Source organism: Cinclus cinclus, chromosome 11 (assembly GCF_963662255.1).
Source record: "Cinclus cinclus chromosome 11, bCinCin1.1, whole genome shotgun sequence".
Lineage (NCBI taxonomy): Eukaryota > Metazoa > Chordata > Aves > Passeriformes > Cinclidae > Cinclus > Cinclus cinclus.
In genome coordinates, this window is record NC_085056.1 from 2990775 (window position 1) to 3112670 (window position 121896).

General features: G+C 44.5%; 3 protein-coding genes across 5 annotated transcripts; 1 reads left to right on the forward strand and 2 right to left on the reverse strand.

Annotated features, from left to right (window-relative positions):
* Positions 1–60448: 60448 nt before the first annotated feature.
* On the reverse strand, positions 60449–68551 carry LOC134048490 (uncharacterized). The gene is made up of 11 exons (XM_062500267.1): positions 68351–68551; positions 67612–67746; positions 66755–66879; positions 66416–66484; positions 66123–66236; positions 65287–65402; positions 64945–65000; positions 63568–63620; positions 62736–62863; positions 62009–62165; positions 60449–60934 (listed from the first exon to the last, which is right to left on the reverse strand). The coding sequence occupies exons 1-11, from the start codon at positions 68549–68551 to the stop codon at positions 60817–60819; spliced, it is 1272 nt and encodes a 423-aa protein (XP_062356251.1). The 3' UTR covers positions 60449–60816.
* Positions 68552–80610: 12059 nt separating this feature from the next.
* ZDHHC7 (zinc finger DHHC-type palmitoyltransferase 7) lies at positions 80611–94077 on the forward strand. 2 transcript variants are annotated; one of them, XM_062500103.1, is made up of 6 exons: positions 80611–82030; positions 84461–84585; positions 89213–89309; positions 89613–89694; positions 90812–90942; positions 91944–94077. In XM_062500103.1, exons 1-6 carry the CDS (start codon positions 81497–81499, stop codon positions 92118–92120), a joined length of 1146 nt encoding a protein of 381 aa, XP_062356087.1. In that variant the 5' UTR covers positions 80611–81496; the 3' UTR covers positions 92121–94077. The 2 variants fall into 2 exon arrangements, with proteins under 2 accessions (XP_062356087.1, XP_062356088.1); XM_062500104.1 differs by having other exon boundaries at positions 80611–81937.
* Positions 94078–98127: 4050 nt separating this feature from the next.
* Positions 98128–120635, reverse strand: LOC134048262 (hepatocyte nuclear factor 4-beta-like). 2 transcript variants are annotated; one of them, XM_062499935.1, is made up of 11 exons: positions 120521–120635; positions 120202–120205; positions 114324–114524; positions 112329–112423; positions 104996–105102; positions 103826–103981; positions 103120–103207; positions 102186–102338; positions 100259–100495; positions 99350–99463; positions 98128–98264 (listed from the first exon to the last, which is right to left on the reverse strand). In XM_062499935.1, exons 1-11 carry the CDS (start codon positions 120633–120635, stop codon positions 98128–98130), a joined length of 1407 nt encoding a protein of 468 aa, XP_062355919.1. The 2 variants fall into 2 exon arrangements, with proteins under 2 accessions (XP_062355919.1, XP_062355920.1); XM_062499936.1 differs by lacking the exon at positions 120202–120205 and having other exon boundaries at positions 114324–114495.
* Positions 120636–121896: the final 1261 nt, after the last annotated feature.

The window sequence follows — 121896 nt, forward strand, 5'->3', positions numbered from 1 at the left end:
CATTCTCAGCTGTGCCCATATGGAGACATTTGAGATTGGGTGAAAAAAAAAATAATTTATGCTGAATGTAAGGTTTTATTCTTAAAAAAAACCCCTAGAATAAATTTAAAGTTATGTTTTCCTGAAAATTATTGTCTCTGTCCCTCTCATTTCTGAGATCACCGCAGACAGAGGAGTCCACCAGGCAGCCTGAGCTCTCCAAATTTTCCTGAAGAATTGAAATTTGGATTGTGCATAGAGAGGGACAGATGAAATTCCCTGGGGTGGCACAGGATGAGAGCAGGAGGAGTCCTAGTGCTACCCGCAGGAGGAGAGTAGCACAAGGAAATCACTCATTGCTTGTTTGTGTCCCTGGCGGTTTTCGAAACCCTTCAGAAATGGAGCAGTTTGAGAAAGCCACTGGAGATGTTGGGATCTTTGCAAAGGAGGGATAAATTCGGTGGAAATTCCCCTTGTCTGTCTTATTCCCAGAACTGGACAGGCACTTTCTGTCTGATTTGCATTCTGAGATTTAACCACACTCCTCTCCCTTTTTCTTGCCACGTTCCTTTATTTTTGGTCCTGTTTCCCTGCCGATTTCCCCCCTCTTCTCTGTGGGGAGAGGACAGAAGGGAGAAAAGGCTTTTCTAGTCATCAAACACGTCCCATCAGTCTATTTAGAGGCAGAAAAGGTGGCAAGGAGGCTGAGCCAGTACTTTTATCCAGCTGCTGGCAAGAGGCAGAGTCAGCCTTCCAGGTCCATCCCACCATGTCCCTCCAGCGCTGGGGGATGTTCCCTGTAAGGTCCATCCTGGCAGCCAGGGAGAGGGAAGAGGAGTGAAAATCAGCCCTTGGGGAGTCTGTTGTAACAGATTTCCCTGGAACTGTGTGGTTATATCCTAAAGTGCTACACCAGCGTGGAAAATTGCTTGGGGTGGGGGCAGATGGAAGCATCCTGCTGGCTGTGCTCAAAGCAGGAGCTGCCAGATGGGAAAGGTTGGCCAGGACACCAAAAATAGGATGAGGATTCCACGGGGGCAGTGATATCTGCAGGGATTATCCATGGAAATGGAGAGGAATGAGCTGCTCTGGTGTGAGACACGGGACAAACTGCACAGACACAGCAAAGGCAGCTCTGGGCTGGCAGAGCATGGGGATGAGATGCTGCACTGGTGTGAGATGAACCTGAACTGGTGCTGACTGGGGGGATTGAAAGAATTCCTGTTTCCCTGTACACTGGTCACAGCACATTAAGGGCTACTTTAATAGTAGTTGATTCATTTAATTAAAAATTTTAATTGCACATCCATAACCAATGGTATTGGCACAAAACTACACAATCCAGACCTTAAAAGCTGCATCAATCTCTTTGTACTGGACACTCTGCCCTTAAAAGAAAAATAAGAATAAATATGAAATTAATAAATAGAAAGGAAATGTGCCTGTTCATTTAGAAATGAGGACTGAGAGCAAATAAATTATTCAGGCATCCTAAATCTGTATGCAGCAGCCATATTTTAGAATAATGCTTCCCCTTCTAAATGACTTGTAAATGGAAAATAAATATTTAGGAGATTTTTATAAGAAAATTGCAAACATGACTAGAACGTGTCAAACATCAGTTAAAACACATCAGTCCAAGAGTTTATAGCTGGTTATAAACCTCAGCTGTGAGCAACTTCTGGTCTCTATAAAAATGATTTGCCACTTATTAAAATGGCTGTTTTGTGCATATAAATAAACGTAGCCTTTATTAAGTGTTTATAAGTGCATCATTAATGGACAGTGCTATTATTCTGGAGCAGGAATGTTGAATTTTGTGCTTGGTCCCTACCAGCAGCCATAACCACTGAAGGATGGCAAAGTGTGTCCCCTTCCCTAAGAACAGCCTGACACATTTCCACAAGCATCCAAATTCTCCTGCCCCACAGGCTGGGAATTAAGATGCAAACATCTGAGAAATGAATAAAATTGAAATAAAGGAATAAAAAGGAATAAGAAGCTGCAATCACAGAATCGTTGAGACTGGAGATGGATTGCTGAGTCCAACCATGTCCCCAAGTGCCACATCCATGTGGCTTCAAGATCCCTCCAGGGATGGGGGCTCTGCTGCTCTCAGGGCTGGACATGGAAAAATTTCCCTGACATCCTCTACACTTCATCCCACAGCAATCTCCTGAGCAACCTGGAAATTTGTGGGTGATTTTTTAAAACTCCAAAATTTTACAGTGCAAGGGAATAGAGATGGGACACACCCATGTTAGATGAGAATAAAGCTAATGCCTGCAGGTCAGGATTTATGGCCAAATACCACCAGCTGCTGTGGTTTTGAGCAGATCTTTGGTGGTTTTTGAACAGGCCTCCACTGGTTTTGAACAGTTCTGTGGTGTTTTTACCAGATCCCCACTGTTTTCTAGATTCCCAGTGTTTTTATCAGATCCCAATTGTTTTTAGCAGACCCCCAGTGTTTTTATCAGATCCCCAGTGTTTTTTATCAGATCCCCAGTGTTTTTATCACACCCCCAGTGTTTTTTATCAGATCCCCAGTGTTTTTATCAGATCCCCAGTGTTTTTTATCAGATCCCCAATGTTTTTAGCAGACCCCCAGTGTTTTTATCAGATCCCGTGTTTTTTAGCAGATCCCCAGTGTTTTTAGCAGACCCCCAATGTTTTTATCAGATCCCCAGTGTTTTTATCAGACCCCCAGTGTTTTTTAGCAGATCCCCTGTGTTTTTATCAGACCCCCAGTGTTTTTTAGCAGATCCCCAGTGTTTTTATCAGATCCCCAATGTTTTTATCAGACCCCCAGTGTTTTTTAGCAGACCCCCAATGTTTTTCCTGACCTGCCTGGCAGTGCTGTGGAGGAAGGGCTGTGGAAGGACCTCACCCATGAATTCAGGGCACATCTTTTGCCTCTCCCAAACCCCCTCGTGATCTGGGAAGAGGCCCCGAGGGCACATACCATTGTCCTGAAGTCAAACTTTATAATATTTTTGTAAAGAACCGGCTACTTGAGACCTCGTTTCTTTGGAACCTGGGAGAGCCCATCTGTGAAGTTAAAAAATCCTATATATCACCCTGCTAATAAGTTTTCCTCAGCAGTTGCTCAAGTCAAGTGTTAGTTTTCAGCTGGAGTCTCATTAAAAAAAATAAATAAAACAAATAAATATATACCACTGGCTAGGAGATGAAAAGTATCCTTCCAGCCACTTTATAAACTTACCTCCCACCCCAAAAAGAATTAATATTTCAAGCCATGGTGCAAAAGGGCTGAGATTTCAGCAGAGAACAGAGGGATTGTAGAGGGAGATTTTGATCTTTTTAGCCTCTGAGTAAGGATTTCTTCGATGGGTAATTCAGTGCAGAAAATCAATTAATGCTATATTAATGTAGTGGTTTTTCCTACAAATCTATCATGTGAAATACCAAGAGAAAACATTTTTATGATGAGCAGCAGCCTCCAGTTGAGGGGGAATAAGAAAGTCGTAGGGACAATATTTTCTTGGGTTGTTGACACATTAATTTTTACAGGTTGGACATTGGCAAGAGAAAAAATTGAAGCCTTTTCTTCTTTTGAGGCCCTTGCCACCATCTGATCTCTGATGTTAAGGCAAACACAGTTTTGATCTCTTTGATATCTTTTGATATCTTTTTTCTCCCCTCCATTTTCTTTGAGGGAAGTCCAAGTTTTTAGTGCTGGGCTGTGAATTAAGTCTCTGCTGTTCTGTGAACTGCAGGGAAACTATGGAAGGGCTCAGTGAAGTCTCCAGGGTCATAAATCCCTCCCCAAGCCCATCTTAAAGAGCTCTTATCTGAACATCTCGTGTCTCATGGGGTCCTGAAGAGCAGTCTGAACATTCAGCTTCCTCTGAGATGCTGTGCCTGAGCTGGCCACCCTTCCCCACTCTCTTTCCTTGATGCTTTGGAACTGAGAAATGAGATTTTTTTCCCCCCTTTTTTTCTCCATATATTTCCACTGTACAGAAAAGAGGTCTGGAAAATGGGATTAATATATGATATGTTAATATTCATAAACATCCTCGTGAGAAGAGGTGGCATCAGGAACTGAAGGTACTCAGAAATGCAGTTTCATTAGGAGTTCCTCCAGAAGCATGGTGTCCTTCAGCAGCTGGATTGCACATGGTTTTGAGCATCATGCACCCTATCATAGATCCCACCTTGGGGCACCCTCCAGGCTGTTTAGGCAGAGATTTTTCCAGGCTGGGATTTATCTGAGTGGGCATTTAGAGCTTCTCAGTCCCCCTCCAAGGGGAGTCTCATGGTGGTGCTGACCCAGCTGAGCAGTGGGGCTGCCCTGCTCTAAATCCCAGACAGCCCCAGCAGCATGGACAATACTCTTTGAGTATTTCTCCACAGCAGAATTGATTTTACGGCACAGATAATCCTTCCCTGTTGTCTGTGAGAAGAAACACAGAACATAATCCTTCCTGCCCTACATCTGCCATGTCCTCCTTGGCTGCTTTGTCCTCTCATGACCCTCCCTGCTGCTCAGGATGAACCATCTGCTTGGAAATTTAGGCTGGAAAATCCTACCCATTTCCAGCAGGACCTGCCTTTCAGCAGGATGTTTGTTCTTGCTTCCCAGGTGTCCTTGACATTAAGGATGGTGCTGCACAAAAGGTGCTGTGTGATACAGTGAGGGCTCCTGAAAGTTTGGACTTGGTGAAATCAAAGAGCAGCAGATCCAAAGTGCTTGCCCATGGCTGAATTAGGGCTGTAATTAAAACACCATCTAAGCAATTAACTACTGCTCAGAGCCATGGTGATGATGTCCAATATAACATGCACAGAGCCCAGCAGTGACAGGAGGCATTTACAGAGGCTCCTTTGGCTTAGAAAATGGAAGATGTTGGGTAAAACCCTCTCCGCCAGGGCACACGGAACCAAGCAATAAATAATGGGATGAAAGCAGTGGAAAGCTTTCTGGTGGGATGTGCTGTGTGCTGGGCACTGGAACAGGATGGGCTTTTCCCTGGTGGGGGGTACTGAGTTTCCTGGGCAGGCTTTTGCATGAAAAGGGATTTGTTTGTGCACGGAATCCGCTGCGTGGATGAACACAGGGATCGCTGTCTGCCCCACCAAGGGTTCCAACCCTCACTCCATCGGACCCAGGAGCTGCTGCAGGGGTTGGATCCGCTCCCAAAACTCCCTTTTGGCTGGGGTGGAGGGTCCAGCTGCAGGGCAGGGAGTGCACAAAGCCCCTCCCAGCCCCAAGAGCATGGGAATCACTCCCAAACCAGTTACAGGTACTGCCTCTGGAACGTGGCAGCATTCACAGGAAATCACTGGTGTTGAGGTGAGGAGCTTCCTTATCCCAGGTGGGCCATAGCTCAGCAGAAATGCATTCTTTTAATTAATTTATAATTTGGAAGAGACTTTGTGTGGAGATTGGCTTGGGCCCCCAGAGTTGTGATGGGGCAGCTTCCTCGACACCAAACCCTCCCAGATTTAGGATGGGGAGAGTGAAGGACTCTGCTTCCTCTGTGTCAGATGGCCCCAGGAGAGGAGAGATTTCTCAGGGGAATATGATTATTTTTCTCATTAAAAATCCAAGTTTTTCGCTTTACTCTTCTGGAGCTGTCTGCTGGGACAGGGCTCGTGGTGCCATTCCCCTTTGGGAGTGCCCCAAATGCTCCTGGGGTTGCACACACATCACTGAACTTCTCTTCACACCTTTAATGCATATTTATTTGAACAGGAACACAGCAATATAGGGACATAAACCCCAGCATCAGCTGTGCTCTGGGCTGCACAGAAGGCCACCTAGCTCTTTTGGCAGGCTCCTCTTGCTGCTGGCTGAACCCTGAGGTCCCTGTTAATAGGATAGCACTGTTTATTATCTCGTGGAGATCATTATAAATAGATGCTGTTAAAGATAATGCCCCACTGTAAACAAAGGCGCCAGATGAAATCACAATATTTAATTAGCTGCTGTCGAGGTATTTCTTGTCAGGAGGAAAGAGTTCAGCAGCCAGCACTTCACTGAGGCAAAACCATCCGAACCGTCCTGAAGACAGATCCTCTATAAAAATGCTTCCATTTACACAAGAAATAATTCTTTGCATGTCCTTTTTTTATCTAGTTCAGTGGATACGAGGATTTGGATCCCCTGACAGATGCAAACCATGTCATTTTTAAACCTTGCAGAACTTTATAACAGAGAGTTTATTCCTCAGACAGGAAAACTGAGACACAGGAGACATAAACAGGTCATGCTGGCACCAGCTTTTTCAGTAGGTTGCATATTCAGATTCAGATTTATTAGTCTGGAGACAAATGTCTCTTTGGGGGAATGGAAACCAAATGTTGCTGGCATTTCATGTATCATAATCACTGCAGAACACACCAACTTAGCAAAAAATGGGAAATGTACCCCCCAAAAAAACTTGCTATTCCATTTCCCTCAAAAGTGCTAGACTTCATCAGAGTCCCAGCACGCAAACTCCTCCTTCTCCTCTGCTTCTTAAATGAGTGGAAACCAAAAATTACTTGCAAATTGCCCGTTCCCTGTGATTTCATGGCATTCCCCTTGGAACAGCCCCTGGCCTGGCTCAGCAGAAGCTCGGTCCCTTCTCCTGCCAAGGACAGGAACAGCATGGTTCAGCATCCCAGGGAGATGTGGTGAGGATTTATTCCCCCTGCAGGGGTCACAGAGAGGTGGCAGTCACTCCAGGAGGAGGAGAGAGGCTGGGACAGGGACAGGAGACAGAGCAGAGGGAAGGTTAACTCTTGCATCACCTGAACAAGCTCGACAATCCTGTCTGCACTCAGAGTGTGGATGTTGAGCAGTGCTGGTGGCACAACCCCTGGTTTGCACTGGGACGTGTCCAGCAGTCCAGTTCCCAGGAAAATTCTGGAGTCTGCACCCTGTGGATTTGTGTGCACCACATGGAGAAGGGGATGGATCCATACCTGTCCCCTACAGCAAGAAAACTTCAACGACAAAAGGGACAGAGCAAAGGCACTGCAGAAAACAGCTCAGCTCGTGAGGAGCTGTGCCTACACAGGACATACCTCACACCTTTATCCCTTCCAAGTGATCCTATATCAGCATCTGCAGAGACCCAAATCCCCAGCTCCCATCCTTTGGGCTGCCCTGAGCATCAGGATGAAGCTCTAATTACGCAGGATGAAGGATTTCAGGGAGCAGGTCCCAGAGGAAGCGTGGCTCAGACAGAGCCAGCAGGAAGAGAAGTCAAGCAGGGCAAAAGGTCTGACTGCAATTTCCCTTCCAGAGAATGGGAAGAGTCATCTGGGCAGGGAGAAACCCTCATTGTCCTGAGTCAGGCTGCAGCTTTCCCTGTTGAACACCTACCCCGAAGAGGGGCAGCAGATGTTTGGTGTAAATCTGCCACAGGACAGAAACATCCAGTAGGTCGAATGGCCAGATGTACAGATAGGGATGGGGAGACAGAGGAAATTGCCTTTTCCCCTGGAGGGTTAGCAGGAAGGGGTTTTCATTAGCACTTTGGATGCAGGAAATGCAAAGCCTGAGAGATATTAATAGAAATGGCCTCTTTCATGGATGCTGGAGGCAAGTGGGGGCTTCAGGAATAAGGAAAAGACAAATCATTTTAGAGCCACAGAGGTTGTTCCATCCATGAGTGAAGCCAGAAGAAATTCCTAGCTATGCCCTTCTTCCACCAGGCTGCTGGCATTCAGTTAATTTTGCAAACTCTTCCACAGGCTGATGTCCAGGGAGGAAGGACAGGGTGGAATTTGGCTGTGGAAATGAGGGGATGTGTCCAGAGCCTCTGAGGCTGTTTGGGGTTAATGCAGACAGGATTTTTGAGGAAGGTGGATGTGTCTGGGGAGTGATTCTGGAGAAGGGATGTGATTTTGTGAAGAGTAAGGATGACTTCCCAGGAGTCTCATCACAGGTGCCAAGGCCTTGCTGACCCATGTGCCTTGTACAGTTCTGGAAAAATGGGTGCTGACCATAAAAGGGGAAAATAACCTACCAAAACCAGTTCTTGAAAACTCAATAAACCCCTCTGCTTTGTCATGGACAACCTTACAATTGTTGGGCTGTGGAACAGGAGGGACACAAGCACTGTGGTCCCTATAACCAATTATTTCAGGGACTCTGCAAACCACAGATCCCTCATTGTCCTCACAGAGATGAAAGAATAAATGCATCCAACTCAGGTAAGTGATCAAATGCCCAGTTTTGCAGAGTGTAGAGGACTCACCATGAAGGGCAGTACCAGCCCTGTAAACTCCTGAAACAGGCTGAATTATCTGTGAGAAGATAAAAAATGAAAAGTCAAGAGAATATTTTACCTTTACAAGTGCCTAAGGCAGCAGAGCATCCCTAGTGCCTGTCTTTTATTCCTACAGGGAGAACCCTTTGCCTCCTAAAGCTGCACTTTAGCAATAATCTATCTCCTTTATGATCCCAGAGATTTACTCTTCTCCTTACTCCCCTAGACTGTGAAGAGGATATAATATTTAGCTACTTCACAGATTACTGTCAGGCTGCTGCAGAGATGTAAAACCCTCTGCTAGTGCTGTGTAATTACATTATTATGCTCCTATAATAACACAGGAAAACCCATTTCATTTAAGTGTTGGCAAGGGTAACATCCCACTGCATGCAAAAGTTCATTCCCTTTCTTTTCCAGTCTGCTAAAATGGCCAAACACTTCTACCTATTCCCTGTGGCAGTAGCATTTACAGTAGTTAAAAATAGCAAAGCAAAATTAGCTCAAAATAATGAAAACAGAGAATTATATTGTCATGTTCCCTGCGCTGCTGTTGCTGAGTAGCTGGCCCCGAGGAAGAGGGAAAAGGGAAAAAAAATATGCAGAATAAACCAGATTTCTCCAGCCTGCAGGAAGACACAAGAGCAGATGCTCTTATTGCATAAAAATAATTCCTCCTGATTTTAGCAGCTCCTTTGCTTTGTATAGTTTGGACTGATCATTAACTACCCTTTGTTGGACATCGGAGCAACTGGTTTTTTGGGGATATCACTCCATAAAACCATCTCTCCCTGATTATTTTGTGGTTGTGATGGTGCAATTTGCCATTATCCAGGTTGGATTCCCTGAAGAAGCCAAATGTTTATCTCCTTATGCCTAAATAACACCTGCAGGTCATTTTATTCTCTCCTTGAAAAAGCCACCTCTCCAGATGACAGGAAGAAAAAATTCTCCTTCTTGCTCTTTCCTGTTTTGTGTTGTTTGATTTCCTTCTTGAATTGCAAAGGAACACATAAATCTTTGAAATTTTGGGAATTTTTTTTCTTTAAAAATTCTCCTTATTCAAGGCTATAAATTTACACTGATTTGAGCCATTAAGTTCTCCAGCTTCCTTAACTGTTTTTCCTACCCACCTGTGCCGTCCTGTCATAGACCAACATCTAAATATTTTCAAGGGTTCTCTTTGATCAATCCTGTAAATGAATGAATAGACTTTATCTGCTGGAGTAGAAGCTCTTGTGTAAAGTCTAACCAAAACCCTGCTGGAACCAAGGATCTTCCAGGCAAAAAATTATTTCAGAAAACCAGGGACTGCAATATCCATGGGGACCATCTGTGGAAATCTTTCCCAGGCCTCTGAGGGTTTGGAAATCCATTCTCTAGAGGTGTTTGTTATTAATATTTGATGTTCCTCCAACCCAAACAAGATCCATTGGGCTTCACCTCATACAAATCAGCCCACTCAGACCACTGTGCTTACACCTGGAGGGGCTGGGACACACCTGCAAATTCTGAGCATTTTGCTGACACATTCGTGCCAAGGGGATGAAAGAAGAGAGAGAAAAAAAAAAAAAGGAAAAGGAGAGTGAAGAAATATGGCAGATTTTAGGAAAAATAGACTGAGTATTTTTCCATCTTGGCCTGGCCCTGCTCAGAATGTGTGATTTTACTGGCCTATGCCAAAGGCTCATTTTTTGGGGGTTATTTTTGTTTGTATAAAGGAACATATTTCACTGACAATATTGTAGCAGAGAAGGAAATCTTTTGGACAAGACACATGTGCTCAGTCACTGGGCATCACATCCTCTTCTTTTCCTTGCTTTCTACTCCTCAGCAAGCTCTGAGGGAAGCCACAACAGCCCTCACGCCAACAACCATCTTTCCTTTTCTCTTTCCTGAGCAACTTTGAACTTTTCTCCATGTCCTCGACAGCTCAGTGCTGTCAGAGGGGAAAAAAAGACCTTGAACAGCTTCCTCTGGGGTGTGATTGAAGGATTCTCCATTGGAAGAGGCATCATCACTTCTCCCCTTGGGTAATTGATTGACAGGGGCATTGTGAGCTCCCAGCTGGATGGACAAGCACCTGGATTCACCTGTGAGGAAGAACATGGATCAGCCAGACAGCCTGAGCCCCATTAGCAGAGGAAGGGTCATTAAAGGAGCAAACTCCTGCCTTGTTCTTGCCATGGCCGTGCTTCGCATGGTCCAACTCAAACAAATGTCCAAAGTGACATTCCAAGCATAATAAAGAGCTTTCCATATCCGTTGCACTCCCGTTGCACAACACCCTTCAATAGAAGTGTTCAGCTAATGGAAAACCGAAATTGCTCAGGGAGAAGAAAAATAAAAACGGAAGAAAGAAAAGAAAAAAATCGTCAGCTTTTTCAACATCCTCTGCTTTCAGATGGGAAGGGAAAGGGGGATGTAGAGAAGAATGCAAAGAGCAAACATCTTAAAATGCCAACGAGAGTCTTTTGGAGGCTGATTAGAACCATTTGTGTGTGGTCAACAAAAAAAAAAAAAAAAAAAAAAAAAAAAGAAAGAAAGAAAGAAAGGAAAGGGGGGGACTTTGCAGAAAATGGAAGGGAGACAACCTCTGCTCTGTTCTGAGCCACAGAATCGGTGCCAGCGTTCCTTCTGACTTTACAGCTTCTCCTTGGCCTACCCGGGTGAAAGCCTGATTAAAAATGGGGGCTGAGAGTGCTTGTTGAAAAACCTCCCAGCCTGAAATCCCAGCACGAGGGCAAAGGGAGGCTCGCAGGAAATCATTCCTGGCTGTCTGGGTCACTTATCAAACACAGTGAGCAAAGACACCCAGCCACAGCCAAAGGAAACCCAGGGACCTGCTCCTCACAAGGGGCTTTTTCCTTCTGTTCAGTGGGAAACAAGGAGGAGAAAACAGTCTTTGCATTACAGCTAAAGGAGGGAAAAAAAAAACCTCAAGATTTTCTGCTAAAAAAAACTATAGACATGGATGGAAAGAGATTTATCTACTCCAAACCCATTTTTCCTTCAGTGGTGTCTTAGGTAAAATGAAATAAACCAAGAGGATTGAATTTCACTGGGAGAATGACTGTGAGGTCTGCTGTGCAAGCCAGATTTTCCAACCATACATTTAAAAGCGGTTACTCAAGTTTGGGTAAGAGAAAAAAAAAAAAATTAAAAAAAATACACTTACCCAATTTCCGAGCAGTCTGTGAATCGTGAGCTTGGGAGATGCAGAGAAACAGAGCCTGTATTTACAACTCACACGGGGATCCTTCCAAAGGATGATGGTGTCAGGACTTTTTTTCTCTGCCCTCTTGACCTCTCGTGGGGGTTGTGTTTTTTTTTTTTTGCCATCGGGGGCTTTAGAGAACATAAAATTCCTTTCCCCGTGAATGCTCCCAAGAAAAATGGGCAGCCAGGACGAGCTGCCAGAGGTCTGTGAGGTGCAAGAGCCATGAGTATTTTGAATTTTGGAGTGCCAGTGATTCACAGGCAGCTCAAACTGGAAATATCACGCTCATGGTAAAATTAGCATCCATTATATCCACTATAAAACCAGCAGCTGCTGAAAACGCTGGAGAGGGAAACCTGAACTCCAGAGATCAAGGAATATCACTGAAGAAGAGACTTAGAAATGCAACAGGGTTAAATCTGGGAAGGGTAAAGCTGAGATCTTTTGGAGCATCGATTCATGAGCTCCACATCAAACTCGGGTGAAGAAAGGGATTTTCTTGTGCTGTTGATTTTTCCAGGATTAAAGGAGATAATTAATTTGCCAAAACTTCAACCAAAAAGATGAAGAATGAGAAGTTTGGCCTCCAGAGCTGGTGATAACAGAGTGGCTGGGAGCTGATACTGATCCAAGACTCAGACCTTACAAATGATCCATGAGATTCACTATGAATTTTCATTAACAGCAATTCAGTGACTTTGACTCAGTACTGAACCTAAATGCAATTATTAAACCCCTGATGGGTGTCTCAATCTATGAAACCTCATTAAACCCCAAGAACTGGGTTTTATTTTGATCTGGAACAATTCCCCTCGTGGCACCTGTGCCTCTGTATGGACCAGGCAAACATTGCACTCATTTTTCTGGCTGGGTGCTTTTTTCCCACCAAACCTGGTTTCTATATTTAACCTGACTTGCAGCGGCAGCATCACGGATTTTGTTTTTGTACTGAATGTTTACAGTTTTTTTGGCATATCTTAATCTCTTGGCACACCTAATGCTTCTAAATGGTGCTGAAATAAATCAGTCCTTTGCCTTCATAATCCAAAATGCTTTGTGACTGGAGCTGAAACAGCGCAGTTGCTCAAAATATTCAGTGGTGCTTTAATGGTAGAAAACAGAGGAAAAAAAACAAAATATGAGAAGACAGCACTTTTCACCTCTTTTCCTTAGGTCTGATGTTAATAGATAGGAATTCAGCAACAGGGAGAAGCAAACATTAAAAATCAGAATTGTCTAATTAAAGAGAGGAAGATGGGGCAAGGTTTAGCTAAAAATTGGATTTCTGAGCCTGTAGGTAGTTCTTCTGTAGCCACATGTTGGGAAAGTCTTTCCTAAATTACATGGGAATCTCAGCTTTTAAGATCCATCATGTAACCAAGATCCTCTAATATCTTGCACTTGTTTCCTTGAGAGCTTTAAAAATAATCATAATGTTTGAAATTTGTCTGCTACCAGCAGAAATCCAGCAAGGAGAAATCCTCAATTTAGCAAAATATATTGTTAATACCTTCCTAATTCTAACAGCAGTGTGGTGAGGCAGTGGATTTGCTCATGGGGAATCCTCACTTAACTAATGAATATTACTTTAAACGTTTATCTGTTTGTTTCCTCTTTTTAATATTACCTTGGTGAAACATTCATTCTCCAGCACAAGAACTTTAATTTTAACCAGAGGTGTCGGCAGAGCCTTCTATTTGTGGAAGAAGTGGGGTGGGGTTGTAAATTATTATTATTATTATTATTATTATTATCATCATCATCATCTGATTAAAAATCCGAACCCTTACACACTGCTGCATGAAGGGAGACAGGAAAAGGGAAAGCAGGGCTTTAGTTTCCTGAGTTTTCTCCATCATTTCCAGTGCTTGGATTTTTAGGAAGGATTTTATAAGATCTTCTGCCATTGTCCAAGAGGGCTCTGGTGAATTTGTGCTGTGCCAGGGTTACCTTAAATAATTCTGGGACTTTTGGACTGAGAATTCCCTAAAATTGGCATCAGGTCCCTTCTTCAGCTGACAAAGAGCTCTCAGGAAGAAGGTACCAGATCTTCTCTCCCTTTCCTCCCTTCTGACAAAGGAAATTGCCCTCTGCTCTCTCCGAGGAAGTAACTTCATTTTTACAATCCTAATGTGGAAAACCAAAAGCTCAGAGACTTTGTTTTTCTGATTTTATTTTTATGGAGATATTTTTCTCTGTCTTTCCAGCTTCATCAAAGCTGCAGCAATGCTCTAACAACCAGTAACCTCTTCAAAAGGGATTTCTTTTTTTTCCCAAGATTTTCTTGTTTTTCCTGATATGGGAGTGAGGAAAGAATTCAGCTGTATCTCTTTATCTCCACTGGAAGGAAAGAAATTAGACAGATATATTACAAGTCTTATCTTATCCCCTGTGTCTCACACATGTGTTATTGGAGGGAAATTTCAGTTCAGGGAACATGTGAAAAGTTAAAGGAGGATAAGGGTGCTCAGGGGACAAGGATGAGGTGGTGGAGAGAGTTTGGCTGCAAAGAGGGACCAGCAGCAGGAAAATGCAAATAACTGCTAGGAAAAGGAAAGATGGAGCTGCCACTTCCACTCTTTCACCTTTTCCAATCAAAAATAAATGCACTTTCCCACCACCCTCTCCCCCCTCCAGCTTGCCAAGGGTGAAAAGGGATGCATCTCAGCAGATAAAATAAAATTAGGCAAAACATTTACTGCCTCAGAAATTCTGCTGCTAGGCTCACCTTTCATCATGAGGTCTCACAGCTGCAACATGCTGCTCTCTTATTTTATCACTCCTTGGCTACAAAATTTAGCTTCTATTAAACGGAGATATTAAATACTAGAAAGCAAGTTTTGTTCATTGTCATGATTCCACACCATAAACCCCTCCACACTTGTATATCTCAAACAAGCCCAATATTGGAAATACTGTCAGAATCAAGATTACGGATTTATTCTGCCAACCAGAAATACCCTAATCCATATCAATTCCCTCCCAGGCTGCAAAGTGCATCCCATACCCCAAGTTTGCTCTCCTAAGGACAGATTTCTTTGTTGCTGTTCTCTTTAAAGAGAAAAAAATATTTTGCTAAGAGATATTGAAGTCAAGCCTCCGATGTTTTTTTGCTCACTTGCTGAGAATTCAAGAAACCTTATTACTGCTGAGCAGGGAGTGTCAGATTTAAACTGCAGAACTGTGGAAGTTTTAGAATAATTACTGACAGGAGCTTCCAAATTCAGCTTCTTTTTAATTTTCTGTTGAGTGTTTCCTACACTTCATATTGAATATTTCAGGTAAATTATTCTGGTGGTGAGAGAATATAGGGTGAGGAAGTGCTAGAATCTACTTTAGAAATTAAGACATCACCTTCATGCCAAAGAACAATAAAGGTTTTATCTATGGGGGGAAAATGCATTTCACATGAGTTCTCCTCCTTTATTGCGCTCTCTGCCATAATGTAGAAAAAAGCAACAGAAAATTTGGGAATTCTGTAATGAAGACAAAGAGGTTTTATGGATGAATTTTGATGGTGAAGGCTGAAGAAACTTGTTTGCTCCCAGCCAGGGCAGCAAGGGCTGAGAAAGGTTCCAGAAGCACCAAGGGCAGGGTCGCCTTCCCCTGACCTTGTCATCTCATTAAAAGGGGGATATTCAGAATTCCATATTCAGCCCCCTGTGGATTCCTCCGGGTCTCAGCTTTCTGTCTCTGGCAGGAACTGGTACTGATGCCAACTTTTGCATTGACACAGATTGGAGCTGACACTGGCAGCGATTCTTTTCCAATAAATTTGACACCAGACACCAGAAATGTTTGCCACGAGGCGAGACTGTTCTCCAACTGCTCTCCATCCCACCAGCGCAGATCTCTTCGAAAGAAAATGAAATCTGTCAGCTTAACTCTCTGCAGCTTCTTTTGCAGGGATAACGCCTTCCTGCAAGGGGACATGCAGTGACTGGGAGGTGACTGGGGAGCACTGTCAGCCTGCAGTGCCTCTCAGGGGAAGGTGAGAGCACCTGGGTGCTTAGAGCCCACCTGATGCCATGGCAATGGGATTCTACCACGACAGTCCACCTCTGAAACCTGACAGCTGCTGGCTGCTCTATGCCTTCTGGCTTCAGGAGTTTTAACAAGACGTTTCTGGTCTGTAATCAATGTAAACTTCCCGTGCAAAATCTGGTGGAATGTCCTGATTCCTGAATAAAACACTCAGCGCTGCGTTTTCTCTCTAAGCATAATGTTCCCAGCTTTAGCCATGGCAATGGAAACGAGAGCAGTTCTAATCTCTTTTTGTCATCTAACATGTTTTAAAACAGGCTGGAGCTGGCAGGTGAGATATCAAATAGAGAGCAGCCAGCACAGCTGGAGTATTTTGGAATCAAAATGCATCCCACAGCCTTATCGCCCTCGGCAGCGTCTCGGACCCACTCCTATTGACACACATCCATAAGCTTTGGATTAGGTTTCTCCAAAGCCAGGAAGCTGTCAGCCTCAGCAGGACTGAGGCACAGGAGAGAAGTTATTCCCGTGCATAAATCCTTCAAAATGAGCCCCTTGGTGTACTCACAAGTGGTATTTTTAGTGTTATTGTCACTGTTAATAATTGGACAAGTAATTAAGCAACATTAAAAATATTTATTGCTTCTGAACTATATTTAGGCATAATTTATTGAGTCATTTGATTGGGAGACACAATAGCTGTTTTATTTAATATTAAATAAATACATTTATCTAATGTTTAATGGCATAGCCCGGCCTGACATCGTAGTGTTCACAGGTGTGCAGAGGTGAGCAAGACCGCCCTGGAAATAAAGATCACAAATTCAGCCGTGATTCAGAAGGGAAATCAAGGATCTGCCAGGAATATTGGGCTGTGTTCGCATTTGACTCTTGCATGCTTTTGAGATGAGGATGGATGGCCAGCAGTGTGTGCCCAAAAGCCCCAGCTGCCCATGGTGTGGTACCTGTGGCTTCCCAGGGGAATCAGGGCTGCTCCCTGTGCCAGTGGAACCCCCAGAAATGATTGAGTTGATGCTGTGCTCCACCTCAGCCTCATCGCGCTTGACAAAGTCACACCCTCTCAGGCAGGTTTCTGGGAGCAAGTTTGTGTTTGTGCCTCCTCCCAGGGCTCAGAGGAGTCTCTGCTCCCCCAGCTCAGAGGGCAGAGACATGGAAACACCTGGACGGCCACCAGGGTCCCCAGCAGTGAAGTGTTCCCCACATGAGCTCCTCTAATAAATAATGGATTTCTTTCTCCTGGGTCTCGAGCTGAACAACTCAACATTGTGACACTGTCCCCTGTCTTGACTTGAACCCAGCCTTCCCAGCTGCAAATTCAATAGCAAATACCTGCCTTCTATTGAAAGCTGCCTAACTGGCTGCTGTTCCTGCTCCTGCAGCCGAATTTGCATTAAAGAAAGACCTGCAATCCTTGGCATTCCCCATCCTGCTCCACATTTAGCCTATGGAGCTGGCAGTTCTCTTAACGCCCACATCTGTCTGTGCTGGCCACAGCTGATTTATGTTTAATATCTCAAAGGCATGTGGTGCCAGTCCCACGTCGAGCTCTGGATTGTGGTGGTCCGTCTGTATTTGTTGAAATTGGGCCCAAAGAAGCTGGCTTGGAGCAGAGACTGCGAGGAATGTGAGCCAGTGGCCGTCCAGACAGCTCTGTCAGCAAGCTCAGGAAACTGGCTGAAAAATACTGGGAAGAGGCCCAGATTTCAAACAACCTGTGGAGCTCTCATGAGAACACACTGTTTTAAAACAGAAAGTTGAGTGATATTCTTAATTACAGATTTTTTTTTTTAAAAAAAAAAGAAATGTTAATGATGGCCTTTGCCCTTGCAGAACACAAGGCGTGTTCCCCAAATTCATGGAACAAGCGCCTGTCATCCTCTTGTGTGGAGACTTCTTCTCTGTGCCCTGCATTGAGCATTTTTAATTCCCAGGCAGAGATGAAGATCAGGACACCCTTGGGGTCTCACAGCTGTGGGACTTGTGGATCTTTACAGCAGCACTGCCCTTAGAAAGAAACGTTTGCCTCAGGGGTTCCATTCATGGCCACCACCATTCCCCACTGGATAGCTCAGAGCTGAGAGCGGGTTTGGCTTTTTCAAGCTGTCATCCCTTAAACCAGAAAGCCAGCAGCCCAAGAGTTCAGGTCCAAAGGGTTTTACTCCTGGGCTGGTGAGCTCCATGGTCTTGTACTAGGGACAGCATGATTTGAGCACAGAGGATTTAACCAAGCTCTGGTTTTAGGGGTTGATATGGGGGAACGGGGTGAAATGCAAGAGGCTGGGCTGTCTGCTGGATTATCTAATGGTCCCTCTTGGTCTTAAATTTTATGAATTTAGGCTCTGAGTGAAATCTGGCTCATTGAGTTGGTCAGAGTTTAGCCTGGGAGAATGAAACACAGCTTTTAGAGGCACCTGGTACCTTGCCTGCAGTTAAATTGCACTGAGATGCTTTCTCTTGAGAAAGTATTTTCCTCTTTCTTTATTGGTCCTGTGACTGGGTCAGCATATCTGGAGCTTGGGAAATTGCACAGATTTAATATTAGAGCACAATTTGTTATATCTATATATGTTGGGACAGTGTTTCATTGCTTTTTGAGGGCAGGAAGTGACTGTCCCATATCCTGACAGAGCTTGCAAAAACAGGTCAGTGAAATCTCAGATTTAATTCATAGCTCACTTGATTTTATAAGATTTTCCCTCCATTGAAAAGTACTCAGAGGATGAGTTTTACAACACTGAAAGGCTCTGCTCATAAAATGTAAACTGGGAAAAATGAAAGCCAAACTTGGTAAGAGTAAAGTGTTTTATTTAATTTGTAAATATCACATATGAATGAAGAGATTTTTTTTTCCCTGTGTTTATAAACTGATCTTATTATTGTTCCACATGTCAGTGCTCTAGAGACTTATTTGAAAGTCAGTGATGGCATTAGAAAGGAGGGTAAACAGAAGAAAATATTAAAAAATAGCTCTTGATAGTGACTCAGGATTTAATAGCATAAAGCTTTCCTTGTGATATTTGGTAGAGGCTAAAATTATGTGGCTCTGTCAAAGTGTAACTATCAGTGAGTTACACAAAAATTGTCTGTTAAATTCCTGCTTCTTTTGGTCAGCAGCTCGGTGGCCATGGTTTATGCCAGCTGGCCAAGAAACTGTGAAAATTAAGTTTACAGCTCAGTCCTGATTCTCTGGTAAAAGTGTATTTGAAGAATAGGGTTGGGAGGGAAAGAGAGGATTTGGGAAGTTTCAACTGGAATGGAAAACCAGTAAAACAAAGTCCTGGACTATTTAATATTTATATTTAGTACCTGTTGATCCCCACAGGCTGCTGTATGGACAGTATTAAATGCTGGCCTTGATGGAGAGTTCTGCACAATTTAACAACCTCTGGACAAAACCTCAAATTGAGGGCCAGAAATAAGGAACTGCAAAGAACTTCTGGGATCTGCTTCCTCTTTTTAATTACTTTGCTCCTTGCTCTGCTGCTTCTGCAGGAAGTTAGTTCCAGAGCCTTTTGCTGCCAATGGAAATGCCTTGGTCTAAAGAGACCACCAAATTCAGCAAACTGGACATTTTCAGATCATTCATTTCTCCTCTCAATCCACAAGAGCCTGTCTGGCCAGCATGTGCTGTGTAAATCAATATTGCCCTTTCTCCAGTGAGTTTTTCTTCCTCCTAAAATGTTACCCTGGATGTATTCCCAGGGGACAGTGGTGTCCCTGCTCCATCTCTGCTTGGCTGAGATGGACAGAGCAAGGTCCCTGCTCCAGGGAGCATCCTCATGTCTTCATAGGTTTGTCTTTTCCTCTCTTTTCCCACAAATAAGAATGGAATGGAATGGAATGGAATGGAATGGAATGGAATGGAATGGAATGGAATAGAATAGAATAGAATAGAATAGAATAGAATAGAATAGAATAGAATAGAATAGAATAGAATAGAATAGAATAGAATAGAATAGAACTAAACTCCGGCTTGCAGAAATCCTCACTCTCATTCCCTCAACTTGGTATCTCCCAGTTTTAAATCTAATATTTTTTTTTCATATTACTCCAGCCTTCAGGGTCCTCCTGTTCTTTGCACTGAGCCTCTTTTTCAAGGTTCAGGTCTCCAGAATAAATTTGGATTCATTGTCTGGTGCTGTCTGAACTTTGCTGCTATGGTTCTTGAGAACACCACTTAAAATTGGACTCAAGATGGATCTTTGGAAATGGATATAAACTCCAAATACTCCAGACAATGGGATAAGCTCTCCTTTAGCATGTTTCACTCTGGGTTTTCTACTGGGTTGCAATTTGTTCCCTTCTTCATTTTAAATGTCTTCCTCTGGAGCACAAGGTGCTGTTTAGAGAATGTAAAAAGATCGGGGAAGATTTTATATTAAAATTGCCTCAGGTAAGCTCACCTCACCTTTTGTTCTTTCCTTTACCTCAGTGTTGATAATCACCCTTATTCTCTCCTTTAATCCCTGAAGTTTTCAGATGACCAGGAGCAACTGCAGCTGCTCAGGTAACCCCAGCTGGAAAAGTTTCTTTCTATCATTTTCCCACTCTTCTGGGTGATGTTATTTCCCTTCTGTGCCTGATTTCAGCACACTGAATCCTCTGCATTTTCTTCCCCCCTCCAGTGTGGGAACTTCCATTCCTACTCACCCATGAGCCCTCCAGCCTTTCCCCCACGTTCTGTACACTCTCCTTGCAGAAAACACATTCAGGGAGTTAATTTGGGGAGTTATACTCAGTTCTCAATCCCAACACCATCTTCCCCGTGCAGCAAACCCACGTCATCTCTTCTGGTTCTCCTTTTATTCTTCTGATTGAGGAACTTCTGTTGTTTATTTTAATATCCTTTGCAAGGTCTAACTCAGCTTGACTTTTGGCAGTTCTCTCTTTACCCCTGTGCTTGCTGACCTCTAAAATGCATCTTCCTTTGCAGATTCATCTCTTTTTCCACTCTTATCCCTAACAGACCCTATGGAGCGAGCCAGTGAGTTCCAAACCCTTCAGGCTTTTCCTCCCTTGTTTGCAACTTGAGTCCCACATCAGTTTTCCACTTGTGGTGCAAAGAATTTTCAAACATCCTGCAAGAACAGGTCAGCAAAAGCTTAGCTGGAGCTGCTTGCTCTAATCAGAGCCTTTCATAATCAGAGATCACTTTTTGAAATAAAATTGATCAAACAAGAAACCCTCACAGCCACAGACTTCAAGATTTTTATTCCCTCTCTATTTGGGTCAGCTCACAGTGGCTGAAGTTTTATTCTGATTCTCAATCTCCTTTTTCAGAAGATCATCTCTAAGTGCCAAAAAAAAAAAAAAAGGGTTTAAAATGTTTTTAATTTTTGTGATTTTAGGGTCGAGGTATTTATTGGTGATCTCATGCCAGGTAAAAATGATTTGCTGTTACTGATAGTGTTCATCCTCCATGTGTCTTACATGTTCAAACAATTCCTCATGGTATTACATTATCTAAAACCATTTCAGGTCTTTTTTCAAAGTCTGAAACTCGAACAATTCTCTGAGAATTAAAGATATGGCACTAATTTGAGCTTGACATTGCTGTCATGATGTCAGATAACAGGGTAACCCTAAAAAACAGATGAAGGCACCACAAGGGGATGGACTGTCAAAAAATGAGAAAGAATTAGAACAATACCGGCACTGAACCTGGGAAGATCCAGCATTTTACAGCTATTTACATCCACAGGAACTTGAATATGATTTAGAGAATAAATAAAATCACTCTCTAAATCTCTCATACACATGGGTATAGCAAGAAAAGACATATAATTATTGACTTCAGAGAGGTGAAGAAAAAGCTGTTTCCACTGAAAGGAACAGCTTCCTTCCTTCCAAGAATCTTCTATGATATTACCTGAAAGAAACTTCTATAATATTGTCTAAGGGCTTGCTGCCTGTAAGGAGGCAAAGAAATTAAAGTTACTCATTTCTTGGGTTGCCTGAAAGCATTTTTCCAAACCATTATTTGACCAAAAATGAAAGGCTTCATTTAATTCACTGAGTTTTTCCAAAAGGTGTCTGCTTTGGTTGCCTTCATTTTTGATTAGGAACTTGCAAGGTCTCTGCAATATTTCCAATGAAAACTGGGCTCTCTTAGTCATTCTGCATTTTTTTTTTTTTTTTGCATAATTTTGCTTTTGTGGTGGAACTTTGTAAACGCATGAGTAATTTTCAGGAAAAACAAACATTTATTTTTTCTTTTATTTTTTTTTTATTTTAATTTTTTATTTTACAAACATATCCCCGGGATAATAATGTGCCCTTGTTGAAATTTTGTACTGAAACGAACTCCATTTTTCCTTCCCAGTGCCACCAGTTTCTCACACAGGGTGGAACAAGAATGAGAGGAACATGCAGCTCCTCTCCCACAGAAATGCCAAACTGCAAATGGAACGGAACAGCTGAAACTCCCAGGGAGAGGCACGAGGGCTGAGGTTGCACAATCAGGATTTCATCCTCTGGCACTATTTGTTTTAGGCTTGCAAAATCTGCACAAATATCCAGAGATCATATTTATTCCGCACCTCCACTGCAGAATGTCGTGGGGCCCTAAAGAATGTGTTCAGGAAGGGATTAGATCTATTAATGGTGAATAAATTCACCAAAAATTGCAGTCTGGATGTAATATCTGGTTTATTTAGTTCCTGGGCTGCTGGGAGCTGGAAAGACAAAGCAGGGAAAGGATCATTCTGTTGTTGCCTTTGTTTTTAACTTCTTTTCCTTAACCAGTAAGTGTTGACTAATAGAGCACCGCGATGATGATGATTGTTGTGATTACTACAAATGATCCTTGTTTAATTTGAATTTTAAAAGAAACTGCAATCTGCTGTAACTTCAAATCTATTTTCTCACATCTCTTGTAACTCTGAAGCTTTCCAACCCAGACTGGCTTTTCCAGTCAAACATAATTTCATCAGGAAAAATAAATTATTTCAATAGCAGACCAGATTGCATCACAATCCCATTTGCCTTCAAAATATCTGAGACTCTTCAAGAGAAATAAATCACCTAATCATTACTCAACCATGGAAGAATTTGATGGTGACCCTTCCCGATTTTGATGGGATCTAATCATTCCTGGAAATTATCAATAAAGGATTTGATCCCACAGCTCTTAATTAACTCATTCCTTCTCTCTCATGACTCCTTTACTAATTTTACTTCCACCAAGAGGTGTTCTGGGGGGATTTTCTCATTGTCCAGCTGGGACAGTCATGTTACCATCACACTCGATTTTCAGCCTTAATTGGTTTGAGCTTGGACTTGATGATCTCAAAGGTCTTTTCCAACCTAGGTAATTCTGTCATTCTGTAAACATTATTATTGGTGGAATTCGTTAGGATTGTGACAAATCTCCTATTTTTTAAAAAGTTCTGAAGCTGGCTTTGAGATACAGTTAAAGTTGGTGGCACACATGGCACTGGTGTCTTGTTCTTCTCTGCAAATCAGAAGTGGATATTCAACAAGAATTAAACTCGCAGGACACAGCTAGAACATTTCCACCAATGTTTTCTCAGTATACCTCAATTCTTACAGTCCCTCACAAAGCAAAGTATTTAAGGATTTGTTTAGATGCTGAAATGTGTTGATGAGCAGGACATGGATTTAAGAACATGCTTAAAGCTAAGTGCATAAGTAAACATTTTGCTGAATAAGCCCAAATGACTGCAAAGTGTGACTTCCCCTTCTTAAATTCCAATGAATGCTCACAGAGGTATTTTGCCTTTTTTTCCCATACGGTGTTTGGGCAAGAAGGCAGGGCAGCAGCACAATCTGCTGCAGTCACAAATCAATTCTGCAAAGAAGGTTTCATGCACTAGACCCATCTTTCACAGGGGCAGAATATTTGTGGAACAGGGATTCCAGCAGGTTTTGGCATCAGGAAGTAGCAGCAGTGCCATGGGAGCTGCCTGGTTTAAGTAAGGAACCAATTAAGGAACATCAGCTTGATTTAAGATTTATGCAAAGATTTCTATCTATATTAAAGCAAAAATATTTAAGAAGACCCATTTAAAATAATGGTCTTTCATGAGTAAATATTCATATTTTTTCGATAACTTACTTCTCTTGGTGCTTATTGTTTAGTTAATTAGGATATTTTTAATGCAGCTATGATAAATTTCCTGGACCATTGCACAGGAGAAAATAAACTTTGGCCTTGCTGAAAAAAGCTTCTACAAACTTGATGGCAGTGGCCTCACAAAGGTCATCCTTACTCAGGTTAGCTTCCTGCTGACCCCAAAGGGAATTTTGCCTTTGGAAAATAAGAATTAAGAATTTCAGGATGAGGCCTAAGGCTGGTCCCAAACAACACAAAGAGTCTTTTTGGATCACTGTACTGTACTTTCCATCAGTATTTTGTATCCCCTTTATGAAAAGAGAGCAGGAGGAAGGATTTCTTTCCAGAAAATTAGGGATTTAATTTTTTGGGGACTGGTGTGCCCAAAGCATGGCAGATAAGTGGCTTTTGTGCTCTACAAGCAGGCAATGGGCATTTGCTGCTTTCCTTCATTAAATCAGAGACCTTGGTGGGCTGCTGGAAAATATATAAAAAAAAAAAAAAAGAAAAATTAGGAAAGGGGTACTGGAGAGGGGAGGGTGAGCACGTGAGAGAACCACATGTTCACAGTGCCTGTGTATGAACAGCAAGCCTTCTGGCCTGACATTTATTGAAAAAATAGATCTTACACTGTATCCACCCATCACCTGTTGAGAAACACTGACCCCATTACAGAGGTTGGATTTACACTGGCTCTGTGTAACACCCTATAAAGGAGGCCACTGGTGCAAAAGATTAAAGAATGCTGTTAAGTAAGTTGTTTTATTTCTTTTGAGACCGAAAGAAAGCTGCAAAGTGAGAGAAAGCTTTCCTGGGTTATTTACTCTTCATTACCAGGGATCTTGAAGGGCCTTGTATAAACTGCTCCAGTCGGGTCATGACAACACTTTATAAGGTGCAAATGTTGAGGTGGAGCCAGTGCTGCACTGCCGGGGAAGCGAATGGAAAGGTCCCTCCCGACTCCATGGAAAGTTAGTGCTAATAAAAGCTCAGGGCTTTGGCACAGCCTCCCGGGCACCAGGGGCCCGTGAACACCAGTTTGCACCAGTGCCCCAGCACACGCTGCCCTCGGTGCAGTTTCTCCAGGTGAACTTCGTGAAGTCCTGGTTGGAGCTAAAAATTTCATGTTTAAGGGTTGGGGTGAAAAAAGAAAAAAAAAAGAAGAAAAAAAACCCCAAAAACAACAAACCCAACTTGTTTTTTACAAGCTGCTGTATAATGAATAGCCCATTTCAAGGAAAGTGTGAGCTCCTATTAGGGCTCGTTGAATGCTGCAAAATGTTTTCAGGCAACGTGTGTCCCAGTTTTCAGACAAATGGCTTTCTGTGTGTTTGCTGCCTTCTGCTCTCTGCCTTCCCAAATCTTCTGTGGGACCTCATTCTACCTGGCAAAAGGCTGGTGGAGACAGCTCACCTGCCTGCTTCAGGTTGTTTTGTTCAGTGAACTGGGAACCTTCAGCTTTCTGGGGCCAAGCAAGGCTTCCAAAGGCTCATGAACATTGAGTAGTTGCATTCAAGCTGGGAGATGGAGGATTGACCAAGTGATCCAGCCACAGACTTTGGGGTTGAATGTATTGCCTCGAGACATCCTCAAACATCTGAGGCATCTCCAAGGGACTGACTGATTCCCTACAGGATCAGTGGGAGACCCTTATCTTTGGGGGCAGCTATTAGGGCCAGGGAGACTCCTGAGGAGATCCCAAATTACATGAAACAGCCACGTGTGGCTTGAGCCCTTTAATCACCCTCTGATCAAAGACTGTCTGGAAATGTAGGGACGCAGAAAAGAGATGTGTCCACTGCTCCAAAGAGGAAAATGCAAAGGAGACACGGAGGCAGGAGGTGTTTCCTTTCACCAGCAATGGTGGGGAATCCCCAGAGCAGTGGGGACCCTGGTAAGAAGCTGTTTTGCTCACCCCTTATTCAGCAGTAAGCTGCAGCTCTTCTGCAGTGCTTCAGAATGAGCCCTTTGCTTTGGAGCACATGCATTGTAAAACTCAAACTCCTTCTTCTGTATTCACATATGCCTGGAAAAAAAGAAAAATTGGAACCACAGCTACAAAAAGGCTCTGGAGAAGTGGGCAAAGCAGCTCAAGAGCCTCTGGAGGTTCTCTGATGAGTTTGGGATGTCTCATGTCTGAGCTATGGCATGTGGCATCAGAAGGGTCACTTTAGGCAAGGAGCTCCTGTCCCCAAACACTCCCTGGCCATGGGCAGGGATGGATGGACTCTGGGCAGCAGATGCCAGGGTGTGAGAAAGTCTCCATTTATTCAGCCAGCCTTTGAGGAAGTTTCTTTCTCATCCCACCCTTTCCACAACTCTGTTTGGACACAAACATGATTTTTGTGTAGGAATAATTTCTTCATAGCCAGGAAACGGACTGTGAATGAAACCTTCTTTTGAATTTTTTTTTTCTTTTTCTTTTTTTTTTTTTTTTTTAGATCCTGCAGGCTGGGAATAGTCCCTTATTTCCCACGCAGGGACGTGAGGCTGGCATGTGCTCTGCATCTGCAAGAGGCAGAGCAGCTGCACAGAGCTTGAGGAGCTGGGCTGCTTCTGTGTGAGCAGGACTAAGCCCTGCAGGTTCAATTAACAGACCTTGGAAATGCACCAAGGCCTGACGATCCCCAGGCTTGTTTTAAAGGAAGGAAGGTGGCTGTTGGAGGAGGACTGGACCTGCCAGGGTCTGAACACAGCTGGGACACACAGTGAGGGCCTGGAAAGCCTGGAACCCGTGCTCTGATGGCTTCTGAGCCAAGGAGTCCCATGGCTGGGACAATAAACAAACAGGAATGGGCTGTGCAGATGAATGCCTTGTCTTTGGGCTGTAAAATCCATATGCTTCCCAAATCACAACCCAGCATTTAGCTCGGAGGTCTTTAATAAAAGGGATGCACAGAAAGCAGCTTAACAAAAAAAAGAAAAAAGAAAAAGTGGGATTTATATTTAAAAATATACATCCAACAGCACTTTTCAAATTCTTACAGGCTCATTAAGTCGAAAAATCTTTCCATTACTAATTTCAGCTAATTGCCATCTTAAACTAATAAAGACCTTGGCTTCTGGGATCAAAGGCTGGTGCTTCAAACTAGGATAAATTCCCTCGAAGTCACAGCTCCCAAACACACAGTGGAGCAGAAGGCCAGGAAAGTTGAGCACCAGGAGAGCTGATGGGGGAGACAGACCCATCCCCACCCCCTTCACCTTCACCTGGAACGTGGGCACGCTCCTCTCTCGTTTCCACCATGCAAATCCACAAGAAATCCCGGGCTCTTTGCCGGCTGCTGTGGGCTGGGCGTTACTGCTCCCATCCTCCTCGTTAAGCCTCTGCGTTTTGGCTCCCGAGGTCAGAGTAAAACATCCTTGGTTGCTGATGACTGATGACTAATTTGAGGTGAAAAGTCCTGAATAAGGAGTTTTCCACCCAAGAACCCAAATTCCCCATTCTGGCACTCCTTATTTTAGAAGAAGTCCGTTCAAAACTGAATTTTGGGATGAATCAACCGACCAAGAAGAAACACTGGCCTGCCAGCTGAATATTTAATTGCAGTATCTGTGAAAAGGACTAGGAGGGGGCAGGCAACGAGGGAGGAACAGAAATATTCTGGGATGGCTGGGAAACGCACCATTTTTTATTTATCGACTCTGTTTACTTTAAAACACATCCAACTGGAACGTTAGGTGCAGACATAAAAATTAAAATAGAAAACATCCTGGGCCAGCCTCTTGGAGGATGCAACTTGGCATGGGAGTTGCCATGGCTTCCAGCACAGCCTGCTGCACTCACAGCAGCTGCACTCTCGGTGAAGGCAAATAAAGTCAACTCCACCATTGGTTTTGTGAGGAGAGGGAAAGAGGGAGAGAGAGAGATGAGGTCTCTAAGTGCTAAATTATGAGGGGCATGGTGGCTCTGAAGGAGAGCAGAAAGGAAGGGCAAGCCAAGGCAGGTCAAGGAGCACAGGTGGGCTCCAGATCCGAGTCGTGCCACGGCTTGCTGCCGTTCCTGGGTGGTCCAAAGGTGTAGCCCCAGCGAGGGCTCGTTGCTGTAAACCAAGCCCTCGCCTCCTGGACGTGCCATGGACTCAGGGGAAGTGAGTTCAAGTGGGGTCAGAAGAAAGAATACGGTCGTTGAGTGGTAACAATGTGCACAAATTACCAACAGATCGTGGAAGGCTTCAGTGGGAAAAGGCTGGAAATGGGGAGGGGAAAGTACAGTTAAACTTCATCTGCACCAAAGGGGATGTTGAGGACCCGTTTAAAGTCTGTGTGATGCTCGTTTGTGTGCTGTTTATATGATGCTGATAGGAATAGTTCCATGTTTCCTCGCATGGATTAATCCCTTCTGGAAGAGTCACAATGGCTGGCTCAGGCTGTGATGGAGCTCTGAGGGGCACCAAAAACACCTTCAAACCCATGGCAGATGGGAATGACTGCAAATGATCAGATCTGCAGCTGAAATTATGTTTTCCCTCTCCTCAACAGGCAGGAATCACCAGGGAGACTGGATGTGCAGAAAGATATTTTTTCTACAGGAGCCTGGAGTGTAAATCATGGTTTAGTCCCATCTGGGCATTTCCCTCAATTAATAAATAATTTCTTTCTCCTAATGAGTACTTCATGGTTGCTATGGGGTGTTGGAGAGCTTTTTCCCAGTGAATATATGGACATTTCTGAGTTATACACAATTCCATAGGTGTAAGGCTGTGAAGAACAGACACCCAAACATTCCTTTCCCAACCGGAGCCCCTCTAGTTTTTAAGTTGGAAAAGCAGCGTGTAACCATTTAAAACCGAACAAAAGACATAAGAAATAGAATATTTACTTTAAAGAAATCTCAAATGAAATTAGGGTCAGCTCACATTTCATCAATTTTTCCTTTTTAACACACCTTTATTAGCTGAAGAGAAGAGCCAGGCAACTGCCTTTGCAATAATACTGTCACAGAAACATGCCCCAGTGAACTCTCTCTGAGATAACATCTTCAATAATCTTTCCACTGTTAAACAAACAGACAGAAAGGAAAACAAGAGTGAATCCAAATATTCATTTCTCCCTAGCAGTTGTGTTTTTGGGAGTGGAATGGTTCTGGATGGAAGATCCTACATATGGCTTAGTTAATGGGTCGTGATAGGAGTGAAAACCTTCCTAAAGAGGAATTTAAAGATGAGGGCTCAAAAGAAGAGCCTTTCTTGTAATTTATGATCTGAGTGCTGGCTTAAAGATTTCAAATAATCCCCAACAGACATGGCTGACATCCACTGACACCCACGGGAGATTTCTTTGGGCTGCCCAGAGAGATGAGAGAAATGTGGCAGCATCTGGTGGTGCCTTTAAGGAAACCATGAGCTGAGGAAGCGACTCACATTTCTCTGATTTTATTAGTATTGGCTAAATCTGTGAGTTCTCACCGAGACTTTAATTGGCCAAAATGTCTCTTGAAGGCAGCTGGAGTTTGCCTGGGTTAGGGGTTCTGTACCAGCTGAAAAAGATCTTTAGGACTAAACCCCACTGCCCTCTCTTACACCAGATGTTCTGATCAGGGGTCAAGAAGCCCCCACAAGGCCGTTCATAGCCAAGGGCAGGGGCTCAAAGCTGAACAAGCACTGTGGCTGACAGGGAACAATATTTTCCCTTTAACCTGCCCATGATTAGAGAGAAAAAAGAAGACAGACCCATTCTTAAAAATGTGAACCACAAGCAAAAATTTAGATGGAGACACCGCTGGGCCTGCCAACACCATTAAGAGCTCATATTTTGATGTTTTATCTCAATTTCCACCATTTTTTAATGGGATTAGGGAATGGTTTGGGTTGGAAGGGACCTCAAAGCTCATCCCATTCCAACCCAACAAGGTTCAACTTTCACAATCCTAGGGTGCTCCAAACCCCATCCAACGTGGCCTTGGACATTGCAGGGATCCAGGGGCAGCCACAGCTTCTCTGGGTATGCTGTGCCAGGACCTCACCACCCTCACAGGGGAGAATTTCTTCCTAATTTTCTGTAAAACATTTTGACTTATTCTGGTCCTGGAAGTAACTGTATTTAGTGTGTCCACCTGGAAGCCGCTCTCATATGAGATTTGGGGCCTATGGGAAATGGTCAGTAATTAATCCAAATTGATAAAATTTGAAAAGAAAAGACTTCGGATGCTTTTTGGACGTGCAGTGGATGTTTGTAAAATAATGATGGGTACAGTCTCAGCTGAACTGAGCTTATTTCATTTCTAAGCTTGACCTAAACAACTCTTTGATGGCTTAGACTTCAAAATCATTTATCTACTCCTTACTTTTTTCATTTTCCAATAGGTTTTTGTTACAAAAACACCAATGTACGTGTTTTGATTTAAATAGCTAAAATGCTGGTTAACACTGAGTTTTTTAAATGGTTGAGGCTTGTTTGACTACATGGAACTTCCCCTTTGTGTGGAAAATTGTAGGAAATTAATAAAGTGTTCTTAGTTTAGGCTGTCTAAGCTTAAATATATTGAGATTTGGGTTGTGGTTGTGTATGAGTGTGTGGGCACACATGGATGGATGGACGGATGGATGGATGGATGGATGGATGGATGGATGATGGATGGATGGATGGATGGATGGATGGATGGATGGATGGATGGATGGAAGGATGGATGGATGATGGATGGATGGATGGATGGATGGATGGATGGATGGAAGGATGGATGGATGGATGGATGGATGGATGGATGGAAGGATGGATGGATGATGGATGGATGGATGGATGGATGGATGGATGTGTATGTGGGAATGGAGAAGAACATTGGACACGCTGGAAATTTCCTAGCAGCACAAGTGCTGGCCATTTTTCTTAAGAGTTTTATTGGGATTTTTTTTTTTTTTTTTTTTTTTTTGGTAAGGTGTGAAAATTGGCAGCTCACTGCATTTTCTGACGGACTGCTGAAGATTGGCTAATTAGAAATCATGTGTAATTCCAAGTCAAACATTAGCTGAGGCCACTAAATCTTCATGGGATGTTTGTCTGAAATGTTTCAGTGAGCGCTAACGTTTACAGAAAGAACAATATTGTCGATCCATGTTCACAAGTCCAATCCACCACTTGCTATAAAGCAAAAATAGTATAAAAAATTCACTTCCTGTGAGTGATCAGTCCTCACACTCCTTCCAGGCAGGAAATAGAGCCCAAACCATACAATTTGTTTGTTATTTATGTAAGTGATAACACCGATTTAAGTGCAGGGCTGACGTTTTAGCGAAGGTTTGATGGTTTATTCAGTTTCCCAGCTGGGGTGATTAATGTTAAAGGATTTCCCAAAGGCCCCAAAATTCAGTGATGCACCAGCCCCTGCAGAAGCCCCCCAACCTCCTCCCCTTGTCATTCAACAGGCTCCTCTGCATTCTAACAAGCACCACACCAGCGAGGCTGAGGACAGAATTTTGGCCTCATTTCCTCAAGCTTATTAATTTCAAAGTGCTCTTTTACTAAACACACACCGTGGGCTTCATGAATCCACATTCTGGCCCCAGAGACCTGGTAGACAGTGAAATAATTTTCCCCAAAGATGTGATGGAAGCTCCATAACTCAAATCAGGCAGAATTGGGTGTGACAAAACCCGGGCGAGCACGTTGGTGTAAACAGAGTTCCTTTGGCAGAGCAAGTCAGAGCAGAGGACTCAGTGTGCTCTCGTGCACCATTACTCACCCTGTGGTCTGTGAACCACTGGTGGTCCATGAGGCATCAGAACACGGCCCCAGAGATGATGGAAATGTCTTTGTTGTGTTTTTGCTTTTAAGAAAAAGGCGTATTCTGAAACAAAAATAAATGAAAAGGGAGCAAATGTAAGCCCACAGCACTTAAAACTTACCCTCCTTTTTATTTGGTTATAAAGGAAAGGCCTCAGCAGCACCACACAGGAAGGCCCTTGGATTTTACATCCTGCAGTAGTGAGGTTGTGTGTGGATTTAAGGATCATAGAATCATGGAATGCCTTGGGTTGGAAGGGACCTTAAAGATCATCTCATTTCAGATTCCACTGCACCAAGCTGCTGAAAAACACTGAGACAGCAGGTGAAGATGAAGACTGGAATGACAGAAACCTTCTCCTGGGAGTGATGGCAAGCTTTCCAAAATGAATAGGTCATATCATTCCCCTTTCCTGTGTCATATCAGATGTTAATTAAAACCCCATCTCCACCTTGGGATTCAAGAGCTCTGCTTTCTTCCCACCACAGCTGCCCTTCCTTGTTTGTCACTCTTCATGACTTCTTTTGCCTCTGCTTGTAGCAAAATCAGGACTGTTTTATTGAGAGCCACATCCTTCGACTTTTCTGGGGACTGACTAAATATCCAAACCATCTGCAAATGCCTGAGATGCTGCTGGAAGGTCTCTTCCAGTCCTGCTGCCTGAATCTCCCATCCAACACAGCCTTCCAATGAATTCTGCTGGTTGAAAGGTTTGTGGTGAAATTCTGGATTTGTTGGGCAAAGATGGGCACCAGGAAAGGTGAGAATATTGTGAAAACCAACTTTGACAGTTTGCATTTTCCTACAAGGAGACAAAATAATAATGTCATTCATTGTAACACTGCCTGGATTCATGGCATCATAGTGGGGCTTATCCTAAAACATTTTAAGGATAAAAAAAGGCCTTGGGTGGAAGCAAAGAGGGCAATTCTTTGTCTCTGAAATCAGCTATTTTAATTTCATGTGGAGACTGAACCCACAGAGAAAGAAACATCCTTATTTTTCCCCTGTGAACAGTTTGCCAGAATATTGGGACTATCACACATTGTCTCACATCAGAACCGTTGGATTCCTTAGGCTTTGAACATCAGCATGATTTGAAAATGAGAGTAAAACGTCTGGGATTTCATGGCCACCACAGGGCCATGCTGAGGTGGCCTCAGAGGCGATCCACATTCCCGAGATGTGTGGTCTGTACCGTGCAGGCTTGGGAATGCTCTTCCTGGTCCAAAACTTAGCCTTGGGCCTGTTTTATTTACCCTGACCATTTAAACCACTATCTCTTTTTGAGCGTGGCCATTTTCTATAGATTGTGGACATCATTATTTGCACAGTTAACTGCCCTCCCTTTTGTCTTTAGCTGTTTTTCTTATGTACATATGAAGTTATTTGGATCCAGCAGAGTTCATAGACTACAAAGACTTGTGCTGCAAAAAAATATTTGCATTTTGCTAGTGTTCAAGAGAAAGGTCAATAAAATAAAGCAGGATGAGAAATCATGGGGTGAAATGTTGGCCCCACCATAGTCAATGGGAGTCTTGCTATTGCCTTCAGTGGTGGCCAGAATTTCACCCGCGTTGCCTCAGACATGGTGAATGACTCCTTTCTGTCCACATTTTTCAAGCCTTAGGAGGCAAATGGAACAGAAATAAATCAATATCCCACCAGAAATGCAGATTTCACCTTGTCCTCTCTGTTTCTGAACCCATAAATTCTGGGCAAACTTTGATCTGTGTGTTTGACTTTGATTTTTGTTATTCCTTCGTTTTTCAAGAAGACTGACTTTGCAGAGGTTGCCTGGATGGGCTCTATAGGTTGAACAACCTGAAATGCACGGCATTCTTAGAAGATGAAAGCACCCTCATATAGATCCAGGACTGGACAGGCTGTCTACTCCACACAGTAACAAAGCCTGAAACCAGATTGGCCTGGTGCCTGACACAACACTCAGATCTTCCCTGTGGCTTTTTGCTCCCAGGGAGAGAGAGCAAAGGAATCAGCAGGGAGACCAGTGGAAGTCATGGTTTGACAACATCAAAGAGCAGCTTGGACCTCATCCTTATAGAGAGAAAAAGGTTGCCAGGATCCCATGAGTTGGCTGACTAATAAGTGAAGTGCTGCCAACGCTCCAGTTCAGGATAACTTGGGGTGACCCACTGAGTGATGGCCACTGCCAGTGGAAGAAATTAACAGGGAAAAAGCAGGGAGACAAAGAAAAATAACCAAGCAAATACAGGGATTTGGAATGTATAGGAGCACGGGGGGAGTAATCCCTTGGATCAGAGCTGTCTGTGTGAGTAGTGAGGTCAACAGTGACTCCCTGAGAAGGAATTTACAGCTTTTGTCCCGGCTTCTGTCCCCTGACAGAGGCACTGGGGTGTGGTGCCATTTGTCTTCTCCACACTGGTCAGGCCAATGGACAACAGTGGGGGAAGGAGGAAAACACATCATTTATAAACCAGGATGGCCACAGGTTCATTTGCACTGCGGGCTCACTGGGGGTCAGCCCCTTCCCCATTATTATTAATGACCTGGGGGTCCTTAATGGACACCAAGTCCCCAGGGAGGGCTGAGTGACTTGACTTGCAGAGCTGTGAGAGACAGCAGTGACAGCTTGGGACAACCCAGGGCAGCCTGCTATGGACAAGGACAAGGGACAGGCTGTTGCTTTTGGGCAAGAAAAGGTTTAGTGACTGCTTTTTGGATCAATAATTGCTCACAGTGGATAGAAAACGTTATCTAGTTCTCCAAAGTTTGAATAATCCACAAAATGGTTGAAGTGTTGTAATCTTGAAGTTCATTTTCCAAAATGAGCTGTCCAGAGGGATGTGATGAGCAGGGTGGCTCCCGGTCTGCTGCAAACCATTTTTCCTTCTTCTAGAGGTCCTTGTAGAGCCATGGAATCATTAAGGCTGGAAAAGACCTCCAAGATCCAGCCTTAGAGCAATCACCACCCTTCCAGCTCAGCCACAACTCCCTGTGCTATGTTTGCTCATTTTCTGAACACTTCCAGGGTTGGTGACTCCACCACTTCCCTGGGAACCCTTGTCCATATGCTCTGTGGCTCCTGAATTTTGACTCACTCTCAACAGCATTGCCTGACCTTGTTTTCTCTAAGCACAGCATTAAAGTCAACACCTAAAAAAGAGGAATTATTTTGGCCACAGCCACACCTGTGGCAGCTGGGTCTTGTCTATAGCTGGACCACTGGGTGACCAAAGCAATTGGGAAGGGGAGCTGCTTCCAGCTTTCCTGGATTTTTGGCAAATCCCCTCCTTGTATTTCCATACCTCAAATTTTTGCCTTGGCTGTTTACACTGTCAGCTCTTCAGAGGGTTTTGTCCAGCACCTTCTGCAACAGGACCCTGATCTCTGCTAAAGCCTCTGAACGCCACAGGAACACAAATAGTACGAGAGCATTTATCAAAACTTACAAAGGCAACTCTCTGTGCTTTGATTTAAAGCGTGTAAAATGAGCCTTGGAAAACATTCCTGCAAATGAGCCAAGGATTCATTAACAGCATGGGTGATGCTGGGAGCCCTCAGCACCCACTGACTTTCCAGCAGGATTGGCTTTCACCAAGAGGGGTGCAGACAGGCACTGGATCTCACAGGACATCACAGATCTCCTTGATTTCACTGGGTTTTCTTTTCTGCACAAAAATTTAAAAAAAAAAATCAGAAATAAAGGGGCACAAAATGCTGACATATTTAAAGAGATGAGTATGGAATAATTTAGCATCCTTGAGGCTTGAAGTGCTTATGGTTAAACTTCAATCTCCTCCTGCATATTTGATTAAAAACCACCTTGAAATTTGAAATCAATGAATGTTCTGGTGGATCGAGAGGCTGCCCACAGGGGTTCAGCTCTGTCCCATGATTTATCCACCACAGGTCCGCAGGGAGCCACACTGATCTACCAGGTGTTCTACCAGCTGCTGAGAGCCAAATTCCCAAACCCCATTTAGTCTGAGATCCTCTGTCAAAGCTACAGAATCATGGAATCACAGAATGGTTTGAGTTGCAAAGGACCTTAAAACTCACCTGCCGTGGGCAGGGACAACTTTCATCATCCCAGTTTCCTCCAAGCCCTGTCCAGCCTGGCCTTGGGCACTTCCAAGGATGAGGTGTCACAGCTTTACCTGTGCCAGGTCCTCACCACGCTCCCGGGGAAGAATTTCTCCTCAATATTCCATCAAATCTACCCTCTTTCATCTTAAAGCCAAGCTGGAGTTCACTGTCTCAGCTGGTTCAAATTGCAGAACACAAGAAGGAGGAATGGTTTTCCAACTTTTAAGCCAGGATAATTTGCTTGCTTTATTTTTATTTTATTTTATTGTAAAAATAGTTTAAATCAATCAAGTCACTCTTCGGAGTTACAGAGCTGCAATAAATCCTGGTCTGTTTGGACTCAATTTCCGATTAATTTTTTTGCCAAGCACCCTAGTAAAAATGGATTAATTTAAAGCTATGTGGAGAAAATATATATAGAATTTTACAGCAGCTATTTCTTTAGCTGGACTATGCTTTTCTTGTATGCATGTTCGAATCATTAGAATGGCAATAAAAAGGACTGGTAATGGCACTGCCTGTAAAAAGTCATTAGACAGGAATGGAAATTTATAAAACCCTAGAATTAGTGGTAGATGAGTCCATACACACACACATACACAGATGTGCTTAAAGAATCATTAATATAGAGGATAATATGGGATGTGGGCAAGGAAGGGGACTGATCTGAGGTTTCAATGAGTTATCTTCTAGCAGTCTTGAGCCACCTCATAAAGTCCTTAAAAACCGAATTCTCACTGTGCCGTCATCAGACACATTCCTGCAGGAGATTCCCGGGCACGGAGGAACGTGGGTTGTTTAGGGGTGGAACAAAAGGGTGCCCCACTCACATGTGGAACGTCCCACCCTGCAAAACTTGCTGGATGGGAACTCCCACATCCACAGCAGATCCTAAAAGATGGATAGAGGAGTCACAATTAGGAGGGGCTGTGCCATTTCTGTAGCCAGACATAAAAACAACCTGCCCTAATTTCTCAAATGAACTTTGTAACGATGATGAATGCCAGGGCTTGGCATTTGTTGTCCACAGTCCTGATCACTGGCTCGAAGCCGGGACAGCAAAAAAAATTGTTTGGGACAATCCCTTGTCTGCAGAGACCTGGGATCATTTCTCCCTGGGAGTATTCATGAACCCCAGTGTGACAGCTGCTGCCCAGACAGGCAAAAATCATCCTCTGGAGAATCTGGGAGCAAACACCCCCTGATCCAGGCTTTGGTACCCTCAGGAGAACGATTTTTGTCTGGTGATGCTGCAGCAGGATCTTGCTGAGCCTCTGCACAGGGAATTGCTGGAAACCTGCAAGGGCGTGTGATGGGAAACCTGGAGCAGCCACCCCTGGCCTGGGAGAGGAAGGTGAGAGTTGAGCTGCAGGTTTTGGGAAAGAAGAATCGGTGTCATCCCAGTTTAAACACTCAGCTTCCACCTGTCCAGAGAAACACGCTCAGGAAAGATAGGATATACATTTCAGGGAAGTAGAGATGGGATCCTGTCACCTCTGGGTTGCACCACACAGAGGTGGGCTGGGCTGGGCTTCATGAATACATGGGAAATAAAAAGAAAAGGCCAGGGGAGAAAGTCATCCCTCTTTCACTCAACCATCACAGTACAAAAGGATTATTCTTAAACTCATGATTTAAAAGCGTTGTCAATCCTTGAGGTCAGTTATTAAATTTTAAAAGGAGCAGCAGCAGATGCTCGAAAGCTGAATAGGGGTATCATTTACATGCTCAATTCAAAGAAAATTTAACAAAAAAAAAAAATAAAAATCAAACTTCAAGAAAAATAATCTCAATCGAGAGAGAATTTGCCAACTTGATTCAACGGATATTTCCCCCCCTCCTATCAGCTGCTCTTGTATCCAAGCACAACATTCTCTTCCCCTTTTCAGAAAAGCTTCGGATTGACATTTGTTTATAATATCTTATTAGAAATCACTAAAATATTTTCAGCATAAGACCCACAACATCAACTCATCTTTCTTCACTGAAGCAATAAGCAGCCACTAAGGCTCGACGTGTTGGGCTTCCTGTTTACATCCCCAGATGGCAAATTAATGTGTGCTCATTCCTCCCGTGGATTAATCTCTCCTTTTCCCACATAATCTGCAAATGAAGCCCAGATGGAAAGAATTAGCTCGAAATCTCCCCCTCCTCCTGCCCACCCTCCCTGAAAAAAATGTTGGGAGAGGGGTTTTAGTAGCACTGATTACGCTGTAAAATTGTTCAGTGATTCCTTAAGTCCATTGGAATCTCCCAATAGAAATACAGGATTATCCTTCTGGTGTAATATAGCACATGATATGTTATGGTTCCTGTGTTATTCTCTGCTTACAAGACCAGGGTTATTAAAAAGAAGCCATTGGAAATGTATAAAACAAGTAGCTCAAGACTAAGAGACACTAATCCCAGCTCAGTGAGTCCAGGGAAGAGACTTCCCAACAGCAGACATGGGATTAAACCTCTCCAAGCCTTACCAAGCTCATCTTGGTGCAGACTGCAAACTCTGATACTGTTTAGATGTTTTTGAGAGTGGTCTGGCTAGATATAAGATCATGGGTCATGGTTTATATTCCTTATTTTTTGAGGGAAGAACTTGCCATGAGAAGCCTGTGATGCCTTTTGTAGGCAGTGGCTCTGAAAGCTTTGGGTGGATGTTCCTTGTGGCACCTTGGCCAGGTGACCAACATCACATCAGTGTCACCAGCTGTGTCTAATTCCCACTGGAATTTTGGGAATTTATAGCTCTAAAAGCACTGATGGATGCCTTCCTTGCACAGCTGGGAAGGGAGAAATTGCAACATGAGCTGTGCCCAAGCAGAATGGAGCAGGAAGGGTCATATCCAGCCCAAACTTAAGTTCTTGTGCCTCTTAGGATACAAAATCCTGCCTTATTAACCATATTTTAATCAATTAAAAATTAAATTAAAAATTAATATTTTAATTACTATTTTATTAACAACATTACTGCCTTTTTAACAATATTTACACCTGCCTTATTAGCAATATTCAGCACTATCCAGGCTTCAAACACATGCCTGAATCTCTGAAGATAATGGAAAGTGGCCTCACGTAGTGCCAGTGGAGTCTCAGGTTGGATAATAAGAACAATTCCATCACTGAGAGAGCGATTAAGCCACGGAACAGGCTCCCCAGGGAAGCGCTGGAAACACCATCCCTGAAAATGTCCAAAAAATGGGGAGAAGTGGCACTTGGTGACATAGTTTAGTGGGAATGGTGGTGTTTGTTTGAAGTTTGGACTGGATGATCCTGGAGGTCTTTTCCAACCTTAATGATTCCACAATTTTATGATTTTTTGGTGTCCTTTTCCACCATCCCCAGCTCCAGATACGTAGTGTTGCTCAAACCTTTAAGGCTGGGGATATCCCACAGTACAAATTTTCTGCAATCCAAATTTTTCACGACCAATTCCTGATCATCCCTTTGGAAAAAGCTGACCCTCGAGCGAGGCTGTGCTTCCAGAAAGGCTTTCCCACCTGAAAATGGATTTTTCCCTGACTTGTGCAAACCATGGGAAAAACCCATCAAAGGGAATTAAATTGGTCCAGCCTCACCTTCATCCCATTCTACAGAAAGCCAAACCACAGATACATTTTTTTTTAAATCCTCAATTATGAAATTGCTCAAAGGAGTTGCCGGCACTGGGGAACTCTGAAACATTTGAGACACGATGCCAGCAATTTATTTGAAGTCCCTTGCATGCTGCCACATGCCCTGAACTGCTCATGAACCTTCCAAATCCCAGGTCATGCAGCAGCAGAGCAGAGTTTGGATCCCAAGTGGAAGAAATCCATGTGCCAGGGATTGAGGTGAGAGGAATTAAGCCAAGAAGCCACCCAAAAAAGGTGTGTTTGGGTTTTATCTCACCATGTTCTTCCTGCAGAAGTTGGTAAATTCCATGGGGAAATGACTCTTTAATGACCAGGAAAATCAGCATTAATTGTCATGAAAATGACACAATTTATAAAACCTTTTTTGTATGGGTGATTTTGGAGTTATTTGGATTTTTTATTTTATTTTATGAGGGCTTTAACAATTAAAACTATTATTTCTCCGTTTGAGTGCAAGTGGTTTATGTCAAAACAATTTTTTACCTTCAGAAACATCCCACTCTGAGGAAACAGAGAAATCCCCATGGGCAATGAGGAAAACAGATCTGAGCTGAAAACCAAATGAAAGGTGAGAAATGAAAAAAATGAAAATTACCCCAAACATAGACATGAAACCAATTTAATAATGATCAGTGACCTTTAATGTTAAACAAAAAAGGAGAAAACAGCTAGAAAATAAAAAATGTTTGCAAGAAAATTTGCAATAAAAATATTCATCTCTCTCCCACTAAACATCAAGACGGGACCCAGTGGAGAGGTCATTATTTCCCACCCACAAATGCTTTTTTTAAAAAAAGGATAATCATAAAAAAAAATAATTACACAACTTAGTCTGAGCTAATTGTTCAAGGAAACAGAGTTTCCTCCAAGACTGATAAATCCCACAGGCTATTTCAAACAACTGGGCAGTAAATCACAGAGAAGTGCTGGTACATTATACAATGAAATCAAAGTGATTTGCAGAACCCTAAATGTTTCTTCATTACCCTTAATCCTACACCATTAAAGTAATGAGGAGCTCTGATAAGGTTTTCAGACAGTGACAAGGCAACAGGAAAATTATGGGCATTTTTATTTCAGGCATTTTCTCTTAGTGCTTTTGGTTTAAAATATAATGAAATATTGTAAATACTTTTATGAGGTTGTAATAAAAAACCCTAATGAACCTAAAACTGTGAGCTTTGTTAGAAGTTGAGAGCAGGACTGAGTCATGCTGCTACGCTGGATTAAAAAAAACACACAACAGAATATTTTATATCTTAGTGTGATTTTTGCATTTAGAACATTTCAAAAATAATAAGCCATTATTGTTCAGTGGCATAGGGAACATATTTAGAATACAGAGAACTAAAAACTAAGGGTTTGTAATTAGCACAAAGAAGGGGAAAATGAGTTATTTCCTTAAATTCCAGATACCATTAGGACTTTTTGGCACAACATATAATACAAATATAGGTTACACCAAACTTCTATCACATATAGACATGTACAGAATGATTTAAATTGTAGGGGATGTGCTGGCAGAGAGATCATCCCTGGTTTTATATGACCTGTGTGTATGGAGTAGAAGGAATAAACATTTGCTGTGTTCACTTTGTACTGCAGGATTAATGACATCCGAGCCAACATTTGCATCTGTGTGGAAGAACGGAATCCCAGAACGGGTTGGGTTGGAAAGGACCTTAAAGATCATCCCAGTCCTTGGGCAGGGACACCTCCCACTGTCCCAGGTTGCTCCCAGCCCCAGTGTCCAGCCTGGCCTTGGACACCCCCAGGAAATCCAGGGGCAGCCACAGCTGCTCTGGGCACCCTGTGCCAGCGCCTGCCCACCCTCACAGGGAACAATTCCCTCCCCAAATCCCATCTAACTCTTCCCTCTGGCAGTTTGAAGTCGTTCCCCTTTTTCCTGGACCCTCTCCAGCTTGTTTTGTCTCCTGACACATAGAGAGGCACAGAGAGAAATCCAGAGCATCAGGCACGACTCTACTTTCCTTTCCTCATGAAGCTGCATGGATCACTTGCTGGTTTATTTTGGGATTTAATGGCTCCTAGGAGGTTTTCACAAGCCTGGATGATTTTCTGCATCGAATCTGTGTTGGCAGCAGCTGCCCAGGGAGGTTTGGGGTCCCTGCCCAGGGGGGTTTGGGGTCCCCACCCCTGGAAGTGTCCAAGGAAGGTCTGGATGTGGCACACAGTGCTCTGGGCTGGGTGAAAAGGTGGGGATCAGTCACGGGGTGGACTCGACTCTCTGGGATGTCTTCTCCAACCTCAGTGACCCTGGGATTCTGCATGGTGAGGTCTGAGCATCTCTTCCACATCAAGGCACCTCTGACTGACCCCTGTCAGCAAAAGCTGCCTGAGCAGACCTCACCTGTGCAGTTTCTGCAGAACCCCACTCCCCAGTGTTGGGAACACTGCTGGAATTCTTCAGGACTGGATTAAAAGGCCCCTGTGCTGGTGGAGGGGTGGCTGTGAGTGCAGCTGCTGGACACAGCCATAACTCACTGCTACCACTGAGCTTGCTGCTATTTATTTACTGAGTTCAGCCAACAGACTCCAAAGTGATTTAGATGTTCCTCCAGATAAAAACAGCAGAGTAGTCAGAGGTTTTTTTTACAAATCCAGCATTGCATCAGCAACGGAAAGGGAGCAGGAGGGCAGAGAGGGGGAAATGGCTTGGGTGTCAATGGGCACAGTTTGGTCTCTCTGCTGAGTGGGGTGAGCAAAGGCCAGGAGGTTTTACTGCTCCTCAGGCATGTCTTTGGTTTGGTCTTAGCACAGAAAACCAGACAATATAGGCATGCAGGGACAGAGGAGCACACTGGTAGAACGGTGACAGCTCTGTGAGGTTCCAAGTGAAAAGAAAAGTAATAAATGAGAACAATCAAAACAAGGGAGGCTCTGGGGAGAGGCAAAAAAAAATATCAATTACTAAAGGGAGTAAAAAGATCACTGTCAGAGGATGACAGGAATTCCTGATACGAAGATTTAGCAGTACAGGACAGATTCCTTTTTATTCTTCTTTTACTTAAAGGCAAAGTATACGTTCAATCTGAGAAGTATTTTTGAACTTTGAACTCTCTGACCTTTGAAGCATCTGAAATACATCCTCGCCAACTTGGAAGAAATGGCAACAAACAGCAGAGTTGGTCCCTTGGGTGCCTTTGGTCACACACCCCTGGTATTGTTTGGCTGAACTCAGCACCATGGTGGTGGCAGCAGCTCCTGGGGACAGACAGACAGACAGACAGACAGTGGCCAAACTCTGCTCCTGTGCCCCCCGAGTCTGGAGGTGCAAAAATCCTCGTGGATTTTTGGAGGATTGTCCTGGCATTCTGGTAGGGGTGATGGAATTAGGCTGGGGAGGCAGAGTGTGCTTTACAACAGAAACCAGAAAAGGCACATTTTGCCCCAGTTTGCAATTTTGGTTTGTCCTCCAGTTTGCCCAAGTGAGGTTACAACACCGAATTAATAACAGAGTGATTTATGCCAAGACGTAAAACACCCAGAGCCATTTTACATTAGAGAAACCTTCAAATCCTGCCCAGCTGAAAGGAAAGCTGCTCTCAGTCACTCCATCAGCAACTGGGCTCAGAGGAATGGAAGTGTCACCCCAACTGAGCGATTTTCTGGGAGCAAATGAGGCCACAGGCAGTGGTTTGGAGTGACAGGATTATTTTCTGAGCAGGGTTGGCTCCAGATGTTTAATAAACACATGGAGGCATCTCTGCCTTAGCATTACCAGAACCATAAATGACAGAGATCGTCCTTAAACCTTAACCTTTGCCAAAGGCTTAGCACAAGGAAAGGGAAGAGAGGAAATCACAGAGAGCAAAGCCCTCACCTCTTCTGCTCTGATCCTGGTGGAGCATTTTTGCATGGAGGAAGGAAATTGTGCTCGCAACATCTTCTGAGCTTTACTGCTCCTCCCTACCTGTCCTGGGGCCTCATACAGTATAAAATAGTGCCATCTACTGATATATTTCAGCAGCTCCTGGGTACTCAGAAAAGCTGATTTTGCTGCTTAAAACGTACTGATTTTACCTTGAGAGCTGATTTTTCTGTTCCTACATCATTGTATTAACTCTCTAACTAGGATGTGCTATTCCAAAGGTAGCAAACTCATCCTTGAAGAAATTATCCCAACGTTAGCAGGGCATTAAACCTACTGGTGTCAATGGAAAGACCCTGATGCAAAGGCAAGGTTATTGTGCAGGTGTGGATTTTCCTCTGTGGAACACAGGAAGGTGTCCTGGGGAATGCAAAGAGGGTGAACTGCCTTCATCAATGCTCAAAAGTCAGGTTGTTGTGTGAGATGTAGTGAAATCCCTTGTTCTGGGATTTAAGACGAGAGGAAACACCTGAAAGGAAGGACCAGAGACAGAAAGATGCAGCTTGAGGCAGTCAGGTGAGTGCCTTATATAGAGGGGGAAAAAATCCTCCTTGGGAGCTGCATGCCTGTGGAGGGGAAGATGTGACATCTGTCAATTCAGGCATTTTAGAGAAAGTCACTTCACAGAGGAGATATTTCCCTACTAGCTTAAAAACAGGGGGAAAGGCAGAGTGATTTCCCTGGTTTGGAGATCTGTGTTTGGGATCTGTCAGTGTTGATATCATTATTTTGGGATCACACCAAACTCACAGGGGAAAAAACGAGACTGGCCCCAAAGGTAGAAATACTCAGAATATTTTCACATTGCTCATAACTGCTCCACACACAAAAGCCAAATACGGGAGCAAAACAATGAGCAGTGTCAGGCTGGGGGAGCTGGGAGTGTTTTTCTGGAGAAGGCTCCAGGGAGAGCTCAGAGCCCCTGGCAGGGCCTGAAGGGGCTCCAGGAGAGCTGGAGGGGGACTGGGGACAAGGAATGGAGGGACAGGACACAGGGAATGGCTTCCCACTGCCAGAGAGTGGATTTAGATGGGATATTGGGAAGGAATTGTTCCCTGGCAGGGTGGGCAGGCCCTGGCACAGGGTGCCCAGAGCAGCTGTGGCTGCCCCTGGATCCCTGGAAGTGTCCAAGGCCAGGTTGGACACTGGGGCTGGGAGCACCCTGGGACAGTGGGAGGTGTCCCTGCCCATGGACTGGGATGGAATGGGATGATCTTTAAGGTCCATTCCAACCCAAACCACGCTGTGACCCTGTGATTCTTCACGTCTCAGGCTCCAGGTCCTGCTCCTCCACCCTCCCACCCCTCAAACCCCAGCAGGCTCTGGCTCCTGTTCAGAAATGCCTGAGTGACCAATGAATCTGTGTAACTTCCCATTTGCCAGCCTCCTCCAGGAGGATGTGCCAGCGCTTGATTACGGCCCCTTATCAGATCCCAGCACTGGGATTTTCCCCTCTCCTGTTGTTTTTACGACCAGGAGAAGTTGTTACAACCTTTATTTTACAAGCCATGCTCTGGCCCTGCCCGGCTGAGCGGGGTTGCTGATTGCCCTGACTTCCCTGCAGGTATAAAGGCTGCTGATTTATGGCAGGGGAAATTCATATTAACCATAAATATCTTAATAAGTGGCCATCTGGGATAGAGGGCAGGCTTGGGGTCCAGCAAGGACTAATTGCTGTTTAACGGGCAGCATCTCCAGCACTGTGTAAAACAAAGCTTTTGGCAGGGGGTGTTGCTGAGGTCCCAGAAAGGGTTTTTCATCTGCCAGGGGAAATGTGGCTGCTGCTCTCAGCTCAGTCCTCCTGGCCCGTGTCCCACAGGAGATGATTATCTTGTATTAAACACAAAGATCCACCTCAGCCACATTCAGACATCACCTGGTTTTCCATCAGCACTGCTGAGCTCCTCACGTGTCCGGAAGGGACCTCACATCTCCCAGCTTCTCTATGGGAATGTAAACTCCCATAAAGGGTCGCTAATTCTGTAACATTTTGTGTCTCCTTCCTGCAGGAAGGCTCCCAGGTAGTGTGAGGCCAAGCTGGCAGAGGAGGTGGAAGGTGGGCACTGGAATGCTGTGGGTTTTTACCCAGCTTTCCTGCACAAAATGGGAGTTCTGGAGATTTTTTGGATCTGTGTGACCCTCCTGGGTGTCCCCTGTCCAAAAAAGAGCTGCTTCTCACCAGCTCACCCATTGCTTTTTCATTCCCAGCCCAGGAGAAGCCACTCTTTAGTCAATGTCTTATCCAAGATTATCAACCTCCCCCTCCTCTCTTAAATCAGACTTCAAAGTCACCAAATCTCAGCAGCACTTGCACTGCAGGGGGAGATAAATGACTCCACGGATAATTCTCATTTTTTCACACAAACCCCGTGGTTTTTTGGTTCACAGGGGCTCTTTCAATGCTCCATCTGCGCCACAGCCTCTGCAGAGACTGAGCCAAGGGAGCCCCTCGGGGTTTACACCCAGCTAAGGCACCAATGAAAATAAAACCTGAGGTTCTGCCCAGATGTGGGAGCATTCTCAGGGGTTTTGGGATCAGCTGAGATCAGGTGTGAGCTGTGTCCCCTGCCTTTCTGCTCTGGATTGTGATTAGCAGAGAGTAGTGTGAGTGATGAGGAGACACAAGAACAGTTCAAAGGTCTGGCCATTTCCCTGTTTAGTCAGGATATTTGATGGAGTGTAGCTGAAAACATTATTAAAGAACTCAACTGGTTCAGCACGACTCTTCAAAGTTCTCTGAACCAAGGTGAAAACAGCTTTCCACTGATCCTCCCTTTCCTCACTTCTGATTAATTTAAAAGCAAGAGCTATGAAATACATGTTACAATTTTTTTTTTAAACCTCAAATTTAGTCTAAAGTTCTGGAGATAGACTACAAAAGTATGGTTTGGGTAATTCATGGTACATAAGCAGTAGACACTCACACAATTAAATCTCAGGAAAATTGCCTATTAAAGGGAAAAAAAAAATGAGAAAAAGAACCTGGAGAGCAGAACATGCCCATTGACAGACATCAGGTTTCTTTAAACTTCTGGCCAAAACACGATGGCACCAAGGAATAGGGCAGTCACCCTGTGGAAGGTGACAAACATTTATTGCGCTGTATTTATCTTCCAGCCCTGCTCCTGTTTCCCATGTGCCCCTCTCAGCTGTCCTGAGGCCAGGAAGGCTCCTGGAGAGTCCATCCCCAAACACACCAGGGCAATAAACGTGGGCTGTAGATGCTGCTGGATGGGCCACGTGCCCAAAAAATTCCCTCAAGGTGTGTGGGGTTGCTCCTCCTGCTCCATGTCTCCTTATTTTATTGCTTGTCACTCAATCCTCACTCAGCACTTTTGCTTTGTGCCCCAGTACTGACAGATCAGTGTGCTGGCTGCAGATAACTCCGACTGTTTGGGCGGTTAAATACTCTCAGCTCACCCAGAAGAGTTTAACTTGTCAGAAGCTGATGGGGAAATTGCTGTATTCATCACCACGAAGTGCAGAACCAGCCTCTTCCACAGCCACCTGGAAAAATAAATCCCAGAGCTGCTGTGCCTGGCACAAATCAGCATTTCCTGCAGGGACAGCAGTGCCTCCACAGCAGGGCAGAGGCTCCCACACCTCAGTGCTGGTTGTCATGGACTAAAAAGCAGCTTTTTCAACTCCTCCAGATTCAGGATGCAACACAGAACATCAGCAAGCTTTGACTTCTCTGAGTGTGGTGACTTGTTTATGTTGAAGAACATTTACCTGTGTGAACAACCATGCCTTGGATATCATAATTTGGAATTGGAAGTGAACACCTCACCTCTCTACCCCTGTTTAGATGACCAGGCTGGAATGTCTCCAGTGCACTTGAATTTGCCTTTTGCAAGCAAAGCCCCTGCGAGAGCACCAAGAAGAGAAACAAATCACCCAGCGTGGGCAGGTTCCTGCTCCATGGTGCCCACACTTGTGAAAAACCAATTTTTGCATTGTCTTCAGCTGCACATTCCCAGTTGTTTCCGTGGGGGTGTGGGGGCAGAGGATCCCCCAGGGGAGACACACACAGGGATGGTGTGAAATGGAGGAGGAGGAGCTGGGCTTTGTGCAGGAGAGAAATGGATTTCACAAAGCCAGGTGAGGAGAGGTGAAGTTCCAGGTGTGCTGCCTGTGAGCTCCATCCTGGAGATGGACCAGGCTGAGTTTGCTCCCCAGGAACTCTGAATTTTCTCATCTCTGTTATGGCTTTGCAGTGGGACAGAAAGTGGAAAACCACCTTCCCTAGGCAAGAGAGAGACTGAGAGATGGAGGTTTACCAAGCTGTTCTTAGCTACATTCCCAAATCTCACATTTTCTGGATTTACAGCTCTCTCCACCAGCTTTTCCTCAATCCTGCAAACCCAGAAATGCCCGAGGCACCACCGTGCCCACCCAGCCGTGCCTTCACCTCCCCTCCAAACCTCACCACCATGTGCAGCCCACACCTCATTCTCCTCTTGGAAACAAATGTGACCTGAGGAATTGCAATGATAAATGAACAGGCAGGTTCACAGCATGGAGGGTAATCCCTAGGAGGAGTGGGAAGGATTCAGCTAGGCAGTAAAACACCGGGCAGTTGGCACAAAAATTTCTCCCGAGGGTGGAGGTGAGTGGCAGGCAGTGTCAGAGGCATTAACACCTCCCATCAGGTGTAATCATTCCAGGCTGTTCCCAGTCTGGGGGTCGAGAGGTGTTTCAAAAACTCTGAGAGAAATCAAAGCCTGGGAGGTCTGTGGGAGCTATTTCAGGAGGCTGTAAATTTTATTTTAAAAGGAGGAATTTGGAATTGCATAAACAGCCAACCTTTTCCTAACAAAGAGTGGAGAGGTTTACATCAGCTTTTCCCAGTAATCAAATCACTTCTTGCATTAAAATAATTGTGAAATTCAAAATTATATGCGCATTCCAGAGAAAAATACCCTTGGTAAGATTAAAACACTAACAGGGAAAGCCCCAAATGTTTCTTCCTATCTAAAAGCTTATCCCTTGAAACGCACTGAGTGGATTTTGATAAAGCCCATTTGTAGATGCTTTATTCAGACAAATCACTCCTATTCCAAAGAAATGTTATCCACACTACAGGCATTTCACTACTCACGGCCACCAGGGAATTCAGAGGCTACCAGCTCATGGAAAAATCTTCTTCCAAATAACAGCAAGAAAAACAATTCAGCAGCAGGAAAAGCTCAGTCGATGGCTGAGAGGGGATTGTCCACACTGGATATTCAGAGTTCAGGGGAGAGCTGCTCTGCTGCCAGGGTTCTGCACTCCTGCTTCCCACCTGCACGGAGCTGCCCCAGGGCAGAGCTCAGGGCAGGCTCTCAAACCCCTCTGAGGTGGGGCAAAGGCGTTTTGGGGTTTAGCTGAGGACCAGCTCAAAGCTGGCACAATCCCAGCCACGTGCTCCATCACAAGGACTTCTGTGATGTGATCTCGGAGGATTTGAGCATCCAGCTCCTGCAAAACTGAGAAATGCCCTGGGGAAATCCCATTTCCAATGGAACCTTCTTCCTTCTCCTTTCGTTGTTTTTTATGGCATTTAGAATTAGTAAAGACTGGGGATATTTCCTGCCAGATTATAGGTGACTTTATGAGAACATTCTGCCATTGCAGAGGTGTGCAGGGAAGAAGGACTGGATGTTCATGAGAGCAACAGAAAACTGTTTTATCCAGAAAAAAATGGAAAATGGAGACAACCCTCTGCTCTGAAGGATTTGAAGGATGATTTCTGAAGTATTTTTTTACTTAGAAGTGACACAAAACCTGCTAGGGATAGGAGTGGAGCACAGGAGCTCCAGGCAGCAACTTAAGCAGTGTTTGATAACTACACACCAAACAATGGCTGGTGCTCAGAGATAATTTTTTAGATAGAGGATTTAAAAAAAAAAATAAATCCGGTTTTATTTTTCCGTTATGAATTTGCAATAAAAACAAGGAAACAACAAAAAAACATCCTGACACCTTTGGTTCAAGAACATTGCTCCTCTCTGCTGTAACAACATCTGTACACACAAGGGAAAATCCATCAACTCTCCAGAAGTCTTCCTGAGCTTTCTTCTCTTGGAGTGAGGAGCCACAAGAGAGATCTTTTGTTCTTCTGCAGCACTCCCAATAATCTCCGTTTCTTCACTTCTGCCACATCTTTGCCTTTTGGGATCTGCAGCCCCAGAGGTGCCAGCTCAGGGCTGCAGCACCACCAGACACAAAAATCTACATTTTTCAGTCTCCACAGCCGAATTTCCTGATGCCACACAAAATCCTACCTGGTTCAGAGACCACTTCTCCAAACACCAGTCTCACCAGCTCCTTCTTTCTTCTCCCCAGCCTAGGACAGCAATCTGGCTCCACTTAAAACACTTTTCTTCCCATCTTTTATCCCTTGGAAGGGACTGGTGAGGTTTATTACACTCTGTTATCTTATCACAGCCCTAGGCAGGGAATGGGGTGTCCCATGGAGGCTGGAATTGCACCGTGGCATCAGTGCAAGGGGTCCCTTCCCATCAGGAGCACCTTTATATATATTTATTTTCTATGTTTTAGATAGATATGTATTTATCCTGTCTTTCCAAGCCTTGTTGGCAGTTTATTTCTGCACCAAATGGCCACTGGGAGATTTTCATGGGCTGTTTATGAGGGTTTAAATCTATTTTGCCAAATTAAGGGTGATGTTAAACCACACACTGAAAGCTCTTCCAGCTACAGGCTGTTGAGCACTTTTAGTGCTCATGGCAGCTACAGCAAAAAGAAAATAATCCCTTTTTTTAGTTATCTCTGTCATTAATTGTCCGTGGGTTGGGTTGCCCTGTGTATCAGTCACCCATAAAATAGGTTTAATGGCTGAAGAGCAATGCTGAGAAAGAAAAAAAAAAAAAGAAATGTGAAAATTATCTTCTCTCAATGTGTTCAGCACTCCCAGGATCTGTTTATATGGGGGAGGACATAATTTCATGTTTTCCAGAGCACAAATTCACCAAGATTAAACACCATGAGCTAAACCCTTGTCTGAAGGAGGCCAGCTCGATGCTGATTTACACCTGCCCAGGAGTTAATCCTCTGAATCCACCATTAAAGCTCCTGGAGAAAAATCTACCAAACAACAGCGACTTGTTCTATTAAATAATAATAATTTTTAAAATAATAAATAAATTATATGATACATGAGGGGAGAAACTCTTCCAAAATCAAAGCTCAGGGCAACAGCCAAAAAGAACTGGTCTCATTTAGGGGCAGATGAAAGAAGATGGAAGTTCAGCATGATGTCATGGCTGTTTATGCACTTAAATGGCCCTTTATCATCCACCAGACACAAAATGACTTTCTAAGGCTCCCACTGGACGGATGGTCCGTCTCTGGAATAAATGTTGACAAGTTTTATATCAAACCGTTGATCATTTCCAATTCCCAGCGCGGCCATTCGAGCTCGTGATTAATAACCTCGCAAATCTTATCTGTTTGAAAATAAGAGGAGCTGGGTTTGTTTCCTTCAGATTAGGGTTCAGGGCTTAACAACAGGAAAATGGCCTGCTGAGCTCACTGTGCTTTGCAGAGGGGCACATGAAAGTCCAAACCCAGAAAACAGAATTTCAGAATGCGCCCAGCGTTCCTATCACAAAGCAAATAAGATACTCCAGGAGTGGTGATAACGTTGATTCCTGGAGCCTGGGAGCAAGGAATTGTTTGATATCAGGCAGAATAACTGTGAACAGAGAGATAGGCACTTGTACATTTAAATTCAAACACCAATTGGCCGATAAGATGTACCACGAAAAATAATATCCAGCCTCAAACTTCCTGGTGGTTTGTCAAGCTGGAATGAGAAAGCTTTAGGGAGTGAGAGAGAGCAAAACGGGGCAAGAATTTGGGATTCCAGGTCTGTGTTTGGCCTGGATACAGCTGATAGCCAGCATTGAATGAAAGGGGGGAAGAAAGGTAAAAAACCAAATTAAAATCCGCCACTAGCACATTTCTCCAGGCTTTCCCTGGTGCCTGAAAAAGAGCTTTATTGTGAGAAGGTGCTGGTTTGCAGACAGCACTAGGACAAGGGTCAGATAAAAAGTGGTGTCAGAATTATGCAGGTCTTGAAGTTGAGCAGAGCAACCAGCTGAAGACAAAAAATTGCCTTAAAATCCACGTCAAAATCCACTTCAAAATCCAGTTAAAGTCCACACAGTATGTAAAGTATTATATAAGATATAAAGCACTCCTAGCACAGTTTGGGAAAAGAGCTCACCCTGAACCCGAACATCTCCATCCTTCTCTCCCCAGTTCCAACATTCCATCTTTGCACCTACAAGCAAAGCTACAAAGAATAATTTAAAAATATTGCCAGACTTTTCCCCTGCTGAAAAAGGGCAGAGAAGAATTCAAAAGGAATTTTTTTCACCCTACAAAAATCAAAGAGTATTCGGCTGAAATACATTTTGTTTTCAACACTCCGGCACGTTGAAATTTTCCTGCGAAATCAAGCTCTGCCTGCCAAGATTTTAATTTATTTTTGAAATGTAGCTTTTTGTCCCAAATGGTCAGTGGATTTTCTCTTAAAATAGCTTAGAGTTATTGGAATATTAAAAAGAAAAATTACCTTTGCCTTGCACACAGTGGGCTGCTCACAGGGGCTGGAGATAAACACAGGGCTGGGCTGAGCAACTCATTAATTACCTCTCCTTAATATTAAATTCTTTGTCTGCCTTTAATTTTACGGCACTTTCATGCAAAGCCAGGGCGGTGAAGTAAACAGAATTTTTTCCTTGTGCTTTTTGTTAAGTGAGAACATCAAGGGCCACCAAAAAACTCCCCCAAGTGAGGAAAGGATGGAGCTGAAAAATGAGGCGGATCGTGGAAAAAATCGAATAATCTCTGTGGAAAAAGCAATTTATCCTTGCAGTGGAAGATGGATACAGATAGGGGATTTGGGGATAAATCTCATCTCATGGCAGTCACCTCCCAGGGCCTGGGCCCAACCAGGTTAACACATTTCTCAGGGGGGAAAAAAAAAAAAAAAAAAAAAAAAAAGAGCTTTTTTTAATCAATAAATAAAAATTCAGTCACTGATTTTTTTCTTGTTCAAGAGTGGTGGGTTTCAACCACCGAACTCCCCCTACCAGCCCCAGAAATGTTCAGCAAATTCCAGATTTCTCTCTGGTTGATGGAAATTTTCTGCTTTGTGACAAAAAGTGGGCATTAAAATTGAGGGGGGAAAGAGACAATAAATTGATGAATCTTGGTAAGTTTTTCAGATGACAAAAAAGACCACCACATTCCAAATAATTTACAGTCAACAATAAATGCATAGGTATGAAATGTAGTGCTGCTGGTTTAATTTTTCCTTTTCTAGCATCTTCATTGTCTGAAAAATCAAAATAGTAAAAAACTCAAACCCAATGTGAACTGAAATTATTTTTCACTGCCAAACACCATTCCAGACTGCAGAAATCCTAACAAAATATCAATTGAGGACAAGGCAAAGGGGGTAAGTGGGTAAATATTTCAGATGTTATTTGCTTGGTTATCAGTGTAGGAATAAAATCCACCTTTGTGTCACCATGGAATATATTATAATAATGTAATATGAGAAAATCAACAATAAAATAGGATGATTAATATAATAATAATAATAATAACAATAATAATAATAATAATAATAATAATAATGAATAAGAATAAGAATAAGAATAAGAATAAGAATAAGAATAAGAATAAGAATAAGAATAAATTATTGGCAAATCAATACACTTTATCCCTAAAACAAACACGTCACATGAAGGAAGCAAATGTGTTTGTCCACGAGAGGTCTCTAGAGCCCTGAGAATCACAGGATATTTCCATGGATTCAAAGCTCCTGCTTTGAAATGAGACAAATGTTTGGAATTTCACATCCTCTCACCAACCCTTTGATGTGTCCCCTCTGGATCTGGCACATTTTGGGCTTCCTCAGCCAGAGGAGGAGGAGGAGGAGGAGGATGGATGTGGGCAAATATCTCCAGCACACAAAAAAATCCATGTTAGCCCATGGCTATGAGAGCAGATCAGGAAAAGAGCAGCTTTGGGATTTGGGGATTCTACTGCTTGTTTATCCCAGAGGGAAAAGGAATTTTTCCTGATGAACACACCTTACCCAGCACCACTTCCTCCTGCCCCATCACTTGTTACCTGGGAGAAGAGACCAGCCCACACCTGGCTGCACCCTCCTGCAACAGAGCAGTTACAGAAATCAAGTGAAATGCCATTTTGGTTGCATAATTAACAATATTTCTGTCAGGTCAGTTACTGACCAGGAAGCACAAGAATTGCCAGACGTTTACAGCACAAAGACTTTTAGAAGGAAATCCCATTTCAAGAAGACTTGATGAAACAAAGACAGTCTGGAAGTATTTATAGTTGATAATGGACACATTTGGAGAAATTTTTGGGTTCTCACTATTTCACAAGTTTATGTTTCTTGTCTAAACAACAAGCTGCAAATTGTTGGCCAGTCCCAGTATTCCTGTGGGATATTGGTTCTTCACTCTCACTAACTGCACTTTTGAGTCCAGGTAAGATTAAATCCAGGCTCTGAATATCACTGCCTCAAAAAACATCTCCTTGCTGAAGAGCTGGAGCCTTCTCAGCTCCTGGTGATTCCTCTCACTGCCCTGTCACCAAACACCAAAGCAGAAGACACCTTAAACAGCTCACTCAGAGGAAAAAGCAGAGTTTATTTTGGGAACTCTCCATTTCCCTGTGTTAGCGACTGGGAATTGAAGAGGGAATGAATGGAGAACCTGAAGGGAAGACAAAAGCTGGAATATGCTGGATTAATGCTGGGTTTACCACTTTTGAAAATTCCAGCCATCACTTTTGGCTTGGCCAGCCTTGGTGACTATTGAGTCTCATCCAAGCATGTCACGAGGAGAGCAGAATTCTGTTTTAAAGAAGCTTTAAAGAGAAATAAAGTCAGTTTTACCTCTTTTAACACACATTTCAGCAATCTCCTGCCACAAGCAGGGCATAAATCTCCATACCTAATACCTTGGCAGATTCTTCTCTGGAAGTTTTCCTGCTTGCCTCCCATCCCAAAAATGGAAACATTTCCCTGGAAAACAAACAGAGAGTGCCTGAGAGCAGCACCTCCACCCAGCCCTGGGTGAGGGGGCTCCTGGAGCCCACCCCAGCACAGAATTCCTCAGATCTGGCCTCGTGGAGCCTCCAGCATGGATCTGGGCTTTGAAGAATGAATGCTTTAAGTGTGGTTTTCAACCTTTTTTTTTTTTTTTCCTGATTTGTGGACCATTAAAAATGTTCCAGCGGGGAATACAGGATACCCTTTAAAATATGGAGATTTCTGTGTAGCACATGTGAACTCTTCTTCCTCACTCCCCTTTCATGGAGCCCCCAGGGAGCTGCTGGAAATGCTGGCCCTGGGAGATCAAACAAACTGGGAGTCTGTGAATCAGGCAGGGGAAACAAATCCAAGAGGCAAGGTCCTGGCAGAAACACCCTCTGGAGCCATCAGAGAAGACAAATTTGAAGCACCGGTCTGAAAGGGGAGAGACAGAGAAACCATCCTGGATTCCTGGGAAGGGGAAGCAGCATCCTGGAGGGAGCAGAGAGGAGGATGGGGCAGTGCTCTCTGCTGGGATCCTGCTGTGTCAACAGAGCCCCGGCAAATGTGGGAGGCACAGAACACATCTGGGGGCTTCTCTGCTCCCCTTGCCCCTCAGCCTGCATGAAATCCTCACTCCTCAGTCTCAGGGAACTAATAAAGGGCCTTAAATTACAGCTTTTCTAGGAAAAATTGCTAAATGTTAGCAAACAGCATTGAAGTCAGATGCGGTGTGAGTGAGGATGGATTTAAATAAAAAAAGCCCAGAAAAGAATCTCCATTTTATGGTTTGATATTTGTTCCTTGAGAGAGTTGGTGAAGTCCATGTAAAGCAGGGTGCAGAGTCACAGCTCATCAGTGACACTGGGAAAGCTTGAGGGGGAAAGGGATGGTTAAAAATGGGTTTTCATTAGCCAGTTTTTACTGGTTGCAGAAGAGCCTCAAATGTGCTCCAGCATCCCTAAAGTTACAGGAACCTTTGGGGGGCTGAAATCAGGATGCAGCTGAAAATAAAACAAATAATCCCTTCCCAGAGCAGAAATATTTGGTGTTCTGCTTGTATCAAGACTGGTTATCTGTGGGAAAACGTCGTGTTTTGGAGATCCTGTGTGAATGCAGATCCTGAGTCTCCTTGTGAGCATCACTCTATGTGTTTCAGTGGAGAGCTGGATTCCAGTGAAAAGTGTCCCACCCCTAGCTGGGGTTGGAATGAGATGATTTTTAAAGTCCCTTCCAACCCAAACCATCCCATGATTCTTTTGAATGCTTCGCCAAGATGTCTCTTTCTCTCTGAGACAAATGGAAAAAGATGGAAGTAATGTTTAAGGAGCAATTTATCCACAGTTCATTAAGGTGAGGGATAACTGATCTAACCCTCACTCATTTCAGGGCTTTTCCATCGTCTCCAGAATACCAAATTATCCAGGAACAAGGAACAAGGCGCTCTACTAAATATCCATTCAATGCAAACTGAGCTGATCCAGTTGTGACTGTGAAACCCAAAGCTGAGCAGTGACTGGCAGGGAAAACCTTGGGATTATCATCATGGCATACTCATAACATGCATTAAAACTGAGGATTCTTCATAGTCTAACACATCCAACATCATTTTTTGCAGTCACAGTTTTAACCTGGGGGTGTTTGCACATCATTTCCATTGAGCATCACACCCCAGGTGTGCTGCCACGTTTCATTTACACCTTTGACCATAGTTTGGGTTTTTTGCAGACTTTCCTCCCTTTTTTCACCTTGCCTGCTCTGTGTCCCAACCCAAAAAGCTTAAAGGCTGCTGTAGGTCTAGGCAGAGCCCAGGAGAGGCTGTGAGGAGCAGAAAGCAAACTCTGGGGTTAACAGCTAAAGAATGCTGCTATAGAATTGGCCAGACTGCCTCTTCCCCAGAGCTTTCCCGTGGGTAAAAGGGAGATCACAGCTCTTCCTTCCCATGAAAGGCACTTTGATCTCCCTTGATGAAATGCTTTATGTATTTGGTGAGTTTAGTGTAATTGGCTGTGATGGCTCAAGGCTCTTCCCCATCCCCAGAACTGCTCTGTGCTGGTGTTTGTTCTGAAAGCCTCACACAGCACAGGGCTCCTCAGAGTGCACCGCAGATCAAGAGCAGCATATTTATGGCTTTGGGAAAATCTCTGGAGAGATCAGTAAAAATCCTCCTCCTGCATTGTGGAAAGCATTTTGTGTGGCTGCTCTGCCCTGCTGGGAGTCCAGCCCGTGTCGTCAGAAGCTGCCTGACATGTCCAGTTATGAATTGCTCAGCAGTGTCTGCTGGGATTTATTCTCACATATTTGGGCTGAGCGTTATGTCAGCCCTGCTGTCACCACTGAGGGTTGCCAGCAGTGGTGTGGCACCCGTGTGACAGCAGGGCAGAACATTCCTCCCCTACATGGAGATGCACAGCTCTTACATCAGCACTTAGGCCCAGAAACTCTTCTTTTCTCACCTCTCCACGAATTATGACATTTATTCACAGCTATTGTTTTGGTGTAGAAAGTAGGGTAAACAAGGCTATATCTGCAAAGTCACTTATTTTGTTAATTTTAATAGAGGAAGGAAAACATTCCTGGCATTATGGTTTTATCAGCTTATAAACATGTGGGAGAAGCTTACGTGCCTTAGAATAACAGCAGGAGCAAGAGTGGGAAAGGAAACATTGGGATCTGGATGCTTTTGTGAAGACAACCAGCAGAACAGCCCACTGTGTAACCTCACAGCTTTGCCCACTCCTCACCTCTGCAAAACACTATTAAATATCCTTAAACCTGATTTCATAATTAATTTCTTCGTTCTTTATCAACCATTTACCTAGCCCTCTCTCAAAGGAGATTTAGGAGCGACAGCAAAAGCAACAAACAGTGGAATTTCCTGCGCTAGATCCAAAAGGGAGGTTTGAAGGTTAAAAAAGGTTATTCAGAAGGTATCAAATGTGCATAATTTGTGGCGTTTTGCAGAAGGAAAAAATGGTGAGCCATCATCTGGATCTCCTTCTGCAAACCCATTTCCAGAAGTCCCTTGCCAGTCTCTGATGTCCCAAGGGCTGTGACAAGGACTTCAGCCACGAGCCCTCTCCAGGCTTATTGTGCCCAGGGCCATTTCTGGGCTTCTTCGACCAAACCATTTGGGGTCAGCACTTCAGACACGCTGTCCCACGCTCAGCCACCAAGAAATGTAAGAGGACATTCCGGCTGAGAATGTCACTCCTGCTTTCCCTTCTTTATCTTTCCTGGAAAACGGGATAAAAACGTGACATGGGACGTGTCAGATCTGCATCCACCCCCACCCTGTGGATGAAGGAAATAGAGGTCATTCACCACTCAGCAGATTTGGAAAGCCTGTCGTGCACAGAGCAGACACTTCCAGATGTCTCCATCAGCGGCGTTATTTATAAGAGGACCAAGCAGCTCCTTAGGCTAATTGTTCCTGGAGGGATTTAACTCCACTGAGGGAGCCTGAACAGGGCTCAGCTGTTCCAGAACATTTGCTGCCACTCCTCCCTTTGATTTACACCTCTCATAAAATTTTATGGCCAGATTAGAATGAACTTCACTTGCACTATGGTTTAATAGAAGTTGTTTTTTTTTTTTTTATGCTGAAGAAGAGTAAAAAATCAATGCGGTAACTAATTACAGCTTTAATGAGGAGTGGAAAATACCTCAAAAGGGGGGACTCAAAAAGTCCCCCAGGACAGAACACTTTGGAGACTTTGCTTCAGGCACCTGAGCTCAGAGGCTGTTGGGAGAGCAACAGTAAAAAAAGTCACATTTTAGGGAAGAGCAATTTTGGATGGACAAAGAGCGATGTGAGTTTTTATGGCAGATGTGGGGGAGTTGGGGTTCCAGTAAATGGGAGAAGGGAGTGAGTAGTTATCAGTCACTCTGGCTGGAATGTCTCTGAGTTATTTGGCTGCTGAGCACGTCCTTATGGAGGGAAAAGTCCACTTTTGAAATAATCAGTTGCTTTGCAGATATAATTTGGCCATACAGTGCATTTCTGCTGATAAATTACAGAGCTCCCTGGGCTACACTTTGCTTCACCAACTGTAAAGCTACAACATAAATCCAAACAGAAAAAAAGACTTTTTTTCTTCCTTTTTCTCTGCCGGTGAAATACAATGTCACTGAAAATGGCCTTTATATCCATGCTATGAACACATGAAAAACGGCAAAAAGGAAGGAGAATAAACAAGCACGGTAAAATATTTACCATTCTAGACATCAGTAGCCAGGGGCAGATTGATGGGAAATGCTCAGTTTGGGGCTGACAGCCTTTAAATGACCTCTTCACGAGGCCTGAATCCTGAAAGTCAACATGCAGGGAGCTCCAGGGGGACGTGCAGGGGTTTGGTGGGAGCATTTTGCCGTGACAGCAGCAGGAATTACAGGTGCTCCCTCCTCCCAGATGCTGGGAAAGCAGCTCATCCCAGCGAGGCTCCAGCTGCCCCTCTTCATGCAGATCATAAGCTGCATTTCACTTCTGGCCAGGGCTCACCTCCATTTATTGCTTTTTTGGCTCAAAATTAATGCTTTTGGACTGCAGAAGCACTTCCCAAGATGGATTTTTCCACTGAGAAAGGAGCCGCAAGTGAAGGACCACTTCACGTGGTCAAAGCGTGGGGCTTGGGAGATTTATTTTAAATTAAATAAGTTATTCCATGTGTCCTGGACATAGGCTTGCTCTAAAGTAATTTGAAATCCAGGGAGAAAACCCCCAACAGTCAATTTTTTTCAGTTCTGGGAGCTGAAATACCCTACCAGTACTTCATCACCTGGCAAATAAACCTGCCAGCTCCAAACTTTATTAATCATTTGCTGCACCCTGCTTGAACTTTTCCCAACTGAACTCAGCAGTGCTCTAATTCTCCACTCACTGGTACCAAAATAAACAAAGTAGAGGACAAAAGGAGAGTGATGAAGGCTTCATCTCTGCCTCCTCCACTGCAGCAACATGAACTGCAATAATTTGGGGGGACACCTGCCTTTTCCCAACAGCATCCCTATTTCTAAGCCCGGTTTCTGGAATTAGGAAGTAGCCAATCCAATCCCTTCCGTGATGGGATTTTTTTTTTTTTAATTTTTGGCTTGGACAGGGAACTTTTTACAGTGGTTTCTCAAAGTATGATTCCAGAGTCATAATTAACAATTCTTCTCATCATCTACATGCTCTGACACCTCCAAAACCTTGCTTTATTATGTGCCTGTCTTCCACCTTCTAAATGTTAATGTTTTAGCCTTGAAGAAATAAGTGAAAGGGAAAGAGATGACAAGAACTCCACAGGAAAAAAAGGAACAGATGTTCCTGAGATCATAGCAAAACAAGCCACACACTTAATAGGAACAAACTGTGATGTATAACATAGTTATTTTTCTAACCTTTCTAAAATTACATATTTGACTGATTTCTGAGGTGTAAAAAGAGGCATAAGGCTTTTCCTCCTGCCAAAGTACCATTGTCTGGAGTAATTTAGAAGCTCCCTGTTTCAGCACCTCGAGACCTCGAGAGCACAGACAGATTTAAGACATCTTTGGGTTTGTGCAAGGCTCACAAGAATGTGGCTCTTAATACCACTGTAACTGGAGAAGTGTTTATAGAGGTCCAGCTAAAATCCAAAGCTCTGGATCAGTGCCCATCGCATAAGAAATGAACCCAGGAGTCAGCTTGGCTCATCCAGAGGTGGTTTAGGATGGAAGGAGGGGCACAGTACCTGCACCTGTTGGGGTGCAGCTCAAGGGCACAAGTGCAGAACAGGGATGAGGCTAGAAATTAGGGAACTAGGGAATCTGTCCCAGCTGCAGGAGGGTGCTGACAAAATCAGCCTGTTACAGAGCATCAGGCTTGCAGCACCCCAGCCTAGTTCAGTGACACATCCCAAATTGGGACATGCATGTCACAAATTCAGGTGGAATAATTTTCGATTCATGCATCCATTCTGGACAAAAAGTTGTTGCAGAAATAAGTGTAAGAACTGCCTCAGAAAGGAAAAAATTCTTCTTTAAATTCTATTAAAGTCTCCTCTACTGTCATCCTAAGCAGGGATTATAAAGACACAAAGATGTGCACCCAGATTTCACTATTTTCTGAAATAGAATGGTGGTACTATTATAAGGTGTCTTTCCTTAATTTCTCCTTGCCACACTTTCCAGTTAACTCTTCTTTTTTACATATTTTAAGTACATTTAATTTTCAGTAATTAATGGCAAGATGCATCTAGGTAGGGAATGCCCTACCTAGGCTGCCTTGGGCAGTGACTGTTGCGGGTGCTGTGGTTAACAAGGCACCTACAAGGGAATGATAAGAAATTCAGATCCCTTTCTAAACTGGATTACCAGACCCTGGCTTTCCTTCAGACAAGGGGAAATCGTGTTTGTACCACTTATTTCACTGACTATTAATGCTATTCCTAGAGGACACAGATGTGCTTCTCCTGCTCCTTCCACTTCATGTTTTACACAGCCATAGACAAAACTATCAGATCAGTGCAGTTTCCTGTAAGAGGTTTTTCCCACATTTTAATGACTGTAACAAGCAGAGAGTTCAGAAATACACAGTTTTTATTTCAAAGACAAATCTGAGAGAAGAGAGGAGCTGCTAAATTGGGTCAGTGACCCTCATAGCCTGAGGTCCTGGTTGTCACCGTGGGGAGCAGCTGAAAGTTTAGGAAAAAAACCAAAGGACAGAGCATGGAATGATCCCTCCCAGTGCACTCCTCCTGCAATCATACTTCCTTCAAATTGCCTCCAGACCACCCTGGTGAGCAACCACTGAAAGCTGCACTAATAAAAATACATCTCATTTCTCTCCAAATCCTTTTATACCCTTGACCTCTCCAGCATCCTGTGACGAGTTCTACACTCAAACCAGTACTGCTTTTTGCAGGGAATTGCATAGTTTTGGAAAGCTGCTGCTTGCTAACGCTGCTGGGATGAGCTTGTAGATGATCGTGGGGGAGAGGCATCGGTGGCAGGGTCAGGTCCTTCTGTTTTGGAACCAAGCTGCAGATTTGGAACCAGCTGGGCGGCCTCGTCCCTGCGGGAAGAACAGCGATGCTGAGTTGGTGTCTCGTGGCAGGGAGGAAGAACAACACCCCCACCCTTTCATTTCTGCCATGGGGTTGATCTGGGAGCAGATATGAGGTGGAGCCGACGGGAATTGTGTCAGCACAGCCAAAGGAAGCCTCCCTGGGGCAGCTCCAGAGCTGGCCGGGACTTGTGGAACTCGCCCTGTTTGGGTTTTACCCGAGGCTTTCCTTGCTGGGTCATTCCTCCACCAGGCAGGTTTGGACAGCCCTGGAGGGGAGGGAGCAGGGACCTGGCAGCTGCTGCAGGTTCAAGTCCAACCAGCAGGTATTTTGTGCTCTTGGCCTGTTTTATGTGCTTTAAATACGTCTGATTTTCGGAAGGAGCTGAGCTCTCCGCCTCCTGAAAGTCATTTATGGCATTTCCTCTGACAGCCCAGGATTAGTGTTTATTTTAAAAAGCAAACGAAATGTAAACAACAAAATTCTGCCTTTTTCTTTCATCAGAGCAAACACTCCACATGGAAAAGGCTCCAGGGAGAGAGTGACAATCACATGGCAGGAGGAACAGCACTTCACTGAGAAGGGAAGCACATTCTTTGTGGATCTAATTTTGCCCCTAGCAAAGCCATTCCTGTGGGGATTTTCTGAACATTTATCTGTTCAAATAAATCCTGTCCATGCAAATCATTGAGTGAGAAAGTTTCACCCTGCAAACTGCCTCTGTTTGAGGTGAGGACTCTTTATTTCTATAATGGGACAGGTTTTCTAATGAAGAGTGTCTAGAATGGAGCATCCTACAACTCAAAAACCTATATGGGGACCTATATAGAACCCACATAAAATCTATATAACAAACAAATTGCTGCACCCATGAAGTGCTTGTGCATTTACTGATTTTCAAATAATACATGGAGTGCTTGTCAGCTTAATAAACACTTTAAGCACTAAATTAGCAACATTTTCTTACATCAGGTAAAAAAATCAGTGGGTTTATGCTTCAAATACCTAAGGAGTTGTAACCATAGAAGTCAATACAGGAGAATGGGATTTTTTTCCCCTCTTCTTGCCTGTCATTATTTTACCTGTAATAAAATTCAACCAGGCCCCAGCCTGGTGTTAACCCATTGAGTCGGAAATCTGCAATGCACTCGTGGAAAACTCCACTCCCTGTCAGGCCATTGTACACCACAGGACAGGTCTGCTTATCCAGAGCTGCAGAAACATCAAAGCTCTCACCACCTTGGAGAAAAGTATAAAGAGAACAGTGTCACAGACTTTCAGTAGTATTTTCTCTCAAAAAAAATCCCAATATCTATTGTTTTTGTTTTTGAGGGTTTTCTTTCTTTTCTGAAGAGTGATAGTTCTGTCTGCTTTGTAAATCAAGTAAACTGGTCAACCTTATTTCCAGCTGAATCCACCTCATAACAGATGTTCTGACACCCCCAAAAAAGTGGAAATCACTATTTTATGTGGATTAGCACAAGCAACAGTCACCACAAACAGAATCTGTAACTCTTCTTCTGGAACCTGTGGCCCTGATCCTGCAGTGGGCACATTTCACCCAGGACACATCACACCTATAATTTCATTTAAGCAGGGCAGTGCCCATGACAGTGGGGTTGGAACCAGAGGATCTTCAAGTCCCTTCCAACCCAAACCATGATTTTATGGTTCTCAGTAGATCTCCCAGGGTGTAATACGATGCAATCCCCAGGATCACATGGAATCTCACTGAACAGTCTTCCCTTCACTAAAGGAAGTGCATGCCAAGGAATGAAGGCAGATGTAGGTGGACTTTGTTGAGCTTACCAGCAGTAAAACTGACTCCATATTCCTCCTGGATAACCCCATCCTCAGCCAGCCCAGCCAGGGAAGCGTTGGACCACTCAATGCCAGCCTTCCTCCCATCAGGAAAAAACACATAACCTACAGTGAGGCTGAAGGGAAGAGGAATGGAGCAGGTTTCAAGTTCAACCAAAACTCAAATGAACCAGAACAGTGGCAGAGAGAATTGGGAGTGTTCTGCCTGGAGAAAAGAAGGCTTTGGGGACTTCCAAGAGAGCTGAGAGGGACTTTGGAAAAGGGCCTGGAGTGCCAGGATAAGGGGAAATGCTTCCCAGTGCCAGAGGGCAGGGTTAGATGAGATACTGGGAAGAAATTCTTCCCTGTGAGGATGGTGAAGCCCTGGCACAGGGTGCTCAGAGAAGCTGTGGCTGCCCCTGGATCCCTGGAGGTGTCCAAGGCCAGGTTGGATGGGGCTTGGAGCAACCTTGGGGCCATGGACATTGGTCACTAATCCTCTGGATGCTGAGAGCTCCAGTCAGCAAGGCAGGGCTCCCTGTGGAATGCAGACTACAGTCAGACACACCTTCCCAAACAGCTGGAAGTGCCCAGTTTGTTCCTCTAAATCATCCACACAGACTAGCAGCTCCATCAGCAACTGAAGGGAAAGGAAGCAAGGGAAGGTAAAAGCTGTGACTAACTGCAAATGAAAAACTGGCAGTAGGAAGCATGAGGGCATGGTTGGAAATTGGGCTGTACAGGTTCAAAGCAAGAATTTGCACACAGGTGTCCTGCAGAGCAGCTTTTGCCACCCCTAAGATGAGTGTTTTTAGCAACAGAAAGTTCTTTGGTCACTTACTGAGTTGTGGTAGCTGGCATGTTAATGACTGTTAGATGCGCTGCAGTCCCATCCTGCAAGAGAGAGAAAGAAAAAGCAGCCAAAGCTGTGCAGATTCATTTCTGTGGGTCCTTCACTGGCTGGACCAAGAGGACACCGGACAGAACTCAGATTATGCAATGTGCTATGGCTTCATACTTTAAAATCCTCTCACTACATCCTCCACGAAAATCTGGCCGTAAACAAATCCAGGAATACAAACCAAACACATTCAGGACAAATTAAGGACAATGGGAACAACAGAAAGTCCACAGCAAGAGGACATAGGAGAGAAACAAAGCCTGCACAGAAGTACAAAACTGGTGTACTTTGAGCAGACTTCTCTTCTAAGCTATATTAACTGTGTCTGGGAGCAGCAGATAGGGAAAGTGTTAAGGAGGAACTGAAATCTCCTGGTTTTACTAATTTCTCTTCCATCCTTAGGTCTGGACACTTCATGTTCCACTTGGGCCCCTCTGAGGCAAATTTAAGCCTCCTCTGATGCTACAAATGTACAGACACTCAGGGTAAGAGGACTCCAAACTTCAATCTGCAATAAACTTCTTAATGAAGTCAGCTGGCTTTTCATTAGGGGCAGAACAGCCACAGTCACTTTGAGTCTTGAAAAACTGCAGAACTGGGAGAGGTTGGTTATACACATTGCTCAGTCTTTAGTAGAAGGTACACAGGCACATGATAAATCAGGATTTTCCAAGCTGGGAAAAGAACTTTTCTTCTGAATTCAGTCTAAACCCCTGTAACGCTGCCTATAACAGAGAGTTTTGATTTACGCCTGGCTTGGCAAAGGAAATGATTTTTCAGGAGCATCTGCTGGGCTTGGCTGGCAGCTGGCAGGGCCAGCCCTCAGCATGTCCCTGGGCTGTGTGCTCCCAGCAGCCACAGCACTGCCTCTCCTCCACACAGCAAAGCAGAATTATGGCTCGTCACAGGCAGAAATATTTGCTGACTGCTGTCATGAAGGCTTAGGATGCCTCAAACACTTCAGGCTTCCCATTAATGGCAATCAGCACTGCTGCAACTCCACGGAGTGCTGGGTACTTGCAGCAGCTGACAATCTCTCCTGTAAAGCTGCCTGCCTAATTTTTCTTGAAAAAGCCAAAACAAACTGTTTCAAGTTACCAAACAAGTTTTGCTTCCATCAGTGTAGCAAAATCAGTTTTTACACACACAGCTCTGCTTTTGAGAGCTGCTCCCAACACTGATCTGGGCTAACGGTGCCACCCGTGAGCACTGTACACCAGGGATTTTCCCAATTCCTTATTTCTGGATACTTAAATATGCCTAAAAAGCTCAGAAAAATCTCCTAGTCAAATAGCACATTGCCATGTTAATACCTACTTCAAAGTGTGCCAAAATCATGACATAACGGTGAATCTCAGCCCAATTCCGGACACCTGCAGAAAAAAAAAAAAATAACAAAATCCCCCAACCTGGAGTTTCACCATTCCTGGGAGATGTGAACTAACAGTACCTGACTTCACAATAATTTTTCTGGATAAAGAAGTATCCAGTAATTGACAACATGGTCCCCAAAACAGTGATGGCATTTCCTCTGTATTGTCTTAACTTCATGCCCAGGCATGGAACTGGATATTTTAACAGATAATTCTTGATCTCACTGCCCTGCCAGTGCCAGCTAGGGGTGTTCCTCAGGGAGGGAATTTTTTCCAGTGCTGTTACCATAGGAGTGGCTCCGAATGCCTTTGAGGGAAAGTTCAGTTTTCCCATAATTTTCTATTTCAATCTCTCCAACAGACTGGCCCCACTGCTCGTGTCGGAAATGCTGCTCCCTTTGTCTGGAAGAAAGAAAGGAGTGGATCAGCACAGACAAGATCTCCAGCTCTCCTCAGGAAGCCTTAATGCCAATCTGATGGATTTATATCCCAAAATGAAGGAAATTTCAGAGCATCTGGACCACGGCTATCCCAGATTTTACACATCACTTCTACGTTTCCCAGTTGCTGTTACGTAACGAGACACCTGAGAATGAAACAACAGCAAATTCTCACCCTGACTGAATATAAAATCACCCTTTGTCTGAAGAAATGCTGGGCTGCCAAACAGATGTTGCTTAGAACTCAGCAGCTATCACCAAAACCCAGATATTATTGAAATACATAATTTCTGCTTCTGTTTAGACAACACACCATTGATTCTCACATTATTAGCTTGTATAGTATTTAAACACCCACTTCAGCTTCTTTCTCACAGGATTATATTCCTTTTCTCAGCTATACCTGGACCATTGACTTTGGAAGCTGCCTAAATCAATGAAAAAAGAAAGAGTAAGAAATATTCCTGATGCTGAAGGTTTCACTCAGATATCGGGAAGATCCCATCTGTGCTCAGGATCCCTCAGGTGTGGTGTGGCATTGAAACCAGGAGCCACGTCCTTTATTAGAGCACTTCAGACTAAACCTACCTTCTAAAATCAGCTATAACACACATCAGACCTTGAAGAGAGCTGTAAAAAAAAAATATTATTAACCCCAGAAGACATTAATCTTGCTCCTCACTTTTTGACCCTCTGGAAGAGCTCGATGGTCCACGGCTCCCGGGCTAAAGCACGAGCAAATGTGCTGGGGTTACTGTCAACATTGAAGTTAAAAACATCTGTGGAGTTCTCCCAGCTAGAAAAAGAGAGAGGAAAAAAAGGACATTATTAGCATTCAGCTCACACGAGACCAAGTTGTGCACTTGCTACTTTGACAGAGGCAATCTTCATATTTTATTGGAAAGTTCTGATTTTTACCTTTTTAAATGAGCCATGAGCTTACTGTACATCCCAAAGCAAAGATGAAAAACTTACTGCAAAGAGAATTTAACTGCTACAAGTTCTCCTTCCTCTTCACTCCACTGCTGTCTGTAGGATCCTTTCCTGCAAGGCAAAGCACTATAATTTTATATCACTCCTAAACAAACAACAAAATGTTTATTACATGTTTGGAATTGGGTGGAATAGAAGAATCTGTAATACTATACACCACCAGATAGATTTTCATTCCTTAAAAGTCAAAGTGTCTTAGTCACCAAACAGCTTTTGGTTCAAGCTGGTTAAATTTACAATAAATTAAATATATTTCCAGATAGGGCTGAAAAAGCCTTGCTTTTACGTGTAGATAAATGAAAGTAGGAAGTGCTGCAACACCTGAGTAATCCATCAAAATTTATCTTCCAGCACATTTGGGGCTCCAAGTATTCCATTGTGAGTCCTCCTCCACTCCAGATCTCTTTGGATTCATCTCTCACCATCATGTTTGGATGCTGTGGGTGCTAAAAAGAGGAAACATTTCAGGAAAACATTTGCTTAATTCAATTGTGAGTATGCCACAAAGAAGTCATGTTATAATAAATATTACTAAAACCCCCAAATAATGCACATCAATCCTCTCTTTTTTTTTCCTATATTCTTCAAATAGGATTTCTCCTGCTTTTTCTGGTCATGGCTACTTAGTGAAACAGATCTGTGAACATAAGGAGAGTTGAGTCCAAAGGGATTTATGCCAGGCCTTCTCTCCTTCTTTACTATGTAGCCAGCTCTTAACAAAAGAAGAAAATCCTCAGGCAAAAATCTGATTAGTAATATCTGATTAAGCTTTCTTTTCAGCAAGAATGAAGCAGATGTGCATAAAACTCCCTAAAAGCTTTCCATTCTCTTTTAAAGAGGCAATCCCAAATGGTTTTTATAGCATTAAAATTTAAAAAAGGGGGGAAAACCAACCATAAGCAGAAAATGGAACCCATTAACCACGTGCAGCACCTGATCGGAGAGATTGGATGCTCAAATTCTTCCTGGGGGAAAAAACAAGCCACAATCTAGAAACTATTCTGTTTTGTGCAGATTATGGGACATACCCAGTACTCTGACCAGTTCTTTAGACACAGCACTGGTGTCTTACTGCTGTTCAGACACGGAGAACGTGAATTTTGGCTTGGGATCCCATCACAGGTTCCATAAAGGAGTTAAGCGCTGCTCCTGAACATCACCCCACCTGCAGCACTTACTTCAAACTCGCCTATCCCATCCAGCCTCAGGAAGAGCCACATCTCACAGAGGCCAGCCGGGCGCCTGGCGAGGCGAGCAATCACAAAGGTCCTGTTGGTCTCTGCAAAGCCCGTGAAGTACAAGGAATCCAGTGCCTGGGGAAAGGGAAATGGATTTCAGCTCCAGCTGGAGGCAGGAAAGGGAGGGGAGAAGGTCAGCAATCCTTTGTTTTCCATAGGCTTCTGCTCAGGGATCAAATTTTACTTTCACTTTTTGTGTTTCATAGCAGGCACCCCGAGAAAAGCTTTAAAAGCAGGCTTGGCCAAAAGACAGGAGAGCTCAAAAAAAATGGGGTTGGGCAATGAGGGGTGCCAGGCACCAGGATGCAGGGAATAGGGGGAACCTGAGGGGTAACACGGGGGGTACCAGGGGGACACAAGGTGCTGGAATGCAGAGGATGCAGTGGGGTGGAGGTGCCGTGGGTCCAGAGAAGTTTGAGTCCAAAGGGGAAAAGGTGTTCTGAGGGAACGTAGGGAGGCTGGGGATGGCAGTTCCAACTCTGGGGGAACATGGGGATGCTGGGGACGGCAGTTCCAAATATGGGGGAACGTGGGGATGCTGGGGATGAAGTGCCAGGGGAACAGGAAGATGGGAGTGCCAGGGATGGGGGACACAGGGATGCCAGGGTTTGAGAACACATCTGGCAGAAGCGGCTCCCAGGGAAGGGGGTCTCAGGACCGGGGGTCCCGGGCCACTCACGTGGGGGTCGGCGCGGAGCGGGCGCGGCCGGCGCGGCTCGGTGGTGCCTGCGGCCGCTCGCTGCCTGCAGGCGCCGAGGCAGAGCAGGAGGCAGCCCAGGGCCCAGCGCTTCAGCAGCACCCAGACACCGGGAGCGGCCGCTCGTCCGGCCCCGAGCAGCGCCAGCAGCGCCGCGGCCAGCAGTGCCAGCAGCGCCGGCATCGCGGGGAGCGGGGAGTGGGGAGCGGGGAGCGTAGCTTAGGGTGCGGAGCGCAGGGAGCGAGGAGAGGGGAGCGGGCAGAGGGGAGCGGGGAGAGGGGAGCGCAGGGAGCGGGGAGAGGGGAGCGGGGAGCGGAGCTTAGGGTGCGGAGCGCAGGGAGCGAGGAGAGGGGAGCGGGGAGAGGGGAGCGGGGAGAGGGGAGCGGGGAGAGGGGAGCGCAGGGAGCGGGGAGAGGGGAGCGGGGAGAGGGGAGCGGGGAGAGGGGAGCGCAGGGAGCGGGGAGCGCAGGGAGCGGGGAGCGGAGAGCGGAGCTCAGGGAGCGGGGAGAGGAGAGCCGAGCGCTGCGGGGAGCGGAGCTCAGGGTGCGGGGAGAGGAGAGCCGAGCGCTGCGGGAGCGGAGCTCAGGGTGCGGGGAGAGGAGAGCGGAGCTCAGGGTGCGGGGAGAGGAGAGCGGAGCTCAGGGAGCGGGGAGAGGAGAGCCGAGCGCTGCGGGAGCGGAGCCCGATGCGGAGCTGGCTCCGGCCGCCCCCAAACCCCGCCTCGGGACCGCTCCCCGCTGTATCCCGGGACGGATCGCGGTCATTTCCGCGAGGGGCTCGTCCAGCTCTGGGAAGTTGCATTTGCCGTTTTTAGTTACTGCGCGCTCCAAGGGAAGTTCAGGCAGTTCTGGAAGGACACTAGAGGAAACCCTCTAGTGATGCGGTGCAGAAAAGCTGTCTCTCTTCCCCAAGCCTCCCAATTCTTCGCTGCAGATAGCTGAAGGAGAGTCCGTTTAAGATTAGAGATATGAAATAAGTGTTTCCCAAGGAGGGTGGTGAAACGCTGGCCCAGGTTGCCACAGAGGCGGTGGATGGCCCATCCCTGGAATCACTGGGACTCGGCTTTGAGCAACCTGGTCTAGTTGAGGATGCCCATGGCAGGGGGGAGTTGGACTAGGTGACCTGCAAAAGGATCTTTTTGAATCAAACTATGATTCTATGATTTCTGATCCTGTTTTATTGGCCTCTTGGCATAAGTGGGTCCTTCACTTGCTCCCACTGCCAGCTCCAGCCAACAGGCAGTAGCCCATTTCATTCGAGGAAGCAAAAAATCCCCACCCACAGCGGGCATCTCTTCAGCATCTCTTGTTTCAGCATTTCTAGAAGCTGTGTTTTTGAAGGCTTTTGGCTGGCTGTTCAAGAGATCTTTTTATTCCTTTTACAATTAGCATTTAGTCTCATTTCCCTATACTGAAACAAACCCAGCCTCTCAGGAGAGGTTGAAGTGCAGCTAATCTCATTCTGGAGAGAGCTGGGCTCTCAGAAATTGTGCTTTTTTTTTTTGGTCCCCTGTTAGCTCTCCAAACTTCCCAGCAGATTCCTTGTTACTTGCAAAAACATTTACTGTGCATTTTTATGCCTTGTTTCAGCTGTGCCTCAGTTGGGTTTCACAACCACCCCTGCCCTGGCTTGTGTTTAACGGATCAGTGCTTATGGTTCTTTCAATTTTCTTCTCTGAATGTGACTTGTTTTTAATAATCTCCTGAGCTTTGCTTTTTGCCCTTTTCCCAGTTTGTCCTGATACTGATGTGCACTTAACACTGCCTCGGTGATCATGTTTCTATTGTTGCCTCAAAAGCTTTCATCGCCTTAGATGTTCCTTTTGCCTTCTTAAAAAGGTTCCTCAGTTTTACACAGCTCCCGTTTTCTGAGACCAGGCACAACTGTTCTGTGTTGCTTTACTGCTGTCCATGGGCAACATCAAATTAAAACAAGAAGGGCAGAAGGCACTAGATATTCCAACAATGAGGTTCAGAAATTAATTTCTGTAAATCACCTTTGCTTCAGTCAGTATTGAAGGGGCACATCTTAATCTTAAGCACCTTTAGTAGACAGAGAGCCAATAAGGTTGGTTTCCAGAGAGCCAGAGGGATAATAAGGGATAATAAGGTTGTTCTCATACTTCAGATTGTGCTGTGGAGGGACTGAAAACAGTCTGAAAGAAAGAGATGTGTCACAATGCTATCAGCCTGCACCTGCAGCACGGCAGATGTGGCTCAGCCCGCAGGAAAGCTACAAAGGGACTGGATTATGAAAAACAGCTTCTCTTTTTTGCTAGAATTTGAACACATTATTGACACAAAGCAATAGTCAGTGGGGAAAGATCCACACAAATAACAAATCTTTGGGAGTTTACAAACATGCACATAATTTAGTCCTCCTCTGCCTGAGGTGGAAGGGCCTACAACAAATGACAGATTCTTCTAAACCCTTTTTTTTTTTCCCCAGGAGCAGCTTTGCTGCCCTTCCCCAAATTGTTGGGGCCCTTACACACACCGTCTGAATTTCAGTATTCGCATTTCTGAGGGGAGGAGAAATGGGGCGTGAATATTTCATGCCTGACAGGTGAAGCATTCCAAGTTCCAAACCTCTTGGAATCTCCCCGAGCCACCACGGTGAAGGCATTGTGTGCGTGTCCCTACAGAATCTGTGACAGAGATAAGCTCCCTTCCTTCCTTCCTGTGAGGACAGGACAGAATAGAAACAATTTGTTTCGTGCAGCTTTCTGTTTCCATATTTCTTAGGTAATTTGTTTGAGGACTTGAAGTTATCTCTGGCAAACAATTTATCTTGGCAATATTGTGGTGGAACTGGGTTCCAAACCACCAGCACTTGCAGAAGAACCAAAGTCCTGACATGTCTGGGGATGTTTCTAGCGTGGCAACACCAGCTCTCTGTGTATTAAGACAAGTCTGAGATCTGCTCCACGTGTTCAGCAAAAATGTGGGGAGGAAAATACTCAACTGGTTTGGTTTTAAGATCAGGAGGAAATCAGGAGCCTGTGACTGATGCTCGGTGCTAAAACACAAGGAAAAAGCAAGCTGAATTTAAGAATTTCTGGTTAGCATAAATTTAAGCTTCTGCATGAGTTCTTAAGCATCTGCAGTATTGCTAGAAAAAGACATCACAGTACCTAACTTTTTTTTGTAACTCCTGGGTAATTCAGGTATCTCAGGCAGCCTGACATGAAAGCACAAGAATGGTGCTTTTCTCAAGGGTTAAGCTCACAATAATTTAATATAAAATAATAGAATACTATTTTGTTTTCATTTTTATTCTTGCATAAATAACATATTAATTACATTAAGGAAAACACAGAGGGAGAACAAAGCTTTAGAAAATGATCAGCTCTTACGATTTTGTGTCTACAAATATTTACATAATTATATTTGAATAGCAGAGACATTGGCATAGACTAATTTCTTTTCGTATGTGCAACCAGCTGTTAGGAAATAGAAGAAAATAAGTAAAATAAAGCTTCTCAGAAGTCCCCAGTATTTCAGCACAGAAGAGGAGACAAACAGGCATGTAAGCAGCTGTATTTTATAGCACTTATCAGCACACAACCCTTGTGCACTGGCTGCCCGTGTCCCACTAGATGGTGGTCATGCTACAAAAAAAAGAAAAGGATGCAGAAGGGTGCCTGAGTTGTCATCGTTTCTGTTTGTCATCCTTCGGTGTTTTTTATTTGTTTTAAAAATATCCTCAGCTCACACACTGCAAGGGTTTGCTGTTTTGCCTCTACTTTTTGAGCCACCAGGTCTGTATTTTTCCTAATACACAGTGGGGAATCCTGAATGAGTGTCATGTAATAATGTTCCTATATCAAACAATTTAACTACTGATGTTTAAGGCATAGTGAACAACTGCTGAACATGCTCTTGAATTAGGTGTCATATCACATTCCTGGGACTCTCAGAAGTGAAATCATAGAATCACAGATGTTTTGGGTGGGAAGGGACCGTAGAGCTCATCCAGTTCCACCCCCTGCCATGGGCAGGGACAACTTCCACTATCCCAGGGTGCTCCAAGCCCCATCCAGCCTGGCCTTGGACGCTTCCAGGGAGGGGGGATGGGATGATTTAACGAGGGACTGTAAAGGGAGAGGACCACGAAAATATATATAGACATAAAGCAACAATTCTTCATGGAGAAACTGCAGTAATACCCACTGCCTGGGTGTTCAGTTCTTGCAGGGGCAGGGTGATGTCCCCACCTGCAGAGCTGCCTCCAGCCGTGCACAGGAAGGACCTGGAGCTGCTGCAGAGAGTCCAGAGGAGGTACCAGGGTGGTGGCCTGGTTTAGGGCAAATCTGGGAGGAAATCTGTGAATGGGGTTCTTCTAGGAAACAGATTCAAGCAGTCCTTCCCTCAACTGGTTCGGGGAAAAATATTTTTTTGAGATAAGTGGAAAAAAACCCGTTTATTGAACAGGCAAAGCACTCCCCAGCACAAAAAAAAATGAACAGTACTGAACAGCAAAACTTCTCGCTTCTCTGAAGAGATGACAGATTCAGCAGAGTCCCTTCCGTGGGTTGCAGCCCGGCTCACTCAGGCTGTTCTCAGTCCCTCCAGTGCTGGGAAATGTCACAGCCCAGGCCAGGCCTGGTGGGACACAGCTGTGAGCTCCTGCTGCTCCTCTGGGTTTTCAGTCCAGAGCAGGTTTGACCAATTCCAAGAAAAAGTAAAGAAAATCTACGGTTCAGGGAGCTTTGCCTCAGCTAGCCAGAAAAACCAACCAAAAACAAAGGAGAGCTTTCTCTTGCTGTCCACTGCAGACAAGCCAGCCTGTGTGAAGGATGCGGGAAGCAAGTGCAGTCTCTGATAACAAACTCTGCACTTCTATTTTTTCCCGTTTCATTGCTGGAACCAGTCTTAAAGCTACAGAACTTAATACTTAACACTAACAGAACAGACGACTGCGGATAAAAGCATCATAAAGTCACCCCCAAGACAGGTGGTCAGAGGGATGGAGCAGCTCTGCTGGCAGGAAAGGCTGGGAGAGAATTGGGATTGTTCAGCCTGGAGAAGTGGAACTTCAAGGTGACCTCATTGCGGCCCCGCAGTGCCTGAAGGGCGCCCACAGAAAACGTGGAATGGGATTATTTACACAAGCACGGGGGGAATGGCTTCAACCCTACAGAGCAGATTTGTTTTAGATGCTAGGAGGAAATTCTGCTCTGGGAGGATGGGCACACGCTGGCACAGGCTGCCCAGCGAAGCTGCGGCTGCCCCATCCCTGCAAGCGTATCAAGCCGGATCACACGCAGCTGGGCGCACCCCAGCACAGCGCCACGTATCGCCGCCCGCGGCCGGAGGTCGGACGGCTCCATCCCCCTCACGCCACCAGCGGCACCGCGGGTGCGCCCGGCCCGGGCCCCGCCCTCAGGGCCGCGCCGAGCCCGCCCCTCCTTCCGCGCCTGCGCGGGGCCGCGCGCGCGTCCCTTCCGCCTCCCGCGGAAGCGCCGCCCCCGCCGCTTCCGGCATCCTGCGGCTCCTCGGGAGCCTCGGGAGCCGCGGGCGCGGTGGCGGCGGGCGCGGAGCTCCAGCGGCCGGGGCCCGGCCCCAGCGCCCCACCGCGCCGACGGCAGCGGGGCCGCCGGCTCGCTGCTGAGGTAAATCCGCTCTCGGTCCTTCCCCGCTCCCCGGCGGGTCCTCCGCGGGAAGGAGCGCGGTGGCCCCGGGAAGGGCGAGCGGGGATGAGCCGCCCCAGGCCGGGCTGAGCGCTGGGCTGCTGTGTGGGCGCAGTTCACGGGGGGTTTCTGCGACTCCTGTCGCTTACCGTGTTATTTGTACCCTCCCAAAAATGGAAATGTGTCCGTCGGCAGCTCTGGGAAGAAGCGCGGAGGTTTCCCCGTGCCCCAGCTGGAAGGACAGCTCCCAGCTCCCGTTTGATTCCCGCCTTCGCGGCCGTGCCCCGGCGCTCGCTCCGGGGAGTTTCCGTGATTTCTATGCTTCTCGTTTTCCTCCTTTCCAGGAGAGAACAGCGCTTGCAGGAAGTGGGAATGCAAATAGCTCTCAAACGAGAGGGTGGGTTGTGTGTGATGTGTGCCATAAAAAAAGAAAGGGATTGGGAAATCACTGGCTACTTTTTGTACTGAATATGCACTCGTATGATGGTGTCAGGATGCAGAATTACAGTGATGTAACTGTTTGCTTTGCTGGAGACATAATTAGGTTGAAGTCGCCGTGACTGTTCATATTAACGTACTTAAATTAGCTCTTTTGAAGTGAATGCTCTCTGACTTTGAACATTTACAGATAAAAGGAGCCGTTGTGGTTCATTAGGAGATGAAACTGATGTGAAATTTTAGCGGTTTGAGATTAGTGTTAAATAGCTGAGATCTCTTTGTGGCTGAAAGGAAATGGTAATACTTTTATCTCTTTAAATACTCTTATCTCCTTGGTTTTCCTTTAGCATAGTATATTTTGTATCATGCAGATCTGATGGATTTCTTTTTTATGCCTTTTATGAGGACGGAGAACTTTTAGGGGAAGTGAATCGATGGATTTTTGCAGTGGTTGAATGGCTGCACATGAAGAACATTGAGGAAATGTGAGGATTTATGTGTCTGATACGAGGAACAATTGAAACAAAGGCTTGAACGTTGCTCTAATGAATATTGGAATTGCTAGTGAGAATTGTTTGACCAATAGCGTTATTCTTTGGAACCTGGGAGGAAAAATCACATAGATATGGATATAATAGCTGACATAAAAATGTGCTTGCCAGCTTGATATCACAGAGCAATCACTATGTGATACCTGAGCTCTCTTCAGCTGAGTGTGAGGATCAGTGTGCACTGATGAATGCAAAAATTGAAAATAAAAAAAAATTACTCTCTTAAGTAGGATGTGATTCATGCAATTGCTGTTGGCGAAGAGGTGAAGCTTTCAGCTTCCACAAAGCAGTGTTGATACTGGTGTGAGCCTGCAGCCTTGTGGAGTCTAATCTGAATTTGAGCCTGTGGCCTTGTTCCAGAAGAGGCAAAAATCAAAGCCCAGCCACAGATTGTGTTCATGTCCTTCTCAGGTGAAGGTTGTTTAATCCAGGAGCTTTTGGCCTTCCTGCTGTACCCCAGTGAACTCTTGCTGGATCAGATAGTGTGTTTGGTTCTTTGCTGCACAGCAAAGTCATGTGTAATATATTTTCTTTGACTTTCACATCTCAGGGTGAAAGCTGTGTTATTGAAGAGATATCCTGCTGAGCATCTCTGGTGTTAACTTTGTGCTTATGGAAGAGTGATTTGGTATCACAAGTGTGTCCCATGTCTGATAGCAAAGCTTGGTAATACTTTGTACAAATACGTGTTCTGAATATGTGCATCAGGGTGTTTTCTTGCAGATTTAATAACTTCTCGTATCGTGAATTCTCGTTTCTGGGTTTTGAGGATGTTTATAAAGATACTGCTGGCGTAAATCATAGAAATGGTTTGGGTTGGAAGGGATCTTAGAGATCATCTTGTTCCCACCCCCTCTGGGAGCATCCTCAACCAGATGGGATTGCTCAGAGCTCCATCCAACCTGGCCTTGAACTATTCCAGGGATCCAGGAGCAGCCACAGCTGCTGTGGGCACCCTGTGCCAGGGTCTTCCCACCTTCACAGGGAGCAATTCATTCTGTACATGTAAACTAAATTTCTTCTCTTTCGGTCTGAAAAAAGATGTAAGTGATTAGATGATCAACTTCTCAATAAGACCTTCGTACTTATGCTGAAGCACTTCTGTATGCCTTTAGTCTGAAGTGGTTTAGAAGCAGCACATCCCCTTTTGAAAGCTGGAAAGGAGCAATTCCAGTGTTTCCCAATGGGCTGGCTTAAGGAGAATTCTTACAGTAGCTTGGAACTTGATTGTATTAAATATGTATTTAGGGAATATTCTCTCAGTGTGGTGCACACAAAGAGTCTCACATTAATGCCATGTTCCCCTGTGACCTGTCCCTGTGTGCCTGCAGGAGAGCAGAGATGGACCAGCACAAGGGAAGGGCTGCAAGGTATAAATGGGAAATTCCAGAGATAAATACTTAATATCTTTTAAGAACAACAGGGTTTTGGAGTGATGGTGAGCTGTGCCACTGAGCATGATGTTTTAGCACTTCAGGGCTGTATCATGGATCTCCATCACAAGTTATTTCAGCTGCTCCTCTCCAGAGCTGTGTGTGCTGTGTTAAGGACATCCCAGATTCCCAAACTGCTGTGAAGCTAACTGCTAGACCAGTCACTGGCAAAGAATTGAAGCAAGCCACAGCTGACTTTTTAAATGCCTTTGCAGCTTGGCTTGCCTGGATCTATAATAAAAGTCAGCGATTCTTCTAAATTAGACATGATTCTGTACAGACATTATCTGTCAGCAGTGAACAGTCCAGACTGCCCATGGAACTGGGTGCAGGAGGAGATTTGCCTGCTTGGCTTACTTAAAACTCACAAGTTCCTGGAGTTAATGTTTATTCTGTAAACTCTTAGGGAGATTACAGGGCTGTAATTTTGGTTTGCTACCAGTGCTCTGCTTCCAGGTAGGATTTAAATCCATTGTATGTAAATGCTGCAGGATTATTATTCTAATGTGTGACATGTGTTGGTGTCTCTACAACTATTGAGAGCAATCAGAAATGTTGAAATGAAGGCATTTTCTTTATTGTGTTCCCACTGAAGTGGCAGGAATCTTAGGAACTGTCCATTGTGTAGCTTGAATCAAAAAAAAAAAAAGATGCTTTGACAGCTGATGGATTTTTAGCCTGTATATAAATTCTTACTTGTTTAAAATAATTACAGAGAAATAAGCTTTTCTTTTTTTCCTACAACAATGTTTTTCTATTTATCCTCAGAAAGCAGCAGGGAAAAGGACTGTTCTTAACCCTGAAGTGCCTGTTTTTTTAAATTTAATTGCCAGTTCAGGGACCTTATGATACAGTTACTTGTGTTGTGTCATTTGTCTTCCTACTGCCCTTGGCAACTTCTTCCACTAAACCCAGTCGTTTTACATGGCCGTCTTTCTGGTGATCGTGAGTTTATAACATAACTTCTTCAAAAGTTGTTCAGGGTTTTTGTATTCCAATAGTACATCTGCATTTTAGACCTGAGTTTCAGTACTAGTGAGGTGGAGGTCAGGTGAGACATTCCCAACCTGAGAATTTCAAATAACTCCTAAGAGTGGAACAGGGTTGGGTCAGGTTTAATATAACCACATGTGCAAACATAACATTGGACATGAAGCATTGAATAATTTGGTGTTATCTTCTGGTGCTAGATAAAGATTTGTAAAAGGTCAAATTAAAAGCTGTTGCTTGGTGTATTAGAGGTTGAAGTGTAATGCTTTGTCATTTTGTACTCTAAGTATGCAATAACGATTATATTTTTTTAGGACAGGCATTGAAGCAAATAAATGAAGAGCAGAGGGAAGCTGTGAGCATCTCAGTGGGGATGCTGAGCTCCTCATAAAAGGAGAGCTTCCAAACATTGATCCTCTTTCCTCAGAGGGACCAAGGTGGGGCACTGGTGTGGGCAGCTGGAGAGGAGAAGGATGAGGGAAATCACATGAGAATGCCTAAATCCATTATTCCTGCAAAGCTGATCTGAGGGGACACTTGCACATAGACCAGTAACTGGTGAGGCTGTGCTAAACACAAATTTTGCACAGGATTGCAGTTGGGATTAGGGTCTGACTGAACAAATCACATCCCTGCCTCGTCACTAAACTCTCCGTGAGCAATTGCAGCTGATCAGTGAGAGTGAATATTTCACCTGCAGAGGCTGAGTGTGTTGTGTTCCACTGCTGTCATCCCCAGCTCCAAACGGGTGGGTGGCACTGCACATCCATGTGAGACACTCAGCCTGTCTGCTCCTGTGTCTCTGCTCAGCTGCCACCCGATGCCACAGCGGTGACAACTTCACAGGTGTGGATTTCACAGGACTGTGAAGTTTAGGAAGGTCTAAAAGCTTATTTGTGAAGCAAACCACAAAGCAATCACAGCTTCCTGCCGTGATACAGAAGATAAAGGAGGGTGGTTTTAAACTAAAAGAGAGAGGGTCTGTTGGGGTTTGATATCAGAAGTTTTTCACAATGAGGGTGGTGAAGTTCTGGCACAGAGAATCTGTGGATGCCTCATCCCTGGAAATGTCCGAGCTCAGGTTGGGTGTGGGTTTGGAGCAACCTGTGATAGTGACAGGTGTCCCTGCCCATGGCAGGGAGTGGCACTAGGTGACATTTAAAGGTCCCTTCCAACCCTATCTATTCAATAATTCTGATACGTTGATAATAAACATCTGTGTTGCCATTTAGTCTTGCAGTAGAATGTTTGAGTTTGTTTAAATAAGGTAAGAGACTTCTTTTTTTCAATTCCCCTTGAACTGGGAAAATTTGAAAATGGGTACTGAAGAGCTCCACCAGAAATGTTGTATTTGGAGTATCTATTTCTAACAAGCTGCTTTCAGAAGCTTTTCAAAACAGTGACTTTATATTTGCTGTAGCTCTTAAGTGTCAGAATCATGTTACTCTCAAAATACATTAAGTTAACCTTGCAAATAAGAGTGATTTCCACGTCACAAAATTTCCTTCAAAGAAATAGAGAATAAAAGCAATGAAAAGAAAACCCTAGGTATTTCTTTAGGCAGCTTTAATCAGTCAGCAATTCAGGCCCACACCTCTTCTGTTCTCTTCCCCAAATAGACACGTATTGCAGGGTTCTGTGCTGCAATCCTGCTCCAAGTGCCATGTGGTGATTTCCAAAACTTAACAGCTAAAAATGTCAGGCTTTCAGGTACCTGCTTTTCTAAATAAAACACAATTTTTTTCACTGTAGCTGCATGCAGCATTTTTGAGTGCTACTACTGATGTCTATTATTTGTATTTAACAGTATTTACCTGATGCAGCTTTGCTAATCAGTTTGTTGGTGATGTCTTTTCAGATTACATCAGACATGACTATGTGAATAACCAGGGATAAGCCAAAGGCAGGACAGGATGTCAGAATAGCATACAAAACATTTTTGAGGTATTTGTTTTGTTTTGGATTTCTTTAACTGTGCTAAATTTTTTTGTTGTTGTTGCTGTCTTAATTTAAGACATTTAAGCAAAATGATTGCAGTAATTCTGTGCCATTCCATACTTAAAACATTCCCTAAAAGTTTTAGAAGCCCTCTTTTGATGAAGCAATTGCTGATTTGCATAGTTGTCTTCATATTCCAGCTGCTAATTATATAGTTTTATGAATTTTAAATTTTCTTCACCACAAGGGGTTGTGATGTCCCAGAGTGCTATTTGACTTAATTTGGCATAATTGTAGTTTTAACTCTGAACATTTAGAAAGGTCAGGGTAATTTGAAGAGGATGAAAAGAGGGCCTCATATAGGTTAAGTTAAGCTTGAATTACTTTTAAGGGAGGTGGAGTTTTTTCTTTCCTAAGGTAATTTTCTAGTGTGTGACTTCATCCTTGGCTTAGCAGCTGTGTTCTGGTGAGAGAGAGGACTTTTGTCCAAAAAACCCCAATGTGTGAACAGAAAATACAATTTAACTCCTAGAAATTGTAATAGATCCAAGCAGCAGAGCTGAATTTCAGTTTGTTCTGTTCCACAAGCACAGAATGTGTCCTTCAGACACCTCCCAGTGTCCTGGGAGCTTCCCAGCTATTTTTGCAGTTGTTCTCACATCTCTGCTGCATCTGCATGTATTTATTTTCATTTCTGGTTTCTTGGATTGCTCCTGCCTGGTTCAAACATCAAAGCTTAAGGATCAGAAGGTTTTTCTGGGCAGAATGTGTTATTCGGATTCCTGATAAAGAGTTTTTAAAGGGTTTAGACAAAGACAGCTTCATCAAAAACCATCTCACTGCCACTGTCTTCACCTGATAATGGTCACTTGGACCATTCTGGAGGAGCAAAGTGATCCCAGATTCAAGGTCTTGGGATGGAAATTGCAGTGCCACAATCCCTACAGTCATGTATAGGCTGCCATTAATAGGGGACCTCTGTGTGCCTGTCAAAAATCAATAGAAATGTTTTCAAGTTTCTCTCAGACATGGCCTTTAATAGTAAGAATCAATATGAATTTTAGAACACAGTATATATACTTTTAAAGCAGCAGGATATTCTTGAGGCTTAGTGTTTAAGCTTTAATTTGTCTCCTATTTGTTGATAGCGCTTCAGTTCTGCCATTCCATATCTTTCCTTGGGAGAGATGTCTGGAAAATAATTCTGTTTTCATGAGAATTCTTAAGGCTTCGAGTCTGGTTTTTAGTCCACGTTGGAAGGACAACAAAGCCCTAAAAAAAAGTTTTCATGAAATTAAATTAATTAATGTGTTCTTCGGAAATCTGATTCATGTAATCCGTTGCCATGTTCATTAAGCCAGAACCATTTTTTTCCCTTAAGTTTGGGCTGATGTGAGACCATTTTATAAGTTATCCAGTGTATCTTTGGAACAGGCTTGTGGTTTTTCCAAAACAACAATATTTTTGTCAACAAGTTTAGCTGCTTTCTAACTTGCTGTGTTGTTTGTTGTGAGCAGTGTGTTGGAACAGCTTTATTTCCATCCTGATTTTCCTTTCTACTCTCCCCTCACTTGCTGGAGCAGAATTAAAACTCAACAGTCTGGTGCCATAATTTGCTGTTTTCAGAGAGACATGAGCTGTAATTTAATGAAGACTTTGCCATTTTAGTTTAGATAAAAGAGAGAAGTCGAGTTCTTAACAGAAGAGGAGGAGTGGTCTGTAAGCACAGCATGATGGAAATTAATTCAGTCTAAAATCCCTTTGTCAGGCATTGAAGTTGCATGTTAGTGGTGGGTTAACCCTGGCTGGACACCCACCAAAGCTGGTCTGTGTCTCCCCTCAGCTGGAGAGGGGAGAGAAAATGTAATAAAAAGAGAGCAGAGATAAGAGCAGGAGAGATCACTCAGCAACCGTCACAGGCTTGACCTGGGGAAATCAGCTTAATTTATTACCAGTGACATTAGAGTAGAATAGTAAGAAATAAAAACTAAAAAAAAAAAATGTAGAAAGAATTTTTTTTTCACAAACAAACTAAAAAGGACACCTTGAAAGGTGTCCCCCCCCTTCTTCCATATTCATGTTGCTGTAGTCACAGAATAGCTCAGGCGTGGACCAAAAGGATCCCAGTTCTGCTTTGAACTAGAACATGCTTTGTCTCCCAGAAACAAAACCCCAGGGCCACCTGTACTCAGTTTCCTCATTAGTAATCAGTAATGGTGATGATGATGGTGGCGCTGGTGGTGTGTTTGTCCCTGCAGGGCGAGGCCAGCAAACCATGCAGTCATCAGGGCACCGTTTCCGCGATGTCGAGCACCACCCGCTCCTGGCTGACAATGAGAGCTACGACTCCTCCTCCTCCTCCTCGGAGGCCGACATGGCTGAGAGGGTCTGGTTCATCAGGGATGGCTGTGGCATGGTCTGTGCCATCATGACCTGGCTCCTGGTGGTCTATGCAGACTTCGTAGTGACTTTTGTCATGTTGCTGCCTTCCAAAGACTTTTGGTACTCCGTGATCAACGGGGTTCTCTTTAACTGCTTGGCAGTGCTGGCTCTGTCGTCGCACCTGAGGACTATGCTGACTGATCCAGTAAGTATCCAAGAGTTCCTTGCCATTGGGTTGACCCCTTCATCTCCACAGAAGTTTGGAAAAGTGATACCAGGTCTTCTCCTGCTGGGAAAAGTAGTGCTAGACTCGGGTCCAAACCCTGGCGTTAGACTCAAAACCCTCAGGGTTTTGAGGATCCCTGTACTTATCATCAGGATGCTATCTGTACTTCTCCTGCTAATCCATTGATGAAACCATAAAGGAACAATCAATATAAAATTTATAAAAGTGTTAGACTCAAGAAAAAAACAGTAAAATATTACTCCAAGTCCTAAACAAGCTAATAAAATTTAGTCTTCTCCGTTCCCCCCCCCCCTTTTTTTCTTTTTTTTACTTTATTCATGAGATTTATTTGTACATTCATCCTGTTGCATCTCCTGAAATGCTTCTTCCATTTGTGGCACATGGAAGAACTTTTAGAGGTGGATGTGCTGCAAAACCTCAGGCACACTTGGCATAGTGGGAAAACCACTGTCCCATGTGATTGCTGCATTTTTGTCTTGAAGCATTTTGAGTCAGGGAAGGGAGATTTAAGCTGAGCACACATTGAAGCAGTGTAGGTGTAAGAGGTCTTGAAAGTGCTCATTTCTTAGAACTCTTACTCATCAGTATTTCAAGAGATGAAATAATTGATTTTGTATTAAAATCTATTACTATTTTTAGGGAATAAATCTGGGAAAAAATGAGGTGAGGGGAAAAACATCTATTTTCTCCAGATTTTTGGAGAAAAAATGAGATTTTTGTCCAGTATCTGTGTATAGAGAAGTTATGGGATTGTTCAAAAACCCAGCAAGGTATTGTAGTTAATGATTTTCTGGATCTTTGATTTAGTTCTGCCCACACCCAGTGATGAAATATTGCAAGTTCTACAAGCTGTGACAGCTAAGAGAGTTAATGGTTTAAGGATTTATTGCTTGAAAATATGAGCTGGTAAAACTGGGTGTCTTTCTAGACCTGTGTTGTTTTTTATGGGTAAAACATGATCCAAACTGAGATGAGTCACTGCTTTTTTTCCTCTGTTCCTTTCCTGCTGACTCCCAGAATTGAAGACACAGCTGTGTGATAGAAACTAAGATGAGAGGAATGAACTGCCTCAGAACTTACGTGAATTAAATTTACTCTTGTAACTATAAAAATAGATTTTTGGTGGCTGGCTGTGACTCTGAAAGATATTTTTTGAAATAGAGCATATTTTTGTCAGCAAAATGCTTGAAAGCATGGTCTGAGGTTCTCATCCTTGTGGCAGGTGAATAGGGGAATGTGAGGTGTTTACACCAAATATTAGCTTGAGTAAGAACATGCAGATTGCAAAATACATCTCAGGAATACAACATGAGTGTTTCAGGAATTCTCTGTCCCCCTGTGAGCACCAGGTCAGGTTTGAAGAGCCACTCAGCTAAAGAGCTCACCTGGGACAGGACCTGGGTTGTGTCTTGGGCAACACACACAGAGATTTATTATTCCAGGCCACAGGTAACAAAAACTCCCTGCCTAAGCAGAGGGGTGTTTGGAAGTGGAATCTGAATTCCTGCTGGCTTCTTAATTCTGTCCCAGAACCTTGTTAAGGTGTCTGTGTGTAGTTCTGATGTTGCCAGGGTTGGGTTTTTCGGTGAGAACTGTAGAATGTTGCAGTTGGCTTAGGCTGGCCTGGAGAAGGCTCTCCCTGTGTAAAGCAAGTGCTGACCTGGAGCAGTTGGTACAGAAAGGCCACTGCAGTTGGCTCTCACATCCCAGTTTATTTCACAACCACTTCCCCTCGCTGATAAGGCTTTCCCTCCATAAGTGAGCAGGGTGACAGTGGTGCTGTCCATTATTTTCTCCTTACTAATCCAAATTTAGATCCTGAACTCAGGAGGCTGATGCAGCTCTGTGATAATCAGATCAGAGAACTAATCACTTCCAGTTAATTTATTTTCCCAATCAATTATTTTTCTTTTGAATCAGTTCCTTCAACTCTTTACCACAAAGCTGCACAACAGAGAAGAGTAACGAAGCCAGTGCTGCTCCTGCTAGCAGTGTCCAAGCTGAAGATTTTAGGAAAAGAAGAATGACAGTTCTCAAAACTTTGGGGCGGGTAGTTCAGAGAGTTGAAATAAAATCTTTCAAGTAGTTGCTGATCTAGGTTTTGTGGATGGCTTGGCCCATAAGTCAAATGCCACAACAAGTATTCAGGGTAACTCCTCAGCAAATGATGAGCAGTGCTTGTATTTGCAGGGTAAGATGTCTCCCTCTTTGTTTCTGTGGGCAGGTGGCAGGATATTCTATGGGAATTAAGCTAATACTTGGCCAGAGATGAGTCTTGCTGATATAAAGCTGAATTTGAGGTCAGGCAGAGGTAATTTGTTCATTTGGAATTGATTCTGGCTTATAGCAGACTGGCTTTGAATAAATGAACTTATTTCAGCAATTATCCTGAGGTTACTGGTATTAAGTCTATGAAATGTATTTTTAAATGCTCTCATGCCATTTAAGAAGCTTTCTCTCCTCTAATTGAAATGATTTCAGGGGGCTGTGCCCAAAGGAAATGCCACTAAAGAATACATGGATAATTTGCAACTGAAACCAGGAGAAGTGATCTACAAATGTCCCAAGTGCTGTAGTATCAAACCTGAGCGTGCGCACCACTGCAGGTATGCTTGAGTTCCTTAAAGAGTTCTGCATTTGGAGTCATGGAATAACATTCCTGATATTTGTTATTTTTTAACCCCCACAAATTTCTTTTGGTACTGAAGTTTCAATTCCTACATTATAGAGTATTTTATAAGTGTAATGTGCTATGGCCAAAAATGACTGTGGATGAGGGGAGAGAAGTAAGAGACTCAAAGATTTATAAAAAGAACTGTGCTCTGGTGTTCTAAATAATTTTGATCTGTGCATATCTTTTCCTGTACATCATTCCAGTTTATTGTGCTGTGCTGTGGGTAATGCAGGGCAAAGAAGAGAATCTCAAATTGCTGAGAGGAACTGATTTAAGAAATGACACCTGCAGTGTTAAATTAACAAAATTTAGAGTAGTTTTGAATGATTTCTTTGTGTTGTCTCTTCTTTGCTGTGCATTTGAAGTTCTATGTGAATTGGCAGATTATTTTCCTAAAGTTGCATGAATAATTGGCTAAATGAACTTCTGCATATTGAAAATCTATTTGAATAAGGACAGAAGTGATGATTATTTTAACTAAACATGCTGTGGAAGAGATAATAAATGTGTATTTTTAATTCTCAATCTTTGGGAGTTTTCAGGCACTGTGGAAATGCTTTTGTAGTGTTTATTGTGTGCCAGTTGAAAATAGCTGTGCCTGCATAATCAGGGCTTACATAAAGATGCAAATGCTTCTGGTGGCTCTCTAGGTGTGGGGAGTGATGCGTGTTGAATCGTGAGAAGTATTAAATTGAAGTCTCTGAGTTGGTGCCTGCCAAAAGAACAGAGCAGATTCTTGTCAGGACTCTTGAGATGATTCTGGAGCTTTGTGGGTTCTAAATGAAAAACCTCGTGTGTGTCAGTGCTCAGTGCAAACGCTACGGCTGAGGAGCTGCTCCCATCTATAAATACTCAGCCTTGGCATGGAGTTCTTGTTCTTCTCTCAGCTGTGAGTGGGTTTTGTATCTGGAGTGTGAAGGGAGAAGTTCCATGGATAAACAGGTGAGTATGGGATTATGTCCAGCTCCTTTGTGCATGGTTTAGGCTGGGTTTGCCCAGGTGCACATCCCAGGATTGCCTTGCTGTGCAGGGAGAAGTTCCATGGATAAACAGGTGAGTATGGGATTATGTCCAGCTCCTTTGTGCATGGTTTAGGCTGGGTTTGCCCAGGTGCACATCCCAGGATTGCCTTGCTGTGCAGGGAGAAGTTCCATGGATAAACAGGTGAGTATGGGATTATGTCCAGCTCCTTTGTGCATGGTTTAGGCTGGGTTTGCCCAGGTGCACATCCCAGGATTGCCTTGCTGTGCAGGGATGGTGCTGCTGCTGCTTTATCAGCCCCAGAGTGTTCAGTGGAGCATGGCTGGGGTGGAGGCAGCACAGCTTCTCCTGGGGCAGGATGGGAGGTGGAAATCCCCGGGGATCCAGGAGAGCTGTGCAGTGTTCCCATGGCCTGGCTCTGTGTCCATGGGCTGCACTGAGGGACACCCACTGAGCATGGGCTGGATCTCACTAATTTTCTCATCCCATATTCAGGTTGATTCCTACAGAGACCTTGCAGGTGTCTATAGAAAACATTTCCCACATCTTTGGTCCTGGTAGGATTTGCTAATTCAGAAGGAGCCCTAAGTGAAGACATCATATGTTGAACTCCATATAAGAGAAACAGAGCTGGAGTATCAGAGATCCTGGAGCTCAAATACCTTCTTTATAGCAAAAAATTGAGCAACATTTATTGTTAAACCAGAGCAAGATTGGATAATGTCTGTGATGAAGGAAATACCTGATATTTTCAAAGGGTTTGTTTTCCCCAAGCACCTGTTTGGGGATCCAGCTTTGTGTGTTTTAGGAATTGTTTAAATCCTTGGTCAAATATTCTGTCAGATGTTTTACCTAAGGGCAAAGGAGGCATTTTGGGGCTTGCTCAGTGCATCCCTGGCAAATCTGAAAGAGAGAGCCAGAGCCTGAAAGTGTTGTGAGGCTGCTGTCAAGTTTTTCTCAGGAGTTGAATTTCTGGTTTAATTGCCTTTGTTTCTGTTAATCTGATTCATCACTGCAGGAATTCACCCAATAGAAAAAGGGTTTGTTTGATTATGCTGCCAATTTTTTTATTGGTTTGCAAACCCATTCCAAGGACAGTAAAAGAGGATGGCTTAGTCCCAAGTATTCAAAGTGGCAATTTGCTGATAGAAGAGACTTGAAAATGGAAATTGAAGTTGGTTGCTGTTGGGAAATACTTACACTGAGAGCCACAGTACATGTTTTGAGTAGTAAATTATTAACAGAAGAGACTCTTAGGATGTAGTTACGAAAATTGTTGTGCAACACTGCAACAGAAGTTCTTTTAAGGAAGAAAAATAGTTTAATAGTACACATTAGTGATGGGGAAAAGAGCAAGAAGCTTTTATTTACAGCTAAGCATCTCTGAAATACGTTAAAATGTTGTTTTGGTGAGCAGTTAATATTTTCAGCACAGGGAAGAGCCCTATCCTGAGTGACTGGGATTTCATTTGCACTGAAGGAGCACAGCTGTCATCATTTCTGCCTGTTCTGTGTGCCTGTGTTTGTATGTGGGGAGCTGTTGCTGTGAATTAAGTCACTGAGATGTTTCCACCAGGCTCCCAGGGAATATCTGTTACCCACACCCATTTCTCTTGAGTCTTTAGCTGTGTCATTCTGAACGTTATCTTTGGCATTCAGAGCTGTAATTGCACCTGCCTGAGTTCATGGAGCAGCAATTCCAGGCTGGAGGAGACACTTTCCTCCATCCACAGGTGCTTGTTCTCTTTGCCTCTCATGTGAACAACCCCATGTGCAGCTGAGGGAGGCATTTCCCCAAACTTCTGCTGCATAAAAAGGAAGAAAATCCAAGGGATGGGGTAGGAAGAAGGCAGAACCACTCCTTGAAGCATTGCTGTGAGATTGTTGGTGGGAGATCAGGAATAAAGGCAGGGTTCCAGGTACCTGAAGCTCTTGTGAGAAATCGTGAATGAGCAGAAGTGAGTCCTGCCTACCTCACATCCTCCAGCGTTCAGTTCAGCTGAGCCTGGCTAGGATTTTACTCAGCACTCCACATTAATATTGTTTTTAGAGTGCTGGCACAGATTCTGTGGCACATCAGGAGCTTTGTCTGGTTGTGGTACTCGGGGAAATGAGAAGCTGGACTTGCAGGTAGCAAGGGAAGTCTTAAGGAGCCTCCTGAATGTCTCCTCTCAAGTGATACCCAGTTTTCCTGCACCAGAGAGTGCTTGTGGTGTTTGTCTGGTATTGGAATTTTCACTTGTGTTTAAAAAGTCTTCTGTAGCAGAGGATGAATTCTCTTTAATGCCCATAAAACAAGAGGCAGGGGGAATGTAGAGGCTGAGTTTTGATAGCTCAGAGCAAAGGCAGCTACATTTGGGATTTTTCCCCATAACCTGCACAGTGGTGTGTGCTGAATTACCTTAGAATCATACAAATGTGATGTCTTAAAAATTATTTTCTTGCCTCAGAGCATTGATTTCCCCCCACACCTCCCTGTTTTGTCTCTGCAGTGACAGTCACCCAGCTTTGCTTTGTGGTTTGTCACCACAGCACTTGTAGGTACCACACATAAATCAGCCTGTGCTAAAAACAAAGGGATTTCAGTAAGAGTGCCTGCATTTTTTAGGCTTATTTGGCTTGGTGACTGCTGGAGTGAAAATGTTTAATATTCTGGGTATTCTGTGGGAAAATCTGCAGCTCTGAGTGTGTGTCCTCAGTACAAAGCTGGGAAAATGGAATATCAGCGTTGCTTAAGCTCTTGATTTATGAAGAACTACAGCAGATGTTGCAACTGTTTCATTTTTGGTGTGTAATTCTTCATATTTGACTGCAGAACTGAGCCCTCTGCTGCTGTATGGCAGATGTAGAATGGGGTTGTTGGAGTATTTGTCTTCCCTGGACATAGCCTTGACTCAAAACTGGGCAGGAGCCAAGAGAACCAGCAAAGAGCAGGAGTATTCAAGAAGTCATGGACAAGTAGCCACTCAATAAGTGCTGGCTGGAGTTTCAATACTTGTCTTTTCTGTTGAGGAAGTGAGGTTTGATACTGTAAGCTGTGCTTTAGTTGAGATTCTGATGCATAAATTTAGAGTTTTATGGCTGGTTGAGACCTGAAGAGTGACAATTTCTCTCTTGAAGATGTGAATTTCTTGGGTTTCTTCTTATCCACAAACAAAATTTACAGCTTGAAAACCTGTAAGCATGAAATATTTATCTAAAAGGGATCAAAGGAACCCTTTCCAGAAGGAAAAGGTCTTTATTAATACTGAGTGTAAACAGAGCTGAAATTCTGCTCATTCTGAGCCACAGGTGTCTGAAGTTCTGGATTTGCTTGATTGTGTGTTTGGCTATGCAGTGATGGAGTTTTATTGTGAGGAGTATTTTATGTACACAGTCTCTTTTGGAGCAACCAAAAACTCAGTTGTGGGAGGGAACAAACAGTTTCTTTAAAGAAATGCAAATAAAAATCCCTGTGTGCAGTTTGTCAAGAAATATTTCAGCACAACTGACACATCTCACACTATGACCACTGGCTGCCCTCGTTTCTGCATTTAAAATTCAATTTCTCAACAGAAGCCTCTTGTCCTTTCTTCCAGTATTTGCAAGCGATGCATCCGAAAGATGGATCACCACTGCCCGTGGGTGAATAACTGTGTGGGGGAGAAAAATCAGAGATTCTTTGTTCTGTTTACGGTAAGTGAGCAGCAGCAGCAGCTTGATTTTAGTCTGAATCTACCTTGCTTATCACAGTTTATGTTGCAAGTGATTTATGTAATCATTTATTAATTTATTTACTAATGACATAAATGTTATTTATGTTTAGTGAGTGATGTTTTTAGGACACGATTGTGTTGTTTGGTTGGGTGGGTTTTTTTCCTTCTGTGCGAGGTATTTCCACCCATATTCATTTTAATTTTGTGCTGTTTCAAAGTTTCTTGGCTTTGCTGTGTTTTCTGTAGTGACAGTGAGTGAAATGATGCTGTCTCTTGTTTGCAGATGTACATAGCCCTAATTTCAGCTCATGCTCTTGTACTCTGTGGATTTCAGTTCTTCTCCTGTGTCCGAGGGCAGTGGACTGGTGAGCAAATACTTAATTTTAATTATCATAATCTAGCAGATATTAGGGAGAAGTCATGGCATTCCTGCTTAATCCCATTTTTAAGAGATATCTTTAAAACATTTCAGATGTATTTATCCATCACTCTCCTTTTTCCTTCTGGGATTTTTGCCCCCTTTCCTTCAGTCATTCTCTGTCAGAGCTGTGGCTGTCGGGGGCATTCTCACTCCCTTTACACACAGGACTAATTTACTTCCTCTGTAGTAGGAGGGAAACTAAGCTGGTCCTCATCCACCTCAGCACTACAACACCTAAATTTGGGCTTTGAGGGCCCCACCTCAGTTCTGGGAATGACACCTGAAATTTAAACAGATTTCTCCCTCATTCCGTTACTGGAATCGGCTGTGGGGCTCCTGCAGAAAAGAAATTCCCTAAACTATCCTAGGTTTTTTATTTAGGCTTCTGGCTTGTATTTCTTAATGTTCCAGTGTGCCAGAGCTCATTTTGGTCTTGTGCTTTTGGCAGTTTCGATGTGTTCTTTTGGTATATGAAGCAACAGGGAAATCCATGTGGTTTTTATTTTTTTATGAGTCTTTCATTAAACGGATGGAATCTGAGAAGGTTTTTTTTTACTTGAAACATTCACTATCCCTTTTTAAATATAATTGAGTTAATCAGGTGATCAGAGGCTCTTGAGATGTGTGAGGCAGAAGCTGATTGCTTTGTGTGGAGAATTAAAAAATAAAGTAATAGAGCAATCACAGCCAAATGGAACATCTGTATTAGTGAGTCAGGGCTGACAGTGGGGATGGTTTTTACAGCATCTGTCACACAGGAAGCTCCAGGCTGCTCTCTCATGTGCACTTCTGAGTTCTTCAGTCACCTCATGTGCAAACATTCCCTTGACAGCCTTGAAATCCCAAGGCAGGAGTGCAGAAATAGTTACCATGTGCTTTATAGAAAACCAGAAGTGTTACTTCTGTAAAATTCGTTATTTTCTTGGTCAGCAAATAAAGCTGCTGCAAAATCAGAAGTTTGTTTTTAATGTGGAATACTATTTCAAGTGCCAGGCATGTAGGGCATGCTCTATAATTTGCTGTTTGAATTTTTTTTGTAACTACAGATCTCATTTTCACAGAGTGCAGTGACTTCTCCCCACCTGTAACTGTGATCCTGATGATCTTCTTGTGCCTTGAGGGTTTTCTGTTTCTCACTTTCACTGCAGTCATGTTTGGCACCCAAATCCACTCAATATGCAATGATGAAACGGTAAAAACCTTGACTTTTTTTTGTATTCTGTAAAATTTATTCTGGGAAGATGTGATTAGATGTGGTTTTATTTGCATGAGGAGAGGCTCCTATTTTGGAGAAAGCTGCAAAACTTAATAGTTTATCATTTTTATTTTTGACAGTTGGGAAGATTGGAATGGTTTACTGGGGTTGCTTTCTATCAGAAGTTCTTGCACTATTTGCTTTTCTGACACTTTGTAATTTGGTTTTTAATGACAGAGAATGCAAAGCTTCTGACTTGAGGTCTAACTTTCCCTTCTCAGCTGGCACAAATTCCTGCTGGGTGCCCGGGGAAGTGTCTGCTTTCCTCAGGTTTACACTGAAAATCCCTGTCTCTCACCTCACTTGGATACTTCTTATCAGAGGATAAAACAGAATTTGGGCCATTGGCTCCCTTGTCCTTTGATCTGCAGTGTCACATCTTGAGAGAATAATTGCCTGGAAACATAAGGAAATTGAATCCTGTGACTGTTCAATATTTTCTCATGCTTAAAAGTGTATTTCTGTACTGAGGACTAAGTGCAAAACAACTGGTAAATGTTGAGCCTGCATTAGTGGGAAGCACAAGAAATGACCATCAAAATAATGCATTTGGGAGAGTAATTCTGCCTCCAGTAATTGTGGAGCAGGAGCCTTCTTGTCTGCTTTCATGAATTAAGTAAACAGCTTGCAGTGTAGGATATTGCATGTGGATCCCAGCTTTTCTGGGGTTTTTTGTCTTTTTGCTTGAGGGGGAAAGGGATAGAGGTAGATCAAGCTTCTTGTATATATTTCACGTTCTAAATCTTCTGCCCTTTTAGCCCCACAGGGCTAAAAGAGTTTCTAACTTATTCCTTAATAATTAATAAATAACAGTAAGAAGCTAATCAATCAGCTGAGGAACAAAACAATAAAAATGCAAACCCGGTTTTTTATAGCCACCATTAGATTAAACTAAACCTTGAACTTAGCAGTGCATCCCTGCCTGTGTTTATTTCCAGGAGATTGAAAGACTGAAGAGTGAAAAGCCAACGTGGGAGCGCAGACTGCGCTGGGAAGGGATGAAATCTGTTTTTGGGGGCCAGCCCTCCCTCCTGTGGATCAACCCTTTCGCAGGATTTCGGATCAGGCGACTCCTGCTACGAGGAAAGAAAGGAGGACCTGAGTTTTCTGTTTGAGTCTGAATATGCTGGAACTTGCAAGAATCCTATATAGTATTTATTTTGGGGCCAGAGAAGGCTGTCTACATATAATCTGTGACCAGGTGAAACTGATATCAGACATTTGCTTGTAGCAAGCAGAGTTTTCTACGTTTGTTGTCACAGACATCTCATTAATTCTGAGACAGGAACTGGATCTGCCATGATCTTCACAGCAGGAGACCAGAGGAAAAGCACGTGGTCACACTAAAGAAGCCAAATGTTGTCATGCTACTGTAATTTATTTTCTGAGATTACTTCCCCGTTTTTTTGTTAAACCCTTTTTATTTGATAAATGTCTGGGGAGTTACCTGTGTGTTTTTATGACGAGTCTAAGTCCTTGGATGCACTTGTCAATCATTAGGAGGAGCATTCTGGTGGAAGTTGATCTCCAGTGAGACACAGCCTTCTCAGTCCAGATTTCAGGGAATTGTGCTTTGTTCAAAGTTCTCCTTTCTCTTTCAGCTTGTCCCTCTGTGTCCCACCCATTCCTCGTGTGCAGGTGATGCCAAGGACTGTTCCCAGCACAGAGGCACTGTCACACCCTGCCCAATGTCTTCCCAGGCTCCCCAAAGCATGGCCTGTGTTTGTCAGTGTCCATCCCATCTGGCATTGAGGAAGAGGCAAAATTTTCACTTATAACCTGGCTGGGGGCCACATCCTGCCCTGGGTTCTGCATTTCCAGTTCCTCACGTGTTGGCTGCAGAGGAACTCAAGTGTGGACTGTGCAGGGATGAGTGGGACCAGTGTCCTGCTGTGTGAGGTGACAGGGAGTGGACAAATTGGGATTAATTCCCTGCAGACACTTTGTCCTTGTAGGGTCTTTCTCTGCCCCTTTTTTACTGTACAGACTTTTCAAAGAGGGAAAGCTGTTAATGATCACTTGAACAAAGCAGAGGAAAGAGGCAACTTCCCTCCTTTCTCAAGTACAGCACATCTTAAATGTAGAAATGTCTGCAATAGAACAAGTTACTTTGAATTCAACTACTTCCAACCAAAACTGCTTGGAGGAAATGAGAGCAATATAGGTCTAGAACTGCTTTATATGGGCCTGACAAACAACAGTAGTGCTAAAATATGTTCATAAATCTGCAAGTAATGAAATACAAGCTGCAAGTAATAAAAATCCAGCTAAAAGTTGATTCTTTAAAAGTGACATTTAGACTATTTTTTGTATTATTCTTAACCTATAAATAACTGACCTATAAAGGATAAAGCAGGAGCCTTGATGCATAGCTTGAAATCGTGCCTAGAAAGTAAATAGCTCCCTGTTTTGGGACTTGCCTTAAAATTGTCCTATTCTTGCTTTTGCTCAGCCAGTGGCACTGGTGACCTGTCCCACCTCAAGCAGCTCAGAGCCCTGCATTCCAACCTTTGTGCACTGCAGGAGCTGTTTCCTTTCTCAGTGCCCTGCTTCTCCATCTCTCCATGGCATCCTGATCCCAGCTCCATCAGTTTCTGTTCCATGGGGTGGCCGAAGGTACTGAGGGATCCATTTCTTGTGTGTGGCCCTGTGAACAAAACTGTGCAATACTTTGGGATATTTTCACTTTGCTTGGGGGAGGGTAGTGGTGGTGGTGTGGAATGCTGGACACTTCCTGGGTGGAAATCCACTGGAATTGCAGTCCAGTGGAAAAAATAAAACAGAGGGGAAAGCTGGAAGTTCCACAGAATTCTGTGCAGATTCAATTGCACACCTTAAACATTGGGGTGAAAAAAAGAATTGTCTGGCTTTGTCCTGAGGCTCTTACTGTGTAAATTGTTCAATGAGAAAATCAGAAAATACCACTCCAGGTGGTTGAACCCTGTGACTTGGCAAATGTGTGCGTGTGAAATCCAGTTTACTTGGCTTTTCAAATCCTTACGTTGTAATTTTTTTTTTAATGTAAAAAAGAATAAACTAATGAATTAAAGTCTTAGTTGATTAACTTCTCTACATGTCAGATTTTTTTCACGTATACTTAGATTGAAGCAGCTTCAGGGAAATAGTCTTGAATCCTTTGGTTTGTAATTAATTTGTATTTATATTAATTAACAGAGGTTCCAAATTAAAGAGGCTCCTCTGCTTATTAAGAATTTTAAGCTAGACTCTTTTAGCCCTTCTTGGGCATTCCCTTTTCTTCATCCTCTGGTGGAGTTGATTATTTTATTATAGAGCCATGGAATGATTTTCATGGGCAGGGACCTTAAAATTCACCTTGTTCTCACCCTATTTGTCTGAGGTGAGTGGGAAAACATTTCCAATGCAAAAACTCACCTCAGTATTCCAGCCTTCCACTTCCAAGGAATTTCAGGTAAATAACAGATTTGAGTCTCCAGTTTTTCTGTGCAAATGTTGGATTTTTCCTCTGTTTCTGCAGCTTCAGGAGCAAAGACAGTTCTGAGCCTGGAGAGCAGCAGGGTGGGGGTGTCCACCCAAGCAAGGTGGAGGAGGAACAAATGGCAGGAAAGGATGGAGGCACTCAAAGCTCTTCATGTCCCCTTTGCAGTAATTCTGAAAAACACTTGGAGATATTTTCTGGGTCTGTGTCACACTTGACCCTGATGTTTCAGAGCTCTGAATCCATGCACTCAGATTTGTGCCAGTGCTGCTGGTATTTTGGGGCAGGTTAATGATTTGATTATGTTTGTGTGCCACAGCAGCCAGGCTAGGCTGTGTTTATGTGTATTTTAGGCAAGAGTTTGTTTATTTTCCAAAGGCAACAGATGTCCCTGCAGATGGATCCTGCCAGTTTATCTCCTTTTAATTTTCTTGTTTTATTTCTAGTAGTAATGGCAGTGTTGTTCCAGGAATCCTTTCTGAAGCCTTGGGCTTAGCAAAACTTCATTTCTGGATTTCTTAATGCCTGACCTGTGCAGAAATGTTCAATTTCTACAATTGTTCTGCTTCTCTCTGTTGGCTCCAGGTCCAGTGCTGCTGGAGAAAGAATGTGGCTTCATGGGTTTTGAAATACAGAAACTGGATTGTAAAATGGTTCTGGAATCTGTGAACAGCACTAAAATGAAGTGCACCAGCATTGGTTCTGTACGTTTTTGTATTTTTTTTTTTCTTCTGAGCAGGGTTACAGGTCAATTCATATTTCAATGTGGATGGTGCTTGACAAGATTATTAATTTTTTTATTCTGCTGCTTTCACTTAGTCAGCAGTTATTGTCTTCTGAATATCTTTTAAATTTTTTTCCTGCCTGTATTCTAGTAGTACATCTGCTCCTGTCCTGCACTTCACTCTTGTCATCCCCAACCAGAGCCCTTGAAATTGTCCATCAAAGCAAGCACTGGCTGGTTTTTAATAACAGAAGCAAAACTTTGCGCCTCCAAAATATTTCTGCAATTTCTCCTTATATTATAGTGCAGCATAAAGTTAATATTGGACCCAGATTCAGTGCTAAAGATGCCAAATATTAGAATTGGCAAGGAAAGGGATAACTCGGAAATACTTAAGATTTTCTTGCTGGAGGTGCCCCATTCTGATAAGCAGCTAGCACCTGACAAGGGAAATATTAAATCATGGCTTTGAGCCTCTTTTGTTAACAAAATCATGATTTCAGTAAAATAGTCACTTCCAAGTTATGTTTGCATAAGAATATTGGTATAATTTAGAGTGGGATTTGATATGGAGAAGCCAGGAAGATTCCCTCAAAACTCTCTGTTTTGGGCCTTTATACAGTAAATTATTCTTGCTGCAAACCTTCACCAACTGCACACTGGTGCATGGACAACTTTATTTTCTTCTTAGTTTGTGAATTCCATCAGTATCCAGTGAAAGCCAGGCTTTGCAGCCAGAGGTGATCCTTTTTAATGAAAAATAGATAACTGTATTGGAGAAATCAGTGGAGAACCCTGGAAACCTGGTCTTGAATTCAAGAAAAGAGGCAAACTGTCCAGATGAAATACAAGAATATGTAATTTATTTCCCCCATAGATTTATTTCCTTATCATTAATGAGTATAAATGTACATTTGATGTCTGGAAGAGGAATGGAATGGAGCTGCTGGAGGCACTGGAAGCAATGCTGGCTCAGAACAGTTGCATCTGTCATGCAGCAGGAATGCCTGCAGTGGACCCTGCTTTCCAGATAGAGCTGTTTCAAATCAGGGTTATCAGCATAAAGTGCCAGATCAAATTCATCAGAGGCAGGAAAAAACTAAAACATTCTGATCCAGGTGAAATTCGAGCCTGTCTCTGATGGTTTTAGCTCTCCCTGGTGCTGCAGAATGGCAGTGCTGAAATTCCCCTGCTGCTGGAAGCCGGGATGCTCTTCCCAAATCCCCTTTCAGTGGCTGGGATTGTGTTTCCTCCAGCTGAGCATCTCCAGGTGCTCCCCAAAGCCCCTCTGGGCTCCACCAGCTCGGGCTTGCCGTCAGCAGGGAGGGGTGGGTTGGGAATTAGTGCAGGAATTCTCCATCGTGTCCCAGTGCTCAGGGAATTAGTGCAGGAATTCTCCATCGTGTCCCAGTGCTCAGGATGGCCACTCCTGGGCCCTCAGTGGCTGTTTGGTAGAGGTTGGTGCACAAGTGAGCTTAAGTTGTGTGGAAACCTGATCGTTTGCTTTTTAATAAAGTCCCATTCATTCAAATCAACTCTGTAGCACGACAGCACTTTGGGAACTCTTGAGGCTGTGTAGTCACCACTGGGCTTATTTAATTTAATTAATTAATCCCACCACTGGGTTTATTTAATTTAATAATTTTAAATTTTTAATGTAAAATGGTTAAATTTTACATTAAGGCAGAAGCACCTTGTTTTAAATACAAACCCTTTTTATAAAAAGTGGCTCACAGACCTGCCCGTTCCTTCTGACTGATTTAGAGCCACATTGCAGGCATTACAAAGAAATACTGAACTACAGAAAAATCACGTCTGTATACTGGGAAAAGGTATTTTGGGGCACTTCTTCTAAAAATGTTTGCAGTGAAAGTTTGTGGAAGATACAAAGCCGGGGTTGGGATAAGTCAGCCTTGATTTGGAGGCTTAGCAGAGCAGCAGCCAGGGTGAGAGGCAGCAATCTTTGCTGCTGTCTGGTGTTAGATGTGCTCACAGGGCAGAGTCCATCCACTGGCTCACAAATGGACTCTGGATATATTGAAAATTATGGCAAATAGCAAAATGTTAGCATTTCTGTTCATAAAAAAAAAAAAAAAGCTGGACAACATTAAATGTTGGCTGCCCTGTTGGGACAAGGCCCCTCTGGGTGGAATAAGGCTTTTTGAGGATTATGATGATATTTTTGCTAAAGCACAACAGGGGAAAAAGGAGTGTAATTAATGAAACTTGTGATGGGAATGGACCATTTTCATCCCAATTCAGGCCAGGCTGTGTGCATGAGGGGTTACCAGGAGCTGTGCAAGGCACTAGAATGGATGGAGGGATGATGGAGGGAGGGATGATGGAGGGATGATGGATGGATGATGGAGGGATGATGGATGGATGGATGGATGATGGAGGGATGGATGGATGGATGATGGAGGGATGATGGATGGATGGGATGGATGGATGGATGATGGAGGGATGATGGATGGATGATGGATGGATGGATGGATGGATGATGGAGGGATGGATGATGGATGGATGATGGAGGGATGGATGGATGGATGGATGGATGGATGGATTGATGGATGATGGATGGATGATGGAGGGATGGATGGATGGATTGATGGATGATGGATGGATGATGGAGGGATGGATGGAGAGAGGGTCACGTTGGCACGGAGCAGTGCCACAAACACTGAGAACCCAAAGAGCTGGCAGTCCTGGCATTACTGAGGGGGGCATGAACCCCAGTCCTTGTGCCATGGGGTGCTGGGGTGGGGGTCCCGTGCTGAGGCTCCTCTGCTGTCCCTGGTGCTGGGCTCACGGGCGGGGAAGGCTGGGAGCAGCTCCAGCTGCAGGCAGGGGTGAGCTGTGCTTGGCCTCTGCAAAGAGAAAGGGCCCGTTTCACTGTCAGCACGCTTCCCACATCGCTCCCAGCTTCTCCTTCCTCCTCTCCCTATAAAATCTCCTGCTTGGGCATCACTGTCTGAGGCAGGAGCTGCACTACAGTGCTGGGCCCTGCTCTAGAGCCTAGTTTATAGTCTTCACTGCCTGTGCTGGCAGAAGGAGATGGAAGGGATGTCTCAGGAGATGCTGTGGGAGAGAAAAGAAACAGAATTAACGTGGACTTGGATGCTGCTCCATAGAAATCGGCAAACCATCCTACAAACCCAGGAGCAGGAGCTTGGGGGATCCTGGCACATCCTCCTTTCCTGGTTTGTGAGGAGGCACGGGGGGACTGGCAGACATGGAGCAGTTCTTGGTGTTTTGCACTTGGGGAATGCCCCCAGCTGCTTTCCAATCCTTCATCCCCTTGTCAGAGAGGGGCTCAACCTGCAGCCCCTCTGTACCTCATTTACAGAGCACAGCATTGCTCTGATCTCCTTTGCTGGAAAGGGGCTTAAAAGCTAAATAAAAGCCACCTAAAATAAATAATGGCAACATTTATATAGCTGAGAAACAGCAAAATCCACTACGGGAAGTAAATGATTGTAACAGGCAGAGGGAGGGTGACTGTGAGTGCAGGACATTGTGATTACATGGCAGTTGTTAAATTACACCTCCTGTTGTACTTTCTTTTTTTTAACAGCATGGTCCTACAGGGGATAAATGCCTTGACCCACAGCCCAGCAGTGCCCAGGGTGCTTGAAGATGGTTTTGTATTCAGGTCCTGTTGTTTGGCAACAACCACAGGGAACTCCTGCCATAAATAACCATCTATTCTAAATAACCATCTGTCTTCCATTGTGGTGTCTCCCAGTGCTGCCAAATCCATAGAAACACCCAGTCTTGATTTCTCACCCTTTTTTTTTCCATCTTGTGTTGTTTTAGTAACATCTCAAAACCCCCCTAGGTCATTCTACCATTAAAAATGCTAAATTTTCTTTGGAATCATGGGAAGGAGTCAGCCAGGGAGGGCTGTGAGCTCTGATTCCAGTGTAACACTTAAACTCATATAAACAAACCTAAAGAACTTAACTAAACTTAAATTTACTTCAATAAACTTAAAGAACTTAGATTTATTTTTAAATGAATAAATAAACTTTTAAAATAAATAAATCAGGGTTTTTTCCTGAACTGTGTCTGCTGCCCAGTTCCTTGGTTGTGCTGTCACTAATGATGTAAAATGGGCTGTAAATAAAGTAAAAAATGTAAATAGCATTAAAAAGGGGACATACGGTCTGGAGCAGTGTGGATCACAGAGGTCATGTTGTTTTGCAGGACGTGTCCTGGCAGTGGATCCAGGCTGAGGTTGGGAGGTGCTGACTGGTACTGGAGATCAGCAGTGGCTCCTGCAAGTGCAATTGGGAAGAGTCATCATTCCTTGCAGAGTTCCCGACAAGCCAGATGCTCTGGGCTCAATCTTTTTCATCCAGAGGATGTGGAAGACCTCTGTGGGTGAAGGTTAATGGCTCATCTTTGCTTCCTTCCTCTTTGCTCTCAGCCTTGCTGTGTAGGCACAGCCCCCTGGGATGTCTGGGCTTTCAGCTGCACTCTTCTGCCCGGGGCTGTGTCCCAAGTGCTGCTCTTGCCCAGTTTTCCCATAAAGTTATCACTTCTGCACAAACAAAACTAACGAAGGATGTGTTGTCTTCCTTAAACTGCCTCAGTTAGGTTGGAGGCCTAAGTCAAGTGCCACAGCACAGAGTGGATCTTCTGCTGTGAATCTCACCAGATTTCCAGAGCTAGGCTGGAAAGAATGGTTCCAGGGCTGGACTGGAGTGGGAAGGACCCTTCAAGCTACAATTCATCAAATGGTTTTGGTTGGAAGGGATCTGAAAGCTGATCCCATTTCTACCCCGTGCCACTCACTGTCCCAGGCTGCTCCAAGCCCCAGTGTCCAGCCTGGCCTTGGACACTTCCATGGATCCAGGAACAGCCACAGCTGCTCTGGGCACCCTGTGCCAGGTCCTGCCCACCCTCACAGAAAAGAACTTTTCCCCAGTATCCCACCTAAACCTTTTGTCTTTCATTTCAACACCCTTTCCCTCCATCCTCCCTCCCATCCACCCCCCAGCAGACACGAAGCCCTGCAACAGTTTTGACATAACCCAGCTTTGCCATCCCTCCTCGGGAGGGTCTCCTACCTCCTAGCAGCATCTCCTGCAGCAGGCTGTCGATCCTGGCCACGCCAAAGAGCTTCATAAACTGCACCTGCTCGATCATCTGCCAGGTGATGCTCTGCAGGGGTGGCAGCAGCAGCAGGATGTCGCTGAAGCGGCCCCGCGAGTCGTACTGGCGGTCATTGATGTAATCCTCCAGGTTCACCTGCACCTGGAAGCGCATGTTCTTCACCTTGCCGGGCTCACTCAGGCCTTTGCAGTCTGGGAAAAGGGAAAATGGAGTGAACTGCTGGCCTGTGCAGGAAAATGTTGCCCTGTCAGGCAAGGGAAAAGGATGAGATGGCAGTGATGCTCTGGCAGAGTGTCCGAGGTCGGCTGGCAGGTTGGGCTGCCATTGCTTCACATCTCACATGGAGCAGGGAAACAGTGAAGGGAGCTGGAGGGGGAACAGTAATTAGAGGAGGAACAGTAATTTGAGGAGAGTTTGAAGGGAAACGGTAAGAAAATAGAAGCTTGCTTCACATGGATGTGTCTGCCTACTGCCATTAGCAAAGGGGAAAAAATTAGAAGTTAAAATATTTATCCTCCCAAGGAAACAGCCTGGAATTTTTCCCTGAAAACTTTGAGTCACAACTGCCACCAGTAAATGCAAGTGGTTTTACTGCCTGTATGTTGTGATTACACTCACTGCAGCATCAGGTTCCTGTCTTGCTCTCCTGCCTTTCACCTGTGGTCGATCCCTTTTTTCAAGGACCACTGGTCCAGCTTGGCTTAAGCAAATAAATTTGTGCCTGGGTCGGGTGAAGTGCTGGCATTTACAGCCTCCCACTCCTGCCTCTGCTGTTATCGAAACCTGAGATTTCTGGATCACTGCACCATTTCCTTCACTGTCTGCAAAGAATCCACAGGCACCACATTTTCGGGACTGTAGCGCCAAGAGATTAGATACAGTGGTTAACAAATGATTGTGTGTGAGCACAAAGCTCTGAGGACATTCCTGCTCGTTAGCATGGATGAACTTCACTTCACACTTCCTCCTTCCAGCTGAAGCCTCAGCACCTCATTGTCACATTGATCTAAAGCTGCAAGGGGACACTGATCAGCTGAGAAGGTAATTTGTCAAAATCAATTTGATGAAAAAAATCATTTGATGTGGCCCTTACTCGGCTCACAGCAGCCTTTGGTGAGCCAAAGTTCACAATGTTCCTGAAACTCATGGATCTTGATTTCTGAATCAGTGAATACAGCAAAAACCCCAGTAATTAATGGATGGTGGTCTGCTTTCTGCATGCTAATAGACAAAAGGGCATTGTCTGAACTCGGGACTGCTCTCCCATCTCCTCCCTGAGCTCCAGCAGACACCACTGGAACCTGGGCTGAGGCTGAATCCCCTGTGCTTCTGGAATAAACGCAGCAAAGCATCAAAACAAACTGGTTTTTTCTGTGTTCCTCTGCTCTCCAGCCTGTGGATCAGCCCTGCCCCGGGTTGCTGCTGGCTTCCAGCAAGATCCATTAGCAGATCCCTGATATTTCTGGGTACTCTGAGCAGCCCAGCTCCCTGTGGTTTTAGATGGTGCTCTCTGGACTCTTGGGGATGCTCCACATTGCTGCTTGCTCGGCTCACTTTGCTTATACATAATTAATACAGGCATGTACATCCTTAATGATCATCTCCTGCATTTCAGGATGATGGGCTTTCCCAAACCAAGCTCCTGAAGCAGCCCAGGTCCTGCAGGGCCTTGCACATCAGCCTGGCTGGAGTTCACACTCGCTAAAGGGTCAAACACTCAGGAATAGATCACTTCTGACTTCAAACTGCACTACTGAGCATTGCTCATTACAGCACAGGCAGGGTGAGATGTAGGGCTGCTTCCACAGGGTTTCCCTTGCTTTTTGGAGAGCCCCCAGCTGCTGTGCAAGCCCCGTGCTTGGCAGCCAGAAGGAATCTCACCTGGGTCAAAGAAGATGATGGCTTTCAGGCAGGCGTACTCATTGTCGTCGATCTGGATGTCCCGCAAGGGCTTCACCAACTCGTCCAAAATCCTGGTGGCCACACGAGCGATTTCCAGTTCTGGGCAGTGCATTGGGATGATGAAATCATTCCCTGGGAAGACAGAGTCCCCATCAGGTTTTGGCTCTGACTGTGCTCTCATCCAGCAGCTACCCCGAGGAGGGCTGCCCGATAGACCCAATGCCATTTGCAGCAATTTCCAGTTGGCAGGTTTATAATCTGATCCCCGAGTGAGAAGCAAGGCCTGGATCTCACCCCCCTGGTCCTTATTTATCTCAGCAGCACGTCAGTGCACCCACTCTGTGCACACAGCCTGCTCCACGTTCTGCTCTGCTGTGCCCTGTGTTACATCGAGCATCTGTTTGTAAGCAGAGTTGCATCTTTATTTTTGGTTTTCTTTTCTCGCACAAAGTTATCTCTCTCACTTTTCTTTAATGTGAGCCTTTCAGGGTCAGTATTCTCATTTTTCCAAGAACAATCCCACCTGTGGTGGCAGAGAGCTACATGACAAGGAAACACCTATTTGCACTGTGATTTTTAATAGACATTTCTGCTAAGTTTTTAAATATCTGTACCCAAATGCCTCATTGCTTGGGCCTTGGCAATTTCAGGTACACAACCAAGACAACCCAGTTTGAGATGCCATTTAAATAGCAAGACTTTCTCATCCACAATTTCAAAGCAGTGAGTGAACAGTTATAAAAATCCCAGTGAATTTACTTGCTCCTTTTTACTCTATTCTCCTGCACTGTGTCCCCACCCAGATGTGCAGCCCACGCCCAAGAATGCAGAGGGGGTTTCAGGGGTGCAGAATGCTTGGGAATGACTTGGGAGGGGTGAATTATAAAAGCAGGAGGGTGTTTCACTACTTTACCTAGTAGCAGGAAATCAGTGTATGGTATGGACCTCTTGGCTACCCCGAGGAGCAGATGTTCCCCTGCGTGGGCTCTGAGCAAAGCAACCTGGAGGTGGCACAGCAGAAAGAAACGAGATTATATTGGAAAAGCAAAGAATGGAGTGCTGAGCTGTTGCTGTTTAATTAATCCCCATTTGGTGTTTGCTTAGATCTGGCAGATCTACAGATAAAGTTCTGTTCAGGGCTAGAAAATATCAGAGTATGTTCACTTGGAGAAGTGCTACAGTCGTGGCAAACTAAATGAGAAGCTGTTTTCAACTAAAAGAGCAAAGAGGGGCTTGAGTAATTTGAGTTCTTATAAACAGATTCTATAAAAATAAACTATAAACTATAAAAAAATCTTGAAATAAACAAATTCTATATTTATTTTTTTTTTAGGTAGCAGTAAAGGCAAAATCAGAATTGCCTTGTAATTCAGAACTACAGCAGCCTGACACCAGTCAGAATTTTTTGACCGGATTTTTGCAGGTCAGAGTGACCAGCTCTGTATTTTGAGGGACCTTGGCCACTGAAGTTATTTTTAATTGGTCCCTCTTTCTCTCCTGTTGTTTATAGCTCTGCATAGGGTGATCTGTACCTTAATGCCAGATTCTCCCATGGAAGGTCCAGCTGGGAATTCCTTTCAAAGGCAGTGGATTTACCTGGAAGAGCCATTTGACTTTACCTGGTCGTCGAGGGGGAGCTCACAAAAGGCTGGGATGTATTTTGCCCATTCCACCAGCACCAGGAGCTGCTGTTTCATGGATTCACACACATCATTGATGGTGGCAATCTTCTTCATGGAAATGTCTGTGCTGTGCACGGGGCTCAGGGATAAATACTGAAAGAGAAGCCACCCAGCTGTGTCTGGACCAGATCCACGCTGATTTATCGCCCTCCACAGCAAGGATCCGTCCCACCAGGGCCCTGGGAAGATGCTCCCGCTGTGGCTGGACACTTGTGCTCAGCTGTGTCCGGCTCACAGCCCATGGAGCAGCTTCCACGAGGTGGTGCTCAGTCCCAACACACACCCAGCCCTCCTCTGCCTCAGGACAAAATCAACATTCCCATTCCTAGCAGGAGCCAGCAGCACTGTGTCTCAGCTTCCCACCAATCCCTCCAGCCAGCCATGAAATGGTTCCAGCCTTTCTCCCCCAAGTTGCTGTCAGGATCACAAAACTCCCTTTTTGATCTCTAAAGGGCTGCGTGGCAGGGAGGGGGTTAAAAACCATAATTTTTCAAAAGGAAGTGGACTCATTCCTGCATGTAATGTGCAACATCTGGACCGTGTGTTCCAGTGCAGAAGGGGTATTTGGATAAGAATTTAAAGGACGCTTAGAGTGAAATTAATGGTGAAGCATGAAATAAAAAAGCAATCAGCGTCAGCTGAAGCCCAGAGGATTTATCCACATTATTTTTTCTGCCCTAAAATTGTTATTCTGATAAAGAAGTTATGAGGAAAGATACAATCAACCATGACTGGAATATTATGTTTGGAGCAGGACAGAGAGTGCAGCAAGGAAGGATAAAATTCTGTGTGAATGCAGTGAGATGTTAGGGGTGCAGCAACAATTTAGGCTGGGGGTATAGGGAGCCTGGGCTCTGCAACATCCCTCAGCCCTTGGAATTTCAGCTTTCTATCTCCCACCAAAGGCTGCATCTGCTCCCTGCAGGATGTATTGCCTTGATAATGGATCTTTCCTGCCTGCTTTTGGATATTTTGTATTCTCTTCCCTGTGGGTTTGTGCAGGAGCCATCCAAGGGCAGAAAAAACATCCAGCCCTGGATGGTTTAGCAGGCTGGAAGTGCTGAGGTCCATGGACCCGTTTGGAGGGGCTGTCCCCACGTGTCCTACCTGCTGTGCCATGGCCTCAGCCTGTGTGAGGATGTTGATGGAGAGAGAGCCATTGTCCTCATAGCTGCTTCTGCGGATGCTGATCCTGTCACGCTCGTTCTGCACAGCTGAAACAAGAGAGAGGTGCTTGTGTCAGTGAGAAATCCCAGTGCTTGTGTCAGTGAGAACATCCCAGTGCTTGTGTCAGTGAGAAATCCCAGTGCTTGTGTCAGTGAGAACATCCCAGTGCTTGTGTCAGTGAGAAATTCCAGTGCTTGTGTCAGTGAGAACATCCCAGTGCTTGTGTCAGTGAGAAATTTCCCCCCATCCAGTGCCTGCTGTTCCTTGTGGTCCCTAAACAGGAGTGGATGGGGCTTTGCTCCTGCAAGCCCCTCCACTGTTGTTGGATGTTGGAATAAACAGGATCTGGGGAGGGGAAAAGGCCACTTCAGAGGGAGAAGACCAAGCACAGGAGGGAGATGAGGCCATTTGGGGGTCAGAGCAACACCCACGGGATGTTTGCTAGTCCTGCTGGATTTGATGCAGCTCAGGGGGAATTTAGGGGTTTGGTGTCACCTCTCTCCACCTGGCAGTACACCCACACTGCTGGAGTTTTTGGGATCCCTTCTGCCATGGCTGCACTCAGGGCTCCTGTGCTGATCTCCTGATACTGCAGGGTGCTCCTGGGGCTGCACCTCACCTCATGGCAGTGCTGGAAAAGCACCCCCTGATCCCTCCTCAGAGCAGCCTTGGAATATCCCCTGGCCCTGCAGGGTGATCCCAGGGGACATCACCACTCCTGGGACACAGAAAAAAAGTCACTCCATGAAGGCAGCTCAAAGAAAAGGAAGTTTAAATCCACTGATTTCCCCCTTAAAACCATTCCCTCAGTGCTGCCCATCACACAGCTGATGTCAGCGAGCCTGAAACCCTGACAGCAGTGACAGATAAAGACAGCACCAAGCCAGGGTTTGTCACCAGACCCTTTGCTGGACATACTATGGTGAATTGGAAAACACCCACTGATTTTTGAGGCCCTTTCCACCCTTTAAATCATCCTTTGCCCAGCCTCATGCTCCACCGGCCCAGGGAACAGAAGGCATGGATTGCACTTCAGCAGCTTATTTTTAAAACACGGTCTCTGAAAGCTGACTCACCTCCACTGCAGCCATCGAGTGAAGCAGCAGCAGAGACAAAAGGAGAATTTAGACTTAACCCAACCTGTGTTCAGTGTTGGTTTCTCCCCCAAGCCCTCTTGCCTCTGTCCAGCAGCTCGGGGCTGGGGAAGGAGCCTGAACACACTCAGTGTTTTCCTGGCAGCTCACAGATCTTGGCTACAAAGAGCTGGGAAAGGAACTTGTCATGTCCTTAAAGCAGAGGGAGCAGGAAGATTTAGCATGTGGTGACAGTGCAGCACATCCCTCCTCCTTCGTCCAGCAGTCCCAGGCTCCTTTTGCTTTATCTGGGGGGAATGACTCAAACAGAGCAGCCAAAGCACGACTCACGCTGGGCTTTAACCCCTCGGGTGTAGAACACTGTAGGTTTGTCTCAAAAGTGGCCACTGGAGAAGATTTTTCCAGCATTTTTTTTCCCCTTTCTGCAGAATCAGCAGAGTTATTTTGCCATCATTCTTATGAATGATGCTGTGTCCTTTTTTAGAGCATCAGGACTCATTCCTGGTAATTCATACAAAGGAAAAACGTGGCCACTGCTCTGCGCAATTTGAGGGAAAGTGTTTTTTTTCTGCCAGCTCATGTCCAACCACTGCTCTGTTTTCCTAACCAGCCTCTGATGAGGGGCCAACAAAGTGAAAGGGTAGAAAACAAGCAGCAGTAACAAAAATCAATGCCTCCCTTTATCAACAAGAGTGCAGTGTTTATTTTCCAAGATCTGGGGCTCAGCCTTGCTGTCAGGATCAGGTGTGGGGATCTGACTTTGTATTTCAGAGCCAGCCTTGCCTGCAAGGGGCTGTGTGGGTGCATCCATTTCTGAAAGGTGCCATGCACAAACACATTCCTGGAGCATTTTCAGATTAGGGACACTACAATTTATCATCGATTTAGAGAAAAAAAAAAACCCACAGCTTTTGGGAGGGTCCTCAGACAGCAGCATAAGGTGCCCTGTGCATGAGGGGAGGGTCAGCCTGAAGGTGAAGGTGGCTATAGGAACCGTAATCTTGACACTTGATGGGTTTTATTGGTCCACCAGAAGGGTGAGGGGCAGCATCCAGCACACAGCAAGAACAAGCCTGACCCAGCCTGTGTCACCACTGGCTATTTTGTAAAATCCCCATCCAAGCTTTTACACCTGGATTTATATCAGATGCTCCCCCACATGCTCTCAGGGTGGGGCTCTGCCTACTTACACGAAAAAGGACAAGTTTTACCTTTCCAATCGAGTTACACATCTGATGTTACGTAAATCCTACAGTCCCAGGCAGACCTGGTCCCCATGACAGACTCCTTTAAGAAGTCTCAGCCTGTTTTTCCCCCTGCATCTTTTTATGGCACATATTTCAGTGCTTCCCTCATCCTCTGATAAGCTCCATTTTCCAGTGTAAGTGGATGGTACAGAGCGACTTTCTCAAGGTGATTCGGGTGTTATCGCTGAGAGCACCCAAGATGTGATGGAATTAGATAAAAAGGGGAGTTAATGTTTCACCTGCCACAAAAATTAATCTATTACTGTGCAGCGATTATATTGCTGTATTTATTGTGTTTGTGAAAGGGAAGGGACAGGTCACTCCTGGTGAGGCAGTGGGAGTGCTGGAGGGATGTGCTGGCCCTGGGGGTGCTGGGCTCAGATGTGATCTTGGCTTTTAAAATGCAACAAACCTGCAGATAGGACTAAAAACCCGGGATCTGGGTGGAGGATTGGATCCCTCTGTCTCCCAGGGACTGCTATTTCCCGAAGAGCCTGGTAAAATTTTTGCTGGCTTTTCTTTTCCCCCCTCTAATCCTGTTCTCTGCACATTCCCAAAGCCAGAAAACATCACAAACATCAGTGAGTCCCCAGGATGGTGCTGGCCAGGGACAGGGTGGGCTTTCCCAGAGGGAAAGGGGAGAGAGGGCAGAACGATGCTTGTGTCTCCCTCCAGGGAATTGTCCCGGCTGTGGGAAGCAGATGGGAAAACAAACATATTCTGTGTGTGACGCAGGGGAGCCCTCACAAGGCTTTTGTGAGCCCCTGCTTCCCAAACTCTGTCCTTGCTGCCTTGCCACGCAGGGCCAGAGTCTGGGGTGAGGAACCTCCAGGGAGCCCAGTAAATGGGAGCACAGGCACTGGGAGAGCAGCAAACCAGTAACTCCACAGCAAATGTGGAGGTTCAGGCTTTGCCTACACGGGAATTAGTGTTTCCATCATTACTCCACTAAAACCAGCCTCGGTTAATGCTGGTGGGGTTGGAAATGTGGTGATAAATGGCACGGAGAGAGCGGGAGGAGGGAGGTCCCTGATGCTGCACTCAGCAGTGCTCACAGTGTTTCTGTCTTCACCAACAGATTTACTCCTCCTGCTGCCTGATTAATTTATGTCCACAAATAATCTTTTTCCCTGAGCTACCTCGGATTTTGTAGGTGTGGTGTGTTTTATTCGCAAATAAATCCCAATGGTACATGTACATTTAATCCTTTCATGGGCTAGTGGGCTGATTTATGACTACTGAAGGCAGAGAAGATCCTTTATCTTTTCCATCCTTCTTTGTAATAAACTGCAGTCCCAGCCTTCTGAAAGTTGGCAAAAGAAATGTGCAAACAAAAGGTATGAAACAAGATAGAGGCCCTGTGAAGCACTAATAAAACCATCCTATAAACCTGTCCAATTTCACAATAATAAACAAAGAAGAGCCTCAGACCCTCCCTCCTCCTTATGTTGCAGCAGTAAGTGGTACAACAATTCCTTTTACTTCTACATAAAACTAAAGAAGTTCATGCACACTCATAGATTATTTGAAGGGGATGAGAGGTTAAATATTAACCCCTTTTTTCTTTTTTTTTTTTTTTTTCCCTACCAGAAAACTGAATCCTGGCAGTGCAGTACTGGCATTTCAAAAGGCTTCCAGGTTTTCAGGCACTCAGCTCCACGTGAGGGGATGACCTGGCTCACTTGAGAAATCACACCCTGCTGATTTATTCGAGGTTAAACATGATCTCAGGGAGATACTAAAAATAGAATCCCACTGTTTTCTCTGGGTGTTTAAGTACCTGGTGTTCTGCTCAGGCACTGATGCTGCAGTGACCAAAAACCTGTCTGGTAGCATTGAGCAAGACAATAGAAATCGAACCTTCTGAGCCAACACAGAAAGGCAGGGGGAACAGCCAGAAAATCCCCAAAACATCCAGACCACCCTCTGGCATAGTCCCAGCCTTGACTCCAACACAAGAACAAAGGAATGAATCTCCTGTAAAATCTTGGATCCTGATCATAGAGGTGCTTAGGACATAAGAGGGACTTTTTGTTCAGGCAAAGCTTTCCCTCTCCTCTCATCCTAATTTAAATGGTTGTTATTAAAGTGAATTATTGAGACCAAAAATGCAATTGGGATAGGAGTGATTCTGAGCGAGCTATTTTCTAGGAAATCTGGGAACTGGATTTTCCACAAGGCTCAAGTTTTGTCCCTTCCCTGCTCTCCTTCGTGCTGGTAGAACCTGGATCCCATCTCAAGTCACAAGCCTGAAGGTGTGGGGTCCTTGTGTGGGGCACTCTTGGTCCTTCCTGAAAGTAGGATTGAATTTTGGCTGTACAAACAAGGCAATCTTAAGATCCTACAGACAATTTTCTCAACCATTCCCTGGGGAGCCTGTTCAGTACCCCACCATCCTCGGGAGGAAGAACCTTTTCCTAATACACAACCTAAACCTCCCCTGACACAGATAAAAATCCTACAGTCCCAGGCAGACCTGGTCACCAAGTAGCTCAGGTATTTGTATTATATGGCTTTATCTTTAGGGAGAAATTTTCCTTCTGCCAGGCTACACAGCTCCTTGTAATTCTTTATCCACTAGAAAAGTTTCCAAAAGGCGGGGGGGGGGGGGGGGGGGGGGGAGGGGGGGCGGAGGGGGAGAGAGAGAGAGAAAAAAAAAAGAAATATCCAAACGTGTCACAGGAGGATTGGGGGTAAAAGAAAAAAAAAAAAAAAAAACAAAAACATTCTGGATCCAAAATTCCTGTTTATCAGTTAGCTTTGCCAGGGAACAGCAAGTTCTGCGAGGCTGTGCACACAGACACTGAGCAGTGGGTCAGTGGGGCACGGGCGAGGGTGGCACAGCCCCGCTGACCCCACCCCAGGTGTACTGTCACAGCCAGCCTGGGAAAAGGATCGTTTCCCTTCTTCCCCTCTGCTGCGGATCAACAATGCTATTGCCGCACCCTGGAAACTCCGACTGCCGTTCTAAGGGCTGGCCCTAAAGGAATGTGCCAGGGAAAGAGGGCTGTGCCAGTGCTGGACAGAGCGTGGATGTCACCGCTGCCACCTCCCAGTCGCTGCACGCTCCAAAAGATTTTGTACAAATATTTGGACGCTCCAATAGTGCTCCATCCGAGACACGGCTTCTCCTTTTCCCTAATGCTTCGCAATACTGTTTAATATTAATCTAGAACCACCCAAAAGCAAACAGCTGTGTTCTTTTAGTGCACACAATTGTGCAAGAACTTTTCTTTCCCGGTCCTGCACATGTGCTCGGGGTAGAGCTCTGGTCAGCTAAGCTTATTTCTGCACAGCAGTTGCTCAAGGTGCTTTAAAATCTTCCTTGCCAAACACGGGACCATTTTCTGAGAGCACAACCTGACTGCTCTCATAAAAAAAGTTTCAAGGAATGTGACGATGTGGAACTTGAAATGAGTCATCAAGCTGCACTCAGTGATGGAGGCCTGAGCCAAGGTTTTATAACTTTTACCATAAAAACCAATAAAAATCATGCTTCAGCTCAAAGAATAAATCTGATAACCAGATTTCAGCCTTCCCAAGCTGTGCAGTTTGCTGCATTGGCAATTGGTTTTATCCCATCCAGAACTGACCAGATCAGCTTCAATTTGGTCTTTATTAATCTGAGCACTATTTATTTTTCCATCTGCTCTATTTACTCCATTTCTCCTAAATTAAACCAGGCAGCATTTTTGCTTCATCCATGACTTATGCCAAATTTCAAGACACCCTTCTTATCCAGGAAAACATATGGTCAGGACATTGGAAAGATCATTTCATCACCAGTAAAATTACCAGAAATGAATGACAAATTTCCCCTTGGCTTCAGTGGGGCCACAATTACACCCCTTGGGTGAATTTGGTGACATGGAAAGAAACTTTCAAGCTCCTTTCTTGCTCCCTCATCTTTTAGCTGCCAGTGGGTTGGGAAACAGCACAAATGAAGGGTGAAGAGTGTGCAAGCATCACCCAAAAACCTGCACCTTGGGTCAGGCCCCCAGTTTGTCAGGCACTGGGTGGACAAGGACAATCACAGTAAAACAGGGCCAGTGGGCAGAACTGGACAAGCAGAGACCAGAAGAGCTGTGATAGATCCCAGACTTCCCCAGGGAAGGTTAACCTGTTAGGGACAGGTTAACAGAAATGTTTTTTTCCTGTAGAGCATTAGGCACCATGACAGAATTTCCTTTAGAAGGGGCACATCCTGGTAGTCACCAAACCCTACACCTCTCCATCTCCCCAGTCCAGCTAACCAAAAGTGCAACACGAGGTGTTGGCCAGTCTGGGATTGGCCCTTCAGCGCTGGTTCCACATTCACCCTGTCCCAGCAACACAACCAAAAGGTTTTTCTCTGAGTCATGTCATCTGCTGGGGTGCATGAGTCAGCTGTGGGGGACACGAGTCACCCTGCTCAGGAGCTCTGCCCGTGTGCCCTGTGGCATGGGGGAGAGGCTCCCACTCCTGAAGGCTCCGTGCTCGGTTGTACCTTGCCCTTGCTTGCAGCTACGTGAGCATCAGCCGAGCCAACCACGCCACCTGAAGCAGCAAGCTGGTGGCATTTATGAGATTGGAAGTGGCAGATCCTCGCTGAGATTGGCACAGGGGGGATTAGGAGTCACACCAGTGGGTATGGAGAGAGAAAATTGCTATTATAAAGCACTTAGAGACCAAATAAACCCCGAGGAAGCCCATCCCTTTCCCAGCGCTAAAAGAACAGCCTCACAGGATGGGTGAATAATGTCACCAGGCTCTCATTGAAACAGAGATAAAATAAATGGCAAATGGGGCTTTCAGCTGCAATAAAAAATACCTCTCTGTGACACACAATCATCATCTCTCCAGCCAGTGCTGCTGCTGCTCCCCACCCTGCTCTGCAGTGGAACAGGGCCTAAGACAGCAGCAGGAAGGTTTGAAATGTCTCTTTGCACCCACCTTCCTTCTTCATGCCAGCTCTGAAGCACTTCTTCAGCCTGCAGTACCTGCACTGATTCCTCTTGTCTTTGTCTATCACACACTGTCGGTTGAACCTGGGAGGAGATGGGAAACACAACATGGAGCAACCAGCCTGGCATCTGCGATCTCCTCACCCTGAGCAGCCCCAAATACAGCCCCAAGTACAGCCCCAGACCTCCCTGAGCTCCACACTGCCTGATCCTAGAGAAGAGCCAAAGGTTTGCTAGAAATGGATTGAATCAACCTTGGCTTGGCTCAGCATCTCCTCTTCCCCACCGCCGCTCCTTCCCGCTTCAGACCACCCACCCTGCAGGGGCTGGGATGGTTTTGGCTGTGAAAACATGACTGTGACTCAAGCTGTGCTCTGGAAGGAGCTCCATCTCCCACTTCCAGACAGTTTCTGGGTGTTTGGCGTTGGGGTTTGTCTGATTTCACTTGTTAACTATTCTACAATTTGCGTAGAATAAAATGCATTATGGGCCACAAGCCCTTTGAGTCTGCAGCCTTGTTCTGAGCCCCGTGGCCTCCTAATTCCTCCTCTTTTCAATGGGGATTTGGGAACCCTTGTGCTGTTCCAGGGGTGGCCCACACAGGCCTGGCAGCTCTCCCCATGGTGGGTGAAACAATGGAAGGGGAATCTTCCATGCAGAGAGGAGATGATGCGGCTTGCTCTAGCACAATCAGGTTGTAAAAGCTGAGGCACTTTCCCAGACTGGTAAAAAGCCAAAGGTACAAAGGTCCAAAAGACTTTCAGAGGAATTCATGTCTGCCACAAGCAGAGCTCCGAGCTGGGCTGAGCTCACCAAATAAGGGCTTGCACACAAGCTTGGCTTCAATGCTGTAGATCTTCCCTGAGCTGCCAAATATCACAGACATTCATGGATTCCTGGGGAGAGGCATCAGCTCCACTCCCAGGACACTGACAGCTGAGATTTCCAAGAAACCAGTAGCGGAGTTCATCTCCTCCAGCAGGAATCCCACAGTTATGGGATGGGCACTGTGTAAGGGGATGGTCACTGCTGTCAGCTCAGGTGTCTTTCATGGCTGGTGTGTCCTGGAGTGATAAGGGCACCAGGAACATTGTGAGCAAGACTGACTCGCACTGGAAAAATGTTCCTCCCTTAGAGGAGGAAAAAGCTTTGGAACAGAAAGAAAACTTCCAGGTTTTAACTAGAGATGAAGGGCTTAAGTGTATTCAGGTTTGGGATTTCTTTCCACTTTCTCCTGTGCTAAAATAAATACCATTTTTCTAATGACAATCAAGATAGCAGCTTTATAATTTATAGCCTCCTCCTGGCAAAAAATCTCTCAAAAATGTATACCTGTGTGCCAAAGTGGATGTGAATCATCTCTGGTCGACGCTTATTTCTCGGAATATTCATAAAATCATCACTGATAAGTCAGTGTACATAATCTATTGTATTTCAAAACAGGAATGGAGAAGCTGGGAGAGGACTTTGGAGGTGACTGATCCTTGGATGCCTTGGGTGTTTTTTACTGGGAAAAGCAAGAAAGATGAAATCTCTGGAGCTTTGGTCCTTTGCCACCTTGGCTTCCCCTTGCTGCCCTGTGAGGAGGTCATGGTGTCACTCCACACTCAGGGTCTATATTTATGTATTTTACACACCAGTCAAACTTCACGTTATAGGTTGGACTTGAGGATCTCAAAGGTCTTTTCCAACCTACTTCATTCTGTGATTCTGTGACTCTCAGGTCTGTGAGTTTCCCTTGATTTACACCATGGGGAAAGCAGTGACGTTGAATTCACTCAGTGCCTTGCTCGGTGCCACAGAAGGTCTCAGGGTCCAAACGAGATAGGACTGAGTTTAGAGATACGACTGAGTTTACTCCTTGTAAACCAAACTGCAGTTCACAGCGTGGCAACTTGGCATTTGAGACACAATCCCCTGAACCCCACCCCGAATCATTTCCCTCCCCCAGAAACCACGTTTACCAATTGCTGAATTTTGGTACCTGCAGGAGTAGACGTGGTTCTTGCGGACGCTCCTCCTGAAGAAACCTTTGCAGCCATCACAGCTGGAGGCCCCGTAGTGCTTGCCAGTGGCTCTGTCCCCACAGATGGAGCACAGGGAGTTGACTCCGTTGGGGAGCAGGTTGGTGTTTGCCGACTCGGCCGCGATGGCCTCTGCGGGCGGAGAACAGGGACAATTAAACCTCTGAGTTTAAGGGCATGCTCTTCCCAAACTCAGCTCCTTTGCTTCTGGTGTTGGTGTTTTTCCTTCACTTCAGCAATCAGATTTCAAGCTGCATAACCCAAACTGCTCCTGAATGTATTAGTTAGCACTTCTTTCCTGGAGGGATATAAAGAAATCTCACTTGTAAGTGAATTTTATGTTTTTGAGGGATGGGGAGCCACCTCCTCAACGAGATACCTGGAGAATATGGTTCAAAGCTGCTGCCCACAGAAGAAAATGGAAAAAGAGGTCATTAGCTTGAATAAATAGAATGCAGAGAAGAAACAGCAGAGGCAGGAAGGATGAACTACTTCATGCCCATGACAGAGGTGCTGAAGATAAAAGACTGTTCTTGAGAGCTCCTCTGCAGTTGGAAGGCAGAGATAGCAGCTCCCACAGCGATCACATTAGTTCCAAGTCTGATCTCTCCTCTGAAATTCTCTCTGAAGAGGCCCACTGCTTTCCACTGGAAAACAACAGAGGTGTGCATGAACATCAGACTTCTAAATTAGGGACCTTTAATTAGGTGATATCAATGCCCTCTGTCATGTCCTCTGTTTGCACCCACTCATTTGGGGCAGGAATAGTTCTGCCCCTGCCTGCCCTGTGCATACACACGGCTGAAAACTCCCCTTGGAACCTCTCCCTCTGCCCTAACCTCCAGACTCACTGCCCTCTTAATCCTCCTAATTTGAGGCACAGCCTGGGGAGGGAAAAAAACAGGAGACCCTTGCGAAGAGGGCAGCTGACAGTGTTTGTATCTCCCCAGCTGTTTGCAGAGCCTGACCTGGGCACTCGCTGCAGGAGGGTTTTATGAATTTATCACACCTCTGGGAGCAGGTTCTGTGCTCCAGGGGAGCCCGTCCTGTGCTCCAGTGACCTTGGAAAAATCCCTGGGACAAAGCACACCCTGATGCCTCTCTGGGATGGGACATCCTCACAGCAGAGATGGGGAAAGATCAGCTTAGCAGCTTCTTAGAGAAAACTACTCAAAGGGGAGGAATTGACATCTGATCTGCCTAGAGAGAGTTTTCTAATCTGTAATGCATAGAAATAGCTCTGGGTAATTTACACACAGAATGTACATAGAGAGAGAGATAGTGGTAGCAGGTTATTTTAGTGTGTGAATACATATTAAAAAAATTATAGTGAAAATTTTGCTGTGCAATGAAAATTGTAATCACCCACCACCTCCCCCCCCAAAAAAACCCAACCAAACAAACAAAACAAACAAAAACAAAACAAACAAAAACAAACAAACAAAAACAAAACAAAACAAAAAAAAACAAAGCCAACAAAGCTTTAGTTTTTCAAAATCTGGACAGTTTCTTAGCTAAGGCTGAGACTAAGACATTTTTAGCCAAGACTTCACTAATGCAAAGTTCAGACTTTCTATCACCTCCTAAAATAACCCTTTTGGTCCATATTCACCTTCTGGGGTGTGGATGAGTAAATAAGTGAGTTATAGCAAGATGGGAGCAACACAAGAAACAATGACAGCATCAAAATAATTTTTAGGTCACAATGACAGGAATTGAGATTTGCCTCTTCCCAAATTCTGTGTAAGGTTCTCCCAGCTCTGACATTTGTCAGAAAGTGACACTTTGGCCGTTTGGGAGCATTGTCCATGTGAAAGGTGTTTAGGCAATTTAGATTGATTTTTAGGACTTTTATTGCAATGATTCTTGATTTTATATTACTTAATAACTCAGTATTAAATGAACTGTACAGAATATTCCTTTGAGGATAACTGCGGAACGTTTGGACATCTGTTGTTCCACCCATTTTTTGAAGGAGCATATGACCATAAACAAATGCACCGTGTTGGATTCCATTTAAAAAATTTGCACAACCAAAATGAAGATAAAGCAGCCAATTTCCTCTTCACTCCACTCATGCTTTCTCTAGACTTCAGAGGAATCAAGGTTAAACAGTTTAGATCTCCAACAAACCCTCATCCTTCAACTAGGTCCAGACTGTAAAATATTCCTGATGCTGGAAAACATTTACTCACCAGAAAAGTAGGTTTTTTTCTTTTATGTGAGTAGGATGTGAGAATCTGCTTGCTGATATAAGGAAGACATTAATAGCCTGGCTTTAAACCAGGAGGAGGAACCATCAGCACTGTGTGTGTGAGAGCCCTTGGAAATTAGCAAACCAAATTTTGCCCTCACTTGTATCCATGGAAGCACAAACAAACCACCAGTGACTCTGTGGCTCTGTGTTACAGCAGCTCCACAGCTAAAAGTTCAAAACCCTGGGAGGGAGCCACGTGTCCTTTTCAGCTGAATTGGCAGAACGTGAGCAGAAATTTTAATAGATCATTAATTAATCAAAAAGAAAGCCCTAAGCCAGAACGCACGTTAATTACGATCACAGTTTTTAATTACAAAATCCTGTCACCAGCTAATGATGGGTTCCAAATGAGAATTAGCTCAGAGAAGAGCAAGGCACAACAGATACTGCAGGCACCAGGAGACTCTTTCAACACAGCTTTTAAACCTCCCCAATATTTGGGATTTTCCTGGACTGATCTCTGAGACTCTTTCAACAGAGCTTTTAAACCTCCCCAGTATTTGGGATTTTCTTGGACTGATCTCTGAGAGGCAAGGCAGAGGAAGGCCAGGATCCCTGAACAGTTCCTGTGCTGTGCCTTTGAAATCTCTGCTGAAGAGATACACTTGATTTTGTTCTCTGGGGAAAGACCACGACTCACCTTGACTCTGTGTAGCTCCAGGCTGAGCTGAGGCTCTGCTTGTGACCAGACCCCTCACTGAGGCTGTCCCCAAGGTTCACTGGCAGAAATAGCTGAAGTTTTGACCATTTTTTGTGAGTTATAAATAATCACTGTGCAGATTGGGAGCTCCCTAAGGCTGAGAAGAGCACACCAGCGGCTTCCCCAGATTTGGGATCAGCCAAGTTCACAACTGAAATGCACACGGATTTATTGGTAACTACTGCCTCTGTATGTAAATCATTGCCTAACCAGGGCTGAGATGATAATGCCAATTTTACAGTGACAAGAAATGACACTGAGGATGTTCTCGTGATACCTGACCCCTGCACTACTTTTCCTTTCAGTTCCTTTACTGGCTACAGCTCTTCTAGATGCACATTGTAAAAGAGAATCTTCTTGCAGTACTTTCCAGGGTGGCTTTTATCGACCAGGAAATCCAAATTTTGGTGCACATAATTTGCAGTTAACAAATCCCCAAATTACATGTGCTGGGCTAGAATGCGAAAAGATCACAAGTGTGGGTTTAGGGCTTGAACACACACAGTCAAACGTGGTGCCAAAGCTAGCATTGTGAAAGATGTGCACACAAATGTAGGGCAGGAGGGGGTTTAAACCCTGGCCACGTGCAGGTCAGCCTCTTTCTACATCAGCTTTTAGTAAATAGAAGGGTTTTTGAGATATGAAACGTAGCTGTGATTTAGTGATCCCAGATCCTATGGGAGTAATGATGAAGGTGCCAACCAGAAAGGCCAGAGCTGCTCCAAGCAGCTCGAGGGGTGGTAAATCACTGCCAAAACATCTCTGGTGGCTTCTTCATGGTCTGAACTGGGTCAGACCAGCAGGGTTGGGAAAGATTTCACCAACCTTGTGCCAGAGCCCCAAGGATCAGTGTGGAGCATGGGTGCTGAGGTAGGACCATGAGCACTACCACGGGAGAAAGTGCTCCCCAAGTCTCCAATGAAGAATTGGGGCTGCACTGCAACAATGCTTCACATCCTCACCAAAATTAGACAACTCTGACAAGAGTGCCAGGGAATGGGCATTAACCACACACAAAAGCTGAGAATGTGTGTTGCAGTGCTAGACAAGGTGAAGGAAACAAATTTGTTCAGGAGGGAAAAATTTCTGCTGTCACAACAGATTTCACAAAGACAGAATGAGCAGGGATTTTTGCTCCTTTCCATTTGCCAGTCTTTCTAGTTAAATCGTAAATATTTTTATATCACTCCCATAGTGTTCTATTCTTTATTGTGAGTTAATCTCAAAATATTTGGCAAATTATGGGCTCTTTGAAGGTAGAGAATCCAAAATACATATCTGGGCAAATCTCAGAAGGATAGCAGCTTCCTGAAGAAGAAACATCTAGGCACAGGAACTGCTCTACACAGTTAATCCAACTAAAATTTTGATGAAATAATGTTCTGAAGAAGGAAAGAGTTGGTTTCAAGAAAGAATGACCTTATTTGAAAATATTATAATTTGCACTTTTGGAATTGTTAAGAAGGTAAGAGACTGCTCTGAGTCCTTCAAAATAAATATTGCATCCTTTCCTGTTTATAGAGGGCAAAGCTGTCATCATTTAGTAGGGAAAATACAGATGAACCTTAGGAGAGATATAAACAATCTTTTTAAAATCCAGTATAGTTATAAAAAATACCTAAAATGAGATTGTTTCTCGATTCCAAAAAAATTTAAAATATTTCTGAAGCCACAAGGGAACTGTGATTTCAAATTACCGCAGGGGACTAAACTCAGCTGGACAGCACTAGATTTCCATGCATGACCATTTCAGGTCTTTTTTTTGAAGTTATTTTTACAAACCGTAGAAATGGACACTTACCCAAGACAAACAAGCTAATTTCAAAGCAGCTACTTCCCGAGAGAGCTGGTTAGTCATTAACAGCTAAACAAATAACACAATATCGCGTTCGATAAAGTTCAGAAAAAAACTCAACCTGTCAGTTCTACTGCATGAATCAACAGACAGCCCAAAGAGGCGTTGGTGGCTCGTTTGTAAAATTATGTTGAATTTTCAGGATATTTGTGCTGCTTCAAAGAGTGAAAAATATCTTGTTGTTCAACAGGAAGTGACAAAGCGAAACATCTGTGTTAAATGACATTTATGGAGTAGGATGGGAGATAGAAATCTTTCTGCAAGAATAAGATCCAGTCTATCTGGAGCTTACAAAAACTATAAATATGGAAAATCCTTGATTTGGGGGCAGATAGAGCTTTACAGAAGGCAATTTTAAATTCAAGTGCCTTTGGGCCTTATAACTTTACTTGTCTTCTGACCTCCCTCCATGCCCCACAATAATGTCTTAATCATTTTATATTGTAGGTGATATCCCTACTGAAATGCTGATTTCTTTTGATGAGCCAGCTAATGAGCAAATGTGAAAATCCCATCTTAATTTCACTAAGCTTCTTACCAAATTAAAAGGCTGCCCAAACTCTCCAAGGGGATCGCTAACGTTGGGATCTCATTCAGTTGCACTATTGGTTTCCTGCAATATCACCAAAATGCCCTTTATTTTTACACGGCCAGCAATTGATTTCACAGAATGGAGTTCACTTTATGTCAGAGTACTTTTGGCTGCAGAAAAGTTAAACACCACACAAAATGCTTTATTCCTGTGAACGAAGCGGAAGTCTCGGCATATAAACACTCCTGCCTCCCAGCCAAGTCCTTTTGTGCCCTAAAAACTGTTGGACCATCTTGGTAGCCAGAAAAGGAATATAAAACTAGAAATTATTTGGATATTGCTTCTCAATTCAAGTTCCCAGGACCATCTTAAGCAGAGCACACGGTCAGTGACAAATGCCATGTGGGACGCTGTGCTTTCCCGAGGATTAAATACCAACTGAAAGTGTATATGGCAGTGAAACACACATTTGAACGAGAAATATTGGTAATAACTCCTCTCATAAGCAATACAGCAGGAAAAACCCAGGGAATGCCATGAAGACCTCTACCAACATCTACAAAACCTGGTGGGCTCTTCAGGGCATGATGTTCAGCCCACCAACAAAAAGAATAACCCAAAACAGGACCAGCAAGAGAGAGGGTCACGTTTCAGCCCAAACATCACCAGGGGTGCAGCAGGGGTTGACAGGTCAGCTGCTTAAATATTACCCCTTCCACCCTTTGCCCCATACCTCCCACCAGCCTTTCCCGTGTCCAGCTTTATAACAAAAGTAGTGGAGCTTATTCAAGGGAAAACGAATAAAAGTCTCACCTGTGTTATGGGGTAGCACGCGGAGGTTGTCGAATTCCAGCATGGTATAAGAGGAGTCCAAGGAGTCGACATAATCTGGCATATCCATGTCCATGATGGACTGACAAAGCTTCATTATTACTTGACAACAGCCAGGGAAGTGGCAGAAACAGCCCCACTGTCAATCACGGCCAAGGTTTCCTCTGCAAAGAGAGACACCCCGCTCCTTGCGATGACAAATCATTACCCAGCTCTGCCTGTAGTCCCCTCCCCGTGCCAGGACAGAAGGGAAGAGGCCAAACCCTCTGGCAGAGTCCCCTCCCTTCCCGGGGTGCATCTCGCGCTCTCGCTCCTGATAAGGTGATGCAGATAAGACCTAGCTCAAACGCCTTGGATTGCATCTTTGGGTCAATACAGCCCCATTTATGGCTGCTCCTGCACAAACATTTTGAGAAGGGCTGAGGAGAGGCCATCGCCCACATGTGTCACTTTGCCAGAGCAGAGCGGTGGTCACGTCCAAACATCCATTGTCGCCTCCCAACCCTTGTGGGAAGAGCAAATGGTGTCACTTGAGGCTCTTGAGGACAATAGATCAATGTCCCACCGAATGGAGACCATTAAGGCAGGTCAGCGTTGAGAACCTGAGTCATTTCCATGAGGCACCACAGTGCTCACATGTTGAGTTGCAGCTGGAAGGGGGAAAACGAGGCTTCATTGCAGCCATACACATGGTGTCACCCTGCTGCAGAGGCGAGGTGGAGGAGGTGACTTCCACCCACCACCCTCCATCCCTCTCACCTGCGTCTTCCTCCTGATTCCAGGCAGCCCGAGTGTCCCAGAGCTCCCTCTGGGGAAGAGCTGGGCTGTGCTGGTGAGTTGTCATCGTGGAAGGTTCAAACGCTGGCAAATGATGAAAATGGAGAAGGCTGGGAGGAAGTGGGCAGACTCCCTTGCAGATGAGTGGTGTTGCATTTCACGCTGGCCCACGCCTGGCTTTTCTGGGAATGGTCCGTGTTACAGAAATTCAATTCCAGTTTTTCCCCCTCAGGCCCATGGCGTTTGGTCTGGGGTTGGGTTTTGGGTTTTTTTTAATTTTCTGAATTTTACACAAAAGTTCTTTCCTTGTTAAGACTCTTGAGCTGTTCTTCAAAAGGCTGGAAATAAAACTCAGCCATGCAAAGCCATGCAGCTTGGAATGATTGGTTCATTCCCACTTTGATCTCCCAGATGCCCTCTCTGACATTACAGTGCCCTCTCCAGTGATGTGGTTTTGTGTCAGAGGGTCTTTCCTCTACATGAGCTGTCCTGAGAGATCCAGGTCAACATCCTGTTGAATCTGGAGGAAAAGAAGAGTCTTGAGAAACAAGGAGATGTGTTGCCAGAAAAAGAGTCTTGGC

Coding starts and splice junctions, on each gene's coding strand:
- LOC134048490 (XM_062500267.1), bottom strand. CDS start 68,551: ATGCCGGCGCTGCTGGCACTGCTGGCCGCGGCGCTGCTGGCGCTGCTC. Junction 66,880..67,611: donor ATGGGATAGGCGAGTTTGAA/GTAAGTGCTGCA, acceptor TCCTCTTTTTAG/CACCCACAGCATCCAAACAT. Junction 65,001..65,286: donor CATTCGGAGCCACTCCTATG/GTAACAGCACTG, acceptor TTTTTTCTGCAG/GTGTCCGGAATTGGGCTGAG.
- ZDHHC7 (XM_062500103.1), top strand. CDS start 81,497: ATGCTTTGTCTCCCAGAAACAAAACCCCAGGGCCACCTGTACTCAGTT. Junction 89,310..89,612: donor GATTCTTTGTTCTGTTTACG/GTAAGTGAGCAG, acceptor TCTTGTTTGCAG/ATGTACATAGCCCTAATTTC. Junction 90,943..91,943: donor CAATATGCAATGATGAAACG/GTAAAAACCTTG, acceptor GTTTATTTCCAG/GAGATTGAAAGACTGAAGAG.
- LOC134048262 (XM_062499935.1), bottom strand. CDS start 120,635: ATGAAGCTTTGTCAGTCCATCATGGACATGGATATGCCAGATTATGTC. Junction 103,208..103,825: donor AGCTCCCCCTCGACGACCAG/GTAAAGTCAAAT, acceptor TGCCACCTCCAG/GTTGCTTTGCTCAGAGCCCA. Junction 98,265..99,349: donor GATCCACACTGCTCCAGACC/GTATGTCCCCTT, acceptor TCTCTCCCACAG/CATCTCCTGAGACATCCCTT.